We start from the raw sequence: 144,179 nt of genomic DNA on the forward strand, positions 1-144,179 counted from the left end.
AAGAATCCCAGGACAAGTCACACTCTCTCAGCGTCAGCGAAGGGCCCTTTGAACCAATCTGGTGAAGAAAGCCTTGGGTCACAAACTATTTGAAGGCACAACATGAAAGATTTGATTTCAGAAGAAGGAAGTGGGGTTGCTATAAATCGACAGGACACTTGAAGGCACCTATACAGATAGAAAATAATCCATCTCCTTCCTTAATTGGGAACTTTGAATCCAGCTGTTCATTACAACGATATGGCTTGAATGAATCAAAGGGATGAACGCCACACAAGAGTGAGATCGGTCTTTTCTGGTGGTCTCAAAACCGCCGGGAAGAAATCGGGTGGTTACACCTTTCCTTCGCCACACAAACCAATCGCCTTTTCCTCGATGAGAAAGACCGATTTCCCGAAACCGGATTGACGCGGGAGGCAGTGGTTGAGCACCAAAGCATCTTCCTCATTCGGATTTTAAAAATAATCCTAGAAAATAGATGTTTTTGTTGTATCGGTTCGAGGTCTTCCTCTGGACAACCTCTTTTGCTCTAGAACAATAGAGTGTCAGCAGTTCCAGACCTTCCATACTGGCCCAGAGTGGATCTACGTGTAGCATTGATGAAGTTTCACTCCACTTTATCTGTCACGGCTCAGTGCTATGGAATCATGGAAGAGTCACAGAGTGCTGGTGCCTCGCCAAACTACAACGGCCAGGATTCCATAGTACCGAGCCATGGCAGTTAAAACTGTATTAATTCTACAGTGTAGATGTGCAGGAATAGAACTAGGGGCAACCTCTGAAAATGCCTGCCATAGATGTAGGCGAAACGTCAGGAGAGAATGCTTCTGGAAGATGGCCATACAGCCTGGAAAACTCACAGCAACCCATTTTGTTCTTTGCCTCAAGATGAAATATGTCTCTGGTCTTCTATGTCAGATGGAGTTGTTCCCCCCCCCCCCCCCCAAAAATCTTTCCCCTTTCTCGTTTCCCATTGAAGCGAAGCGCCTCTCTTTGGAGGAAAAGAGGCCCGATTTGGCACTCTTTCCTTTTGACCTGGGAAAAATAATCTCACCTGTTGATAACATGGAGTGGTGGTTTGATACTGCGAGGACGACAGTGTTATTGCTTTAGGGGAGTTTTTACTTTAGGGGAGATGCGTAAGCGGCTGAGGGGGAAAAGGAAGGGGCCTGAGGCTGTGAGGAATGGTGGGAGTTAGAGTCCAAAACACCTGGAGGGCCCGAGTTTGCCCATACCTGGTGTAGATGCATCCGTGGACACTATAAACCCATCAGCCGAATTAAAATTTCAGGGCAGTACAATATCTCACATATGCTTAAAACAAGCAAAGGAAAAATGACTACCAAACATTCCGCGTGCATAAACTGTCACTGGTGTTCTTTTTTGGGGGGGAGAGGGAACATTTCTCCATGAATTGTGGATGTTATTGTGGTGATAAGGTCATCCTGAAATTGTAGATGCTGCCCTTTTGATGTACCAAGGAACCCGGTCCCCAAGAGAGTGCTCTGTTAACGAGGGGTCTTTAATACTCGCTGAAAAATTGCAAGTGACACCAGAAGAGTGATTTGCAACCTTTTGCTTCCTCTCCTGTAACATACACCAGTAAGTTTATGGCACTGGGATTTTCTTCCCCCTGCTCGGAGCTGTCATCGGAGCCAGATGCTAGAAACAGCCCAGCCTGCCATCTTCAGGCTCGCAATAGTCACAAGTGGGACTCACCCACTTCCACGGGCCTTTTCACAGGAAAATGTGTGGGTGAATGCCAAACTTGTCGCCATCCACATCTACGCTGTGGAATTGATGCAGTTTGACACCACTTTAACTGCTATGACTCTTTGGAATCCTGGGTTTGTACTTTTTTTGTCAGGAGCTACTTGAGAAACTGCAAGTCTCTCCTGGTGTAAGAGAATTGGCCGTCTGCAAGGATGTTGCCCAGGGCAGGCATGTAGCCGGGGGGGGGGGGGCTCGGGGGGCTTCAGCCCCCCCCCCCCCCGAAATTCTCATGGTGGTTCGCGAAAAGGCCTTACTGGTGCATTATTTAAACTGTTATGTTTATTCATATCATGATCTGATCACCATACTCAATATATCCCATATGCATGGGGGTATTGGGGTAATGATACAAAACGTTTGCTAGGTAGACCCTCTTTCACTCAGACTCAGCCCCCCCCCAAAACTCAGCCATCCCCCGAAACCCCCCTTGACATTTTTTAGCCCCCCCCCCCCCCCGAAACGAAATCCTGGCTACGGGCCTGGCCCAGGGGATGACCAGATGTTTTGATGTTTTACCATTCTTGTTGGAGGCTTCTCTCATGTCCCCGCATGGGAAGCTGGAACTGACAGATGGAGCTCATCCGCACTCTCCCTGGATTCAAACTTCTGACGCACAAGGGCAACTGGGGCTCCAGAATTCTTCTGCTAAGGATCTTGTAAAAATGTGCTGTCGAAGGCTTTCATGGCTGGAATCACTGGTTTCTGTAAGTTTTCCGGGCTGTATGTCCATGTTCTAGAAGCATTCTCTCCTGACATTTCGCCTGCACCTGTGGCAGACATCCTCAGATCTTGTGAGGTTTGTTGAAAACTAGGCTGGATTTTCCACGGATATATAAACTCCACTTGCCTAGTTTTCAACAGACCTCTCAACCTCTAATGATGTCTGCCATAGATGCAGGCGAAACGTCAGGAGAGAATGCTTCTGGAACATAGTCATACAGCCCTGGAAAATTCACAGCAATCCTGATCGTGTAAAACTACAACTCCCAGGATTCCATAGCATCCAGGCATGGCAGTTAAAGTGGTGTCCAAATGCATTCATACAACAGTGGAAATGCACCCAGGGTCTGTTTGCCACAACGGTTTACTCTGAGGAAAGTTTCATAACTATGATTTTTTTAAAAGGGATGGATGTGGCCCAGATGTTTGTTTTTTTTTTTGTTTTTTTTTTGCTAGATCGGGAAATCTGGAGCAGAAAAATACACATGTCAGAAGAAAATTAAATAATTTTTATCGCGTCGGAAGGGACTTGGGAAACTAGAAGTCGCTTCTGGTGTGAAATAATTAGCCCTCTGCAGGGACGTTGACCAGGGAACGCCCGGATGTTTTACCATCTTGTGGGAAGCTTCTCTCATGTCCCTGCATGAGAAGCTGGAACTGACAGACAGGAACTCACCCCGCTCCCCGGATTCGAACAGCCGACCCCGACCTTTAGTTCAGCAGTTCTGCTGGCACAAAGGTTTACCCTCTATGTGGGTGAGAAACAAATAAGCAGGAGCTGGCATAAATACATCTCAATGAGCTCTAGATAGGAGGTAATCTCATTTACTGGACACTTTCCTTCCTTCCTTCCTTCCTTCCTTCCTTCCTCCCTCTTTTTAAAATTTCTTCCTTCAGATAACTCAAGTACAGCCAACCTAAAATGAATGTTGGTTCAGGCACGTTTAAATAATTGAATTCAACCCCTTTCCCCATTGTCCGGCATTTGAGCCTCTCCTTTCCATCGAGGAATTTGCAGTAAACTGTTGTCTACATTTGAACCACCCCACCTAAAGGCTCTCTCTGCCCACTATTTCCCAGTTTCTTGTATTTACTACTCATCACACTAGAGAGTGAATCCACTTTAAATCGGTTTCTGTTCCTGCAAAATTCTGGGTTTTGTTGTTTAGTGAGGCTGTTAAAGGCCTCCCTAAACTACAAACCCAGAATTCTGCTAGAGGCAGAAACCAGATTTAAAGCAGATTCATTCTCTAGTGCGATGAGGCCATAGAAGCGTTCTTGCAACCTTGGGCTCATCACGTTAGAACTGAGGCAGTTTGGCTTCATTTGAACTGCCATGGGGCTCAATGCTATGGGGCCACGGGGAGTTGAAAAGTTAATGGCCATGTTCTAGAAGCATTCTCTCCTGACATTTCGCCTGCATCTGTGGCAAGCATCCTCAGAGGTTGTGAGGTTCTTGGGCTATAACAGCCCGAAAAACCTACAACAACCCAGTGATTCTGGCCATGAAAGCCTTCGACAATACATTGAACTGCGTTAACTCTACAATGTAGATGCATTCCCTAGAGCGGGGCTTACAATGTTTAGAGCCTTTGAGTTCTTATCCTCCAAAAAAGTATTTGACTTTCTCAAATAACGTCTTCTATGGTTTAAAATTCCGAATGGTAGGCAATATCACACATGTAAAACCACGAATTCAATACTTTTGCACTCAGACGTTGCAGAGACTTCCTTGGCAAGATTTGTTCAGAAGGGCCGAGAGAGTGTGACTTGCCCAAGGCCACTCGGTGGGTTTCCAAAGTTGAAGACGTTAACCCAGACCTCCCAGAGTCCTCATTCAGATCCGCGCCAAATCTCAGCCCGCCCTTTTTTTTCTTGTTAGGAGCGACTTGAGAAACTGCAAGTCGCTTCTGGTGTGTGAGAATTGGCCGTCTGCAAGGACATTGCCCAGGGGACGCCCGGATGTTTTACCATCCTTGTGGGAAGCTTCTCTCATGTCCCCGCATGGGGAGCTGGAGCTGACAGAGGGAGCTCATCCGTGCTCTCCACAGATTCGAACCTCTGACCTGTCAGTCTTCAGTCCTGTCAGCACAAGAGTTGAACCCATTGCTCCGGAAGTGGCTTGAATCCCGATTGTTATTTTCCATCCCCTGAAAGTTATAGTTGTTTGGTGAAGAACACTAAGGAAAATCCCTCCAATTCAACGCTGTTCAAAGCATTCTACGAGGCTCTTGTTGCCACGGGTGGACGGAATGGGGAAAAGGCTCCCTGGCATTCGTAAAAAGGGACTTTCCCCACTGCGGGCTCTGGGCGAAATTAATTGAAGCTCAATCCTTTGAGCAACATATGAGTCCCACCAGCTCCTAAAATACTTATTCCGCAGTTTATAGAGATGGGATCCACATTGGCAGAACAGTGAAGCGCTTCACTGAAAGCGGGGTCTTCTTATTTTTTACTTTGAAAGGATGGGATTTGGGAAGAGGCCCCAGTGCCTACCCCTCTGAGGTAGAAGGTAAAAAGAACGGAGTCTTAATGTATGCAGCTCAGGTTGGACGCGGACAATCCAATTTGATGAAGCAATCTTGATCAGTACGACTGTCCGGATTTCCACCTGTGGTTGGACATGCAAAGTAGCCTTGGGTGCCTTCCCAAGAGGCATTTCCCCCGTCTACAAGATTTAACTCACCCTCCACCGAGGAAACCCCATTCCCACACTCCTGTCCTCCCTTTCCTACACTAAACCTTCGGAGTCCATGGCCCCGTCTACAAAGCCAGATCAATACCAGATTATCGGCGTGTACTGGAATATATGGCAGTATGACTAATACCATCCAGTGCAAAGCGGATGATCTGGATTTTCTCTGGCAGTGTACTAGGGTTGAATGAAAAGTAATGCCTCCAACCTTCGTAACTCCTCAACAGATGGCAGTACTGGAATGCGTCAGGTACTGGCTCGTTCAGTAGACTCTCCCCTACAGTTCCATTTTGGCGGGAAGCCTTAGCATTGAACGGTTGTGTTGTTAAAGTGCAAAGTATGGAACCTGCGCCAAGGTCTGTCAATACGACTTAAGTAGTCATTGAATTATTGACAGCACAAGGTGTCACCCCAAAGAAGATTAATCAGAGAATGCAAGCTGTTTATGGTGATTGTGTTGATGTGAGTACTGTGCGTCATTAGGCGAGTAAGTTTAAAGATGTTGAGGTGACACTTTCTGCTGTCAAGACTGCACGTTGCTTAAGTCACATTTACCGACCATAACAATCAACACTAAGGCTTCCTGCCAAAATGGAACTGTATAGGAGAGTCTACTGAACAAGCCAGTACCTGCCGCATACAAGTACTGCCATCTGTTGAGGAGTTACGAAGGCGGAGGCATTACTTTTCATTCATTCAGCCCTCTTAGATGGGTTATTTATCCTCCCCCTCAGCAGCCTCCGAAGCCTGAGATCAGACATCATCAAACTGCGGCCCTCCACCTCTTTGGGCCTCCAACTCCCAAAAACCCTAACGAGTTTGTTCAGTGGTCAGGAATTCTGGGAGCTGAAGGCCCAAACAGCTGGAGGGCCGCAGTTTGAGGATGCCTGCCTGAGACTGTCTCTTCTCAGCAGGCGAGGCAGTGGCAGCCTTAGCCTAGGCTTCGTTTGGGAATCCCACCCCAATTCCGAAGGGGAATTCCGAGCGGGAGAGACGTGTGTGTGTGTGGGGGGGGGGGGGGGGAATCGGTGGATTTGGAGAGTGCTGCGTCCCGTGTTGAACACCCTCGGCTTCCTGAGTCCCCGGGAGAGAAAGTGGCGCGGGGAGAGCGTGGTGTCCCGTGGCCGGGTTGCGGCCCTTGAGCTGGAGGGGAGGCCGTGTCACCGCCCACGCGCGTAGGAGGGGGGAGGGGGGAAGAGAGCGTGCCTGGGCCTGGCTCCTCCCCCGCCTCACTTGGCGGAGTTTTGGGGACTCGGAGGGCAAAGCCGGCGCGGCGAGGAGAAGCCACTCTCCTGCTGCCTCCCGAGCACGGAGCTTCCCTGCCTCCCTCCCTGCCTGCCTTGCTTGCTTCCTTCCTTCCTTCGGGGCCCAAAGGGCGACCCTGGAGGCCAACCTCGCCCTGGCGCTGGCAGGGCTGGACCCGGGGGCTGGGCTGCCCGTCCCGAAGGGGCTCCCGAGCAGCGCCGCCACCTCCTCCTCCTCTTCCTCAACTTGGTGCCTCCCTCCGGAGCCCCTCAGCGCCTGGGGCAAGCCTTCCTCCTCTTCCTCCTCCTGCGGCGGAGAGTGGTTCCCTGCGCGGCGCAAAGCGGGCTCGGCGGAGGCCATGGGTTCCGACGTGCGCGACCTCAACGCGCTTTTGCCTCCTCCCCCGGGCAACGGGGGCTGCCCCATGCCGGCGCAGTGGGGCCCCGTGCTGGACTTCCCCTCGGGCGCCGCTTACGGCTCGCTGGCCGGCCCCCCTCCGCCGCCCCATCCTCCGCCGCCCCCCTCAGCCTTCATCAAGCAGGAGCCCAGCTGGAGCGCCTCGGACCCCCACGAGGAGCAGTGCCTCAGCGCCTTCACCGTCCACTTCTCGGGACAGTTCACGGGCACAGCCGGCGCCTGTCGCTATGGGGCTTACGGGGCGCCCCCGCCCCCTCCGCCGCCGCCGCCGCCCCCGCCCTCCAGCCAGGCGCCCCCCGCCCAGGCGCGCCTCTTCCCCCAGGGCCCCTACCTGCCCAGCTGCCTCGAGGGACAACAGGCCCTCCGCAACCAAGGTAAGTGGGGCTAAAATCCTATCTGATCTTGGAAGCTCAGCAGGGCCGACCTTGGTTGGTAGTTGGATGGGTAGCCACTGAGTTGTGAACAAGATAGGTTCAGTAGCAGGCATGAGCAAGCTGGTGCCTTCCAGGAGTTTTGGACTTCAACTCCCACCATTCCTCACAGCCTCAGGCCCTTTCCTTTTCGCTTATGCGGCTGAGGGGGAAAGGGCCTGAGGCTTTTAGGAATGGTGGGAGTTGAAGTCCAAAATACCAGGAGCGCCCAAGTTTGCCCATGCCTGTTCTATAAGCTTGTTCTTAACTTGGATTTGTATATAAGTCGGAACAGGAACAGTTTTTAAGCGTAACTCCAGCCAAATATATATGTTTTGCTCTCTGTGCCTCTGTTCACCAGAGTTCACTGCACTTTCTGTCCCTATGACAACTGGGTTTTTTGGAGGGGGAAATGGCTTGTTGACTGCTCCGTGCAGTTATGCTGGCCACATGACCTTGGAGGTGTCTACGGACAATGCCTCTCTTCACTTCACTTTCTGTCCCTGTGACAATTGGGTTTTGCAAAAAATGGCTTGTTGTGGAAACAAGGATTGGTGAGAAAGCTTCAGCAGGGAATTTCCCTTCCTCTACCACTTCATCACACCAGAGAAAAAAATCAATTTATAATCCGGTTCCTGCCTCCTGCAGAATTCTGGGGTTTGTAGTTTAGGGAGGCTGTTAAAGGCCCCTCCCTAAACTACAAACTCCAGAATTCTACAGGAGGCAGAAACCGGATTTTAAGTGGATTTCTTCTCTAGATTTCTCATCACACTCGAGAAAAAAAAATCAGTCGCCTTCTCAACTCTGAGTAGTTTGTAAGTCGGGTGTTTGTAACTGTAGGCTGTATTTCAGGGAAATCCTCGGGGTCGCCATAAATGGGCAGGCAACTGGTAGGCACACACGCCCGGCAGGATCCATGAAGCCAATGGGTTGCGTCAGCTTTGGCATAATAAGTGGTCTTATTATCCATTCACTCCAACTGGGAGGAGGGATGGGATTTTGCCCAGATCCTCTCTGATTTTGGAAGCTAAGCAGGGGCGGCCCTGGTTAATACTTAGAGGGGAGATCGCCAATTAAAACCAGGCGAGAATAATAATAAAACTTTATTTATACCCTGCCCCATCTCCCAACAAGGGACTCGGAGCGGAGAAGGCACTAACAAATCCATCTGTGACATGTCTTTTGAAATTCATGGAATCACCATCCTCCCAAATCTGCTAAAGACTATCAGTAGTAGAAAAGGAGAGGTGGAGAGGCGACTTAAAGGTGCATCCTCAAACGCAGATTATTATTATTATTATCATCATCATTATTTATCTCCCCCAAGGGGACTCAAAGCGGCTTAACAGCGGATGAGCTCCCTCTGTCAGCTCCAGCTCCCCATGTGGGGACACGGGAGAAGCCTCCCACAAAGATGGTAAAACATCAAAACATCTGGGCATCCCCTGGGTAGTCCTTGCAGACAGCCATTTCTCTCATACCAGAAGTCATTTGCAGTTTCTCAAGTAGCTCCTGACCCCGGGGGGGGGGGGGGGGATTAAACAGAAGCGGAAGAATGGTTTCAAACTACAGGAAAGGAGAGTCCCCTGAATATGAGGAAGAACCCCGGGAGTGTCGTGGAGGCTCCTTCTTTGGAGGCTTTGAAACAGAGGCTGGATGGCCATCTGTCGGGGTGTTTTGAATGCGATTTTCCTGCTTCTTGCCAAGGGGTTGGACTGGATGGCCCATGAGGTCTCTTCCAATTCTAGGATTCTATGTTTCTAGTTTGAACCCAGAGGTTACATTTCGGTCTTCATTTAATTGGGAGGAGCGAGTGGATTCAGCCCCCAGTGTTTATGGGTACCCCCCATGCCCCACCAATTAAAAATAAATTTAAAAATACTAGTTGTGTAGCTTCGAGGGACAGGCACAAGTGAGAAGGTTTCCACCCCTCAATGAGGATCCTCCAGTACCACATTTCTAGCATCATAGAAACACCAGGGCGGGTTGGGGTGAGCTCCCGCCTGTCAGCTCCAGCTTCCCATACGGGACATGAAAGAAGCCTCCCACAGAATGGTAAAGCATCCGGTTGTGCTCTGAGCAACTTATTTGCAGACGGCCAATTTTCTCACGCTAGAAGCGTCTTGCAGTTTCTCAAAGTCGTGTCAATAAAAGCATTTAGGAATACCGTTCAGGCATGCAGAGAAAAGGGCCCGCAAAATGACTCTGAAAACGCGAAGACAGCAAACCACAACAGAGTTCTAGGTGTCAGTGATGTTAAGTGTCTCTCGAAATCTGAGGAATGAAGGAAAACTTCAGGCGGGGGATTAATTCAGGGGAAAATGTCCTTAGGGAACGGGTTGCTGGAGGTGGGCATTTCCCCTCTCCAGCCTGGGGAACTCTCTCCCTCCACCATCCTCTTCCACCAGATTAATAGACAGCAAGGGCTAGGATCATAAAACCTTCCCTTTGGATGAGATCATCCCCGATCTGAAATGTCCCTTGAAGGCTCCTAAGCACGCACAAGGGTTGTGTCAGGCAAAAACTGCCTCAGAAACTCAAACACAGGGGAACTCCAGACAAGAAACAATCAGGAACAGTTGGCCACCTCTCAACAAAGGATTCCCCCAGGCAGGAACAAGTCACACCTAAAAACTGTCAGGTCATCAAAAGTTAATCAAGGTGGGCAATTGAAACATTCACACCTACCGCCAACAGACAACAGTTCTTTCCCCCACCCTGAACTTTCCGCAGATCTATAAACCCAATTTTCCTAGTTTCAAACAGACCTCACAATCTCCGAGGATGCCTGCCATAGATGCAGGCGAAACATCAGGAGACAATGCTTCTTTTATTTATTTATTTATTTATTTATTTACTATATTTGTATACCGCCCTTCTCGGCCCTTAGGCGACTCAGGGCGGTTTACAATGGCAACGATTCGAGGCCCCAAAACACCATAAAACATTTAAAAAAAACATTAACACATAATATTAAACCATAGCAAGAATAGCAGAACATAGCCATACAGTCCGGAAAAACCTAAAACAATCCCCAAACTGCATATCTCAAAGCAAAACCGAAAACAAACCCTGCACTAAATCTTTTAGACCTTTTTTAAAATCAAGGGCTTTAACAGTTGTGAAAACAACTGAGGTGTATATACTAGCAGTACTTGACCCTTTCGCAAAGGGAACCAGGCTAAAACAACGATGGGTGTAGCATCTACATTGCCCCTGGACATCACTTCCACCACCACGACTCAATGCTATGGCGTCCTGAGTGGGAGCTGTAATTCTGCAAGGTCATTAGCCTGCTCTGCCAGAGTACTGGTCCCTTATCAAACTACAACTCCTATCATTCCATAGCATTGGGCCGGGCGGTTAAAGAGGTGTCCAATTGCATTCATTCTACACTGTAGATGCAAGCTGGATTGTGAATGGTAGCTTTGCATTTAGCGTTTGGAAGAAGCCTGATTTAAAAGGTTGTGGATTTAGTGGTTTGAGGAATCGAGGAGGAGCCACAAGGCTCTTTTTTGGTGTGTATGTATGTGTGTGTGTATATATATTAGAGGGAAAGTGTGTGTGTGTGAGTGGATGGAGATATATATATATATTTTAGAGGGAGAGAAAGTGTGTAATATACATATATACTCTCCCCCCCTCATACACACACACACACACATATATACACACACTCACTCTCTCTACACACACACACACACACACACATATAGGTAAAGGTTTTCCCCTCACATGAAGTCCAGTCGTTTCCGACTTTGGGGTGTGGTGCGCATCTCCATTTCTAAGCCGAAGAGTCGCGTTGTCCGTAGACACCTCCAAGGTCATGTGGCCGGCATGACTGCATGGAGCGCAGATATGATTTATATATATATATATATACACACACACACACACACGCACACGCACACACACACACTAGCCGTCCCCTGCCACGTATTGCTGTGGCCCAGTCTGTGTATATGTGTGTATATATATGTGTGTATATGTGTATATATGTGGTTCTATATATTATTTTGGCTCTTCCTCTATGTTTTTCCCTGTTTTTATGAGTGATGTTCATTCGTTGGCCTGATAGGTGTATTGTGTCCAAATTTGGTGCCAATTTGTCCAGTGGTTTTTGAGTTATGTTAATCCCACAAACGAAAATTACATTTTTATTTATGTAGATTAGATATTTCCAGTTTGTGTCCGCACATATACAAGGGGGGGAAATGTAAAAGTCGGGTCCAGGCATGGGCAAACTTGGGCCCTCCTGGCATTTTGGACTTCAACTCCCACCATTTCTAACAGCCTTCAGGCCCTTTCCCTTTTCCCCTCAGCCGCATAAGCGAAAAGGAAGGGGCCTGAGGCTGTTAGGAATGGTGGGTGTTGAAGTCCCAAACACATAGGGGGCCCAAGTTTGCCCATGCCTGGTGTAGATACAACTCCCGAGTAAATGAGACTTGTTACACTAACGCCATTGATTCAATGGGTCTTCTGGACTCGGGACTAGTTTTGGGTTGAACCCTCGGGGATTGTGGAGTAAATTGGAGGCGGTCGTCCGCACTCCTTTAAGGCAACAGGTTGCAGTCCTCCTTTCCCTTGAAGACATTTTGGCAGATCGGTCACAGAACTCTGGGTGACCTCGTGAAATATTTGGTTAAGGTTGTGAAAAACGAAACCGCGGAAACGGCATTTGTCAACAGGGATTTAGGATCGGTTTCCCTCCAAGTCCAGAAACTACTGTTGTGAAGCTAAGAAGGGATGTCGCAACTTCGTTGACCATCTGGCCCAGAGCAGATATTCAGGGGATATACAAGGAGAAATCTTCTAAACTCGAGGTTTACTAATAACCCTCATTCACACCCCAAAGTCCACACAAAAACACCACCCGCCTCGCATGAATGGCAGGCTCCTGGTCCTTTTAAGATACTATATACCCTTCACAGGGCGAAATTATGGAAATGTAAGAGTTGGTGCGTAATAGGCATGCTTACTCTACTATGTTGGAGAAGGAATGGCTAAAGCCGCTCCTTAAAACTTGCAGTGTAGACTCATATAATCCAGTTCAAATGATCATGGGATCATTTGAAGATCAGATTCTGAAAGTATTCGTTTGTGGATGTGTGTTTACACAACCTACGTTTTTCATGTCAGGAGTGACTTGAAAAACTGCAAGTAGCTTCTGATGTGAGACAATTGGCTGTCTGCAATGAGGTTGCCGTGGGACGCCTGGATGTTTTACCATCCTGTGGGAGGCTTCTCTCATGTCCCCGCATGGGAAGCTGTAGCTGACAGACGGGAGCTCACCCGCTCTCCGGATTTGAACCTCTATCTTTTGTCAACAGTCCTGCCTGCACCAGAGTTTAACCTAGTGGTTCCCAACCTGTAGCTTGTGGTCTGCATGGTTTTCTGTGAGCGGATGGCATATGTTCTGTATAAAACCGATTGGTAACCCTTTCAGTACTAATATTGGAGACTAGTCCCTGGTTTAAAAAAAAAGTTGGGAACCACTGGTTTAACCCATTGCTCCATGGGGGCTCCTGTACAAAACCCACATATTTCATAGAGTTTTCTTAGGCAAAGAATACCTAGATGTGGTTTGCCAGTTTTCCCTCTGAATATAGGCTTCAGCATTACCTGACATTCAGTGGCTCCCTCCCTCCCAAGTCCTAACCAGGGCTGACCCTGCTTAGTTTCCAAGATCAGACATCCTCGGATGCCTTTAGGGTATTTGAGTTTAAACCCCATTGAAATCGATGAGACTTCTCCATCAATATTATTCACGTGTATATTAGGGAGTAACATCCACTGAACTCGGAGATATTTACTTTTGGGGAAATACGCCTAAAACCATACCATTAAAGTCCCACGGATTTATAGTATTTTCCCTCAAGAGAATGGTAAGAATGACCAAAAGGTCTATTTTTATTTTGTTTTCACTGGGAGTCAGAATAGAGATTTCATTACTTGGAAGCAGCTTTCAGCAAAACCGCATCGACTGAAGCCGGTTTTATTTAGGTTTCTAATATATGCGGAGGAGAAAGCAAGGTGTGGGATTTTCCCCCCTGTGTCAGGAGTGACTTGAGAAAGTGCAAATCGCTTCAGGTGTGAAAGGACGGTGTCCAGGGGAGCGCCCTGATGTTCTGATGTTTTACCCTCCTTGTGGGAGGCAGTCTCCGCACAGGGAGCTGGAGCTGACAAAGGGAGCTCATCCGCGCTCTCCCCGGATTCGAACCTCCGACCTGTCGGTCTTCAGTCCTGCCGGCACAAGGGTTAAGCTCACTACACCACCGGGGATGAAACTGTATTTTTAAAACCCCAGGAAGTTGAATGGACAACAAATATCCTCACAACCTTTGAGGATGCCTGCCATAGATGCAGGCGAAATTTCAGGAGAGAATGCTTCTAGAAAATAGCCATATAGGCCGAAAAACCTAGAAAAACCCAGTGATTCCAGCTATGAAAGCCTTCCACCAAAGAAATATCAGAGCCTTTGAAAAACTAGGTTCCAAATCATTCTGTGGACAAACTTTCAGGTGGAGGACTCCCTCCCTCGTTGACTTATTAGGGAATGCGTTTCGCCTCCTTCAGCAGAGACAGGGAATGAAAAGACAACATATTATTTAACCAAGAATTCCGGGGAGGTCATTTGTTGTGAATGTTGCAGTTCCTTGTGTTTGTTTATTTTGTAACCGGACCTGCTGCAGTTCATCCCTGAAGAAAATCCGATTTCTAATTCACCCACTTTCTAATTCATTTTCGAAAATGCAGTGGCTGGACTAAGTCAAAACGACATCGAGAGAATACATTACTGCTACAGAAATCAATGCCATTGCATTATAAGGACCTCATCACACTAGAGAATGAATTCACTTAAATCCGGTTTCTGCCTCTTGCAGAATTCTGGAGTTTTTAGTTTAGGGAGGAGCCTTTAACAGCCTCACTAAACTACAAACCCCAGAATTTTGCTGGAGAAACCAGATTGAAAGTGGATTCATTCTCTAGTGTGATGAAGTATCTCTTATCGGAAGGAGAGGGATCTTTCCTTTATTTTTCAAAGTTCAAAAACAAATGAGTGTTGTCAGAAAGGCACAGAAAGTTCTTCCTATCCTTTATTATTATCTCACCATTTTGAAAAGCTACCTCCCTGCTAAGTTTCAAACTTTTTGACCTGTTTTATATTATCTGTTTCTATATTAACCTATTATTGTAGGTTTTTCGGGCTATATGGCCATGTTCTAGAGATGCTTCTCGAACATGGCCATATAGCCCGGAAAACCTACCGCAACCCAATGATTCCGGCCATGAAAGCCTTCGACAATCCATGAATCTATCAATGTTTACATTTCTAAAGAGGGCAGCATTTATATCCTGCGGGAAAGTGGAAAACCACCACTCCTTCGTGGTTAAGCCTTCTCCGGAATGACTCAACCCATCAAGCAATAATAAAATAAAATATTAAGACAGCGGTTATTCTTGAGCAATCCAAGGAAGAATGAAGCTTGCCCGTTCAGATTTACTTGGGAATCGGTTACACTGAACAGACAGGAGAGGGGACGTCTCTTTATATTTAAAGATATTTTAGTGATAGTGGATAGGAAAGGTCATCCGCCTTCTGCCTACAAAGAGCTTCAAGGATGCAAAATCACCAAGAAGCTGCCTGCCAGGCTTGAGCCTGATCCACTTTCAAGCACTCCCTATCAGCAATCCTCCTCAGTGTTTCTCACCCTTCCCTTAATACAGTTCCTCTTGTTGTGGTGACCCCAAACCATAACATTATTTTTGTTGCTGCTTCATAACTGTAATTTTGCTACTGTTATGAATCCTCATGTAAATATCTGATATGCAGGAGGTATTTTCATTCACTGGACCAAATTTGGCACAATAAACCCAAATTTGAATACTGGTGGGGTTGGAAGGGAGGTTGATTTTGTCATTTGGGGGTTGTAGTTGCTGGGATTTATAGTTCACCTACAATCAAAGAGCATTCTGAATTCCACCAAAGATGGAATTGAACCAAACTTGGCACACAGAACTCCCATGACTAACAGAAAATACTGGAAGGGTCTGGTGGGCATTGACCTTGAGTTTTGGAGTTGTAGTTCACCTACATCCAGAGAGCACTGTGGACTCAAGCAATGATAGATCTGGTCCAAACTTGGCACGAATGTTCAATATGCCCAAATTTGAGCACTGGAGCTTGGGAAAACTCGACCTTGACATTTGAGTTGTAGTTGCTGGGGTTTATAGTTCACATACCATCAAAGAGCATTCTGAATCCCACTAAAGATAGAATTGGACCAAACTTCCCACACAGAGACCCCATAACCAACAGAAAATACTGGAGGGATTTAGGGTGAATTGGTAGTGACTGAGGGAATATGTAGTTCACTTACATCTGGAGAGCACTGTGAACTCAAACGACTATGTCAAAGAGATTCCTAAAACTATGGAAAAAAATTCAGACCCATATCCCGACCTCCCTAGGTTGAGAAACAGTGATCTACCTGGTTTCAAGATCTTCATCTGTTTTATATTCGCTAAATAATCGGATTGGGAAGGCATTCTCTTTTATTATTTTAGGAAACCTTTTCTAAACTGCTCAACTTGTTCAACTGCTCTCTCTCTTTTTTCAAGAAGTGCTTTTATATGACTTAATTCAGAAATTACACAAATTTGGTGACTCAAATATTAGACCTGTTTCTGGGTATATTTGGCCTGCAGGTTCCAAAAATTGCATCCATTTCCTCCTATCAGCTCTAGTTTTTGACATAGGGATCATCTGCTATCTACCAGATGGAGGACCTTCTCACAGCCACACCAGAGGCACTCCAAGTAGCCAGCTTCTGGTCAAAGGACATTTAGTTTAATGCCAAGTTCTTAGCTTTGGTTGTGTTTTTAAATACATTATAACTGTACCCTCAATTCGCTTCGGACACGATCAATAAATAAATGCCAATTGCCATCTGTTTGTCAATAAAAAACCATAACAACCATGCCCGAGAAACTAGAGCTGATTCTGTCTATCCAATGCAATTTTCTGAATCAATGCCCCAAATAGCTCGAGAAACAGGTCTAAAAACTAAGGCACCAATAATTTTCTTTTTGGCTGGGCTGTGTTATTGTGCCTGATACATGGTTATTGGGTCTGGCAGTTCCTAAGACCATTGATTCAGGTTTAGTTAATTTTATGGATAAAGAGTTTCCATTGCAACCGGTCTGTATATGGGAAGAACTAGGGATTTACCAACACTGTCAAAATGAAACCCAAGGCTCTCCTTCTTCAGAAGTCGGTGGTCACCCTCCATTTGATTTTAATAGGTCAAAATCCTAGATTATGTTTATCTTTAGCAAATTATATCTGCCTGAAACCCTTTCTCTAAGAAGAGGCATATTTTGGGGAAACTGACATAACTTCCAAAGAAAGAAAGAACAAATATTTCTGTTCACTTCCAAGAGTCTGCTCCCCCCCCCCCCTTTTACTAGGGATCATTTGAACAGGGATCACTTTGACCAAGGACTACTCTCCAACATTAGTACCCAAAGGGTTAGGAATCACAACCATATAACCCAGAATATCAAGGTAGAAAATCATAAAATATCTGCTTTGAACTGGGTTATCTGAGTCCACACTGCCATATATCCTAATTCAAAGCAGAAAATGTGGGATTTTATTCAGCTGTGTAAAAGGAGCCTCAGGTTGTTGTCAACTTTAGATTCGGTTTGGCTATTTAGGGTGCTGATTGAGAAAATTGCATTGGATAGACCACATCAGCTCTAATTTCTGATACAGAACATATGCCATCCAGTAGTCGCCATCTACTCACCCACAGAAAACCATTTTTAATAAGTCAACAAGACCAGTCCCTCTCCTTGCAATGGTGTAGTAAAGGTGAGGCCATGGACCATATTTTAGTTCTTGCTGACCACTGGTGGTCCACAGACCACAGGTTGGGAACCACTGGTGTAGCTGTTTGAATGTTAGTCAAGGGGTGCATCTACACTGCCATGACTAAATGCTATGGGATCCTGGGATTTGTAGTTTGGTGAGACTGAGAAGCAGAAAGACCTTTTAAACTACACCTTCCATGATTCTACAAGATTGAGTCATGGCAGTTAAAGTGGCATCAAACAAGTTAATTCTACCATGTAGATCAGGCATGGACCAACTTCAGCCCTCCAGGTGTTTTGGACTTCAACTCCTCCTACCATTCCTCACAGTTTCAGGCCCTTTCCTGAAAGATTCCTGAAAAGGAAGGGGACCGAGGCTGTGAGGAATTGTGGGAGTTGAAGTCCAAAACACCTGGAGGGCTGAAATTGTCCCTTGCCATTGGCAAATCCCACTCTCTCCTCAGAAGAAGGCAAATCTTGTCGAGAATATTCTATATTAATCTGGATTCAAATTCACTCCTCTTCCCACATATTTTCCTTTCCTCAAAAGCTGTGCCACATTCCTTGAGTGTTGTTTCTGGTTGTTGAAAAAAGCATGAATAGATTTGGTCAAGAGTTAGATACAAAAAGAAGGAGAAGAGGGAAAGGAACTGAGAGCAGAAAGGTATATTTAGCTGAGAGTATGAAAACAATGGAGGAGAATTAGCCCACTTTATCTCCAATCTATGGTCTCCCCCTGAAAAATATTCGGCAACACTTCAATTAAAATAAACAAACAAACAAGTAAACCCACAGTTTATTATTTTTATGGCACAACTTGAAACTAACCTTTTGGGGAAATTACATTTCCAATTCCTTTCATACTCCTTGTCCGCGAGAGGCACATTGGGCATTTTTACTGAAAAGCTGAATGTATGGACAGTCAGGGAGTTGAAAGAAGATCCGTTTTCGTTGGCGATGGACGATCCCTTAATGTTGTGGTGAACCCCCTCCCCAACCGTAAAATTATTTTCATTGCTACTTCATAACTGTCATTTTCCTACTGATATGAATTGTAATATCTGATGGATTTTCATTCACTGGGCCAAACTTGGCACAAATACCCGATACGCCCAAATTTGAATACTGGCAGGGTTGGGGGGTGTTGGGGTGTTGGTTTTGCCATTTGGGAGTTGTAGTTGATGAGATTTATAGTTCCCCTACAATCAAAGAACTCCATCAACGAGGGAATTGAACCAAACTTGGCACACCGAACTCCCATAAAAAATACTGGAAGGGTTTGGTGGGCACTGGCCTTGAGTTTTGGAGTTGTAGTTCACCTACATCCAGAGAATACTGTGGACGCAAACAATGATGGATCTGGACCAAACTTGCTACGAATATTTAATATGCCCAAATGTGAACACCAGTGGTGTTTGGGGAGACATTTGACATTTGGGAGTTGTAGTTGCTAGGATTTATAGTTCACCTACAATCAAAGAAAGTTCTGAACCTCATCAATGATAGAATTGGGCCAAACTTTCCACACAGAAGCCCGTGGCCAACAGAAAATACTGTTTTCTGATGGTCTTTGGCGACTCCTCCCAGGGGTCCCGACCCCCAGGTTGAGAATCGCTGACCTAGAAGATCTGGGTTTGCTGCCTAAATTCATATTATCAAAGTGCATTTGTGTTCTGTAACTTTTTCTAAAAAGAAAAGAAGGAAGTTTAAGCCCTCCTCTCCCCAATTATTTACACTTCAAAGCTTTGACTCGCTCCTGATATAATGGGGTACCTGGGAATTCTACACTGCAGAATTAATTCGTTTTGGCATCACTTTTACTGTTATAGTTTTATTGGTTCTTTAGCCTTCTCTGCCAAAAGTGCTAGTGCCACAAATCCTATGATTCCAAAGAATTGAGCCAGGGCAGTTAAAGTGATGTCAAACTGCATTAATTCTACAGCGTAGCTTCACCGTGAGCTCTATCCGAGGAGGCCTGTCACTCTTCTTGAGTGACAGCTCCCTCAGATTACCTTGGATTCAGACGGAGATCCAGCTCCTCTTCAGGAGCAAGGAGGGGAGCAATAGGCGGGACTGTAGTGACCGAAGGAAAGGTAAGGAAGCACGCTTGGAGTCTTTTTATTATTTTCAGGGAGGAAAGAGAGATCTAAATATAATACTGACGATAATGGTGAGAGGAATAAATATTCCTGGGGATTGGGGTCGTGTTGTGTTGTGGCGGCTGAGGCTAATCCGGGCCAGGAGCTGGCACAGGGTGTTTGGGCGAATGGATAGAATGTTCTTGCTTCGAATCAGTCAAGGCTGAAGTTGGGCTTTCGGGCGGGTTTTTCCGTCGTGGGAAAGCGGTTACCTTGAGGCTTGTGCCAAGTCTTGGGCGGGGAGGGGAGGGGGAAGGAAGGAAGGAAGGGGGCAGCCTCACCCCACCTTCTCCCTCCCGCTTGGGATCCGCGTCCCTTCCGCCCCTCCTTTCCTTCTCGCAGCTGACGGCCCTCCTCCCAATGGGATCCTTTCAGATGTCCAGGTCCCCCATATTTTTTTGCAGCCAGCTTTAATCAGGCCGGCGTCCGATAAAGGTCTTAATGAAAGAGAGAGGGGCACCGGGAAGATGGCTCGGGACCCTTATCGCCTTCCTGGAGCAGGGTAGTCCCGGGTGGCGAAGGTCATGCAGCCCCAGAGCAAGACAAGAGGGAGCGGGTGGGAAGCGTCAATATTTCGGGGAAAGCCGAGCAGACAAAAAGAGAGAGAGAGAAAGAAAAGAAAAGAAAGAAAGGAAGGAGGAGGAAGGATGCGGGGAATAGAGGGAGGAGAGGAGCCATCGCCTCCTGGGTTTACCCCGAGCAGCTGCAGGAGGGAATTGACGAGGCAGATCTACACTGCGCACTTAATACGGTTTAAAGGCAGATTGGGAGCGTGGTGTTTAGACGAGGCATGCAGCAATAGGGCCAAGCATGTGGGGGGGGGGGTGGGGGTGGGGGGGAATTCTCATGGTAGTTCGCGAAAAGCCCTTAGCTAAAGGTAAAGGTAGTCCCCTGACATTAAGTCCAGTCATGTCTGACTCTGGGGTGTGGTGCTCATCTCCATTTCTAAGCCGAAGAGCCAGCGTTGTCCGTAGACACCTCCAAGGTCATGTGGCCGGCATGACTGTATGGAGCGCCGTTACCTTCCCGCCGGAGCGGTACCTATTGATCTACTCACATTTGCATGTTTTCGAACTGCTAGGTTGTCAGAAGCTAGGGCTGACAGCGGAAGCTCACGCCCGCTCCCCGGAATCGAACCTGCGACCTTTCGATGAACAAGCTCAGCAGCTCAGTGCTTTAACCCACTGCACCACCGGGGGCTCCACAAAAGCCCTTACTGGTGCATTATTTAAACTGTTATGTTTATTCATATCATGATCTGATCACCATATTCAATATATCCTATATGCATGGGGGTATTGGGGTAATGATACAAAAGGTTTGCTAGGGTGGACCCTCTTTCACTCAGACTCACCCGAAACTCACCCCCCCCAAATCCCCCCTGAAAAAAACTCAGCCCCCCCCCCCCATCGAAATCCTGGCTAAGGGCCTGAATAGGGCATCAAAGGCTTTCAACCGGGCTGAGCAAAGTTATGGGGTATGCTATGGAATCAAGTCCTTTAAGTGACTGGCTTGACTCTGAAGGAGTTGGGGGTGGTGACGGCCGACAGGGAGCTCTGGGTTGATCCATGAGGTCGGGAAGAGTCGGAAGCGACTGAACGAATAAACAACAAGCCATTAAAGCACATTCAGCCTGCAGTTGGCTAAACCCCCATGATGGTCTACACTAGGCATTGGCCAATTTGAGCCCTCCAGGTGTTTTGGACTTCAACTCCCACAATTCCTAACAGCCTCGGGCCCCTTCCTTTCCCCCCTCAGCCGTTTATGCTGGTTTACACAATGAAGCTAAACTGCATTATAGGAATCTACACTGACCATAATGCAGTTTTAAAAGGCATTACATGGCAGTGTAGATGGGGTCTTAGGCTGGAACTGCACTGCCATATAATGTAACATTATATGGGTCTACACTGACAGTCTGACGCAATTCAAACTGCATTATATGGCAGTGCAGATCCAGCCTACACTGCCATATACTGCAGTTTGAATTGCGTTATACTTCAAGTCGGGGCAGTGTAGATCCAGCCTAGGCGTAAACCGTGGTGGCAAACCCGATTATGGGTGTTTTGGAGAATCTCTGCTGTGTATATAAGCATCATCCAGGTCTCCCTCTGGTTCCAGGGCTCCACGTGTAGGCATCTGCAGGATTACATCCTTTTTGCCAGGAAACGCTGCTCCCAGCTCTTCATTCCATCCCTTGGACTCCCACAAAGTGGAAAGGGGGGAGATGGTGTAGTTGAGAGCAAAGTGGGAGCATTGTCTTGCCCCAAATATGAATTCTTCCCTCTGTATTACATTGTCGCTAACCCCCCAATTTCTAGCATGGCGGGAATGTAAAGCTTCGGGTGGTACCATTTAGAAATGGACTTTAGGCAGGCAATGTGACCAAGAGCAGGCCAAGGAAGTGGAAGACATAGGGGCAGTTTCCATAGCTTCCTTTTCTGTAACGTTAGAGCTACAGCCCTGAAAGAGGCGCAGCAATGCCTTCCTCCTTCTCTATGCGGGAATTCTGCTTCCCCTCTCTGGCCCCTTCTACATTGCCAATTGTATCTGCTTTGATCTGGATTATATGGCTGTGTAGATTTATATAATCCAGTTCAAAGCAGATAATGTGGATTATCTGTAATATACGATTCCGAGAGTTTTAAACCCCCCCCCCCCAGGCTGGGATATTAAGTAAATGTATTTAAGATCATAAGCCCTGGCTAGAAGTCCCGCTGTCGTGTGTGCCTTCAAGTCATTTCTGACATATAGCGACTTCTCACACGGTTTCCTTGATGGAATGTGTTCGGAGCGGGTTGGCCTTTGCCTGCCTCTGAGGCTGAGAGAGAGTGACTTTTTGTCAGTGTAGGTGTCTCTTAAATCCTGCCATGCTGAGGCCCCAATGGCCTCAAACTCATTTCTTCTGTTTGGAAGCAGCTGGGGGAGTCTTGGTGGAAATGCTTCCGGTTAGAAATCCCCCCCCCCCCCCCCGTATTCCTTCTCTAACTTGTCCCTGCCAGAATGGCAACCATCCTCATCTGCTTCAGATATGACAGGCTGGATCTACGTTGCCCTATATCCCAAGATCTGATCACTATCTGCTTCGAACTGGATTATATGAGTCTACACTGCCAGATATCTGGGGGCCCCTCCACACAGCCATATAACCCAGGATATCAAGGCAAAAAATCCTGCAATATCCGCATTTATACTGGGTTATCTGAGTCCACACTGCCATGTATTCCAGTTCAAAGCAGAAAATGTGGGGTTTTTTTCAGCTGTGTGGAAGGGGCCTGGGATAAACTGGGATCAGATTTTGGAACATAGGGCAGTGTATATCCAGCCTTAAGTAAAATCTGTGGATAGATAAAGTAAAGGTAGAGGTCCTGCTAGCACATGGGTTTAACCCATTTCGCCACCGGGGGCTCACACAAGGTGGAAAAGGGGGAGATGGTCCCTTCACCAGGGCAAGAACACATAAAGCCCTCCTGACAAAGAGCCATCCAGCCATAGATATAAATAAATATATATGATTCACACACACACACACACACACACACACACGTTTATGACAAATACAGTACCATAGATGTGCCATAGATGTGAAAGTGAACCCTAAAGGAGGACAATTATATGTTGCATGTTCCAGGATAGGCAAACCAGACAATCTTTACATCAGCACTGACAAAGAAACAACAAGAAATACTGTTTACTCACGAGGATAGAGAAATTACATATATTAGAAACCAGCACTTTCTCATTACTTTATTTTCCAGATCACCAGACTGGGCAACAGCGAGGCGTGGCAGGGGACCGCTAGTATTCTCTAAAAACATTCGCAATCTGTCTTCTAAATTTTATAGGATGGTTGGCTTTCTGTTTTTCATGTTCTGAAATGGTCTTTTTTTAGACAACCCCTCTGGATTTTAATGTTTTAAACTCCTGTTCTGCGGCCTTCTAATAAAATTCCTTCAACCTGTCCTTCTCAGCCTGGCTGATCTAGTGATCCTCTGTTTCTGGGAGGACCTTCCTTTCTGCCTGGAGAGAAAGAGAGCTCAGGCTGGTGCTCCTGAGGGCAAGGAAGGAGGCATTTGGCGTCGGGTGTTAGTGAAAGAAGAAGCAAGGTGCCCAGGCACAGAGAGGGCTTCCCACTTCACGTCGAGTGGCTGGGAGAAGCAAACCTGTAGCAAGCCTACACCTCCCAGGGAAGGAGGAGTAGGCTTGCTTCCCTCCGTGGTGTCTCCCTTTCCAAAATTTGGGGAAGCCGGGGCAGCATCTCAGGCGGAGTCGGCAGCCCGTCCAGCCTCCCTCCACATTCCTCGGGTCTGGGCCGAAACGCTGATGAGCCGAGAAGCCTCCGAGATAATATTACTTTGTAATTACTTTCTAGCCCAAGTTGTTTAACTGGCTCCAAGTAATTAATGAAAGTGGGTGTCTAAACGCCTGATTTACGAGGGGGTGTCACCTTCGGGTCAACAGAGACGATTCTTTGCCATCAGGATCCGCTCCGTTCCCCTTTCTTTTTTTCTGTTTGTTATTGTTCGAGGGAGCAATTTTCACTTAAAGGAGGAGGTTATTTTTCATTTAACGGCGTGCCATTTTTATTGCAGACGCTTCGGAAAAGTCAGTCTTATAAAACAAGTGAGGAGTGTTCGGGAGCGAGAGATTAAAGGGCAACGTTTACGTGTGAAACTGCAGGCGGGTTGGCGCAACAAGGCGGGGAGGGGGGTGCTCTGAAAACAACCCCGAGTTCCTGGCTTGTACCTACCTGCCGAAATAGAGTCAGCCCCCCACTTTCACTGGGTTAGGGGAGCAAGACCCCCGATCAAGTTAGGAAAACACACACAAAAAACCAATACACGCTAGGAATCTCTCTAGGTCTTGCAGTACAACTCTAGAAATGGCGGATCTAGAAATCCCTGGAGATAACATATTAATCCAATCCGCAAAAAGTAAACCCGTAAATACACTGGGCTTCATCACACTTGAGAATGAGTCCACTTTAAATCCGGTTTCTTCCTCCTGCAGAATTCTGGGGTTTGCAGTTTAGGGAGGAGCCTTTAACAGGCCCAGTAAACTACAGACCCCAGAATTCAGGTAGGATTAATATACCTGTGTTATTGTGATAATTTTACATTTATGTTGTTTTGTCAATTTTATGTTTATGTTGTTTACTCTGTATGTTTTGGTGTTGTTACTTGGAAACCGCTCTTAGAGATAGAGCGGTATATAAATAAAGTATTATTATTATTATTATTATTATTATTCTGCAGGAGGCAGAAACAGGATTTAAAGTGGATTCATTCTCTAATGCGACGAAGCAGTCATGGGGAGCCAGTCCCACTTTAGCTGTGGGGTGAGGTTTAAAACTTGCAGCCTATATAACTCTCCCCCAAAGTCCCAAAACCCTCTTCAGTCTCTATATCCCACTTTGGCTATATCATGAGGAGACCTAGAATGGTATCCAATGTATCATTCTACTGTGTTGTCGAAGGCTTTCATGACCGGTTGCTGTGAGTTTTCCGGGCTGTATGGCCATGTTCCGGAAGCATTCTCTCCTGACTTTTCTCCCACGTCTATGACAAGCATCCTCAGAAGTTGTGAGGTATATTGGAAACTAGATGGCATGTGGAGGCAAAAAAAGCCAATGGGATTTTGGCCTGCATAACTAGGAGCATAGTGTTTAGATCTAGGGAAATTATGCAACCCCACTATTCTGCTTTGGTTAGACCACACCTGGAATACTGTGTTATTAATAATATTATATTATGTTATTAATAATATTATTAAATAATATTATTAAATAATAATAATTTATACCCGGCTTTATCTCCCCTAAGGGGACTCAAAGCCGCATAACACAAACAGACTCGGAACAATGGCTTCAAACTACAGGAAAGGAGATCCCATCTGAACATTAGGAAGAACTTCCTGACTGTGATAGCTTTTCAGCAGTGGAACTCTCTGCTCCGGTCTGTGATGGAGGCTCCTTCTTTGGAGGCTTTTAAACAGAGGCTGGATGGCCATCTGTTGGAGGTGCATTGAATGCGATTTTCCTGCTTCTTTGCAGGGGGTTGGATGGCCCACGAAATCTCTTCCAGCACAATGATTCTAGGATTCTAGATTTGCAATGCTGATCAAGGTAATTAATTGCAACATTCACAGACAAGAGTTCTTTCTCCCACCCTGGACCTTCAACAGATAAATAAACTTCCCTTGCCTAGTTTCCAACACACTCCTCAACCTCTGAGGATGCCTGCCATATATGTAGATGTAACTTCAGAAGAGAATGCTTCTGGAACATGGCCATACAACCCGGAAAACTCACAGCAACTTATAATTGTATTATATGTCCGTATAAGGAGGAGACACATAAGAAAAGGCAACAATGCATCGTAAGGTGGAACACATTGCAGGTGGGCGAACTCAAGCCACGAAGGCCGCAAGACCTGATGACAGGTTGACTTGGAGGTCTCTCATTCATAGGGGCGCCATCACTGGACAACAACGAACAGGGATTTTCTCCTGATGTCTGATATATAGCCTTGCTCCATAATAGGTTCATGGTGCTACATCTCCTCCTTTGCCTGAGCATTTGTTTTTCTTTTCCCGCTTCATATTCCCAAGGAGACAGAGAAGGAGTTTGACTGTCAGGATCTCTACCAAAATAAAGAACACAGAGAAGTAGCCGGAGTTGGTTGTCTTGCAGGGGAAGTCATTCGCCTTGTAGGCCTCCAATTGGAAGGGGTTTCTCTTAACCACAAGGTCGTGTCCTTTTACCGGGAACTAAAGTGTGGTTTTGTGGTGAGAAAGAGGAACGGAGCCTCTGAACACTCTCTTAGAGAGACTTCAACTCCCTTTCTTAACACTTTAAAAACTAATACAAGTTGACATCCCTTTAACGGTCATGGCTCAATGTTAGGGAATCATGGGAATTGTAGTTTTACAAGGTCTTTAGCCTTTAGCCTTCTGGCCAAAGAATACTGGTGTCTTATCAAACTGCAAATCCTAGCACCGAGCCATGTCAGTGAAAGTTTGGTATGGAATGTTTGCCATTGTGTTTATTTTGTTGGAAACTGCCCTGAGTCCCTTGGGGAGATAGGCCGGTCTACAAATAAAGAACAACAACTCCTCCTCCTCCTCCTCCTCCTTACTACTCCTCCTCCTCTCCTTCTGCCTTCTTCCTTCTCCTCTCCTCTCCTTCCTCCTCCTCCTTCTCTTCTTCTTTTTCTTCTTCCTCCTCTCCCTCTCCCTCCTTCTCCTTCTCCTTTTTTCCTCCCCCTTCTCGCCTTCTTCTTCTTCCTCCTCTTCTTCTCCTCCTTCTCCTTCTTCTTCTTCTTCTTCTTCTTCTTCTTCCTTCTCCTCCTCTCCTTCTTTTTCTTCTTCTTCCTCTTCCTCCTCCTCCCCTTCTTTCTTTTTCTTTTTCTTTTTCTTTTTCTTTTTCTTTTTCTTTTTCTTTTTCTTTTTCTTTTTCCTCCTCTTCCTCTTCCTCTTCCTCTTCCTCTTCCTCTTCCTCTTCCTCCTCCTCCTCCTCCTCCTCCTCCTCCTCCTCCTCCTCCTCTTCTTCTCCTCCTTAAGTGGTATCAAACTGCATTCATTCTCCAGAGCAGATGCACCCTGCAACTCCCATGCCTGCTGGGGAATTCTGGGAGTGATACCCAAAGCATTTTGCCATGTTTTCAAAGGTGGGGGGAAAGGGCTACCTTTCGCCAGATGGGCTGGGCTTAGCAAGTGCGCAAAGCCCGGCTCCCACCGCAAGGCTCTATTTCGGTCCTTCCTCTTGCTCTCTCTCTCTTTGGGTCTATTTGGGTTCATTGCTCTGGGCAGTAGAAAGAAAAAGCGGGGGCTTCAGGTATCCGACGCCTTGGAGAGGAGGCCTTTTTGTTGCCGCAGGAAACCCAGAGACGGCGGCAGGGCGAGTTCAAGGGCAGGCACTTCAACTCCCGGTTCCTGACCATCTTTGTTCTCTTGGCAGGTTACGGCACAGTGGCCTTTGATGGGACTCCAAGCTATGGCCACACTCCCTCGCACCACGCGGCCCAGTTCACGAACCACTCCTTCAAGCATGAGGACCCCCTTTCCATCGGCCAGCAGACCTCCCTAGGTAAAGGCAGCAGAGCACAGGAAAAGTCTTTGGGCCCAGGCTGGGGAGGGAGTCGCTTTCCTTCCCAGGAAAAGAAGCCTAGCTTAGCAATGGACAGGCACACACATGTCTCTCAGGGAGCATCTACATCAGGCATGGGCAAACTTTGGCCCTCCTTCTCTCACAACAGAAGCAATTTGCATTTCTCAGGTCGTTCCTGACAAGAAAAAAATCAACTATATTACCTAAAATACTTGTTGGATGAATAAAATCACAGGACAGACACAGTTCCCCTTTAAAAGGCTTGCGTGTATGTGCAGTCCTCCTGGAGTTCATGAGACTTCAGCAGCAAAGTTCTAGATATGTCAATTCAGAAGCGTACAACCTTTTCAGCCAATGGGATGTCTTCCTAGTCAAGTGTATGTGATACTGTATATAGGTGTACACTGACCTTTAACCAGTTTTCGTTATAACATTGAAGGCCCTTCCATACAGCCCTATATCCCAGAATATCAAAGGAGAAAATCCCACAATATCTGCTTTGAACTCCATTATTTGAGTCCACACTTCCATATATTTCAGTTCAAAGCAGATATTGTGGGATTTTCCAGCCTTGATATTCTGGGATATCTGTGGAGTTTCTGTGTGTTGCAGTTTCTCAAGTCACTTCATGGAAAAAAATATATGACACTGCTCATTCTCTGGGGAAGGAAAGTAACCTTGAGGAGGGTTAGTGGGTGATTTTTTTTCTGGTTTGTCTGCAGGTGAGCAGCAGTATTCTGTGCCTCCTCCTGTCTATGGCTGCCACACCCCCACGGACAGCTGCACAGGGAGCCAGGCTCTGCTCCTCAGGAACCCTTACAACAGGTAAGAAGCCTTTCCTCAGTCATGTTGACTCTACTGTCTTCCCCTCAACCTTCTGGCCTGCATTCCATCTCTCCAGCCTTGGCACAATAAGACTAAGGCCTCATCTACGCTGCCATATAAAATCCAGATTATCTGCTTTGAACTGGGTTGTCTGGCAGTGTAGAAGGGGTTCCCCGAAGACAGTGATGTGGGTGTGCTCTCCCCCACTTCTCCCCTTCCCCCCCGCCCCATCTTATTTATACAAAATATGAATTGTATATTTATATTGTAGTTTTCAGCTTCCAAGAACAGAAGGAACACCCAATTACACCCCATAAATTCCTTAATGAATAGAACATATCATAGAAAACTCTTGCTTTCAAGTTTCAATGGCTTTGGTCATCTAGATCGGGGTGGGAGAGAAACAGATTTGGTGAAATTATTTTGTAATTTTTCAAAGTTATAATATTTCTAATGTCAAAGAAACCTGTTGGCAGGTTTATAATCTGGTAAAAGTGTAATTTGGAAAAAAATCTGTTTATAGGAAGAGTAATAGATACTCTGCTTGTGGGCTTCCTACAGGTATTTGGTTGAAAGGGTATTGCTTCCAAAAGCAATACCTGCCTAGAAGACCTCTTTTTAAGTTTGTCTCTGGGCCTTTCCACACAGACCTATATTCCAAAATATCAAGGCAGAAAATCCCACAATATGTGTTTTGAACTGGGTTATCTGAGTCCACACTCAGATAATGTGGGATTTTCTGCTTTGAAATCCTGGGATATAAGGGCTGTGTGGAAGGGTCCGCTTTGGTCTCCAGATGACAGTACAGGAATATGTATATAGTCTTGCCGATTTGAGAGGTTTTGTTTGGTGTGTGTTAGAGAAACATTTTACGCAATAATTCGTACAATCTATTGTACCACTTGGCCACGGTGACTGGGGCTGATGGGTGCTGTAGTCCAAAACATTTTGAGGACAGGGTTGGCAGGCTGCTTAGCCCCTTGCTTCTGATCTCTCGCTTACTCTGCAATGGGATCTTTCTTTGTTGGGAAAAGTCTTTTTCAGAGGAGCAACTGTGCTGGACTAAATCCAGCAAAAACAATCAAGAGGAGACACTTCAGACTTGCAAGTCACAAACAGCCAGAAGACGGGCCTTAAAAATTCTCTACCGAGGGTCCTTCCACACAGCCCTATATTCCAGAATATCAAGGCAGAAAATCCCACATTACCTGAATGTGGACTCAGACAACTCAGTTCAAAGCAGATATTGTGGGATTTTCTGCCTTGATATTCTGGGACATGGCGCTGTGTGGGAGGGCCCAGAGACAAACGTGCTGTATGGAATATGAATTTAATCTCTGGTTGACCACCTCTGCTAGAGTCAGGAATAACTAGGGCTCCTTCTACACTGCCATATCATCCAGATTATCAAATCAGATAATCCACATTGTCTGCTTTGTACTGGATTATGTGAGTCTACACTGCCATATAACCCAGTTCAAAGCAGATAATCTGGATTTTATATGGCAGTGTAGATAGGGTCTAGGTTTGGTGAGCACGGTTTTGCCTACTTTGCCTACAGTGAAGCCTTGGCTGTCTTGTCCTCTTGTCCATCTGAACTGCACAAATTATTATTATTATTATTATTATTATTATTATTTATTCCCCACTTTTTCTCTCCACAAGGAGACTCAAAGCTTGCCGCTCTCATTAAATTGATGGGGAGCTTGAGATTAAAATATTTTAGGCCCCTTCTACACTGCTCTATATCCCAGGATCCTATCCCAGATTATCTGATTTAAACAACGAAGGGCCGCCTAAGTAAGTATATGAGTCTCCACTGCCAGATAATCTGGGTTAAGATGATAATCTGGGATCAGATGCTGGGGTATAGGAACAGTGTGGAAGATGCCTTAGACACGACCATCTCAGAGATCTCTGACCTATCAGGGAGATGGAAAACTAGGGAGACTTTTGAATTAGGAACCCAAAGGAAATGAAGATAGCATGGCATGTTCCGTTCAGTGCTTGTTCAATGCCTCATACCCCGCAGCCTTAATCCTGCTCGGTGGCAAACGTCCATCTCCCTGACAGGGAGCAGAAGGGAGTTGACCGGGTCCTTCGGCACAGAATGACAGGGCGAAAACACGGCCCTTGAACAGGGCCTGGGCGTCTCTGGGAGAGAGACAGGCTCTGAAATGAATCCGTGTAAACGGCTTCTTCCTGGAAATAATAGCGCAACTGTGAGAACAGACCACAATACTGTTTTAAATCTGTATTTCAAACAACCGGCAGTGTTTTGGCTTTGTCCAAATGCAGTGGTAGATGTAAGCCAAATCCTGGTGTGCGTAGAACCAATGGGGACCCCCCTGTCCTTGATTCCTGTGAGATGCGGGAGGGGGGGGGGATTCCCCATCAATCACTTTCGGCAGGCAGGAGAGGTTGGTCCTGCAGATGAACTTTCCCTCTATTTTCCCTACCGACCAGGGAAGCCAGGCTGGGAAGGCGACTTGCTCCAAAGTGCCTCCACCATGTGGTTCCTAAACAAACAAACACACTTCAGAGCTTTGAGGGCCTCCGACCTGTTTGTGTTGCTGTTGTCGCTTTTCCTTCGACCTGTTGGTGGAGGGGGAAGGGGAGGGGGAGGCCATCCCAGTTTATTCCTGAGTTTGTTGAAGAGCCAGAACCAAATCCGCCTCCCCTCCGCATCCCCCCCCCCCCTATGATTCAACTTTTGGTGAACTTGGAACCAAGCCACCTCTCTGGAGCTGCTAAGAAAATGCATGGACACGCAGCAACACACTCTCACACACTGCGTCTCACAGCCTTGCTCAGGCCGCAGAATTGTTTTGTGCTACTCCAATTTATGGCCACCTCTTCATACTGCTTTCTTGGCAACATTTCTCCAGCTCGCCTTCCCCTGAGGATGGATATACACTGCCCTATATCCTAGGATCTGATCCCTGATTATCTGCTTATCCCAGATTATCTGGCAGTGAAGACTCAAATATTTTTGTCGTGTCAGGAGCAACTGCAAGTCACTTCTGGTGTGAGAGAATTGGCCGTCTGCAAGGACCTTCCCCAGGGGACGTTTTTTGATGTGTTATCATCCTTGTGGGAGGCTTCTCTCATGTTCCGGCATGAGGAGGAGTTGACAGAGGGAGCTCATCCGCGCTCTCCCCGGATTCGAACCTGCGACCTGTCGGGTCTGCAGTCCTGCCAGCACAAGGGTTTAACCCACCGCACCACAGGGGGCTCCAAGACTCATATAATCCTTTTTTTTTCATGTCAGGAGTGACTTGAGAAATTGCAAGTCTCTTCTGGTGTGAGAGAATAGGTCTGCAAAGAGGTTGCCCAGGGGGTGCCTGGGTGTTTTGATGTTTTACCATCCTTGTGAGAGGCTTCTCTCATGTCCCAAACGGGGAGTTGGAGCTGACAGAGGGAGCTCATCTGCTCCCGGCCTTCAGTCCTGCAGGCAGGGGGCCCTCCACTTCAAAGCAGATAATCTGGGATCAGATCCTGGGATATAGGGCAGTGTGGATCCATCCTCTCAGGGTCTCCCTCACACTCCACACTCCTGACTATGAAGACAACCACAATCCTTAATCTTAAACCGCTTTTTAAAAAAGCACAGCTATCTCTGAAGGCAATAGAAACGTGTGTGTGTTTTAGGCCCCTTCTATACTGACATATAATCCAGATTATGAAAGCAGATACAGAATTTGGTCTGATTACTTGTAATTTAATTTATTGATGACAGGTTTAATTTACTGATGTTAGGTCTTAATTTGATTTTAGGCTTTAAGGTTACTTTTATATGTGGGGGTTTTCTGGGATTTTATGTTAGTTTCCTGTGTTTTATGTAGGCATTGAATGTTTGCCATTGTTATGTTGGAATCCGTCCTGAGTCCTCTCGAGGGTGGGATACAAATAAAGTTTTATTATTATTACTACTACTACTATTATTAATCCACATTATCTGCTTTGAACTGGATAATATTAATCTACACTGTCATATAATCCAGTTCAAAGCAGATAATCTGGATTTTATATGGTAATGTGTAAAGGGCTATAAAGGGACAGAAAAAAAAAACACACGTTCTTGATAGTGATCGCTCATCTTTCCTTAGAAGAAGCTTGTTGTGAGAACAGGAGTACCCGCCTCTAAAGGACATCCCCTTGTCTAAAGGGAACTGGAACTACTTGGTTTCGATGTGTGTCTGTGTGATTTACCCAACCCATAGGGATTCTCTGCTGGCCTTCCAAGCCTTTCAATCGAAGACCACCAAATTCTGGTGATCTCTGGGGGACATATAGCAATACCATGAGGTTAAATTGGGGCACTGTGGAGATTGGAAGGAGATTCCATCTGAACATGAGGAGGAACTTCCTGACTGTGAGAGCCATTCAGCAGTGGAACTCTCTGCTCTGGAGTGTGGTGGAGGCTCCTTCTTGGGAAGCTTTTAAACAGAGGCTGGATGGCCACCTGTAAGGGGTGCTTTGAATGCAATTTTCCTGCTTCTTGGCAGGGGGTTGGACTGGATGGCCCATGCGGTCTCTTCCAACTCTATGATTTTAAGGTGGTGGGAAGCCAAACCTCCCCTGCTGGTCCAAGACAAACTCGGCTTTGCTTCATTCAGTTTGATGAATTAAGCAAAGTGAGGAGCAACCTTTAGGCTCCCAACTCGTAATTGACACCTCAGTGGTGCCCAAAGCAATCGACCCTTCAAGAGAGGCTTGATAGACGATGCTCAGGTTTACAACACTTTGTGTGTGTGTGTGTGTGTGGTGGTGGTGGTGGGGGCTTCCACACAGCCATATAACTCAGAATATGAAGGCAGAAAAATCCCACAATATCTATTTTGAACTGGGTTGTCTGAGTCTATACTGTCATATATTCCAGTTCAAAGCAGAAAATGTGGGATTTTATTCAGCTGTGAGGAAGCCATATAACCCATATCATGGCACATAATCCACAATATCTACTTTGAACTGGACTATCAGAGTCCACACTGCCATATAATCCAGTTCAATATGGATTTCATGCAGCTGTGTGGAAGAGGCTTTATTCCCATTTGGAAGGGAGGTACATCTTCCCACAGCTTCAGCCTGTCACCTTTGACATCATTTAACCTCTCCCATACCATTTTAATATGTGTCTTCAAACTGCTGTCGATTTATGGCAACCCTATGAAGGTTTCTTAAGGAAGGAATATGCAGGCCCCTTCTATGCCGCCATATAAAATCCAGATTATCTGATTTGAACTAGATTATATGGCAGTGTAGACTCAGATAATCTGGTTCAAAGCAGATAACACGAATTATCTGATTTGATAATCTGGATTATATGGTAGTGTAGAAGGGACTTTAATGCACCTAATCATAATGCAGTTTTGCCATATACAGTGCCATATAATCTAGTTCAAAGACGATAATCTGGATTTTATATGGCACTGTGGAAGGAGCCTCATATAATCCAGTTCAAAGTAGATAATCTGGATTTTATATGGCAGTGTAGAAGAAGCCCCATCCAGTTCAAAGCAGATAATGTGGATTATTTGGTTTGATAATATGGATTATATGGCAGTGTAGAAGGGGCCTCTGAAATAATTTTGTCAGTTCCTTCCTCTGAAATCTAGTTTACCAAACCTGCTATTCATAAGCAGTCTCCCATACAAATATTAAAGGTGAGTCTGCTTAACTTTCAGGATCTGGTGCCTTTATAGGATGGAGGCCATTGTGTGTGTTTATTTATACCCTAAAGTCACCTGTTAAGTGAATTTCATAGGGTTTTCTTAGGCAAAGAATACAATTGAGATAGTTTGCCATTTCCTTCCTCTAAAATATAGTTTAGTATTCATTGGTAGTCTGTCATCCAAGTAATTTATTTATTTATTTAATTTTTATTTATTTATCGTGTCATCAGCAACCATACCATTGTGTTACAATTCTAACAGAACAAAACAGACACGCAGATTAAAAAGAAAAAAACAAAACAAACCCCCCCCCCCAAAAACCCCACAGGTTTTGCAAACTTGGTAGTTGGTTAAATGTCCTTTGACCAGTATCTGGCCACTTGGAGTGCCTCTGGTGTTGCCGCAAGAAGGTCCTCCATTGTGCATGTGGCAGGGCTCAGGTTGCATTGCAGCAGGTGGTCTGTGGTTTGTTCTTCTCCGCACTCGCATGCCGAGGATTCCACCCTGTAGCCCCATTTCTTAAGACTGGCTCTGCATCTCGTGGTGCCAGAGCGCAGTCTGTTCAGCGCCTCCCAAGTCGCCCAGTCTTCTGTGTGCCCAGGGGGGAGTCTCTCATCTGGTATCACCCATGGATTGAGGTGCTGGGTTTGGGCCTGCCACTTTTGGACTCTCGCTTGCTGGGGTGTTCCAGCGAGTGTCTCTGTAGATCTAAGAAAACTATGTCTTGATTTAAGTCGTTGACGTGCTGGCTGATACCCAAACAGGGGATGAGCTGGAGATGTCTCTGCCTTGGTCCTTTCACTATTGGCTGCTGCTTCCCTGCGGATGTCAGGTGGTGCAATACCGGCTAAGCAGTGTAATTTCTCCAGTGGTGTGGGGCGCAGACACCCTGTGATCCAAGTAATAACCAGGACTGACACTATTTGGCTCCCAGGGTCACTCTATAATTGTGAGTTAACGTTAGCTTTCTTGCCAGTGACTGCATTACTTTTGCCACGTCTCTTGTCTATCTATCTCTTTCTGTCTCACACACAACCCTTTTTACACTTACCCTTTTTACAGTACCAGAGTTAACCTCACTGACCTAAGATTGATTTCTTAGTGTAAACAGGAAGGAACAGGTATTTTTCCTAATCTGGCAAATTTCTTCAATTGCTGAATAATATATAATCTGGACATGAAAAGGTTTTGTAGCCCTTTAACACAAAAATAACATCGCTTGTGGTAGCCAGACAGTGAAATGGCTAAGCCTAATTCGTCAGGGACTGTGTCTCAACATTTGTCATTTTGTCTGAAGGGATGAGGAACACAGCAGCCCTCCTGATATTAGTTGAATTTTGATCCCCCAACTTCCTCACTATTGGCTGTTCTCACCCTGATCTAGTAACAGGTCAATAGCTAGGACATCAAACAGATGAGGAGATGTGTTTTATTATTTGTCATGCAAGCAGCAGGTAAAGCAGCTAACCTTTTCAGTTACACAGCATCCTTCAAAGAGAGCCCACCCTCATCTGCAAAATCCCTGGATGATACTGCGTTTTGCAATTTTTCCAGCAAAAAGCCTACATGACTAATCCTAGCTGTGGTAGGTTTAATTCTTGTGCAAAAAACAAACAAAAACAAAAAAAATTCCTGGTGATGATAAATTGTGCATCATTTATTGAGCAGCAGAACTATCAAAAGAAAATACCTGGGCTTCTATTGTTCTTATCAAGCACATGTGACCAGGGGCCCTTCCACACAGCCCAGAATATCAAGGCAGAAAATCTCACAATATCTGTTTTGAACTGGGTAATCTGAGTCCACACTCAGATAATGTGGTATTTTCCGCCTTGATATTCTAGGATGTTGGACTGTGTGGAAGAGCCCCAGGACACCAAAGTGGTAGCTTGCAAAGCTGGTGGACATACTTTGTGATATTTTTGTGACATAAACTTGTTTATTTCTCACCTAAGTAGAAGAGCTCTTGTGGTGCAATGGATAAATCCTTGTGCCAGCAGAACTGCTGACCGAAAGGTCGGGGTCAGCATTTTGAATCCAGGGAGTGGGGCGAGTTCCTGTGTCAGCTCCAGCTTCTCATGCAAGGACATGAGAGAAGCCTCCTACAGGATGGTAAAACATCCAGGTGTCCCCTGGGCAACATCCTTGCAGACAGCCAATTCTCTCACACCAGAAGTGACTTGCAATTTCTTAAGTGCTCTTGACATTAAAAAAAAAACCTATATTGCTATATGTGTCCTCTGTTGTTTCTCTATGTTGTTCTAATGTCTAGTCAACATGCAAGTACCAAAATCTTTCTTTTTTGCTTACATGACATTCTTCCTTAAATCTCCACACTGGCTTCCTATTTGTATCCATCACATGCACCTTGCCGTCAAAGCATGGCCTTGTTTTTGCCCTTACCCACTCATACCTGAAGGCATCTTTTCTTATCCTGTTTCTCCACGAATTTCTCTTTCAGAAGATTCTGTTTCCCCTCTTTTACTGATCTTCATGCTTGGAACTGCCTTCCAAAATTAAGCCTGTATAGAAGAAATTTGAATCGACCTGACTTTGGTTTAATAAGTGAAGCCCAGCTAGTTCAATTAAAAAAATATAGTTAAAGTACAGTACTTGCAAACACGTGATTAAATAAACCCTTCATTCTCCACTAGGAAATAAATATGCAGACAGTCCAATAAGAACAATGGCCAGTCCATCCATTGGAGGAGAAGGCAAAGGAACTTTGGCCTATTCTGCACTGCCATATAACCCAGATTATCAAAGCAGATAATCCACATTATCTGTTTTGAATTGGATTATATGAGTCTACACTGCCATATACTCCCGTTCAAAGCAGATAATCTGGATTTTATATGGCAGTGTAGAAGAGCCCTCGGTGATGCAGTGGGTTACAGGCTACAGTGAGTGAAATTGTTACTTCCATTGAACCAAACTGATATGAAGAAATCTGATAAGGGGCCCTTCCACACAGCCCTATATCCCAGAATATCAAGGCAGAAATTCTCACAATATCTGCTTTGAACTGGGTTATCTGAGTCCACACTACCATATAATCCAGCTCAGAGCAGAAAATGTGGGATATTATTCGGCTGTGTGGAAGGGGCATAAGTCACATAGAAAGATGTCACTTTTATCAATTCCAAGAGCAACAAATACAGAGCATTTTCTCCTTCCTTAAAGAAGAAAATAGCCAAAGATTGTGTATATTAATATGCTAGAAAAATCTTAATTGCAACAGCATGCATGGTCATCATTAATATTGTATTCAAGTATGATGCCCAGGTAGTGAAAGTGAAGTGATGCTAACATAAATTTCATTAGTTGTTGCTCAGTTAAATGAAACTTTTGTGACCTTTTCTGCAGTTAGATGTAGTCAACACTTTTAATGCTGAAAATTTACTATGAGTCACACTTACAAAGAGTTTGAGTGGAGGAGTTGTGGCTCTGATTATAGCTCTTTCTGCACCAAGGTCAAGTACTCATAGGCTGCAATGCAGGCCAAAACAAACGCTCTATGATCTACTACTGGTTTCCTTTTAAGTCCCCTTCCTTAACATCCTTTCATTTCACTCCAGCAGACATTAATGTCTTTCCCCACCCTCTTCATTTTACAAACATCTCTTTAAAAAAGGAAGGGATTTTGTAGGTTTTTTTGTTGCTGCTGTAATTCCAGTTCCTTTGAGATTCTATTAAAAAGAACTGGAACAATTTTCTCTCTAGAGTTATTGGTTCCAATACTGTGTGTGCAAACACATCCATTAGCACATCACACTAATATCCATCAGGATTTCACATACATTTCTCCCTGAATTACATAGCAGCACTTCACAAGAAACACAGATTGTAGTGGTTTGCATTCCTACATTTTTCTCTTTCAATGCTGCAGGCAGCTTGCTCCTGCAACAGCAGTTTTATTTTGGGAAGCAAGACCCATAAGGGATGCTTCAAAATACGAAACAGGCATGAGCCATAAGCCTTCCCCTCTGAAAAAATGATTGATTGAAATCTCACAACTTTTGGAAAACAGATTTTCATAAAGCCAGGAAAGGGCACGTCCGTGCAGTATCTAAGGTCCCTTCCACACAGCTGAATAAAATCCCACATTGTCTGCTTTGAACTGGAATATATGGCAGTGTGGACTCACATAATCTGGTTCAAAGCAGATATTGTGGGATTTTCTGCCTTGATATTCTGGGATATAGGGCTGTGTGGAAGGGCCCCTAAGCATCCAACAGATATATTTTCAGAGCCACACAATCACTGCAAACAATATGGTCATAGTTATAACATGGATCAAACTCCTTTAATCGTTCAACTATTATTACCAGCATTTTTGAAATTTGATCAGACTACACCCCTGACCAAGTACAGTTTCAATGTCAGATTCCATACTGATGGGGCATTGTTTTGATTGTATGATGTACATTAATTAGTTATATTTAATTAGTTAGATTGATATTCTGCATCTCCTTCACTGAACTTATGGCAGTGTAACTGTGGTCTGTCTGAGGGCTCTTCCACACAGCCCTATATCCCAGGATATCAAGGCAGAAAAATCCCACAATATCTGCTTAGAACTGGATTATCAGATAATGTGGGATTTTCTGCCTTGATATTCTGGGATATAGAGCTGTGTGGAAGGGCCCTGAGAAAAGGACTGGCCCAAGGTCAACTGGTGAGTTTCAGGGCTGGATGGGAAATATCACCTGGGCTTCCCAATTCCCAGTGCAACACACTAACAAGTAGGCAACTTTCTTTTTGTTTAAGTAAGGTAGTTAATGTGTAGGCTTTATAATGATAGAATGCTGAAAACATCACTCTCTTTAACTGCAGAGGCACTGCCATGCCTGTATAATATTTCAGCATGAGGGAAGGTGAAGAAAAGGGCAGCCAAAAATGATCAGGGAATTGGAGCAAGTTCTCCGTGTGGAAAGGCCAAAAATTCCATTTATAAATACAGCTAAGTGCAAACACGACAGTGGTTTAGAAAACTATGAAAAGTATAGTTAAAAGAAAATAAGTGATGTTTCCCCTCCTTCATAATAATAGAATTATTCAGTCAGACAGATTGTTAGCAGCCTGTTCATGAATGCACCCTTAAATTTATGAATGTGCAGATTTATTATAGTCATTAACAATTTTACAAAAAATGTTTTAAAGACACATAATACTTGGAACTTTCTAAATAAATAAGCAGCTGTATCTAATAAAAGGAAACCACTGACATGAAATTAAACAAGAACTGTAAGTTTAACAAATACACAGTAAGTGAAGGTTGTATCTAGGTGATGTTTTCCTGTTGATGGAAGGTACTTTGATCCAGTGGCTTTGTAGCCCGTGTAGACATGCTCTAGGTTAGGCAGGAGGAGGATTACAAAATCTATCAGTGGCTAAAAATCTATCTCCAGCTCCCCATTCAGGGACACAAGAGAAGTCTCCCACAATGATGGTAAAACATTAAAACATCCAAGCGTCTCCTGAGCACTGTCATTGACAGCCAATTCTCTCACACCAGAAGCGACTTGCAATTTCTCAAGTTGCTCCTGACATGAAAAAAGTGGCTATTTGTTGTGATGTCATAGAGAATCTCTGTGTTCAGAAGCAATGCATCCAGTGCCTTTATGTCTTACTTGGGGACTTCCCAGAGGCCATCTGATCAATTCCTGTTGGAAGCAGAAATTTGGATTAGCTTTAAGCCTGGGTTCACCTTATGTTCATAAACAGTATAACTGTTTCAAGAGTTACAAATTGCCTTGATACTGACTTACTTTGTTTATTCATGGGTCCCCCCACAACCTATACAAATCTGACAATGTTTTGGTTTATTTTTTTTCTTAAACAAGGGAAAAATTACCCCGGGGCACAGCTTCTGTTGTCATTTTAGAACCACATAAAGAAAAAGCTGCCTCCAGCAAAAATACCTACACTGCACAATTATTAAAAACCTTACAACTAATAAAATTATGGGAGTCCTTTCAGGGTTTGGTCCTGGCAACCTGAGTGGCTTTTTGCTGATGACAAGATGAGTAAGTGAATTACTTGATGAAAAAAGTAAATGAAGAGAAAAAAGAGATCTTGTGGAGGAGGTTCTTATAAATGAACTGTCAAATGAAATAAAGTTAAAGGGAAATCTCCTGCTGTAAATGCATAGGTCTGGCACTTCTAATAAAAATCAGGGCCCTGGAGGAATTAATTACATCAACATTACAGAAAGAATTCATGGAATTGCAAAATGTAGTGGCACAGACCAGCACGAGCTGCTGTTGCAAGTGGGCGAAACGGCAGGAGAGTCTTAGCAATTTCTGTGCTGATATGCAGGACATTGTAGTCACATAATAGCTGTTCAGACACACTGGTGAATAATAGCATTCTGGGGTAATGACAAATGATATTGCACATGCTTTGCAACTGAAGTCATGTAACTTTGTTTCTTGGTTTATATATTTGCATGTGTATTCTGCTGCGTGCATGTAAATGTTAAAAGTATTCTAAGAGACAATGATTTCCAAATAGAAAACACTGAAATGAATTTTAATACACTGTATATACTTGAGTATAAGCCTAGTTTTTCAGCCCTTTTCATAGGCTGAACCCACCCGGTTTATACTCGTCAAGGTTATTTATTATTTTACTCTGTTACCATTATTATTATTATTACATTTATTATTTTACTCTATTCTTATTTTTATTACATTTATTATTTTACCCTATTCTTATTTTTATTACATTTATTATTTTACTCTATTATTATTACATTTATTATTTTAATCTATTATTATTATTACATTTATTATTTTGTCTATTATTATTACGGTCATTATTACATTTCCATTATTTTACTCTATTATTTCTACTTTTATTACATTTATTATTTTACTCTATTATTATTGGATGGATACATAAGTATATTTACATTGAGGAAGGTTAGAAGAATGGTTTAATCAGAGTTGGGCTGTCGTATCTTAAATTACAGCTTTATGTAAATATTCAAAAACATTTAACCTATGGATGCCTCAATTAATGAAATTTTATTGGTATCTATTTTTATTTTGAAATTTACCAGTAGCTGCTGCATTTCCCTCCCTTGGATTATACTCGAGTCAATACGCTTTCCCAGTATTTTGTGGTAAAATTATGTGCCTTGGCTTATATTTGGGTCAGCTTATATTTGAATATATATGGTAATTACATTTGGAAAATAAATTAGATGATTTCTGGATAGTTGGTAATACTGGTAGCAAGTGCACTCAATTATTCACAGGCTTCTCCCAGAAAGATCTTTAATCTGAGCAAAAAATAGAGGAAAAATCGTAGTTTAGCAGGATTATGGGCAATCTGGAAGAAATCCTAGATAGCTATTTGTACTATTTGTCTAAAGGGTCAGCATACTATAATGGTTTGAGCCAGGATTTGAATCCCTGCTCAGTTGTGAACCCCCCCCCCCCTTCAAGTGTTTTTCATAGGTTCACCTTAGTGTTGCCACAAGTTCGAAATGACTTGAAGGCACAAAACAACAACAAACTCTCTGACAGATCCAATTAAATGAGGCTTTTTGGACGATAATTTTCCACCCTTGTGATTTGGCTGGTTGAATGCTGTGAGTATCTATTCTCTCAGTAATCTGGACATCACATATAGACAAGTATCAAAGTGGCTAAGATGCATTTATGACTAGGAGAATTATTCTGCTAACAATTGCTGGGCACAAAAAGTTCTTTTCCCAGCCAATTTTTAGAGGGCAACTTAGCAGCTTGCAACTAATTTCTTCATAAAGAATATTTGCTGGTTTCTTAAAAGCAAATATTTATACCATATTACAATTAAGATCATGTTGTTTTTAAATGTTTTACTACTACTCCTGCATTTGAGTCTGCAGAATTCAGAGCTTGTTCACACATGGCTGAGCCTCCTTGAAAGTTCAGGCTCTCAATCCCCTCCCCGCTTTGTGTCAGGTTACTTTATGTAGCACCATTAATCACTTATGCCTAGAGCTGTTTCAGTTAATTAACTGTGTAATGCTGTCTTCATTAAAGAGTAAAAAATTATCTGCCCCCATAGCAATAAGTTGTTGTTATGCGTCTATAAATAATTGAATTGCATGTAATAATATTTTCATAAGAATCAGTTTAGAGTTCCACGAAATGTAACACTAGCTGCAAATGTACAATAAGTGAGATTTTTCGACCTCAATTTTCCTGCAATTTCTACAGAAACAACCAGCTACTATAAGTGACATTTGGCAAAATGAACCCAAGGCTAATGAAAACGTATATGCATACCTTGCACAATGACTTATGGAAGCAGAATGTGACATGCTTGATAAAACAACAACAACAAATGTTCAAACTCAGTGGATAATCTAAATTAGTGGAATGATAATATTGGATACTCTCATCTGTCTAATGTTTTGAGGATTATTTTGTAATATTTTATGGACATATTGCATTTTCCTCTGACATTTTCTTCTAATATTTTCCTCTAACGTTTTCTTTAACTTTTCTTTCTTCAGTTTAGCCTTGCATATTAGGCATATGCGTTAGTAAAATACTACATTGTTTTGGACTGGTTTGCAATTTTTTCCGATTTTGAAAAAAAATGGATTCTCTGTAAAACAAATTGTTTGCACCGGGTCACATAATTTTAGTTCTAATTTTAAATATTTTCATAACAGTGACAATTTATACCAAATGACCTCACAGCTTGAATGCATGACTTGGAATCAAATGAACTTGGGATCCACACTTAAAGGGTAAGGTGCTATTTTTTTCTTCCGTTTCCTCCTGAATTTTTACACTGTCGCATTCTGAAGTGATCACAAATGAAATGAAGAAAAGGTTGTGAAAAATTAAGCATATTAGCATGTGGATATTTGTCACTGAACATATCAGACATTTTTAAATTTGCATCCTATGTCAGATCCTGAATACTAAATAAAATTTTGTTTATAATTTTAGGTATAAGTGGTTAAAGTGCATAAGAAAGCATTACTTCTGTTATTCTTCCTTCTGTCCAAAAAGTTCATTCTAGGTATGGATTGTATTTGTTTTACAATGTCTCAACAAGCATTCTGTTGCCATAAGTGGTTCTAATAGTTGAGCATTTACAAATAGTGGTTTTATACTATAGAATTCAAGTGCCCATTGAGTTATTGTGTAGCCTTATGTCATTTCACACCTAAAACCCCATTGGGTTAAGTGGAGCTTATCATAAGTCAACTAAGACCACTACTTGAAATGTTCAGATATTAGACATGTGCATGAAATTCATTCCTACTGTTTCTACCATTTCTTTTGTGTCTTCTATTTATTTGGAAACACGAAACGGGAAGCCCCCTCCCCACACAAACATCCACTAGACATGAAAGCCTGTCTACAGCCTGCTTTCATGTGCATCTGAACTTGCCTCGGAAAGAGAGTTTGTTTGTGGCATGGCAGGCAGGCAGGCAAGTCTAGAGCTCAGTTGCAGGCGTGCTTCAGGCCTGCCTGCACACCCCGCCACACTCAGAGAGTGTGGCAGGGTGTGAGTGGCAGGGCATGCAAACAGGCTCAGAGCACGCCTTCAGCTGACCTCCCCTTACTCTGGAGTAAGAGGCGCTTGGCTGCAGGCATTGGCAGGCATTCTTGTTTTCTTGTGTACAGTAAACTCATTGAAATTTATATAAATTAGGTAAGTCATGACTAACTTGTCCCATTATTTCAAGGCTTCTAATCTAAGAATGACTTCAACCTGGATCCCACAGAATATATTAACTATTTTTGTGTAATACTTGGTAATGATAACAACCACAATAATAATAATCATTATTATTTTTACCATTACTAAGAACTGCACAGCTAAAAAGGGTGATAATATAACACATCAGTTGATAATAAAAAAGCCAACAAAGTGGTTACTTATTATTTTACATTTAACCCCCAATACAAAGTCATTCATCTGATATTTTACTCCCCCTTAGCATATCTGATATCTGTTTATCTGTTTCCCAAACCCAGACAGAGAACTCTGCTGGTCCTTCCAGTGTGATGGCCTTCATAGATGGAAGCCTTCATTATATAGCAAACTTTGTCTCCATTTGGACCATGCTTCTCAAAGCATGATGCAAGACCAAACAGTAGAGTAAAATGCAAGATTAGTAGGACTGGTCAGATAACAACACACGAAGATAATTGACAAATTGAAGAAAGACAGTAGTGGTTGGTGGGCCCCGCGCCAGTGGGATAATGACTTCTCTTCAGTTTTTAATCTAAACTTAAATGAGATATGACCTAGTCAAAAGACTGAGCCTATTTTGGAGATTGATTTTTTTTTTTAAAATAATGGTCTAAAACTTCGATCACATTCATCATACCACTAAGATGGAAGTCACCAACAGCTACTGGGGAATGGTTGATTTGTGAAGGAAAGAATCAGAAAGGAAAGCCAAGAAACATATTTATGGAGTTAAGAAGGAAACAACATTTTTTTCAATCCCTCTAACAGTCTGATTCGGAGATGATTTAATAAGAGAGTACTAAACTATCTGTATTTCAATGTTCTGGCTAATATCAGGGGCACAGTGTAAAAGCAAAGAAGCTATGATTTGCTGCCTCCACCCAACCCAAAGCAAGCCCAACAATAGCCAACTAAGCGCCACACCATATACTTAATTCTGTGGCAACACATTTGTACATTTTAGTGTTGTGAAGTATGAAAACAGATTATCATAATTTCTGGAGCGTTACCCTATGGAGCAGTGGTTCTCAACCTGTGGGTTCTCATGTGTTTTGGCCTACAACTTCCAGAAATCCTAGCCAGTTTACCAGCTGTTAGGATCTCTGGGAGTTGAAGAGGAAAACATCTGGGGACCCATAGGTTGAGAGCCACTGCTATGGAGGAAGGAGGCAGAGTTCCAATAAAGACTATTCCTCCCTCTTTCCCTGCAAGCTGCTCTCCTAGCATTTCATGAACTTCCATTCTTTGAAGACTGCATTTCTTCATGTGCACATTCAAAGGGCTTTTTAAAATAAAAAAATATATATAACAGGAACGACACTCTGGAGCATGGAAAGGTGCTGTAGTCTTGATTCATTTTTGATGTATATCAGTTGTAGCCCACAAAACGACGAAGAGAGCAAAATCAAAACTTCCACAGTGATTGTAGTCATTGTGGCTCCTATTAATAATTAAGCTACATCCCATGTTTTTACTTTCCTTCATCCATTCACACATATTTTGTTTTGATTTTATTTTGTTTTTTCTTTTGTTACCTTCCAACCTTTGCATTTCCACCATCCCTCCCATTTTCCCGAGCTTCCTCCCTACATAAAGTTGTCTTCTCCCACCTGTAGGGAGTTGGATCTGGGCTGATTACAGCTTGTTCAAAAATCTTTTCCTGTTACCCTGGATGCAGGAAGTCCTTCTTGAAGAAGCTGCAAGCTATTAAAGATATTAGATGTAGCTGCAGACAGGATATGGGGGCTGTCATGGACACAGTTCTACGTCTTTCCTGGAACTTGGACCAAGTTGAAAGATGAAGGTCATTGCAAATATGGTTGTCAGAAGAGAGCCAACAACCATATTTAGTACTGACTAGCATGATTAGATAGATCAACTCTTAGAACAATGAGAGTAATAAATGGTCATTTATGAGTGATATATCTCTAGCTATCTCATTCATTTCTATCTATGTATATTTATATTTAGCAAATATGTGAGCATCTAGCTTACTCATCTGAGGTAAAATGAATATTCACAGATATAAAACCAATTCACTTTAAATCTGTCTTTTGTTGTTACCTTGCTATTTATGTTATGTTTTTTCTTAGAATTCTAGCATTACAATGTTTAGATGCAAATGTGCTATTTTATTATTTTACTATTATTTATTTATTTATTTTATTTCTATCCTGCTTTTCTCTTGCAGCGGGATTAAAAGTAGTGAACAACATATAAAAAGCCAAGATACCTCATACAATGACAATAAACAATCCCATCATAAACCCATTTCCATCTAATAAAACTGTAAAACCTTCTGTAAAACATAACTGTTTTTTTTAAGTGAAAAGGACAAAAATGAGAGAAAAGGATGAGAAAATGTTTGCCTTTGATTGCCTTGTCCCATCTTGAAACCAGTCATCATGAAAACACTAAGCCTAATTTACAATATATGTTATTGAGGGAGTGGTAAAAAAAAACCCCAGAACGAACCACAGCAGTAGAAGCACACGTGTCTCTTGGGACTTTTTGGATGTTTATTTTCAGAAGTTTTAAAAAATAACTGGAGAATGGGAAGAAAAAGGTGCCTCTGTTGCAGGGCATGGATACCAAATAGTCCAGGATCACAAAAACATTGTTTGGAAACTGTAAAAGTCACATGAACTTCAGCTGAAATACTGAAAACTGCAGAAATGTTTCACTTTTTTTTTCATCCTCTCCCTTGTTCTTGTTCTGTGCCTTCACCTTGTTTCTTACTTATTTCAATCCGGACTTATTTCAATCCAACATTATCTTGGCAAGATTGGTTCAGAGTGGGTTTTTCTTCTCTTGACATTGAAAGAGTGATTTTCCTAAGCCCATCCAGTGGTTTTATATGGGTTAGTGGGGATTTAAACCCAAGTCTCCAGAATCATAGTCTGATTCCAAACTAGTACACCATATGGTTCTCTTGCACCAGAAGTTAAACCCCTTTTATTTAGAGCAGTGGTTCCCAACCCTTTTTTGACCAGGGCCCACTTTGACCAGGGACCACTCTTCAACATTAGTACCAAAAGGGTTACGAATCGATTTTTGGTGAACTTTAGATTCAATTTGGGGTGCTGATTCAGTAAATTGCATTGGATAGACCACATCAGCTCTAGTTTCTGATACAGAACATATGCCATGGTCACCGACAGGGAAGGAGTGGTAGACGGCACAAAAGGAGTGGAAATAAAATAATTAAAATTAAATAAATAAATAAAGAGGAAGGAGACTCATGGACCAGATTTTCATCCTTGTGGCCCACGAATGGTCTGCGGCCCACAGGTTAAGAATCACTGATTTAGAGCCACATTAAATTCACATCAGGCATTGCTTTTTATTGGGTTCTGCTCATCTTGAGGCTTTGGTACAATTTGAAAGTACTTTATGAGATTTCTGTCCTTAAAGACAGTGGGAAATTGTAAACATCTCCTAGATGTTTTGAACCATGTTTTCCCTAACCCTGCCTAGTTTTAAAGGATTAGGATAGTCCAAATGCCAGAAGAGCATATTCTCTGTTGCAAGGTTTGTAGTGCTTCATCAGACTGAGAAAGGGAAAACGTGAACCTTGTTTGAATAAATATTACCAAAAACCCTTATGACAGGGTCACCGTAAGTCAGAATTTTGGCTGGTTTTATGAGGGTGGTGGGAGGCACAAAACTGGAGTGACCTGGTTGAAGGTTATTGTGTAACACTTATAATGTGATTGCCTTTACATCCGATTAAAAATGGCAACTAAAGAGTCACACTAAAACCATTGTGTCTGGGTAAAGCATATGCTAAAAAATCAACAGTAAAGTGCCAACAAACAGAGGTCAGTCTGAAAAGTTCAGGAGTTCCTTAAAACCACAGCACAGCAATTAAAAAGGTTTTGTGTTTAAACAAAAATGGTCTCCCACTTCCACAACAATTGTTTCCATAACATGATTTTTATTTCATTTCAGTCCAAACACTCCTCATTGACTTTTCTAAGGCCATTTCTGACTTTATCTTTCATTGTCTGCCACTTCCTCTTTAGAGTCTGAACTTAGAATACATTGCTCACTGCAATATTAGACATTGTTGGTCTCTCCTGGAAAAAAAATATCCCAAAGAATGAAGGAACACATTCAAGAAATCAAAGCAAGGAAGAGATTATTCTTTGGGGATCAGAGTGAAGTGGGAGTGGAAACCTCCTGGATTATATAGAAATATGAAAAGTGGAAACAATAATATAAATAATATTCTAGGCATCATAATTTCTGACCAGTAGACTTGCAAAGAAAAAGGAAACATAAGATGAAATAATGATGCTCAATTTGTGGTACAGCACCTTTAATTTTTTGGGGGGGTGGGGTTAAGTCAAAGACTAGAATCTGTGGAAAATCTTAGCTAGACATAGTCTCATCCCTGATAATATGAGCCAAAACAGCTATCTGTCTTCTCTGGCAGAGAGAGTTACAATACACAGTGCCTTCAGTTTCAGTTGCTATGGAAATAAGTGACTCTTCCTAAGATTTACATTTCTAAAAAATGTGAAGAGTTCATAAAGGTTTCCCATGAGTTTAGTGTTTCAGATATTTTTCTACTTCTTGAAGTATTTAATGGACAGTTGCATCTTGCTTTACATTGAAAAATGTAGTTTTCTTATTTTAAATTGTCAAAGTAAAATCACTTTGTTAGCACTGAAATATAAAGAGAGCATTGTACAGTATTTTCTTTCTAAAAGAGTACTACAGTTAATTTAAGAGATATATTATTACAGTTCACTAATAATGAATTGCATTATTAAAGATTTCATTTTAAATTTAGAAAAACACTATTTTTTAAAAAATGACCAGAAAATTGGAAGGTTGGTGTAAAGACGTATCAATGCCACCAATAAAAAGTAAAGTCGTGCGTTAATCCCACCAAATGGGATTACCAAAAATGTACAGAAAGTTCCTAGACTGCTAATAAATTAAACTGCCACCAATATGTTTAGAGACGCTGGTCTTAAAGTCTCTATTTATCCCTATTTGCGTTGTGAGGTAACTTTGGTAGAGTGGAATGCACTGAATGTAAAATCAATGGAGGAGGCAGGTTTAAAATACAAAGAGAACAAGTTTATTGTTAAACAAAGCGTAATTGTTGCAATATTGAGATGTTGAGCTTGGCATATGCTTGATGGTTACAATATGGCTTGGTTGAGATACATTCAGGCTTTAGATGTTACAATCTTATAAACTCCTTCTACAGTGAAGTGCTTTATTATTTCAGTGTTCCTTGTTGTGAATATTCTCACTGTTTGTCCTATACCGGATCAAACCACTGATCTCCAGTCTTCCACTACTGGCGATCCTAAAACCCCCTCTGTTAGATTCTTTTTAACTCAAGCAATCTAACTAGGTTTCACCTTCAGCTCCCTTGCTGAAGAAATATTCACAAATACTAAGAACTAACTGAATTTACACTGCTTCACACCACAGAGCCCTAACTGTCTCTGCTCCTCCTCTCAGGGTCTCATCCTCCTGACTGACTTATTCTCTCAGAGTCCCTACTTGACTCTGCTCTCCCTCAGGGTCTCTTCCTCCTGACTGAAAATTAACTGTCACTTTCAAACCTTTTTCTCCTTAAGCTCCACCCACCTCCTCTTCTGCCTTGTCACCATGGCAACCTATCTCTCACAGCTAGGCCACGGCAACCAATGTAAAACATAAATACAGCTTAAACACAGTATAATAAACACTTTATAATAAACATTTCTCTACAGTTGGTACAAAAGATTTGGAATTTGCTAGACTGGTTATAGCACATGATTGGGTGCTATAGTGCATCATGCCATTTCCCATGCCCTAATTATATCCTCAAGGCAATGAGATGCAGTGGTTTAAATGTTGGACTAGGACTTTGGGAGAAGAGAATTCAAATCCTCGCTCAGCGTTGGAAACTCAGTGGGTGATCTTAGGCAAGTCACACTCTCTCAGTCTAAGAGGATGGCAATGGCAAACATCTGATTGAAAACTGAACAAGAACAATTGTTTACTTGTTTCTTCCTATGGGTTAAGGTAGGGAATAATAACAAACAACACAAGACATAACATCAGTTTAAAGAGCATATAAAATCAATAAAAATTAAAATCCACCAGTAAATACTTAAAATCCACAATTTAAAGCTGAACTAGATAGGTCTGCTGGAAAAGACTGGTTTTTACAACTGTTTCAAATACAGACAGTATGTCGAAGTGACACCCATAAGTCATTCCATAATCTGGGAGCATCTGTAGGAAATCAGTCAACCTAGAACTGGCTGACTGATGTATTTTTATTAATTTATTTATTTCAAACATTTGTATCCTGTCCTTCTCAACCCCTGAGGGGGGACACAGGGCGGTTTACAACCGGCAACAATTTGGTGCCAACACATACAAACAAAATAATATAACAAAAACTAAAATATTAGTTAAAACATTAAATTATAAAATATCCATTTTAAACATTATAGCAACAATATAGCCATATTCAAGTCTGATTCAGCGTCCAGAGTCCCAGTCCAAAGCCTGTCCATTATCAATTCTCATGAATCATTGCAATTTGTGGATGTCTTCCAGAAGATCTGAGTGTACCCTTTTGTAAGGTTGCCATAAACTGGAGTCAACACAAAGGCTCATAACAGCAAAGGTATGCTCCACAGCCCCCTGATATGGTTGTGTGTGTGTTTTGCCATTCTCCTTAGCAATCCTTTATTGCACATTGGGACAGAACATTGGAGCCCAGCAAGTATTGATACCTGCCATAGTTACTTTTTCTAAGAATTGACTGATCACTAGGTGAATATTCAGGAATCTTTATAAGCCCCAAAGAAAATACCACTACAATGGACAGTAGCATAGATCCTGAGAAGCATCAGCCAAATTTTGTTCATACAATGGTCTTTCTAATTTCTTCTATCTTCTTCCCATTGTGTCAGTCTCCACCTTAAAGTATCTCTTAAGAGTCAGAGAAGGGATGAAAAGGGAGAAACTCCAGAAGGTAGAACTGGATAAAATATATGGAAGGATTTGAACAAATTACTTGAGAACATATTTGATTCTTTTGGGTACAACCCAGTGAAGAGTTAAGCCCATTTAAGAGTAGTGAAAACAATTGGCTTAAGTAAACATCATCTTGTTCTGGTGGGCTGAGGATTGACCTTGACTGATGGGACAGTTTCAACAAGTACTTATAACTTTTAATAAAAAGGAAACTATCTTTATAGAATCATTATTTCCAGAGATAACACTAATGTATATTTTTCAGTGCTGGTATAGCAACTTTAAAAATGAACTGCTCATATTACATTTTTCATTTTATGTGTGTAAAATTGGTGTTTTTCCTGTATCTCACATTTAGTTGCCTTTTTATGTTAAAACTTCCTTTTCTTGCTTCAAGTGCTCTAAAAGTACTATGATATTTTTTCAGTGTATTCTTTTTTCTGACTTCAAGATTGATGATGATAGATCACTGAATGTTCAATATTTAATGTTGATTTGTGCTAATTGCTTCAGGGACCCCTAGAAAAAGTTTGTACCACCTTAACTTATTTGAGACTATAATTTTATGTGTGTGGGTCGTGGAATTGCCTGTGACCCATGAACCACATTTAACCTATGTCTGATTAAAGGTTGTGACAGTTACTGGAGTGTGCAAGTAGAAAAGTGATGGTACATTTATGTTCTGCCTTAATGAGCTTCCTATAGGCAACTGGTTGACCACTGTTTGAATGGAATGATTGGCTAGATACCCCGTGGCTCTGTTCCAGCAGGTCTCCTCTTATGAAAGACAAGGACCTTATCAGGCACAGTCTTCTCTTCATCTTCTCTCTGTTTTCAGGAGCTGGCAAGACAGAGTCCAATGGAGATCATTCCACGATGCACACCTATTTCCGGTGGCTGCCCATGGGAATCTGTTTTGCCAGCACCTGATAACAGAGAGAAGACCAGACTCCTAATTGAAGAACATGGAGGGGGGGGGGGTAGGGAAACAACAGGAAACAATGTGGGATAGGAGGTCATTCCAGAAGATTGTGGAAGATGGTAGGGACTGAAGGAGGATGGTTCCCTTCATTTTCCCCTGTTGCCCCCCGCTGAGGTCCCCAGCCCATCTGATGAGGTCCTTACTATAATCTTACTTTTCTGAAGGCACAATTTTGTAAAATTAAATGCACTAACCTTCAAAATGTGTGTTTAGGACCAAAATGTTAGAGGACAACTGTTAGGGATCGAATTAGCTGATACAAAATCTATGCACATTCTAACTTCATGCCACAAGCTAGTATTATCTAAGGAGGTACCTTCTGACTGTGGCCCTCCAGCTGTTTGGGCCTCTAACTCCCAGAAGCCCTAACGAACTTGTTCAATTGTTAGGCATTCTGGGAGTTGAAGGCCCAAACAGCTGGAGGGCTGCAGTATGAGGATGCCTGATCTAAGGCAGGTTTAACTTTTATGGATTTGATCATTCACAAACCATAGAGTTGCACCAGAAGAAGCAGAGGTGCTCTCTTTGGTAAATAAAGAAGTGCTTTTTTTTTTTTTGCAGTAGTCCTGTGTTCCTAACCCAGTGAATGTGGAGGGCTGATTGTAAAGGATTACATTGTTCTCCATTGCACAGCTGCCTAGAATGAGTTCTATTGAAAATCAATAGGCCTTCTAATAAAGAAACACACTGAAATAAATGACTGATGGAAGTGAGGATGATGGCTCATGTCTAAGCAGAGCATTTTCAAGAGCAAGATTAAAATGAGCCTTCAGTTTTAATTTAGGTAAAGGTGTCCCCTGCATCCATTCAAAATCTGGAAGGCAAATGTTTATGTACAGAAAAAGTTAAGTGCTATGGAATATACCTTAATAAAACCCCAAGATTCCTAGCCTTAAATTTAAAAGCCCTACATATTTCAGAGGAGAAAACGTGGTTGTTCTGAAAGTAAAAGAGGCCAGAGGTTTTGATAGGGTAACAGTGTCACTGTTTGTTGACTTTACAGAAGGTTAAGCTGTGGTGCATCTTCTAAATTGATGTGTGGGTTAAATAGGTTAGGACACTGATTTGTAATCCTATCCTGTGGCTGCACCACGGCTGTTCTTGTAAATGTCATCACTTTCTCAGCCCTATCTGGTTATATCTGAGTCATGAGGTGCTGACAAAAATCCACTGCACTTAATGTGAAATCTGAAGCATTTTGGTCATTCCAAAGATATTAGCAATAGCCAACTTGGCATTTAGCTGATAAATAACTTTCATACAGGCAGAGCATAAACTTTGGTTCCTCTGTGCTTTTCCCCATCCTTATAATTCACTAATCACATTTTACAGCAAGATAGACAAATCTTGTTTTCTCCACTTGGAACCCATGTTTTAAACAAAATTGGAGTGTCTTCTTCCGCTGTTTCACTTGATGTTTGGATGTATCTGCTTTGGCATTTATTGAAAAAGCCCTGCAAATACACTTTTAGCTTTAAGAACCAAGTGTAAAGTCTTCTCTCTCTTTTTTGCCCAGCCACACAACAGGATATGAAAGTGATAACCATGCAGGTCCCTTGTTATATAGCTGTGGAGCCCAATACAGAATACACACCCATGGAGTTTTTCGAGGAATACAAGTGAGTATATGTATGCATTTTAGGAAGAAATGTATGATTTTAAGTGATGGTTGGGCCAACATTAATCATAATGGTTGCTCTTAAGTTTTGTCAGTAATACATGCCAATATGAATATATTTATTGTGTGGAAGATCAATAGAAATTCATTGCTTCACAAAGTAAAGAAAAGGATACTTTAAGATCAGAACAATAAATAAAGAGCAAGACTCAAAAAGCAGGGGAATCCCAGACAAGAATCAATCAGGGCCAGCTAACACCTCCCAAAAAAAGATTCCTCCAGACAGCAACCAGCCAGGCCTTGAAACTACAGGCCATTAAATCCCAATCAAGGTTGCAAATTGCAACATTTACAAGTACCCCGAGCAGACAAGAGTTCTTTCCCCACAGACCTCACAAGCTCTGAGGATGCCCGCCATAGATGTGGGTGAAACGTCAGGAGAGAATGCTTCTGAAAAATGACCATACAGCCCAGAAAACTCACAGCAACCTAAAGAAAAGGAAGGATAATATTTCCTTTTCATTAGAATAGATTTGAAAGTACATTGCTAACCAGCTTGACAGTTTCTCTAAATCTGAAAGCCTCAAGTGAGGTGTCTCAAATAGTAATGCTTTCTCTTCAGATAATACGGGATGACAATTGAAAGCCTGCAAATTGCCTTTCATGAAATACCAATATTTTTGTATTTCTTGAAGACATTGTTGTTAAAAAAAAACCCCAACAAACTCACAATCCATCAAGTTCCCCAAGGCAAAGTAAAATGAGTAAAAACATTTTAGACCCAACTAAAAATAGTACTAAAACCACAGAGAACAGAAAAGCAGTTAAAAAGAGTTAAAATCAATTAGTAGCCACCCCTAATGTTAAGAGTCAAAGGCCAACCTGAGGGCCCTTCTCCACTACCATATAATCCAGGTTATCAAAGCAGATAATCCACACTATCTGCTTTGAACTGTTTTATTTTAGTCTACACTGCCATATAAACCAGTTCAAAGCAGACAATCTGGATTTTATATGGCAGTGTAGAAGAGGCCTGAAACATCATGGTCTTTGCTATCTACTGTAAAGTCAAATGGGAGCTCATTGACTTTCCTTGGAGGGAGTTCTATAGTTGAGATGCAGCTACAAAAAAAGCGCTGTCACATTACACACCATGTTCACCTCATGGGTTGCTGAGACATACAACAGAGCCTGGGCTGAAGATCTTAGATGTACGGCAAGCTGATAAGAGGGTATTTCATATGTCCCTGTCTCTAGTCTTCTTAGGAAATTATGGGTCAAGACCAGCACCTTAAAGTAAGCTCAGTACGATGTGCTTGATGAAATAAATAAAATGATCCAGATGCAACATAGTGTGCATTCGTGGGAGGGCATTTAAGGTAGCTGGACAGTTCTTGCGTACATTACACTTCTTCCCATTATTAATTTGCCTAGATAATATATTGAATCTTCCCCACTTTCTTGGTGCCATTGCAGGATGTGCGGCGAGTGCCTGGAGTAGCTCCTACAATTGTCAGGTCAACCAGTGAGGCAAATGAGAAACGGCCTTTCATGTGTGTATACCCTGGCTGTAACAAACGATATTTTAAGCTGTCTCATCTGCAAATGCATGGTAGAAAACACACCGGTAAGTCTTTTTATTGATTCCTAATATTTTTTGTATCTAGTTCTGGGTCTCGCTGCCTTTGTCCTCTCTCTGGTGAAATTACTCTTTCATGGACTCCCCAAAGGGAGGCATTCTTTGTACTTCTGACAATTCAACACCAATGAGTATCATTCTCTACCATTGTTACTATGTGCCATAAGTTTTAGACTTATGGTAAATCTAAATCCATGGAGTTTTAATGGCAAGATTTGGTCAGAGGAAGTTTGCCTTTTTCTGAGACTGACAAAATGTGATTTGTCCAAGGTCACCCATTAGGTTTCCACGGCTGAGCGGGGATTCAAACCCTGATCTCCGCAGTCACACTCCAGTGCTCAAATCACCACATCATGCTGGCTCCTATGTAATGACTTACCACACAACAATTGATGAATGGATTTAATCTAGTTGTAAGTAATCAGTAGGATCTCAACCTAAATGCAGTAGTTTTCTAGATGTCACAACACTGCTGATTTTCTACAACCAAAGTGCTTATTCTAAACAGGTGAATCCAAATTTAATTTTTCTCTTGCCCCATGAATGATGCTTGAAATGGAACATACTGAAATAGAGATTCATATTTTTTGGAAGTATGGGAGTGAGACAGCTATTTGCTTATCAAAAGAGAAAAGAAAGGGGGATTGTAAGCTTGCCCTTTGTCATCACTTAGACAATTTAGAGGCAGCTGACTCATTATATTTTCTGCAGAGTCTTGCTTTAGATAGTGTTACTATCTGTAGAACGCTGTTACACAAAACTGCAATTTATATCAGTGTTTATCAATGATTCAACACAGTTTTTGCTGACACGTTGTGCCCCCTGTGTCTGTTTACTGTGTGCCTTCCTAGTATTAACAATGCCATTAATGAAATTGATATAGTCATAAAATGATACTGCTGTCTTGGAGCATCATGCAGTTTCTAAATATAATGAAAAAGACTCTTAACAAACTGGCTATCGTGGCGATAAGATTTCCTGGAGTTTCCATCTAGCATCAGTATAATCCAGAAACAATGACTCATGCATTTGAAGATTTTCTGGAACTTGATGTACGGTTTGGGAAATTGTTTTTACCACCAAAAAGTGATGCAATTTTCCAGACAAAGCTTTCTTCTTAGTAAAACTGTAAATATACAGTGAATAGAACTGATTGTTGTTGTCATCATCATACTGAAGAATATTTCTTATACATGAGTATATAATGTCAGGTTAATTCAGAGAGTATATAATGTCAGGTTAAATCCCACACATGGATTTATTGATTGATTCAAGAATTATTTGGTGGAAGTTTACCATTACCTTTTATGTGTGTGTGAGTGTGAAAGAGAGAGACATGCTGAAGCTCACCCAGTGAGTTTCTGAAGTTAAGCAGGGAATTCAAATTCTGGTCTCCCAGAGCCCTAGTTCAGTACCAAAGGCAGTGCACCACACTGGCTGACTACTAATGGCAATATATTTCTTGATATTTTATTGAAAGCAAGCAGTGACTTCTAACATGGAGTCTTCACGTGCAGTTGGATGGCAATTTCCATAATCTTGTGGAGAGAGGCAAATATAACTTTTAAAAAAATTAATTTTATTTTTAAAAGTTTTAAAAGTTACATTAAAAGTAAAAAGTGAATCAAGAAAATAAATATAGAGTAGAAACACAAAAATGCCAAGAAAAAAGAAGAAAAAGAAGGAAGAAGAAGAAGAAGAAGAAGAAGAAAAGAAAAAGTAGATGATGTCTGATCTATCCTGACATGCAGAGTGACAAATATATCAATGCACAGAGGCAGTTCTCCAAGAGAAAACCAACTTCTCCACTTTGGCTTTACTTTCATGCCAATTACTGACTTTGTTCAAATCTTAAAATAATTCTAGGTTACAAATCTTTTAATGACATGAAGAACTGCAACACCTCAAGTATTACTGACTGGTTCTCCCCATAAAAAAAAACAACATACAGTATTTTAAAAACTATGCTTCTGATATTTCCCTGTGTGCATGCATTGCTTTACATGTATTGCTTTACAATGGTTTCCTAGCCATAATTGGAACTGGAGATTTGATCTCACTTTGGATTTGATTCTGGGCAATGGAGAGATGAGTAGTGAATCTGACCTTTTATGAGTTTTGATACTTACTGAAAGAAAGAGGGAAAAAAGGATTACTGGTATCTAGTAAGGTGCTGGCCTTAAACTCCAATTATCAGACAAGTTTCTATGAAATCATTTTGGCTTGAAGAGAAAATGAGTGGAAGACAGCAGCCTGGGAACATCTGGCTATTTCTTGCTAGTTTAAATTTATAGATAATTCCTCTCTCTCTCTGTCTGTCTCATCTTCCAATCCATTTGTTCTTCCTGTAAGGAGTGCATGGGCATTACTCACACTTTCGTCAATGAGGGTATTTCCACAAGTAGAAATTTATTGTATTTCCAGTAACAATGGTTTGATATCTATAACTCAGAAATTATACTGCAAAAAAGTCTTCCATAGATGTATGCAATTACCAACACATTGGATGGGGCTTGGGAAACATCCTAGGATGCTTCTGTGCCAGTCTAGCGATGGATGGGCACACTGTCCATCCCATGACGTTGATGGACATCTGGTGGAGGCCCTGCCCACAAGTGGAGATAAAATGTTGTATGACGCTTTTCTCCCAACGTGGAAGCTTGCCCATGTTGTGCTGGCTCCATTGGAGGCAGCACAGATTCTCGCTGCTTGCGCGATGCTTCCCACAGGTGATGGGGAAAGTGTCACTGCAAGGGAGCAGCATGTGACGTGATGGATTCACCCCACTGCCTTTCTTCGGCAAAGCGGGATGCCTCACCTGGTTTTTGTGATACGGTCATTAGTCTTCTCCATTAGTGTGTGATATTAAATATATTTTACCTCCTATTTTTAATTTGCGGCATTCAAGGCCACTCCACCAAATCTTGCAGAATTGTGTCTTTTAGTACCAAAAGTGAACTTCTGGCTACTTCTAATTTGATTTTCCGTTCTCCAGTTTGCATTTTCAGGTTGGTGCATGGAGCCACTGCAGAGAGCTAATATGGTGTAGTTGTGTTGGCCTAGGACTCTGAGAGACGAGGGTTCAAATCTCCTGTCAGCCTGGGTGAACTTGGGCAAGTCATGCTTTCCCAGTCTCAGAGAAAGGCAATGGCAAACCTCCTTTGAATAAACCCTGCCCAGAAATCCCTATGATAGATTTGCTTAAGGGTTACTATAAGGTAGAAAATCATTGTAGACAAACAACAAGCAGCCTGTTGTAGGTATCGTAGATACAAAATTGCTTCTGGAATCCAGATCCCCTGAGCTTGCCTAGTCCTTAAAAACAGAATATTCTGGGGAAAATATTGAACTCAAAGAAACTTTGACTTTACTGCTGATAGCCCTTGTACTATGTGATAAACACATATCTTTGCTATGTGTGACAGCAGTTGTTGGAAACATCGTACTTTGGCAAAGTACTTGCAACTGAACATGCTGTCGATACTAAACAAATATTGAAAACTGATAGTAATTGCTCTGATACGATTATCAGAAATTGTAACATTTGTAACATTATTGAAAGCCCCTCACAGGCATATACTTGCTAACAAATGCACTGCTTGGCCCTGATGTATGCATTTTTGGTGCATTTTTAAAATATGTTAGTTGTTAAAACTTAGGAGATGTGAAAAGATCCCGAGTTGCTATAGCAGTCATGATTCAAACAGTAGGTTAATCTAAAATTCAAATAAGGATATTAGAACCTAATGCAATTCCTTTTCTCAGTGGTTGATGTTTCTAATCAGAAGTGCAGAGATGTGGGAAGATACTAACAATCAGAAGAATGCGAATGACACATTATATTTGAACATATTTGTCTATAAACAAGTGACAAGTATGTGTTGCACATTGAAATAAAATAAAATAAAATAAATGGCAACAGCAGTTTGAGCAGATCTCAGCGATGCTTTGGCTTCAAAAAAGATATAGAAGTTCTAGCATGGCTAACAATAACAAAGAGCTGTTGTTTGCAATGTGAAAGAAAGAAACCTATCTCACTGTTCTGTGTAAATAACTGTGCTTTAGCCCTGTTTTGCACTGCATGTTGGACACTATCATTTACTCAGTGCATTCTGTTCCATCAACAGCCCCACTCTCTCACTAAATCTGCCAAGGTTTAAGACTGTTTCCGAGTCACTTTTTAGGCTCAGCAATCCCTGTGGGAGAGTTTGTGGTCAGATTGGAAAAGAATCATTTTTAAAAACATGTGACAATTATAGTTCTTTACATAAAAATAAATTAAATTGAATAAATGTGGAAATAATGCTTTTGAGGGTTTAACAGCCAGTATGCTACTTTGGGTACAGGAAGTTATAAAGATGGAAATCCAACAGTGACATTTAGAATGTCATCTCATTGCCTACAATGTTTATCCAAAAATCTGTTAATATTTGAGGAATCAGTTGCTGCTTGGAGTAAGTTTTACAGGATCTTAAAGTATGTAGGTTGTACCATATTAGCAAGATGTTCAATCTAGTTTACAAAAATCCACAAGGTTAAACCCTTGTGCCGGCAGGACTGCTGACCAAACAATCGTTGGTTCAAATCCAGGGAGTGGGATGAGCTTCCATCTGTCAGCTCCAGCTTCCCATGTGAGGACATGAGAGAAGCCTCCCACAGGCTGGTAAAGCATCCACCCGTCCCCTGGACAATATCCTGGGCAATATCTTTGCAGACAGCCAATTCTCTCATACCAGAAGTGACTTGTAGTTTCTCAAGTCGCTTCTGACACACACAAAAAGGAACTTGGGAGTACGCAGCAGAACATGTCACACTTAGCTTCTTGGCAAAATGAAGGTCTGATACTGAATTTTTTAAAAATAAAATTTTGAGCAGTTGAATCTATGGATGCAGAACCTGGGGGTATGGAGGCCTGGTTGTATTTATTTTAATAATATATATTGGCTTATTACTTTAAAAGCAAATGTTTCTTGCATTCCCTCTTAATTTGACAAGAAAAGACTTGAGATATTTGTTGATATATCAATTTTGCCCTCCAAGTTTGATGACAAGTGTAAATGGAAGAAAATTATAGTACCAGAGTTAGAGGTAATTTTCTAGGTTTCTAAGCTTCCAGGCATTTACCACTATCTGAGGGGATGCCATATGCCATATATATATATATATATATATATATATATATATATATATATATATATATCGATGGCCGAAAGCGAGGAGGAGCTGAGGAGTCTTCTAATCAAGGTGAAAGAAGAAAGCGCAAAAGCCGGGTTGCAGCTAAACATCAAAAAAACCAAGATTATGGCAACAAGAATGATTGACAACTGGGAAATAGAGGGAGAAAACGTGGAGGCCGTGACAGACTTTGTATTTCTAGGCGCAAAGATTACTGCAGATGCAGACTGTGGCCAGGAAATCAGAAGACGCTTACTTCTTGGGAGGAGAGCAATGTCCAGTCTTGATAAAATAGTAAAGAGTAGAGACATCAGACTGGCAACAAAGATCCGCCTAGTCAAAGCCATGGTATTCCCTGTAGTCACCTACGGACGTGAGAGCTGGACCTTAGGGAAGGCTGAGCGAAGGAAGATCGATGCTTTTGAGCTGTGGTGTTGGAGGAAAGTTCTGAGAGTGCCTTGGACTGCGAGAAGATCCAACCAGTCCATCCTCCAGGAAATAAAGCCCGACTGCTCACTGGAGGGAAGGATACTAGAGACAAAGTTGAAGTACTTTGGCCACATCATGAGGAGACAGGAAAGCCTAGAGAAGACAATTATGCTGGGGAAAGTGGAAGGGAAAAGGAGGAGGGGCCGACCAAGGGCAAGATGGATGGATGGCATCCTTGAAGTGACTGGACTGACCTTGAAGGAGCTGGGGGTGGTGACGGCCGACAGGGAGCTCTGGTGTGGACTGGTCCATGAGGTCACGAAGAGTCGGAGACGACTGAATGAATGAACAACAACATATATGAATAGAATTGAACTTGGAATGAAATCACTGTCCGTAGAAGGAGGCTGAATTTCAGCCTAAACTCCAAAGAAAACATTGAATTGCTCCAACTAGTTTGGAATCAGAGCTCAGCACTTTGAGTTAAGTTCTTTTAAAATTTGAACCAAAACTTGGAGTGGGTTCACCACCTTACAAACAAGGAAATCTCGAGCTGCCATTGATGATAACTCTGAGACAGAATATGATCATAGAAGGAAACACAAATAGGAATGTCATACCTCATGACAATATGACAGAGAAAACTCTTCTGACAATCTTGTGTGCAGGAATGTGATTCAGATACTGAAAAGAAGAATATGAGCAGGTTAAATTGACTTGCTTTTAGAAATTAGTCCATTTCTGTCCCAGCATGTGGCAGAGCTCCATTTCTTCACACAAATATGTATGCTTATCTCTCTGCCTCTATTCTTAGTTTGAAATTGGAGGTGGTAAAGCCATTTCATATGGAATTTATACCTCGAAAGAATGGATCATAGTAGTGCAATGGGTTAAACCCTTCTGCTGGCTGAACCGCTGACATGGATAATAATAGGGCTGTCTGTCAGCCCTAGCTTCCCATGCGGTGACATGAGAGAAGCCTCTCAAAGGATGATAACGCATCCAGATGTTCCCTGGGTAAAGTCCTTGCAGACTGCTAATTCTCTCACACCAGAAGCGACTTCCAGTACATTCTCAAGTTGCTTTTGACACAATAAAAAACCCTCAAAAGAAGAATGTGAGATGACTTGTAATATGATAGAAACAAATATCTTATTGGATTTCATATTGAAAAATGTTCTTAAGAGTTCTGATATCTGCTATCTTTAAATTCAAAGGTGGGAGAAAGATTGCCCAAACATTCACATGATAATGGATTTTCTCCAAGATACTACATGAATTTTCCAAGTTGCATATTATTAATTAAATCATTACTTTTTGTCTGTAGACCTATACAGTTGCCATTTGATGTCTCAAAATGTTAAAAAATCTGTGCTGTTACTATAATGCCACTACCAACTTCATTAAACAAGCTACATACTGAAAACAAATATTCACAATGAAGTACAGTTCCTGATATGGAGATAATATGCATTCAAGAAAGATATACTATGAGTGTTAGACTTACTTAGCCATAATTACGTAGGTTAGGAAACTCCTTTTGAAATCGGTTGCCCTATTTGTGTAGCCGGGGTGGCAAAATAAACCTTTGTCACACTGTAAATCTGTTGACAGTTAACTGGAAAAAGTCTGGTATAAAATGTCTGTGCTAAAGAACACTTATGGCAATTTTTCTTAAATGTATTTTTTTGCTTGAAACTACATTGCATATATATACTGGTAATTGTGAACTGTTATGTACGTGAGAACCATTGTAGTTTGAATGTTTATTTCATGACGAGCATCTTTATTCAGCCACCTCACACTTTTCCAATATACTTGTTTTTGTCTAAGGTGAAAAACCATACCAGTGTGACTTTAAAGACTGTGAACGAAGATTCTCTCGTTCAGATCAACTGAAACGACACCAAAGGCGACATACAGGTTGGTTGGATGTCTTAGCTTTGGATTTTTTTTAGTAATTTGTGATTTCTCTGATCTGGAGTGTGTGAGATAGAATTTTATTATTATTATTTAAAATTAGGATTATGGCTCTCACAAAATTAAACTGAAAAAAAGCAGTATTGAGTTTCTACTTTCATTGTTATTAAGGCTCAGAAAATGGATAGCATCACAGGTCAACCACCCCATGGTTGGGGAGAAAAAAAAGATTTGTGCCTTTTAGATTCTAGTTAGATTCTGGACAGTGTAACTGTTTGTAACAATAGCGGAAGCCTGGAAGAATGTTGTCCGTTGACTTATGTGCTCCTGACAAGTCATCCTGTCACTTGAAGCACTTGGTTGAGGGCTTGCCCTCTGTCCTCCATAAATAATCAGCTTGGGAAGAAAAAGATTCACTGCTGATTGTACTCTTTAATGGCTTAAGAAATGAGCTAGCCAACAAAGCTGAGAAAGCACTAGGAGTGTGCAAAAAAGAATGGCTCAACTGTTCAGCCATCAGACCTCACCAAAAAGAAACATGCTTTTAGGGGCCACAACACACACTGCATATATATGTAGGTTATGTATGTAATTTAGAATATAGAATTAAAATAAACAGGATGTCCTGGAACTGTGATATCTTTAATCTGGAATTGTTCAATGACTTAGGTAAAAATTTCTTCTCTTAATTTATTATTTACTAGCTGTCCCCTGCCACGCGTTGCTGTGGCCCAGTCTGTGTATATGTGTGTTTGCGCATGTGTGTGTGTATACTCATAAAAGCACTGAAAAACACAGCAGAAGAGACTTTAAAAGTCAAAAAACAAAAATTACATTACAACACATGCACAAAACCATATATATGTGTGTGTGTGTGTGTTTTGTGCATGTGTTGTAATGTAATTTTTATGAGTGATGGTCACTCGTTGGCCTGATAGGTGTATTGTGTCAATTCTTCCAGTGGTTTTTGAATTATGTTAATCCCACAAACGAACATTACATTTGTATTTATATAGATTGGTAGCATTTATATCACACCCCCAGTGGCACAGTGGGTTAAACCGCTGAGCTGTTGAACTTGCTGACCAAAAGGTCAGTGGTTCAAATCAGGGGAGCGGGGTTAGCTCCCCCTATTATCTCCAGCTTCTGCCAACCGAGCAGTTCGAAAACATGCAAATGTGAGATCAATAGGTACCACTCTGGTGTAAAGGTAATGGCACTCCATGCAGTCATGCCAGCCATATGACCTAGGAGGTATCTATGGACAATGCTGGCTCTTTGGTTTAGAAATGGAGATGAGCACCCCCCCCCCCGAGTCAGACTCAGTTAAAATTAATGCCTTTACTTTACTTTTTTATATCACAACTTTAAGCTCAAAGTGGCACACATATCATCGAGGCACTTTTAAGTAAAAGTTGTGCACCTAATTCTAGCTTTTAGACATCCAGTGGAGACAAATAACACATAATGTTCAATCGATGAATCAAGAATATAGTTTCAGATTGGAAGTTATACTTCCGAAGGCTTGCAGCTTATGTGTGTAAAATATATTTGCATCTCTATATTTACTCCTGTGAAAAAGATTTCTCTTCAATCTGAATGTCAGGACTGTGTGTAGCTGAGAGGTTCCCACAGATCAGCAATAGGAATAGTTTACAAAATGAGTTGTCCTCTTCCCACTTCACAATGAGCATTTTTGGTAGGTCAGAGTGACCAGCACAAAAGGTTACCAAGTAAATGTGGTTTTGTGGAGACTAGAATGTAGCTGCTCCAGTTCCCAGCTCAAGTGGTGTTGTAGGTATGGTAATACTGCACTTTTGCTTTCTGTAATTTAAGAATCTGATACTCACATAGTAAGATTGGGGGGATCTGCTGTCCATATATTTTCTGTCTCTTCTTAATAACAGTGACCACCATATACACTCCTATTTTCATGGGAGAGGCAAAAGAATACGTATAGATATAGGATTGTATATGGTGACATTACACCTACTAAATGTTATTGAACCCCACCTTTTCTCAGTGTCCTGATACAGCGAAGTCCCTGCATATGTTTTCATAAAATATTCCAGTCTATTTTAATGCTTTACAGAAATGGAATTGTATGGAGCAGCAAAAAATTGTGGCTAGAAAAATATACCTAATTGTGTGTTAATGGCGTTAAAGGATGCTTTATTAGTTGAGAAGAAATAATGCAACATTTCTATTAAAAATATGTTGTGTGGACTCCAACAAAATATAATCCCCATTTTTGGGGAATCTTTGGAATTAAAATACCTAAACCAATGCCTTAAAACTGAATAGTGTTGTTTGTTTGTATCACAAAGGCTCCCACATGGCTTGATGGATCTGGTCCAAACTTAAAATAATCTGGAGGCTTGAACTAACCCCCCCCCCCCCGCCAGCCCCAAAAAACTCTACTCCTTTGGGGCCCATAGCTGAGGGAAAGAAAAGGAACAAAGCAGACTGGCTATTGCTAGGTGATAGGTGTATATGGGGAAGGGAGGAAGGAAAGAAAGAGAAGAAGAAAGGAAAGAAAGGAAGGAGGAGGGAAGGGAAAAGGAAGGAGGGAAGGGGAGAAGAAAAAGGGAAGGAAGGAAGGAAGGAAGGTAGGAAGGAAGGAAGGAAGGAAGGAAGGAAGGAAGGAAGGAAGGAAGGTGAAGGATGGGGGAAAGATAAGAGGGAAAGGAAGACAAAGGAGGGAAGAGAATGAAAGGGAAGAAAGAAGGGACAAAAGGAAGGGAGAGAAAACAAAAAAAGAAGGTAAGACAAAGGAATTGAAAGGAAAGGAAAGGGAGGGAAGGAAGGAAGGAAGGAGAATAAGAAGAAGAGGGATTGCAAGGGAAGATGGAAAGAAAGGAATTGGAGAGGGAGAAGGTGTATGAGGTAAAAGGAGGAAGAAAAGAGAAAAGCCACAAAGACATTTCATGACTGAGCAATACTGTGCTGAAATAAATTTCAAATTTATATAGAATAGTGCTCAAGACTTTACACTATATATAAAGGCAACCAACATCCTAAGGTATTCCTTATTTGTAGCATTTCATGTTAATAAAAATAAAAATAGTTTTAAAGTAATCGTCTCTTTTTGCCAAGAGCAAATGTACTATGAAAGTACTAATGGAAATTAAAAAGGACCAGAGGGTTGCAATTTATTTATTTATTTATTTATTTATAGTCCGCTTTATCTCTCCATTACAGAGACTCAAAGTGGCTCACAATAAAAAGGTCCACTGGGTTGTATACAAATGTAATTAGAAAAGTAGTAGATAGTAAATCTAGAAATTCAGAAATGACAATGTCCCCATCTCTTCTTTAAATGTATTAGAATATGGGAATAGACTTGTTTTATCTATTTAGGTGTGAAACCCTTCCAGTGTAAAACCTGTCAGAGAAAGTTCTCCAGATCCGATCACCTGAAGACTCACACCAGGACTCATACAGGTAAAACAAGTGCGTATACTTTTTTCCAATTTATATTTTTTACTTTACTTTACTAAACTGATTTTGAGCACATCTACACTGACATTATAATGTGGCTTCAAGGCAACTTGAAACTATGGCCGCCAGTGTGCACTGCACAGATTTAAAGTTACACAGTGCATTAAAGAAAGTCATGGGAACATCTCACTTAAGCTGTTTAATGCACTGCAGTAGATCCCAACATATCCTACATCCCAGGGTAAAATTGGCTCAGCAGAAGGTGGAGCACATTGTGGACACCCATTCTTGCTAATGTATGGTACTTTATACAATTTGGAACAAGGGGTTAGGGGGCTGCCAAGAAATGCCCTGGCTAGCAGGGGGTTAACTCTGGGAGGAGAAATTAATTACTTCTACTCCTGCCACTTTCCCTTTTCCCAAGATCCGATGCCTCTGGAGCACTAGTGTTTGCATCTCCAAGAAATTGAAAAACTCTGCAGAGTGGTCTGAGGCTAGGATCTATGGTTAATATAATCACCCACCTGACCCCAAACCAGTTCCAGATCTGTCAATCAAATCACTTGTGCAGCAAAACCTGTTGCAAGAGATACTATAATGTCAGTGTAGATGGGTCCTCTGCTGTGATTTAAATCCTTAGAGCATTTCTGGTACACTGCTGAATGACACCTGAAGATATTGTTTAGAGATAAACTGGCTAATTTGTGGACTGGAAAATACTGTTGACCTTTACCTTCTATCATTTCTCACTGGCTTTGTTAACCTCAAGTGGGATTTTCAATCCAATTCTGAAGGAATAGGTTGGTATTTTACATTAAATGAATAGAGATTATTATCGCCATCTAGTGGAATATTAAAGCAATGTACAATTGCTCATGCAGGTTTTTTTTAGATTAAAATCCCTATTGGAGATTAAAATACCTCTAGTTCTGCAGTATTCAGTCCAATGTACCAGGCGAGTAATAGGGGAGCTGGATTGTACTCCTTGTTTTAGAAGAAAAATCTTGTTTTAAAAAGGAGGAGAAGTTTACTACATGTGAGACTTCCTGTTCTTTCAGGTGAATTTTGAGTATCTAAAGATAGAAGCCACTGAGATAGGTCTCATATTTTCAACTTTCCCATTGTCTCACAGAAAACTGACCTCCTGTCTGTGTTGAATACAGGAAAAGATACAGGGTTTGTCCCCAGAGCTGCTACCTTTGCAGATGGGGGCAAAAATGTCCATTCAGAGAACAATTTTCAGTGGGATGGTAATGCTGCTTCATCTGAAGGGCTGGGATCTTTTGAAGGTGCATTTGAAAGTAAAATGATGGAGGAGTTCCAGGCAAACAATTTAAACAGATCTTTAATATAATATGTAATGTGTTCTTGAGAACTTTATTCTGAACTTTATACTTATTTTAAAGGATTGATCTTAAACTGATCTGCTTTCTGGGTGTCTTTTTTATTTTTTAGCATTGTGATGTTATCGTGACATAGTGCTCATTGCTGATAGTGGTTGGGGAAAAATGTCTATCATTGGTTGCCTTCCAGTATGCAATACAATGGCTGACATAGCCATCAGTGGCAGTTTCTTCTCCTTGAATTATTCTAGTAGCACACAATAGCAGCAAAACTTATTATTGGTTTTATTGATTTTGAGACAATTTTCATTAAGGAATTTTCTGAGAATTCTACCTTCCCTTTAAACATAGGATATAAATATGCAAATTAAAACTTTATGTGGCAAATTAAAAGGTGAATGCCCTTTCAAAAGGTTCAGTAAAAAAAATAACCAAAGCCATCCCCCCATGGCAGCAAACCAGTGTGGCTCAAAATCCCCACTCATCCATAAACCTGCCCTGAATGATTTTGGGCAAGCCTCAGAGGAAGGTAAATACAAACATCCTCTGAACAAATCTTACCAAGAAAACACCATAGTTAGAAATGACTTGAAGGCACACAAGAACAATAACCTCCCAGAGAGTGATTGATTGAAGGTAATTATATCTGCCTTTGAATGCTAGCTGGATGGGAAGACTTCTGCAATGGGACTGAGTTCTTTAGACAAAGATGGTTCCAGACAGGACTTTAATGCGAGTCTAATTGGGTTTGAAAATCCCGATTGAGCCCTCGTTAGAGTCCACACACCTGCCCAATATCCGCACTTTCCTGGGGTGTGTGCACATGTGTGTGACCAGATGCCCTGCTGGACCTTCCAGCAGGGAACCAGGACACAAAAGACCCCTCCCCCGGCTTAAAAATAAAATAACTTGATCGCAAAAGAATTTGTTTTTATGCCTCATGTAAAAACGTGGGAGGGTGCGCATTTCAGAAGCTGTCTGGATGTGCCCTAAAAGTATAATACAGGCAAATTTACAAAAATATTTATAATGACAATGAAGAGTGCAGTGATACTTATATTTGAGCATTAGCTGGACTCATATAACCACAACAAAGCACCAGCTATTATGGGTTGGGTACATGCTTTGATAAGTATTCTGTGATGGTAAAGTTTCAACCTATGCTAGCTTAATAATTGTGTGTTTTGTTAACAGGTGAAAAGCCTTTCAGTTGCCGGTGGCCCAGTTGTCAAAAAAAGTTTGCTCGGTCTGATGAATTGGTCCGTCACCATAACATGCACAACAGGAACATGACTAAACTTCAGCTTACTCTTTAGATGTTTCATATTTACTGTACAAAATTGACTCATGGACTATTATAAACATTTCAACCATCATCTCTCAATTCTTTAAGGAAAATTTTGGATGCCTTCAAAATGCATTTGAGAGAACTTAACTAAACGCTAGGATTCGGATCAGATCAGGCTTCTGCTTGGAATCTCGAATCTTCCTGTTCAAAGATCTCAAATGGTTTCATTTTCTAACATTATTATATAATTCCAAGTTGATGATTATGTTGAACGTTAAATATTACTATAAACTCTTGTTATGTATATTTGTTCTTCTGGTCAGAAGGTTTTGTACTTTTACTTGAAATTTGCAAGTGCAAGCTAGTGACGATGCTGTCATGTTCATATGTAATGACTGATATGTGTGAAAGTCCCTTCATGCATAGTGCTGAAAACACTGAGGTTTCCAAAGACCACTGTAATCCTGTACAAATACCGTATTAATTTTGGTAACCTTTATAGCAGTCAAGGGGAACAGTTTTCTATTCTGTGAAGCTTTGGTGTCAATAATTCCAAATATTTTGCTTGCAATTCTCAAAACTGTGGGTGTTCGGGTTTCTTATAAGCTTATGCAGTTTGTATGTGTGTGTCTGTATCTGTGTGTGTGAGAGAAAGAGAGGTTTTCATCAGAGTTCTCCAGTCCACCTGCTTACACTGTTTCCACAATTCTCTGTGTTGAAGACAGGAAAACCACAGGGACTAGTGCATCTGATGCAAATCTCTTTCATAAGTTAATTGCAAATTTTTGTGGCTATTTCTGTGAGATTGAGCATGCTCCTATACCCCCTACATCTGTCCACACTCTGACTATGCCCTATCAAGAGTCTGCAGTCAAATGAAGTCTATGAGCATACCACAATTAGGACTTTCCCTGCACAATCAGAGATTTTACTTTTTCAAGATTCCTCATCACGTGAAGCTTTGCCTATGTGCAAACAGTTGTATATTGATATACTCTATAAAGACTTTGAATGAGCATTGGTCAAGAACCTGCTACAGTGACAGTCTCTCTACTTTGTACCTGTGTGCATTAAATCTGTTGATCTGAAAGGGCCTCAGCCTGCATGATGACAAGACTGATTATAGAATAGTTAGTGGTGTCCCCCCCCCCCCCAAATCAAGGACTCCATGAGGTTTACTAGATCTCTAACTGACAAGAGTGGAGGCCTGGATGGCTACACTACTGAGAGAAGAGAAGCCTACTTCCTTCCCCTCTTCTTCCTTTCTCTGCTTCCTCTGTTGTATACTTTTTACAAAATTAATGATCAAGAGATGCTTTGAATTTTTTTAAACAACCAAAATGCCAGACACCAAATCTATGACTGGGTACCTTGATTTTCCATCACAGCATCCTGATGTCCCATCACAGGACAGGCACATAATAAGCTATCCAGCACCCTATTTTTCTTTTTTTGTCCCCGAGACAGTAGACTGGAGGATTGCTGGTATATTTGCAGTCTTAAAGGGACATGACAATCCATTGCATACTTTCCTGGTAGTAGGTTCCAGTGTCCACAATTGAACTAACTTCTGAACTGACACAAATAGGATTGTGCTGTATAGCAATACCTTGCCTAGAGATGTCCCCTTCTGTTAGTGTCTATGGGAGAGAAACTCAAAACTAGAAAATGGTTATCTTTTTTTTTTTGAAGATAACAGTATCTTTCAACACTGCAATTGAAAATCTGGCATTGAACCTGACTTGTTTGTACCAACAACTTTCATGTACAGAAATTGTACATTGTTTTGTTTGGTATCCTGAAACTGCTTTAAATTTATTCCATTTTAAGACACAAGTTCTTGCACAAAACCAAGTCAATATTATTGTAGATGTTGAGAATTTGTTTAACAGGCAGCCATGCTGGTTATATGGCTGGCAAGTTGTATAAAATAAAATTAAAGTTGAATTTAAGAAGAGGCTGGTCCAGAATTTCCATTAACATATGACTCTTAAACTAAACAAATGGCTCTTAAGTGACTTGAACGTGTCTACATATACAATTATATGTACAAAAAGAGATGCCCAATGTGAGGAAATATATTATTTCAGGGTTTATTATTTACTATTAATTGTTTGGAGTGGTGTACATATATCTATAAATATATATCTAATAATGTATTGCTCTTAAACAATTCAAATTAGAAAGTGAATAAATATTAGATGCATCATCAGATGTTGCTGCAAGCTATTGATGCCACAAAGACTGTAACCTGCATTTTTCACTGAGCTATCAATTAAAGGCCATTTAAAGAGAAACAAATAAGAGTCCAGCAGATGTCTTGTTTCATGGCTGGTCTTAGGTTTCAAATTTCTTCTCCAAAAGTGTTGACCTCTTTATGTATATAAAGGTACCACCAGAATGGGTGACCACTAGTTAACCTGTCCAGGTCTTGACCACAATTTATCCTTCTCACTGGGGAAATGTCCTGACAAGGGTATCACATTTCATATTATGTTGCAGAGAGTGTTTCACTCTGCCTCCTGGACACTTATAGCCTTCCTCTTCTAAGAAAATGATCTACAGGCCACTGGCTTCAATGAATTACCTCTTTTACTTTGTTGCACCAGAACAAAGATTAGAATTTCACTGTTTCCAAAATCACAAAATCATGCCTCAGTCTTGACACAATTCTGAATGTATGTAACAGCCTCCTCCATATCCTTTTATCCAATACTTTGCTACAATGAGGTTACATAGGTGGGGTGTATTTTACCCTCACAACACCCCGGTGAAATACAATAGGTTCAGAAAGAACAAATATAGGACCATCCAGTCAGCTTCATGGCTGACTAGGCTACTGAACCCTGATTTTCATGGACATACACCAGTGCTCTAGCACACTACTGGCTCTCTGTTTTCATGATGATGCTAACAATATTTATTTTTACCCACCTCTCCCTATGGATCAGGGGTGGGTAACAGCAACAAATTAAACATACAGGTGGTCCCTGAGTTATAAACATCCAACTTACAAAATACTCATAGTTACAAATTGGGGCGGGGGGGGGGGGTGAATTCCCCAGAAAACCCCAGAAAGGAAATTCCTTTGGGTAACAGTTGTTAGTAACTGTTATATACTAACAACTGCCAAGTAAGTCGTACATAGAAGTTATTACCATTATTTGTTCAGATCTTAAGCTTGGATATGTATTAGATTGGGAAGTCACAAAATTTGATTTACAGCAGTGGTATGCATTTCACAAGGTTAGTTGACATATTGCTACCAAGCAATTGCCTCTCAGTTGGGCCATCTAACCATTTTGTGTTACTGTTCACTGTATGGTAGGTTTTAAAGATATGCAATTAAAATATTCCTAGTGGACAACTAAAATTACAGATTGGGGTACTGTGGAATGGTATATCCACTGTTCTGCCGATCATGGGCTGCCTTTAGACAATCTGTAGTGTCAGGATCCCAAATAGTCTCTCTACTTGCCTGTTTTTGATGTGTTCTGCAACAAGGAGACTGCTGCAGGTGTAATTTTCATGTGCCTCAATCTGCTGTGCTTTGTAAACTCTTCAACTGAAGTGCTGTAAACTGAAACAATAGGTTTTACAGGTTGGTGGTCATGCCATCAGAGATAATTATCATAATACAGGTCACACACTATCACTGCAGTTACTGTTTTTATGATGCAGCCACTTGTTTTTACAAACCAAAAGTCAACTTCTAGGTACTTTGAGACATTTTGTAAGCTATCAGTCTGTCTCTATAGCTCCCAGAGTGTCCCGGGGAGAAAACTGGCTCATGGATCTATCATGGTGGCCTATCCCTGGCATAAAACAACACACATAGGATTTTACTGCTATGGTTGTTGCTGTGTGCCTTGAAGTTATTTCTGATTTATAGCAACCTCAAGGTTATAGATCTATCTTTTTGCCAAGATTTGTTCCTTACCTTCCTCTGAGACTGACAGAACAAGACTTAGGACCTCATCACATTTCTCCATCATAGAATACTTGGTCTCCATTTCAAGGATGAAGAGACACGGAGCCCATCACATGACATTCAGTGCTGTGGAGGAATGGCCATTCCTCACCACTTTACTTTCACTAGGTGTAAAATTGTGCTCTTGCTAGCTTTTTAACATAACAGTGGTCTAATTTATTTATTTATTTATTTACTGTCCTTGTATACCGCCGTTTCTCAGCCTAATTGGCGACTCAACGCGGTTTACAACAAATGGAGGGAAAGAAAGCTTAACAGGAGAAGATCATGGCAAAGTGGTTTAAAATTTCATTGGTATAATGAAAGGAAGCAATGCATTGCAAGAGGGGATCATTGCAAATGGGTTTAACATTACACTGGTATAATGAAGGGAAGCAATGCCTTGCAAGAGGCAATCATGGAAAAGGGTTTTAAAATCCCCTGCACCCCCCACCCGGCCCGGCAAATTAGAGGAGGTCCATAGTAATCATGGTTTTTGTATATTGAGGTTTACCCTGATTTTTTTTTTTAAAAAAAGTAATTCAGAGAGTGTGGAGAAAAGGGTTCCCCATGTAAAGGTAATGAGTGTGGGCAACAATGGGGGAAAAACTGAAGAGAGAAACATGTGTGATGGGAACTCACAACTTGAAATGGGATGAATGGGTATCTAACAGTAAGATTCACTTTGCTAGAGAGACTGTCCCCAACACTTCTCAAGATCCATGTGATGAGGTCCTTGTTCAAGGTTACCCAGTGGATTTCCATGCCCGAACAAAGATTGAAAACCTGATCTCCAGAGTCTTAATCCAACACTCAAACAACTACAATTCTTTGCTGTAGTGACTAGTATTTAATCTGGGTTATATGCTTAGGGTTTTGTTTTTTTTTTACAATTTACATATATACACTTTTATGAATGTGGAGCTATTCTTTTTTTCTTCTCACCATTCCACAATGCAGTAGAGTTCATGCATAGTCATGTGTGCATTTCAGTGAGTTAACTTATACTTTCCTTAATTGAGTACAGCTCATCTTCTGGGATAATACAGCAGTTAATGCTTTAGAGTCTTACATAGGAATCAAATCACTCTATTTTAAGGGAACTGTGATTTATTTGTATGTCAACTTTATCTTTTGCTGTCATAAGATAGTATCTGGAGAAACTCATAACAAGAACAGCAAGCAAGCAACAATAACAACAAGAACTATATGAAAAGCAGTGTGTTTGTGTATGAATATACTTACATATGCAAATGACTACATGACATACTCTGATGAACTAGGTTCACAAAGGATCCACACAACTTTAGTACAAAATATCCTGCCTTGGTTTGATCCCACTAATGTCATACTCATCTGTTTTAATCAAAATTCTAATTGGTTCTGAAAGCCACACAGTCCGCCCAAAGTCATCTTGGTGCAAAAGGGCATTTTTATATCGGATTATTTTAAGTTACACAAAATTGTTGGGTTCTTTTTCTTTCCTGCATGCAGTGCTGGAATTACCTCTGTGCTTAGTTTTGCTTAAGCACAGGGCCCCGTTGGTCAGAGGAACCCATATTCCTGCCATTTTTAAAAGGATGGATGTTGTTTATGTGGTCTAATTTTAAATTTGAAGGTGTTCTGTTTCGGAGTGATTCCAAACATAATGATAGAGTTGATAGTCTATGGGAATCTGCTACAAAGCAGGCAGTGTAGATCTACCAAGTCTACCTCCTTTAGGGCCCAAGTAAGGGGCCTCATTACTTAAATAGCACAGGGCCCCATTTGTCCTAAATCCAGCACTGCCTGCATCAGGCATGTAGCTGGAGGGGGGGGGGGCTTGGGGGGCTTCAGCCCCCCCCCCCCGAAATTCTGATGGTGGTTCGTGAGAAGGCCTTACTGGTGCATTATTTAAACTGTTATGTTTATTCATATCATGATCTGATCACCATGCTCAATATATCCCATATGCATGGGGGTATTGGGGTAACGATACTAAAGGTTTGCTAGGGTAGACCCTCTTTCACTCATACTCAGCCCCCCCGAACCAAACTCAGCCCCCCCCCCCCCGAAACAAAATCCTGGCTACAGGCCTGGCCTGCATGTATACATATCTATCTGCTTAAACCAATCAAAAAATCTCAATAGCCTTTCTTGTTTTTCTAGCACTCAGTCCTACACTCCATTGGATGTCTCTTTCTCTTTCTATGAGTGAACGAGCAAATGTGGGAATTTTAAATGTCATGGTCTAACTAAATGAGGCATGCAATTACCTCAATGGACAATCAGACACAGAGATGGAGAGAAGGTTGTGTGTGGCTATGAGATGGACAGAATCAGCAGGATGAAGGAAGGGGACAAAGGTATTTGCCCCATTCACTTGTCTCCCTCATTGAGCCACTTGTCTTCTGCAGCTCCTCCCAATCTCCCCTCCTTCTTCCTTGTTGCAAAGTCCCTCAGAGTTGGAGCATCCTCCAACTCTGCCTGAAATAGGGCACAGTTTAATCCAGGATAACCCATCATACTCACCTGAAATACAGGAAGGTCATGAGGACAGCCAGGAGTGAATTCAGAGTGAGTTTAGCTTTTTATGGCCATATAAACTTCTCCGAAGTCTCATTGATGTCTGTGAAGCTAACATCTGTGCGATCCTGCAGATCCTCAAATTATTTTAAACACTGTGGCTAAAGACTCGGGATGGGCAGGCCAGCCAATTCAATTTTCTTTGTGCATTTTGCATTTTTACACGCGCATTTTGCAAAGCAGCAAATCCCTGTCGAAAATGGAAACCCATTGAGTGACCTGGGGTTAGTCACATTCTCTCAACTTCAGAGGAAGACAAAGGTAAACCCACTCTTAATAAACCTTTTCCTGTAGAAGTTTGAGTGCTGGACTAGAACTTGGGAGACCAATGGGTCTTGGGGCTCCAGTCCTCTCACAATGAGATGCATTATCAGGAGATTTTGGCACTTAACAGCCATCAGTACAACTCTTTGCAGTTGTTTTTCTATGCCTACAAGTAATTCGCGATTTATTGCTATTCTAAGGCCTCTTCTACACTACCCTATATCCCAGGATCTGATCCTAGATTAACTGATTTAAACTGGATTATATGAGTCTCCACGACCAGATAATTTGGGATAAAGAGATAATCTGAGGTCAGATAATCTGAGGTCAGATCCTGTGATATAGGGACAGTGTGGGAGGGGCCTAAGACAAATTATGGGATCATTTTGGCAAGATTTGTTCATAAAGGATTTGGCTCTGCCTTCCTCTGAGGCTGAAAGAGAGAATGATTTGCCCAACATCACCTTATGGTCTGTCTGAGATTTGATCCCTGATTTTCAGAGTCCAGCACTTAAACCATTTTGGCTCAGGAAAGATATAGTTAGTTACCAGTATATACTTCATGCAGCACCCAGATATGCTACTGGGTGAGTGGCATTAAATAGTGAAAAAACTACACGTTTGCCTACGTACTCCAGATTGCTCTTATATGACTTGTTTTAAACTGAAAGAGGAACAAGAAAAAATAGGGAGGAAATGAAATACTTGTAACTGCTCATGAACAATCCTTGTGTGGGATTATGGTGCTTTATTTATATGGATAAAGCAGAATTGTTAGAAAGAGGAAAAGCACAGTGGTAGACTTTTCAGGCCAGATGGCTCTTTAAAATATGGGAGAGTGCCTGTTGTTTGGGTGGATTTTATAAAGTAGCTGAGAGAGCTTTCTGGCTTTTACTTTACATGTCAATGAAGACATGTGAGGAGCAAAGTAAACTGTCTAAATGTTCTGCGATAGAGGTGAGTCTGACAGATTGGAACCTGTCTACTGTCACCCACACTGTTCTGCACTGTATCTTGCAGTTTTGCTGGGGTGAATGAGGAACAAAGATCCTCATGACAGAGAGATGTGTTCAGCAGAGTTAGAATTAAATCACAAAGATTACTTTTGCTGTCGAAATATTTAAGCAAGGGATATTATGGATAAAGATTAGTCATAGGTATAGTTTAAAAGCATAGTAGACATAGTTTAAAGCCAGAGTTTGGACATTACTTTTTTTTTGGACCGTTAACTCCAGAATCTCACAACCAGTTATTCTGAGAACTGTTGCCTAAAAATGTAATTTGCCTAAATTTGGTAGTCTAATCCCACTGAGCCATATAATTCCTCCACGTTGCCCTTGTGAGGATATAGATGGTTGGATTCCCCCTAGTTTTCTCTGTAACCTGCCTTCATCAAACAGTCTGTCAATAAAGTATTTTATTCAATTAACGTAATGTCTAGTAAAATTCACAGTATGAGTGTTGAATTGGCACCCGCAAAATATTTTGCCACCTGAGGTAGTTTAAGACTCTTTCTTCCAGAATTTAAAGTACACAGTTACAAAGGCCTGTCAAGTTGATTTGGCACTGGAGATGGGAGCTACTCACAATTGCTTCTCCTCATCTTGGCATGAAATACTGCTGCTGCTGTTGCTAATAATAACAATTGTAGTTTTTGTTGTATACTGAGTAAATTGGAAAGTGTTTACACTGTAAAATTAATGAAGTCCGACACCATTTTGGACCTCATCACTTAGATGTTTTTCTTTGCCTGTGTGTGTTGCCAAACCCCATAAAATGATGCAGGGCTACTTCCAGAGGGGTTCTTTTGGGTTCCATGCTGGCAGCAGAGAGAGATGGAGCCCAGAGAAGTTGGGTGACTAGCCGACTCCTCATAGAAGAAGTTAAGGGCAGTGGGTTGTTGTAGGTTTTTCGGGCTGTATGGCCATGTTCTAGAAGCATTCTCTCCTGATGTTTCACCTGCATCTATGGCAGGCATCCTCAGAGGTTGTGAGGTCACGGGAGGAAGCCAGCGACAGAATGGAAATGTTGTGGGGTGGGAGACCATGGCCAACCATGGTAAGGGGACGAAGTGGTACACTGCCCCATGGTTTCCCCTGCTGTCTCCCAGTCTTGACCTCCATATGATGAGGTCCTTTAACTGCCATGGCTCAACGCTATGGAATCATGGGAGGTGTGGTTTTGCAAGCTTTTTTGCCTTCTCTTCAGGATGCTATAGCTTCACGAAACCACAGCTCAAAAAATCTCACAACAATATGTCCAAACTTTCAAAATTCCCAGGGCTTGTTTTCAGGTAAGAATTCTTCCTCTTTTCCTATAAAATTAAGGATTTATTTGGCATCACAAAAGAAACTTGCCTGAGATACGATTGCACAAGCATGTTCATCTTTTCAGTATTTAGTTCCCGTAACCAATTTCCTTAGATCATCTTTGTTGGAACTCACTTATCTCGACACAGGGTGTTTTCCCATGTTGTAAAGTCAGGGCTGGGATTGCTTCGAATAAATGGTATGGGCGAGCCATCGAAAAGACCAAAGAGCTGGGTCAATCAAAAATAGGAAAGCTCAGTGAGAACCTAAGTTCCTCTTTACAAAGACTAATTAGATGAGATTTGTTTTAGGAAATGATTCCCTGGAAGAATACAGCTACTCAGTAACTAACCATGCTGATGTCCTGTCCTGTTTTGACTGGGATGCTGGAGGTCATCTCAAGTCTGTGGCCAACTTTCTTTCTGGGAAGATAGTCTGGACAGAACAAGCTGTGATCTGTGAAACAGCAGGGTCAACAGGGAGAACAAACAACACAACAACAACTGTCTAATATTTATACGCGCTATAAATTCTTGATGTCTGCCTCAGGCAAGATCCAACAAGCTTGTGTCAATTTTGCAGCATGTGCCAAATGGCTAGAAACTATGTACATAGAAGCATAGTTATTGGAGACAAGAATTCATCTGGACAAGATGTGATCTGGTGCTGAAAAAGAAGGATGGGTTGGGGGGTGGATTGGGGAGGGGTGCAGTTTGGGATTTCTTGGCCAGAGATGAGGAAGTCTAGTCCCTGCTGAACTTTTACAACTGATAAAGAGGACGTCTGCTGGCAGTATTCATTTTTTACTGGGCCATCTGCATCCAGTCAAGGATAACTTGACTTTTGGCAAAAGCCATTCATCAGAATTAGCCCTGCACAACTTTCTCCTGAAGAGTAAAACAACACAAAAGACACTGGAATGGTTAATATACTTCTCTTAGTGCAGAAGGTCAGTGCTGGCATAAACAAACTAGTGTCATAGTAACACACAGAAGCATTGAAGTCCCCCCAAGTGTTTATCTAGCTGATGCCCCGTTTCTTTTTTATCAGTTGGTGTTATCATTTATTTAGCTCTGCTTTAGTTGATCCATAAATCTTTATAACAGTGTTTTTTATTTTTGTAATTTTGGTCATCTTTCTTATCTGCTTTTATCACCTGTTTATGTACACCACGTTTGCTGCTACTCTACTGCTTGTACCTGATTAAAATTGTGTTAACTCTTGGTCCCCTTTTCACTGACACAACCTTCATTTGGCAACTCTGGTCCAACTGAATGATTCTTGGGGTGTCTTTTTGATTTTGCACATGAAAGCTGTTTGAAAAAAATAATTAAAATGGACCCAACACTGATAAAAAACGTTATATGAGCAATGATGACCATACAGCTTTCTGATCAGCTGTACTATGACCAGGAATTGAAAGGCTCATGTGGATAAAATTAGGCATATGTTTTGGGCAAAAATCAGAGAATTTACTTTTACTGATTCGGAAATCTGTAGGAAAACTAATGTTTCCAAATTCAGGTTTTGGCTCTCATATAAACACCAGCAAAGGCTATGACAAAACATTACATACAATGAAGAATGGTCCTTCGATCTGCTCAGTCAGGCCTGCCTACCCACCTAGTCCATTCTATGCTTCTTCCCAACCAGTCCCTTGGCCCTATAACCAGTATTTTAGCCATGACAATCTTACTTCTGTAAGACAAGGAATGCTATTGCATATGACAAAAATACTAATTTGATGTCAATATAAATGAATATTGCAACCTTGAGTAGCAGAATTATGTTTCAAAAGGATAAATGCTAACTGTTAAACTGTTAAATCTAACTGTTAAACTGCTGAGCTGCTGAACTTGCTGACTGAAAGGGTGGTTCGAATCTGAAGAGCGGGGTGAGCTCCTGCTGTTAGGCCCAGCTTCTGCCAACCTAACAGTTCAAAAACATGCAAACGTGAATAGATCAATAGGTACCACTCCGGCGGGAAGGTAATGGTGCTCCATGCAGTTATGCCAGCCACATGACCCTGGAGGCATCTATGGACAATGTCAGCTCTTCGACTTAGAAAAGGAGATGAGCACCAGAATCGGAATCAACTAGACTTAATGTTAGGGGAAACATTTAACTTTTTAAAAAATCAAACTGTAAAAGTCAAATGAGTTTTACACCTCTTATTTCATAGCAAATATGTGAACTTATGAGGAAATTTTAGAAAATAACTCACAGCTCAAGGCCAAGATCACATTGAGAATTGAATGAAAAATATGAATAGGCAAAGAAAACTAAGCAATGGCTGTCTTTAACAGGTAGTCATTGAGACAGAAAGATAAACTGTTAAGTAAAGGTAAGATGATCATCACATAATTGGTAGTGATGATGGAAAGCGTGTAGGGCTGAAGCTGAGATTATTCCATTGATAGGTTGCATAAAACAACCAAACCAGACAAAACATCACCATTGAGTTGATTCCATTGATACATTGCCAAAAAACAAACAAGCCAAAGAAAACATCCATGATAAGAGAATGTCTGCTTTTTATTCTGCATCATATTCTGCTGATGTTGAGCACACTTCAAGGCATGGTGACTTAGAAGGATGTCCCACTACAGCCAATGGGGCTTACCGCTTTGTTAATGTATTTCAAAAAACACTAATAGAAGTTGAATTTAATACTTTTTTAAACATCCGTCCTAAGAAAAAGCATCCTTCAAATGTAGTGCATTTGTGAGAACCATTGGTAGCTAACCAACATTTTCCATTTAGGAGCTAATAAACTTTTAAAAACCGTACACCTCTATATCAATGATTTTAATCAACAGGCATTTCACTGACAGAGAGCCAAGTACCTTTTCAAGACTTAATTGTCCAGAGCAACTGCGAATTCTCACTTGATCAAGATTCTATTGACTTAGCAGCTGTCTGGAGAAGGAGAAATTTATGATTCAATAGCCCTTCCCCCACTTCCTTGGAACTGAACGGCAATTTGTGGGAATTAGCCTCTCGATAAGATAACAAGGGTGGGCAACGTGCAAGTAATTCCACAAGTACAATTTGCTGTATTGTTGAATTCTTTGAGAAGTGTTACAAAGACACAAATGACCATTAAGGGATTAGACTTTTACTGGCTGAGTGGCTGCATAGAACTGCGGCTTACTAAATCACTGGAATACGAGGTCATTATCACAGTGTCCTGGAGACAGCCAACATCTGTGTCCAAACCATCGCCAGTAAATTGAAATGAAGAGAGTTTGATGCCAGAAAAGAACAAAATTAAACACTGAGGCAGTGATCTCCGAGTTCACAAACTTCCAGGTCATACTACAGTCTCTCCCGATTCCCCTTCCCCCAGCCCATTTTGCTATGAAACACATTTTCCTTGCCGTTATGTTTTGGTCTTTGTAAGCTATTTCCATGTCCTTTTTTTGCTTGAAAACTACTAAATTTGTATTGACTTGGAAAACAAAGTAGGATCTGTAAACTGATTTAAACACCCCTCACGCACAATATTCACAGTGTTAGAAGGTTGTTCTTTTTAGTGTGAGGAACTTGTACAGAACTGCACATTAGTCACAGCTTTAGAGAAATATTCTGTTTTCTTTTCATTTTTTGTAAAATTTGTTTCATACAGTTGCTACTGTAAATATTTTTTGTTTGGAAAGAACCACACTTCATTGAAGGCATTCTAGAGGGGATGGCATGAGCTCACAAGAGGAAGGCACGAATCTTGATTGTTTATTTCTGCAAAAAGCATATCTCTCTTAATGTAGCCCTTCAAGAACATCACAGATCTTCATTTTGATGTATTTGTTAAAATCCCTAATTAATGCAACTGTTTTTGAAGACCAGAACAGATTACTGCAAACAATTTGGGCTTTGACAACATCCTGTGAAATCACAGTGAGCAATCTTTGAAGAATGTTAAAGTTTACTTTTGCCTCTAATATAATGGCATAAATGTTGTTGAGTGTGTACTTTCACTCCAAGAGCCTTTATTCATAGTAACTCATTTACAGTAACATAGACCAACCACCTCATCAGAAAAGGCTAAAATTGGCAGCATGCGCTGATTTTAGCCCAGGTCACCCAAGGAACTAGCTGACTTCCATCTCATGATGTTGTGCCAGCTCCATGGGTGAAGGAGGGTGGAGACGGTGCATGCTGCAGGCAGGGCAACATGGGAGAGTCCCTGTGTTGCCAAACAATCTGTGTGGGAAGCTGCTTGTATCACAAGCGCTCACACATCCCCCGCATCTCACTTAGACCCAGGCGATGCGGGGTGTGGGGAGCTGGATTCCCCACACCCCTCTATGAACTTGAGCACCACTGGCCGCCTGATGAGGTTGCTAGTTGTAAAAGGGCTTTAATGTGGGAAAGGTAAACTGGTGTGAGAAACATGAAAGATAAGAAGGAAATCTCTACTTGTCTTCCTCTCCTTCTTTTCCCAGTGTTAAAAAGTTGTGTTCAGATTAGCAGAATTCCCAGAGTATACTTATTATGGGAAAGGGGCAGATGGAGGAAAGGGCAAAACATACTTGCCTCTCCATCATGGCGGAGGAAATGTCTTGTGATGCTTGGGGGTGGGGCCAAGCCAGCATTATCTGGTGGCTCTTGGCAGGCGCCATCCAGAAGAATAAAATGGGGCCAAAAACCCCCAATGTAGTGCGGTGGCAAAAAAAGTGTAGAATAGTTAAATCAATAGGATTTACATAAATATCAAATTCTTGAGTCAGTGATTGAATTAATGGGTCTCTTTTAGTTAACAGTAGACCACTGATAAGATTTGAGGTCAGGTTCTCCTTGCTCCATTTCTCCAGCAGCCTCTATTGAAGTTTAAGAGTGTAGCATCCTGTCAGTTCCAGCAATGGGAAGGAATAATGGGAAATGTCGTCCAACAATACAACACTCTATTGGATCCCAGTTCTTTCTCTGAAGGGAAAGAGCTTTTTTCTTTACAACATAGTCAATCTCAGTGCAACCTCTATCAGAGCGTTAGCCTGAAGAATTGAGATGGGCTGTGGGAATGGACCCGTGGGTAGTCACAAGCAGGGCCGTAGCCAGAAAAAAATTTCAGGAGGGGTTGAAATTTGGGGGGGGGGTGTTGAAAATTTCGGGTGGGGGGTTGAAACCTGCCTCCTAGCTCACACTGAAGTAAAGAGCACAGCAGGGGGCAGAGCAGCCTTCAATAGCCTGCAGCTCCACCCCTGTCAACCACCTCCACCAAGTCTGGCCTCCTTAATGAGAGCATTCAACACACACACACACAACTTGGTTGCTTCACTACATCGGCTATTGCTGCAAGTAATGACAGTGTGAATAAATTGTCAATATTTGCTTGAGATAGTGCTTGCAATTCTGGAGGGACTCTTAATTTTTTGCATCTCATAGACTTAGCATGGGGATTTGGTTAACCAGTTAAAATTCATGAGTAAACCAGGTTTTTTTAAACCCCTAACTGCCCCCCCCCCCTTGCTACAGGCCTGGTCACAAGACTACCCGTGGGTCAGTCCTCACGGGGTCTATACCCCATTAGACTCAGGCCTTTCAGGAAGGCCTGCTTCTAATGGGGCATCAAATTAACTTGACGCAAAGCAGTGTTTTCTTGCTTTGTCCAGAATTAATCCTCTTTTACTAGAGGTGTTGTTTGGATGCCTCCAGTAAAAGTCCAACAAGGCCCGCATTTTGGGCCGTCTGGAATGGCCCCTAGTCACTGCCATACTGGCTAGAGTATTCTGTAATGTTTCCACACAATGATTAATTCAGACAACCAAGTATTTTGTTTCTTCCTCTTCTGCTATAGAGTTCTTTATTGCAAACATTAGCTTCACCTTGCAAAGATGACGTATTTGGAGAGAATTCTTGGCTGAAGGATTCCTGCCTTTTGCACCAGACTGATTTGATTATGGGAATAGGTTAGGCAGTAAATTTAGTAGAAGGATTAATATGACACAACAAGAGGGTATGTGTGCGTGTAGAGAGTGTGATTCTGTATTTTAAAATAGTGTGAGCTTTCCCCTCCCTTCTTGTTTACACCACTTCTACTTCTGGAATGAAAAATGCACCAGCAAGTACCATGCAATGATTTCACCCCTTGACAGAAACCAAAGGGATTGAAGGGAGACACGATACATCTGCTTTACGACTTTTAATTGCCTTGGTGACCCAGTTCATACCAAGCCCTGCTCTCAAGGCAGAGGCCCTTGGTATGCCCCGCAAGAATAAATCTCGATCAGAGATGCACTGCTTAAGAAAACACCACCACCTAAAATAGCAACATGATTTCTTCTCTGCATAAATCTTGAGATACTTATGGGTGACCTGAGAAAGTGAGATGCTGAGAAATTCAGCTGTCTGGTCAATGGCTTGTTAAAGGTTTTTTTTGGAGGGGGGGGGGGAACAGGACCTATTACTAAGATGCCTGAGGTAATAAATTACTAGAACTTCCATCCTCAAATAACTCTGATGGCAGGAATCCCATCCACTTTGGTAGATTCCTATAGCATAAGTACATTGCAAGATAGAGTTGCATGTGGCTGTTTATTGCAATCTCCTGGATTTGTGCACAGAATGTATATGTCCTGATAAACTTGGAATTTTAATGTTGTCTCTAGTGGTTTGTTAAACAGAAGAAGCTGGCTTTCAACCAATAAAATCTGTGAGTATGTCTCCCGGATTTAAACCAGTACAGTGTGATATCCAAAGTTCACATATTACATTGAGTTTTTGGTGGTGATGTCTTGCCAGGAGATTGAATTTCACTGGTTTGTAAGTGTAGAAAACATTTGGTATTTGATGGAATCTGATGAGTTAATTAAATAGCAGATGATATCAAAGATATGTTGTGGTCCAAATTACTACTCTTATTATAACTACTACTACTACTTAGTAGTAAAATACAAAATTAGAATTTATGTCTTTTTTTATTCATGGGAGTTAGTCGTGCAAGAATCCTGGAAGTAGGGAAAAATGAGTAAACAATCCACTTCTTTTTTAACTTCAGATAATCTCTAGGTCCTGCAGGATGAGTCAGCTTTCACTAGAATTATGCCGCCGTGCCAAGAAATTCCAAGAGGGAACGTATGAATCAAATATGCAAAAGTTAGGTCTACAACAACCCATGGATACAGGATCTGATCCTGGGATAGCAGAAGCAATCAGCTCTGATCTTAGATTGGTCTTGCCAAATAGGTTTTTCCAATAAAGAGGTAACACTTTGTTAATTTTGTTCTTGAAGGAAGCCAAAAGTACGTCCAGCAATGTTCTCTGTGCTGTGAGAATATTTTCAAACATTGTGCAGACTTTGAAGATTATTCACAGTTCAGCTCAAAATTTCCACAAGGCTTTTTTTTTTGCACAGGCAACAGTATTTTCTGTGAATAATATTGTTTTCCATGTACAAATTGTATATCCTGCACCAGGCCCATAGCCAGGATTTTGATTTGGGGGGGGGGGGGTGAGTTTGATTCGGGGGGGGGGGGGGAAGGGGCTGAGGATCTACCCTAGCAAACCTTTTGTATCATTGTCCCAATACCCCCATGCATATGGGATATATTGAGCATGGTGATCAGATCATGATATGAATATACATAACAGTTTAAATAATGTACCAGTAAGGCATTCTCGCAGACCACTCTGAGATTTTTTTGGGGTGGGGGTGCCGTCGCGCTTGGGGGCTATTAGTCTTAATGAAGGAGGGATGGATGTGACACTTTCCCCGCAAGGGATTGCTTCTTGCCCTCCTTTAGGAAACTGGAACTCCCAAAAACCCAAAACGATGTAAATTGCTCAAAATAAGTTTTATTTATCACAAAGTCAATTCTTCAAAGTAATGAACTGGAAAACTTTAGAGGGGTGAAGAAAAACATACTCTACAGTCTCAATTAGTCCTGGGTCCAAGGGATTTGAAGCTGAGAAGCCTCACCAAGTTTCCTCTTTCCTCAATGGCTGTGAATGCCGGAGCAAACCACAACCCTAGTTCAGATGGCCTATGTCTTGAAGATTCAGAATCTTCCTCTGGTGCCAAAAGAACTGGCTTGAAGGCGCCTGGGTCTCCTCAATGTTATCCAGGACGATCTGGACATAAAGCATGAGTCCCAGGGGTAAAAAACCTCAGAACTGGTGCTAAGAGGTAACTTAAATCAGGGTCTTTAAGAAACAAGTCTTTCACTCACGTCCATCTGGCAGGACCTATGAAGGCTGAATGAAAAGAAAAGGAAGTTCTCCCCTCTTGCAGGAAGAGGTGGAGCCAAGCAGTACTGACTGACAGCTACAAGCAACCAATCCATACAACTGTACACAAGCAAGGTAAAAAGGGGCAGGATTAAGCATAATACAACAGTTTAAATCTTACAACTAACAGTTCTATACATAGGTGGCGCCACTCGCGCCGTCACAGGGGGGCTGAAGCCCCTCAAACCCCCCCCCCCCCCCTCTGGCTTGTCCTTCACATAGAATCTTGGAAATGGAGGATTATTCTTAGTTAAGAATTAATGATGACTTTTAGGTGGGTAGTTTTTAGACAATGTGTTGTCGAAGGCTTTCATGACTGGCTTATGATTGGGTTGCATTGGGTTGCATCTGAGGATGCCGGCCATAGATGTGGGTGAAATGTCAGGAGAGAATGCTTCTGAAACATGGCCATACAGCCCAGGAAACTCACAGCCATCCAGTTTTTAGACACATTGAATTAATTGCCTCATAACTAGTCATCACTTAGGCTGGATCTACACTGCCATATAATGCAATTTCAGACTCCAGTTTAACTGCATTGAACTGTATTATATAAGTTAAACTGCATTCTGAAACTGCATTTTATGGCAATGTAGAGCCAGCTCCAGATAACTTCCAATTGATTCAACAGATCTACTGTAGTCAGGTGTTAACAAAATGGATCCAAGCCATTATTTTTGTAATTTCATCAAATTTTAAAACTATTTAAGATACATCCAACCAATTTCAATGTATTTTCATTTTTTAAATCCTTACACACCCCCCCCCCCCCAAAAAAAACCCTTTAAAATGTAGAGGTCTTTAGAATGTGGTCAACTTGAAAGTGGTCCACAGCCTTCCAGGAGTTGCCCAAACCCATCCGCTCCTAAGGACATTTCATACAACTAACATTTCCAAGCTTTGAGATAAATTATCTGTTTTTAGCATTTCCTTGCTTCTGCTTGGCTCTGCTTGTATATTTGTGAATGAAGAGACAGTACAAAGATACCACGAGATGCTTCTGAATGTATTCTCATCCAAAGGAAACCAGACCCTTTAACACTGTCCTTCGAACTCTTCATGAGTTTATGAAAGACTACAGAGTTGGCAGCTATCAAGGGATTCTTATGAAAACAAATGAAGATAGGGATTAGCAATCTAATCCTACTGTGTTTTGCTGCTCTGCTGAATAAAAGAGCTAACAGCCCTTTAGGCATTTGAGTCCAGTTTGGGTGGAAAATAAATAGAATTATAATCAGCACCAGCCATGTGGCCCCATCTACACTGCCATATTTGAAACTGCCAGTTCCAAATTGCACTATATTGTTAGTGTAGATTCATATAATGAAGTTCAATGCAATTGAACTGCATTATATGAGTATAAAATGACAGATTTATCCTAAGGTTAACTTGAATTAGCCTTTGGATGTCTCAGACTAATGTGATTACTATTACACATTATATAGCAGTATAGATGGGACCTGTGTCTATTCTCTTTCCATGTGTGCACATATTTTTTCCCCCAGAAAGAATCAACCAAACATCACATTCTGGGTTGTAAAGAATTTATATATTAAATTAAAACGAATTGATGCAGTTTGACACCACTTTAACTGTTCAATGCTATGGAATCATGGGAATTGTAATTTGATGAAGCACTAACAGAGATGGCCAAAGATCTTGTAAAACTACAACTCCCAAGATTCTGTATCATTGTGCCATGGCAGTTGAAGTACTGTCAAACTGTATTATGGAAGATTAACGACCTTGTTAAATGGCTGCTGGTTCGTCGGGGGCGTGGGGATCACATGGAGAGAAGCGTGGAGCATGAGGCTTTTCCCCATTGAGTCTAATGGCAACACAGGAAGCCCCCCCTCCCCATGTTGCTGTGGCGGCGGCATGTGCTACCTCACAACCTCTGAGGATGCCTGCCACAGATCAGGAGAGAATGCTTCTAGAACATGGCCATACAGCCCGAAAAACCTACAACAACCCTATGCTACCTTCACCCTCCTTCACTCATGAAGCCACATCAGCGCCATTTGATGGGAGCCAGCAGGCTTTGTGATTGACTTGTGCTAAACCAGTGCATGCTGCCGATTTTCACTCCATGTGAAGAAGTCGTAAAGAATATAAAAGATCCCCTTCCAGAAGTTATGGTCACTTTGAAGCCGATTTGTTCTCAGTGAGACGTTTATCCAAGCAATTGTAAGTTGAGCAATGAAGGAATCTATATCATCTTGTCAGTTCTCAGTGATGCTCCAAAAAGTCCTGTCGATGTTAACTTTACAATACCTCTTTACTAGTCACGGGCAGCAAATCAGCACCTGTTGCAGTTCTCTAACGTTATGTCATGAGCTTAGAGTTCAAAGGAGAAAGCCCTTCTACAGCATACAATGCATAGATGCTTGAGATGGGAAAGAATAGGATTCTACTATATCTGACCCTACTACAGCTATGTATGCATGCCTACAACAGGCAAAGCAAGCAGAATCACTGGGTACAGAAGCCTTCACTGAATATGCATTAAACAGAAAACAGAGAGAAAGGAGAAATACAGATAGGTTTGCCACATCAACTCCACCCCCGTTAAAAGCAGTACAGTATGACATTTGTATCCATGGGGATATGTTCCCATAATCTGCGAAGATATGTAAAATTGTGGATAACTCTGAAACTTATTGAAATAAAGGACCTCAGGTCAAGGAATACCAGAAAATCATGCTAAAGGGGCAAGAAAATGCTTAAGGTAAAGGTAAAGGTGGTCCCCTGACATTAAGTCCAGTCATGTCTGACTCTGGGGTGTGGTGTTCATCTCCATTTCTTAGAAATGACTTATTTTGTCAGATGTGGTTAAATGAAACCATGGACACCAGGCATGAGTGTTGGGGGGAGGGGGGGGAGGTCATACCAATCTATAAGTCTGGAACCAAAATACAAATCATAAAAAATGTGGAAGCTACTGAAAGAAAAAGATTTCTGGAGGCAGGTTCTAAGACATGTTCAAATAGTTTCTAGAAAGCTCAGGTGGTTATTGAGGCTTATATCATGTGATTGTTTTTATGGGATTGGTTTTTTTAATCTTGTATATACCTTTAAAATGTTTGCATACTTTTTTATTTTATTGTGGATTTAAAAAATTGTTTTGGAAGCCATCGGTTCCTGCTCCAGGAAAAAAGTGTCATACAAATTATTTAACATGTGTATGCCAAAGCTGCTCTTCATTATTGTGATTTAGAAACTGGCTCCTATTATCTGAAGGTTATTTCTGCCTCTGCTACCCAGTTACTGTAGTAATGCAAAAATATACATATGCTTCATTAACTGAGGCATACCTGTCCAGGATTGATGATCTTTTAAGTTTTATACCATCCTCTTATATGGAGTTTCCTTTAAACACCACAAAGACATTTTCTCTGTGATCCCACAAACAATGAATAGAACTATGTGCCATGTACTATAGAGTTACCCAGACTGCATCCACAAATACTTTCCTAATCTATCAAATGAACACTGTTTTTCGGAAGCTGATACAACAGAGAGAAATATACCATGCCTTTGATGTCAGAATATTAGCTAATACTCAAAATAGTATTCTACTTTTATTTATTATTATTATTTTACTAGCAGAAATAGCCACCACTCCTGAAAGAACAGAATGTTGTTTGTAACTAGTCACTGAAAAGTGTATGTAGTGTACAGCAAACTGAGTTTGGTGAAGCATACTGTACAATACATACTTGAGTGCCACCAACTGGCATTTTTCCTGGCAGGTTGACGGATTGATTCATTTATGCTCTCCTTCTCTTTCTCTCTCACATACAAACAAACAATTTCACAACAGGACCTGAGGCAATGTGCAAACTTAAAGCAGATACCAGTAAAAACAAGCACAGATAAACACATATGAAAAGTTACAGTTCAAATGTAATTCAAGTACAATACTTTGCAGAACTGATACCCATAATTTCATTTATCTATGTCTGAGAAAATATGTACTCTAGCACAACTCTATGGTAGTCTCGGCCCATTTCAACGGGGTTCTATATTATTAGTGATTTTGCATACCTATGAGAAGTCTCTTGCAGATATGAAAGTGGTACTGTATTCATGTTGTGAACCTGCGTGGCATTTATAGCTGTATAAACATAACTGTGATTGTGATGCAGAATCTTGGAAGGAGAGGGTGAATTTAGCTCTGAATGATCCCTGAAGCCCACCTTAAATTCCAGGGAACTATCCCAGAGACAGAGATCAGTGGTGCAGTCATGTGGGGTGTTTCAGGGTGATGCAACCAACTCCCCAGAGGCTACTTCAGGGCACTTTGTTTTTCTTTCCAGAAGTAGGGATGGAGATAAATTTCCTTTCTTGTTGATATGTAGGTAGTCACATTGCTTGTGTGTATTGTCATATTTCACCTTCTGTAGAACAGTTTAATTCATATTTTTGAATGCCAACAGAGCAGTTTCATCTACTTGCACCTGTCAAAATATGTCTTGTCTAGGGACCTTGTCATACATCCTTATACCCTGCCTCTGACACTGGTTGCCTACTGGTCCTATCACAAGACACAAGGTCTATTTTATTGGACACTCATAAGCACTCATATTCACGGAATCTGAGGAGAACACTTTTTCTAAAATGGGAAACAATTGACTTCACTCGCCTCTAATTTCTCTGTGCTCACCTTTTGTAGGCTACACCCTACTGCATCTTGTCTGCAGCTCGTCTGCTGTGCCAGTGACATGTCTTTCAGGATGTGTTTTGGGGGTGGTCTCTTCATCCCATTTAATTCTCCTTTGCCAAAATGGTTGGCAGTATACTTCCGGTGGTAGTCAGAGAAATACCACGAGCAAAGCCATAAATGTTTTCTGCTTCTCTTCATAGTTTCCTTTAAAAAATTGAAACTGTGCAGTACCATAGGAACCAAACAATGTTTTAATGTTTCTCCATTAGGACAAAAGAATGGAGCTGGGCAAAATCCACCTCCCCCCAAAAAAAGAAAAAAGAAAGAAAAGAAAAAGAAAGAGAGAAGACTGTGACATAGGGGAAGATTGGACAGATTAGGAGGGGGTTATTCAGCTATGTGATAAGTCAAATGCACATTTTTAGATTGAGACAGGAGAGAAACTAGTGAGATGTGATGAGATGGGATGATACAGTCATTATACAGCATTCTTAAACAATGGGTTGCCTACTTAAAATGTGTTTTCTGAGGTATGACTTTTCTTAGGTCCTTCAGACAGTTCTATTGCAACTTCTTACTATTATATATGGTTTCCTGTTTCCATGATAAAAGGTAAAGGTAGTCCCCTGACATTAAGTCCAGTCATGTCTGACTCTGGGGTGTGGTGCTCATCTCCATTTCTAAGCCGAAGAGCCAGTGTTGTCTGTAGACACCTCCAAGGTCATGTGGCCAGCATGACTGCATGGAGCGCCGTTACCTTCCCGCCGGAGCGGTACCTATTGATCTACTCACATTTGCATGTTTTCGAACTGCTAGGTTGGCAGAAGCTAGGGCTGACAGCGGAAGCTCACGCTGCTCCCCGGAATCGAACCTGCGACCTTTCGATCAACAAGCTCAGCAGCTCAGTGCTTTAACCCACTGCGCCACCGGGGGCTCCTTGAAAATATCCTCCATGGAAATGGAGGCTCTATTGTATTTGTCTTACACAAACACATTTACACACAAATACAATACTATACTCTGTGCTTATTTTGTTATTCTCAAAGGTCTCGTGAGGCATATTTGCACAAGTGCCATAGCCATACACCTGAACCCTCTTATGGGGGCCCACTGCTAAAGCTATCTGGCTGCTTCCCTGTTAGAAGACAGTTGCTGCAGTTGTGCAAGGCACCTGGCATGACTGTTTCATTTGTGCATTTCTGGATGGAGGGTCAAGATAGGGGTTTAAGCCCTTTTCTCTTGCCGTGTTCTGAGAGTGAGCTCATATCTTATCTCTAGCTTGAAAATGAACATCCTTCTGTTCTTATCATAATGTTTCTGTTTTGTAAAACATTTTTGATCCTCAGCCATATCCCTCTTGGCAATTACAGTGGAGTTATTCCTGTTCGCTCATTTGCCACAATGGATTACCTTTGGACTTTTCTCTCTTTCCGTGACTGCATTGCAGAGGCTCTCTGAAATAGCTTGCCTGTGCGTTTAATCCTTTCATGGGGAGCCTGGCATATTGTCTGACAGCACAAAACTGATAGCTAAGTGAAAGTCTGGCAAGCCAGCTTTAATAATAAAGAAAAATCAGATGAAGAAGGCAGGTTAGTACTTAGGAGATGCAACACTGTTTGACTAGCATAAAAGGAAATCAGGTCCAACATAGAAACTATGCTGACTAATTGATCAAGCTGTGTTTGAGGATACTTAGCTCTGTTCCTTAACAATTTGCAGATTTTTACTGCCTTTGCCTATTTCTTTCATAATAATTCCATAATAATGGAAGAATATGCAATAGAGTCTCCACACTTGTGGGCTTAATTTCTTCTTTGCAGATTTGGTAAATACACTTTCTCTGCAAATCTCTAGGTCCTCCACAGAGAGCCTATGGTCAGCTTTCAGTTGACCATAGAACCTCCCTAGAGGATCTAGAGATTCTCAGAGAGGCATTGTTTTAGGTTTTAAAAAGTGTTTACATTTGTAGTTTTTCCACTTTTGCAGGAGTGCTGCACTCCTAATTCCCTCCAACGTGGAGTGCCTACTGTATATGTTTCATCATCCATTCTTATAAGCTGTTGAGGTGAGGTTGTTTCTTATTGGAGCTAGAAGCAGCGCAAACTATTTTGATGTTCTGACAAGGACAGGAAGTCCAGTCGTGTCCAACTCTGGGGGTTGATGCTTATCTCCATTTCTAAGCTGAAGAGCCAGCCTTGTCCATAGACACCTCCAAGGTCATGTGGCCAACATGACTTCATGGAGTGCTGTTACCTTCCTATCGGAGCAGTAGCTATTGATCTACTAACATTTGCATGTTTTCAAACTGCTACGTTTGCAGAAGCTGGGGCTAACAGTGGGAGCTCACACTGCTCCCCGGATTTGAACCTGCAATCTTTCGGTCAGCAAGTTCAGCAGTTCAGTGCTTTAACCAACCACCAGAGGCTCCTAGATATTCTTAGAGAGGACATTTTAAACAAATACACGAATAATCAAATCTGTAAAAGTGAAGGATCTAAATGTACATATATTACAAGTTCTGGGTCTAGTATTACAAAAGAGTGGTGTGACTATCATTCTTTAGAAGGTAGATGCTGCTTTTCATTTTCTGGACATGAGCTCTGGTCATGTTAATATGAGCTGTGTCCATCTGGCAGCAGAAAGACACTGACCTTAGCCATTCAGAATGATCTCTACATTTGAGATGGTTTCCAAGGGTTGAGGTCAGAGTTCTTTGTGAAACATGTTTTGTTTATGTTGGACACCAAATACAGAAATGGGGAAATGGAGCCAATTGAAGCAGAATGTAAGGTTTATCTGAGTTGGATGAAATGACTTTGCCGGCTTATTAGTGGAAAGTGTACTTCTTGGCAAGCTGGTGCTTCTCAAAGCTTTGCTCAAAAACTGATAGTTAAGTACTGAAGGTCTTAAATCTTCCATCTTTTTTAAAAGAGGCATGTTGAAATATCTAAAAAAAAAGAAAGAGAAGGAAAAATAAAATATTTATTATGGAAGGTGGCAAAAACAGTAACCCAGAAGAGAGAAGACAAAACTGAACTAACACATTTGTGTAGCATGTTTCTTTGGCCTAAAACTATTTTTTTTCATGCCAGGAGCGACTTGAGAAACTGTAAGTTACTTCTGGTGTCAGAGAATGAGCCATCTGCAAGGATGTTGCCAGGGGATACCCAGATGTTTGATGCTTTATCATCCTGTGGGAGGCTTCTCTCATGTCCCTACATAAGGAGCTGGTGCTGTACCAGGACCCAAAACATATTGCAATATACCCACCAACACTTCAAGGATGAAAACCAGGATATGAAATATGTAGTTAAGAAACATCAGAGTGTGTCAATTTTGCAAAACCTTTGTAAAATTGGTTAGAATTGGTCAGGCAGCTATAGTTTCTTTCAATGCTGAGAAGACCCTTGATAACATTTTCTTGCACCATACGTACTTGTTAAAAAATTACGTTAGTGCCAAGGGCACAGATTATGACCACTGATTTTTTTTCATCCTTTTCATCTCCTAAAAGATCATTTGGAGATTATCTTTTGTTATTTATTTCTTAGCCACAGCAGATATGAATTGAGGCTGACCTTTTTTGTTATCAATATATAAATATGACATACAAGGTTTACAACAGAGATACTATTGGGAATTGGAGTGCCCCATTCTAGTGAATAAATGGCCAACTGTTTCAGCATCTATAACAAGTATGGCTATAAATCTCCAACTACGTAGGAGAAATTGGTCCTTGAGTATATTAGTTGCTACAACATCTTCTTTAAAAAGAGTTATTTAAATTGGCAAATTGTTGGAGATTTAATATTACTAACTCTTCCCTAATGAATATGCATTGCAGCTGTCCCACACTTGCTTTATTTTAGGTGGAAGCAATTACATGAATGAACTTGGTATTGAAAAGCTCATTGATATTTAAGGGCACGCATATCCTTTTGACTAATCTCCTGTATCTTGGAAATCAACAAATGGCTGGCAGAAGTTGTTTTTCTGTGCCCTTTTGACTGTGAAAATACTGACTCCTCAATATTGAAAAAGTAATTTCCCTTCACTTGTGAATCAATGGATAGCTGGACTAATAACATTTGCAACGTTTGAAAGATTAATGTACAGATGAAAATTTACAAATGGATTACTATTTGGACATTTGCTCAGCCTTTACAGGAAAATATGATTAATGTGGTTGTGTTTCTTTATTTTCTTTATTTTCCTGCTTTTGTTACACTGGAATATCATAGTATATAAATAGGGCAGAATTTGGAGCAACCTGCAACTTTGGTTGATGTAGGTCAAAGCTTAAAAACAATGCAACTGATTTGCACCAGCCCACCCGAACTCAGTAATTGTTTACTATGTCAGGCTATTGGTTGTTTGTTCAATGGTTGTTTTATACTGTTTTATGATGATGTTTTATGAATTTTACTGTATTATATATTAACTATGTCGACTGGGCTTGTCCCCATGTAAGCCACCCCTTCAGGGAGATGGTGGCAGGATACAAAAAATAAAGTTATTATTAATGAGCATACAAAGAGAAGGGAGCAATGGGTGATGAAATAATTACAAAATATAAACACAGGGGATATTCTCTGAGTGTAGTCTCTAGAACGGCAAAATACTAGGTACTGGGTTGAATTTTTCTCTCTAAATATCTTCATGGGGGAGGAGGGGTGGTAACAATGTACATTTACTACTCATAGTGCCAAACTCAAGGGCATCATAGAGAATAAAAGTGCTATCCAACTGACTTTCAGAGGGAGGTAAAGTTCCCAGCTGCAACCCACCTTCAAGGAGCTTCCAGATGATACTATCCATTTTAGTGCTGTAGAGCCTTTTTTCAAAACTAGATGTGTCCTTCTGTCTTTTCCAGATTTTTTAAAAAAACTATCAGAGTTGTGGCCCACTGAGGTCAGGTAGTGATAGAAAAGGTGAAAAAGAGCTCTATAGCCACTGAACTCTATGGAGTTTCTCAACCCTGATTTTGGGCTAATCCTGCCTACAATACACTGCTGAGGAATCACTTGCCAGAAAAGAAATGAGTGTAATTTTCTTCCCAATTTTTCTGCCCATAGATAGGATGGAAGGTTTCAAAGGACCATTTATGTGTAGTTTGTTTACTTATTTTCCATGAAGAATTTCGAGAGCTTCACAGAAGACATTGGGAATATATTGCAGTCATACTGGTTTTCCAAATACCTCTTTACTTTGCATGTGCATTTGAACCAATGCATAGAAGTTTGCATAACATTTCTCCAAGGAACACTCCTGTTACGGATGAAAGATGAGTGCAATTTCAGCAGATGAACAATAATGAATTCTTTTTTTAAGAGGAAGGCATTTGGTGCCATTACAACAGAAGAGAGAAGAAGAAAGGTTGTAAAAACCTGAAGCTCTTTTATATTATTATCTTGGTAAAATATCCTGGCAGTCAAACCCTATTAATTTTAATGAAGCAGCTTTGATGGCTGGGAAAAAAACAGCCAATATGATACTTCCCTAATAATAAACCACACTGACAGGTAAAAACAAACATACTGAAAACAACGTATACTATTTCAGAGAACTTGGCCAGTAATTTATATAAACTGATGTGATCTTTGCTGCTCTTTAAAACTTGTTGCTCCTTATGTTGTGGTTACTTCTAAGAGGTAGAAGAATGCAGTCCCATTTCTCGGAGCAGGTTATAACCCAAAGGATTAAAAGCAGCAAAATCACTAGAGCTGGCCTGCTCCCAGAAAAAAAGGGGGGAAAAGATTTTGACTGAAGCAAGGTATTCTGGGAGTTGTAATCCAGAAAGTAAATTTTCTAAGCTTATTAGGGAACCCTGGGATCAAGTAGAGATAAAGATATACATGATATTGCTTAAAAGCTTGGTGACATCTCCGCCCCAACTTCCATACAGAGTCCAGCATGCTGAGGTTTTGCTTGGGGTACTTTTGCCTGAGAAATCATTAAAACCTAATCCCAAATTAAGGCTGTACTACACATGGTATGCATATAGGTATAGCTCTTCTCTGAAATGTAATTTTCTAAAACAAAAAAACAAACAAAACTGAAACGCACTCTTGGGAAACATATTTCAATGAGAGAAGGGCCATTATCTCCTGTTTAAAATTATCGTTTTTACTCTGCAGAAAATATATTCCTAACTAGAGTTGCCAGTGCAAAAAAATAGAGAGGGCTCCTGTAATTTTAATGGTTGTAAAGAAGGGGCAATTTCGGCAAGTTTTGTGTATTACTAGTTTGCAACACCTGCTGAATTTCACTTCTCAACACAATCCTTAAAGGGGTAGGAGCCCTCTTCAGTTTTAGTCTGGTAACATTAACTCCCACTCTAAAACATCTGGAAGAAATGATTTTGAGTAGGAAAATTATTGGGAGAAGGGACCTCCTCCTTGCCTTCTGTGGCCTTGGAGACTGGCAGTGCCTGATGGGGGGCCTTGGTTCTCATTCACTGCCACAACAATTTGAATTAGTTTATAATAGACAACCATTTTTGCCAGTATGTCACTTTTGTCTTGATTTTTGTTTTGTTGTGAAATGAATTTTCAAGGTTTTTGGGTAGTGCTGATGATTTTTTTCTTATTACTTGATTATTCTGTTTTTAGTTTTGTACTGGGAAAAATGATATCTTTAAAAGGCAGTAAATTAAGGTTATAATTTATAATAGTGAAAAGACAGAGGTTTTTGGGTTGTTTTCCTTTTTTTTTGGAGCCTCAAGTATTAAAAATTCTGGATACTACAGCTACTAAGGGCCCTTCCACACAGCCATATAAGGTATGCTGTCAAGGAAGATAATCCACAACATCGGCTTTGAGCTGGGTTTCTGAGTCCACACTGCCATATAATTTGGTTCAGTGAGGATTTTATACAGCTGTGCCGAAAGGGCCTTAGGGAGCCAGTGTGATGTTGTGATTTGAGTACTTGACTACAACTCTGCAGAACAGGATCTGAACCTATTCTCATACATAAAAATTAACTGGGTGACCTTGAGCGATTCACACACTCTCAGGACGGATCTACACTGACATATAATCCACTTTCTGAATCCAGATTATCTTCTTTGAACTGGATTATATGAGTCTAAACTGACATATAATTTAGTTCAAAACAGATAACCTGGATACAGAAACTGGATAATATAGTAATGTAGATGGGGTCTCAGCCCCAGAAAACTCTGCAATAGATTAACCTTAGGGTCACGATTCTGGAGACTAGGGTTTGATTCTTCTCTTGGACATCAAAACCCACTGGGCCCTGGGTGAGTCACACACTCTCAGCACCAGAAAACCCGTGAAAGCTTTGCCTTAGGGTTACCATAAGTCAGAAATGTCCTGACAGCAGCAACGCCAATTGGCTACTATTGCAAACAGTTCCTATTTTACAGAGAACCTGGATTAACTAACCAGTGTAGAGGAGGTCTAAATCTATGACAGTTTATGCTACCAACATTATTCTCATAGTTCGTTTCTAAGGTGTTACACGATCCCTTTGCATGTGTGCATTGACATAAATGAAGATCTGTGTTAGGAGATTTAAAATTGTGCACAGTTTATCAGGAGTTACACTGAGTCATGCAACTTTTTGGACTATTTAAATTTGACCTACTTTGAATGGAAAATCTCAGTAAAGGCAATTTAACTCAAGGTGTAGAGAAGCGGTGCCCTCTTGTGTTCATTTGGGGAAACAACCTAAAATGATTTCTATTCCATAATGTTATTTTAAAGTGGAAAAACAAATTGTCTTGCCAGTATATGGCTATCCTATCATTATGTTTCTTGGCAACATTTATATTGAGGAGATTTATCTAAGGTAAGAGAGTATAAACTGCCCAAGATAACCCAGTGGCTTATTTTCCCCCTTCCAAAGTTGGAGGAATATTTAGCCAATTGTTTCTCTTGACAAAAATAATCTCTCCAGTTTCAGAATGATTTGCTCTACAATAGGAACCTTTAAAGTAAAAGTTCTGTAACTGCTTTATTTTGCTACTATTATGAATTGTAATTAAATATCTGGTGTGCAGGATATATTTTCATTTACTGGACCAAATACCCTAAAAGTTCAAATTTGAATACTGGTGGGGTTGGAGGGGCATTGATTTTGTCACTTGGGAGTGGTAGTTGCTGGGATTTATTGTTCACCTAAAATCAAAGAGCATTCTGAACACCACCAATGATGGAATTGAACCAAACTTGGCAAACAGAAATCCTATGACGAATGGAAAATACTGGAAGAGTCTGGTGGGCATTTGCCTTGAGTTCTGGAATTATAGTTCACCTACATCCAGGTAGCACTGTGGACTTGATGGATCTGGGCCAAACTTGGCATGGATACTCAATATGCCCAAATGTGAACACTGGTGGAGTTTGGATAAAAAAGACGTTGACATTTGGGAGTTGCAGTTCCTAGGATTTATAGTTCACCTACCATCAAAGAGCACTCTGAACTCCACCAATGATGGAATTGAACCAAACTTGGCACACAGAACTCCCATGACCAACAGAAAATACTGGAAGGGTTCGGTGGGCATTGATCTTGAGTTCGGGAGTTGTAGTTCACCTACATCAAAAAAGCACTGTGGACACAGTACCCCATGACCAACAGAAAATACTGAGTTTTCTGATGGCCTTTGGCGACCCCCCTGACACCCCCTCATGACCCCCCAGGGTCCTGACCCCCAGGTTGAGAAACATTGCCCTATAAGAATGTCCCCACTTTTCTATTTTCCAGCATTGAGTTACAACATTGAGCAATGGATTCAAACTACAGGAAAAGAGATTTTCTTTAAACACCAGGAGAACCTCTTGACATGAAGAGCTGTTCAGTTGTGTTATCCTGAAGTCTTCTTTTCTGGAGGTATATCATCATCATCATCATCATCATCATCATCATCATCTTTAATTACTTATTAATCGCCCTCCATCCGAGAATGCTCTAGGCGATTTACAGCTAAATTGTAAAAGATAAAATACATACATACAGAGGTTCTTGTGGGTTTTTTCGGGCTATAGAGCCATGTTCTAGAGGCATTTCTCCTGACGTTTCACCTGCATCTATGGCAAGCATCCTCAGAGGTAGTGAGGTAGTCCTCACTACCTCTGAGGATGCTTGCCATAGATGCAGGCGAAACGTCAGGAGAAATGCCTCTAGAACATGGCTCTATAGCCCGAAAAAAAACCACAAGAACCTAGTGATTCCAGCCATGAAAGCCTTCGACAATACATCATACATACAGAATTTAAAAATTAACAAAGATCGAATGCTCTAGCAAAACGCCAGGTCTTAAGTGCTAGAGTAAAAGGCCCTAAGTCACGCATGGCTCTCATATAGGGCGGCAAGGAATTCCATAAGGCAGGGGCAGAAATAGAAAAAGCCCTATATATAAAAATAGGTTGGATGATCATCTGTCTGGATTGTTTTGATTGTATATTTCTGCCTGGCAGAGATTAGACTGGGTTTCTCCCTTCCAACTCCCTATGATTCTATGATTCACAAGGTTCTAGAGCCTTACCTGATTACAGGGCCAAACCTAGAGTGCTTCCTATTTACATTCTCTGCTGTTGGAATTCTAGTGTCCGTCCCCAGGACAGCAGCCTCCAAAGACACACCTCCTTCCCTACCCTTTTTGACCTCCATATCTTATTTCCCATAGCCTACAACTGGAGTGGCAATATACCATAAGGTTTGGCTAGATGTAAGGAGAGAATAATAATTAATACAAGCATAACACTTTTCACATTGAGTGCTTTCATGTGGCATAGTTAGGATTCCACCTCAAAAGCTACATCCTATGGAATCCTAGCATATGTAGTTTGGGGAGGCACTGTTGCTCTCTGGCTGAGAATTTTAAACACCCCACATGAACTGCAACTCTCAAGATTCAATAGAATGTTGCTAGGGCAATTATGGCGGAATTATAATGCTGTAACTATCACATATGATGCAGTCCTTTGTTTAAGGACTCGTGAAAATAATCTTAATGTACCTTTAGTATTGCATATATATACATAAATGTTGTCTCACTGTTTCAAAAATGTTCCTAATACACAAAGAATATTGACGTTACTGGTGGCTTCCATGGCAACTGTGGTGTAAATACAAAATAAATTTTATTTATTTATTTATTTATTTGCTTTATTTCTATACTGCATTTTTCAGCCCTTAACAGGCGACTCAATGCAGTTTACATGGTACAATTATCAAACAGTGTCAGTGCAATTAAAACATAACAATGCAACAAACAGGATCAACAGCATCAATCCACAACAGTTAACAATCAACAAGACAGATCAACAAAACAGACATAACATAACGCCTCAGTTGAAATCAGATCCGTTCTCATAATCCTTGTGCCATTCCTATGTTCCATTTACCGTCTTCCTATGATTGGTTGCACTGCTTAACCAAACGCTTGTTCATAAAGCCAGGTCTTAACCATTCTCCGAAACGTCAGCAGCAAAGGTGCCTGTCTGATGTCTGCCGGTAGGGCATTCCATAGCCGAGGGGCCACCACTGAGAAGGCCCTGTCTCTCGTCCCCGCCAAGCGTGCCTGTGACGCAGGTGGGATCGAGAGCAGGGCCTCCCCAGACGATCTTAATGTTCTGGTCGGTTCATAGGTGGAGATGCGTTCGGAGAGGTAAGCAGGGCCAGAACCGTTTAGGGCTTTATAGGCTAAAGCCAGCACCTTGAATTGTGCCCGGTAGCGGATTGGCAGCCAGTGGAGCTGGTTCAGCAGAGGAGTGGTATGCTCCCTGAGTGCCGCTCCCGTTAGCAACCTGACTAGGTATAAATGAGAAAAAGAAGCACTTCTTATATGATTGACCTGATCTCCAAGGTCTATCATCTAGTCTTCAGAAGTCCCCGAAAACAATTTCTACTTTCATTGCCTCTGGGGAAAAAAAATTAAGTTTTCAGATCTGTACTCACTGAGCAGTTCTCTGGAGTTATTTTGATGAAAACAAGTTACAGCTGAACATGGCAAAGATGTACTTTTTATTTGGAACTGAATGTTTAGATTACAATAAAAATAGCAAAATTAGCACTATTTCTGTAATATAATTTCTGTGATACATATTACAATTCTATACAAATTGAATCACTTGCAGAAAACTTCAGTGTGATTAGATTCTAGCAAAGTGGATATAGGATTGGAACTCTAATAAACTAATAACATCCCCCAATTTAATACATAGTAAGGATTTTTAAAGTCTGAGTTCCCCCAAAACACCAGAGTCTGTTTAATCTTGGAAACTAAATAGGGAGAGCCCAGTATTTGGATGGGAAACTGCCCATGAAAATCAGGTGCTGTATGCTGTATTTCAGAGGAAAGAATTGGCAAACCATCCAAGAAAACCCTATGAAATTCATGGGGTGAGCAAAAATTACCATGCAACTCGAAGCCACATACACCAGTAACATTATTTAGTCTATTTAATTTGTAAAAAATTAAATTTGAATGGTTTTTTAAAAAAAGAACTAGTTGAGGTGGCTAGTAACTCTTAAGAATATGAGCCAAACAAACCTCAATATGGCATCAAAAAACATTAAGGAAACTAAACTAACAGTAAAAGCAAACACAAAATTGGAAGCGAAATAAAAAGCCAGACATACATAAACAGAAAAAGCGAAGAGTATAAGGATAACCACAAGACCAATAAATAAATAAATAAATAAATAAATAAATAAATAAATAAAAGCATTTCTTACATCATCAGATTTTAAACTAGGTATCTGAAAGCATCTAGGGAGTAGCTTGTTAACAGAGCTGGCACTATTAGTAGATAGGATGAAGAACCTGCCTTAGCAGCAGATTTTGAGTGTCGTGAAAAGGCAACGAACTTTGTTATGTACTACAGGCAGTATCCATGACTAGGTATCTGCTGCTAAAACAGTGAAATCCAACAGGAATGGGAGGAATGTCTCTTTCCACTTCAATCCTCTGTGTATCCCTAAATATCCACCAGATACATGTACTAGAGAAAGCCTCCAGAGATGGTATTTGTCAGCATCGAGAGCTGACAAATTGGATAGGAGCCCCCTGCAGTGGGTTAAACCTCTGTGCCGGCAGGACTGAAGACTGACAGGTCGCAGGTTCGAATTCAGGGAGAGTGCGGATGAGCTCCCTCTATCAGCTCCATCTCATGCGGGGACATGAGAGAAGCCTCCCACAAAGATGGTAACACATCAAAAACATCCGGGCATCCCCTGGGCAACGTCCTTGCAGACGGCCAATTCTCTCACATCAGAAGCGACTTGCAGTTTCTCAAGTCGCAGCTGATACGACCAAAAAAAGCATTGAGAGCTGGGGACAGAGGAGGCAGCATGGTGTCTTGGCCTGGGCCAGCTTGGAGAATCTTAGCAAAACCAGCATCCCACATTTATAACACTATGTAACATGATGTTTGTTCCTGGGTTAAAAATATCCTTTCCTAATTGTTTGTATCATAAGAACATGGAAAGGGTTTATTAAACTGCAAAAACTTTGTTTTTACTTTATGTCCTGCATCACATTTTGCTATAATTTTTCAATCAATATATCACAGGGCCCTTCCACACAGCCATATAACCCAGAATATCAAGGTAGATAATTCACAATATCTGCTTTGAACTTGGTTATCAGAGTCCACACTGCCATATAATCCAGTTCAATGTAGATTTTATACAATTGCATGGAAGCTGTGGGAGTGGGGGGGGGGGGGGAAGAGGTGAGAAAAGTCCAGCTTACCTGCCTGCTTGTGGAGAGGGGAGAAGAGGGGAGGGCTACCCACGAGGGTCTAGGGCAGTGGTTCTCAACCTTTTTAATGCCGCGACCCCTTAATACAGTTCCTCACGTTGTGGTGACCCCCAACCATAAAATTATTTTTGTTGCTACTTCATAATTGTAATTTTTGCTACTGTTATGACTCATAAGGTAAATATCTGATATGCAGGATGTATTTTCATTGTTACAAATTGAACATAATTAAAGCATAGTGATTAATCACAAAAACAATATGTTTGGGGGAGTATGGACAATGGATGATGGGATTTGCAATACTTTCAACCGATACAGCTCTGTCTTCCACAGATCACTGCCACCCCCCACCCCACCCCCCCACACCCCCAAATGAATGACAGATCTGGACCAGATTTGGCAAAAAGAACCTCAATGACCAACAGAAAATACTGGCAGGGGGTTGGGAGGAATTCAAAGTGATTTAATAATAGTAATAATAGAATCCTAGACCTGCAAGAGACCTCCAAAAGCCATCCAGTCCAACCCCCTTCTGTCTTCCTGCAGGAAAACCACAATCAAAGCCCCCGCAACAGATGGCCATTCAACCTATGCTTAATAATAATAATAATAATAATAATAATAATAATAATAATAATAATAGGATCCTACAGTTAAGAGACCTCGCAAGGGCCATCCAGTCCAACCCCCTCCTGCCTTGATGCAAGAAAAGCACAATCAAATCACACCTGACTGTTGGCCATTCAGACTGCTTAATAATGATGATGGTGATGATGATGATGATGATAGTAATAGTAATAATAGGATCCTAAAGTTGGAAGGGACCCCCAAAGGCCATCCAGTCCAACCCTCTTCTGCCATAAAGGGATACAATTAAAGCCCTCCCAACAAATTACTCAGCCTTTGCTTAACAACAACAAAAAGAACAACAGAATCGTAAGGTGGGAGAGACATCCAAAGGCTATCCAATCCAACCTCTTGTATAAGGGAAATACACAATCAAAGCACTCTTGACAGATTACCAATCTGCTTCTGCTTAATGATGATGATAATAGGATCCTAGAGTTGGAAGGGACCCCCAAAAGCCATCCAGTCCAACCCCCTCCTGTCATAAAGGAACACAATTAAAGCCCTCTCAACAAATGGCCACTCAGCCTCTGCTTAACAACAACAATAGAATCATAAGGTGGGAGAGACATCCAAAGGCTATCCAATCCAACCTCATTCTTGCATAAGGGAATGCACAATCAAAGCACTCTTGACAGATGGCCAGTCTGCTTCTGCTTAATGATGATGATGATGATAATAATAATAATAGTAATAATAGAATCCTAAAGTGGGAAGAGACTTCCATGGGCCATTCAGTCTAACCCCCTTCTGCCATAAGGGAAAGACACAATCAAAGTACACCTGACAGATGGCCAGTTTGCCTCTGCTTGATGATGATAATAGAAGGAAGGGTGGAAGGAAAGAGAGGAAGAGGAAAGGAAGGGAGGGAGGAAAAGATGGAAAGGAAGGAGGGACAGGAAGGATGGAAAAAGGAAGGGAGGGAGGGAAGGAAGAAAGGAGGTAAAGTAGGAAAGGAAGGAGAGAAAGGAGAGAAGGGAGGAGGGAGGGAAGGAAAGGGAGGAAGAAGGAAATGAAGGGAGGGAAGGAGGGAAAGAAGGAAAAGGAAGAAGGAAGGACAGGAAGGAAGGAAAAAGGAAGGAAGGGAAAGAAGGGAGGGAGGGAAAGAAGGAAAGGAAGAGGGACAGAAAGGAAGGGAAGGAAGGAAAGGAAGGAAGGAAGGAGGGAAGGAAGGAAGGAAGGAAAGGAAAAGAAGGGGAAGGAAGGAAAGGGAGGAAGAAGGAAAGGAATGAAGAGAGGGTAGCAAGGTCCTTCACTCGGAAGCACCATCCTCTCACGTGAAGCTGCCTCCCGGTCTGGCTGTTAATAGGAGAGGGGGGGGGGAGGAGAGAGAGTGAGAGTGTGTGTGTGAGAGAGCGTGCTTTGCCGGGGGCAGCCAAGCAAATCAGGGAGAAGAGGGAGTTAACAAAGGAGTTGGAGGTGAAGGAAGGGAGCAGGACTTCAAAACTAAAATTTATTTCTGCCTCTTTTTCTCCCTTCCTGCAGTGAAGGGAGGGAGGCAAGAGTTTGAGAAAAGGGGTGCAATCTCTCTCCCGGAGGAAGAGGAGGAGGAGGCGAGGAAAGCCGGGGAATGGGGAAGCTGAAAGAATGAAGGCAGCAGGTGGCGGAGGGACTTTAGGAGCCCTTCAACCGGCGCCAGTCCCTTCTTCTCTCCGCTGCAGCTGCAGGGTGCTTTCCCATCCCGCGCCAGGCAAAGGATAGGCCACTCACTAGGCCTCGCCTTCCCTTGCCTGGCCACTGGTAGGAAAGAAGCCTTGCAGCCCTCGGGCAACCAAGGCTGCGGTGCCCACCCGCCAAACAGGCGGGAAGGCGTCCTGTGGCAACGGTAGACAGAACAAGGGGCTGGGCGAGCGAGGCCTGCTCGGAAAGCACCTCCTGCCTGCTTCATTTAAAATGACTTATTTTATCCCACATCCTGTAGACCATCACTCTGTCCTTAACCTCAAAGGGAAGTGGAGGGCCCACCAAAAATCCTGGCCTGGGGCCTGTTTCCCTATGTGGGGGCCATGCTTAACACCATTTGAACTCTGGTCTTTTGGTTTTCCTTGTCTTCATGCTGTGGTTGCGCTTGGGTTACACCTTTGTGCTGACTTCAAGGTTGGCAGTTCAAATCTGTGGGATGGGGTGAGCTCCCGCTGTTAGCCCTAGCTCCTTTCAACCTAGCAGTTTGAAAACATGCAAATGTGTGTAAATAAATAGGTATAACTGGCAGGAAAAGGCAAAAAAGATGCTTCCATACAGCAGAGGAAGGATTACGAAGTTCCACATCCTTGCTTGTGAAGACCTAGACCTCTGTTTCATATTCAGGCAAATGGAAATGTGTAATTATATTTCTTAAGCACTGAAAGGGAAACAAATTTCTCCAAAATAGGTTAGGGAATGTTGGCAAACAGCTAGTTAAATGACTACTGTCCTCTTTCTCAGCCTTTCTGGTCACCAATCGCTACTCTTCAGGAATGTACTCAAAAGGCAGCTTGAAAGGAAATTTCTCTTTGGGTCTCAGATTGATGATGGAAAGCAACAGACCTTAGCATTTCCCTAGTCCATCACAACAATGGTGCCTGAAACACTTTAGTTCACTGGCAGATGCATAAAACAGGCCAGAAAGCTCAAATGAAATTACTGGCAGGACATTTGAATGACGGACAGCTCAGAAAGTTTCCAGCAATGACAGAATATGAAGACAATATATATCTAGCAGTGCGGGTTACATTACTAGATGCTGCAGATGTTTTAAATATTCTTTTTAAACACTGTTTTATATAATGTTGGAGCATATTTACCACAATGTTACTAATTTTCATGCATTTCTAACGTTTCCACATAGTAATACATATATCAGTGGTTTCAGTGTCTATTCAATCGTTTCCTAAATTTAAATGGATCCATTAAAATCACAACTTATTTTAGTATGTCTAAATAGCTTAATTATAATTAATTCACATAAAGCACGGCATTTCAAGCAATCCTATATAGTGAGTTGTTGTAGGTTTTTTGGGCTGTATGGCCATGTTCTAGAAGCATTCTCTCCTGATGGTTTGCCTGCATCTATGGCATGCATCCTCAGAGGTTGTGAGGTACACAACCTCACAACCTCTGAGGATGCCTGCCATAGATGCAGGTGAAATGTCAGGAGGGAATGCTTCTAGAACATGGCCATACAGCCCGAAAAACCTACAACAACCCAATGATTCTGGCCATGAAAGCCTTCAACAGTACGATCCTATATAGGCCTGGGACTCTGGGACTGGGACTCTGAGAGACCGGGGTTCAAATCCCCATTCAGCTCTGGAAATCCAATGGATAACTCTGAAGTTCACTCTCTCAGCATCAGATGAAGGCAACTGCAACCGTCTTCAGACAAATCTTGCCAAGAGAGTCACCATAGGTTTGACACAATCACAGGAACAATGCCAGGTGGTTTATTCTAGAGTTACTCTATTTACAATCAAGACGTTTTCAGAGTAAGCAGATTACAGTTTTCCAAAGTGAGAGCAAGAGCGTGTGAAAAGAACATGGCAGTATCTTTTTTTCAAATTAGCATCAATTATACTGAAACAAACTTGTCATTGACAGAGAGTTTAGTGGTGAGCAAAAGGGCAATGGCCATGCTGTGCCTTCGTTATTAATAGCGTGGAATGTGAAGGTGAAAAAATAATCTAAAGAGAATGCTGTCAAGCACAAGGGAAGAGGTAAAAAATTCATTGTTTAGATTAGTGTTTTCTAATACAGTGATGGGAAATCCTGCCTGAAGGACCATCTCTTTGATAATTCAGAAATGACTGCAGTCTGGCCCCAGTATCTGCCAAATGATAGGTTTCCGAACAGAAAACTGAGGATAATAGTCAACCCTACTGAAAAAAGCAATTTCTGCTGGAAATTACCATAGAGTTGCCCAGAAGGATCTAGAAAATTGATAGAGAGATATTCTCAAGAAACTATTTCAAGATCATACAAGCAGGGCCGTAGCCAGAAAAAAATTCGGGGAGGGTTGACAATTTTGGGGGGGGGGGGTTGAACATTTCAGGGGGGGTGAAAATTTCGGGGAGGGTTGAACATTTCGGGGGGGGGGGGGATTAAAATTTGCCTCCTAGCTCAGGCTGAAGCAGAGTACAGCAGGGGGCAGAGCAGCCTTCAATAGCCTGCAGCTCTGTCCCTGTCAACCACCTCCACCAAGTCTGGTCTCCTTAATGAGAGCATTCAACACCGCCCCCCCCCCCCCCAACTTGGTTGTTTCACTACATCTGCTATTGCTGCAAGTAATGACAGTGTGAATAAATTGTCAATATTTGCTTGAGATAGTGCTTGCAGTTCTGGAGGGACTCTTGATTTTTTGCATCTCATAGACTTAGCATGGGGATTTGGTTAACCAGTTAAAACTCATGAGTAAACCAGGTTTTTTAAAAAAATCTGAAACATTTCGGGGGGGGGGGGTTTGAACCCCTAAAACCACCCCCTCGCTACAGGCCTGCATACAAGAAGCATTCATGTTTTGTGGGGGAAAGATGGGGAAAGTAAGGAAACTGTGGATGAATATACTGGCCTGCCCTGTGCCAAACTACAGCCAGCCTTCCACATTTGCGAATTTGAGTTTCACAGATTTGATTGACCATGGATTTGATTAACATGTTTTCTATAGAAATCTCTAGATCTTCCAGCTGCCACCAATAGAGCTATCTTGGAGGATCTAGAAATTCATAAAGAGTAGACCTTTCAGAAAATCTCTAGGGCCCCATCTACACTGATGTATAATGCAGTTAGGAATTGTATTATATGCTAGTGTAGGAGTCCCCGGTGGCACAGTGGGTTAAACCCCTGTGCCGGCAGGACTGAAGACCGACAGGTCGCAGGTTCAAATCTGGGGAGAGGCGGATGAGCTCCCTCTACCAGCTCCAGCTCCTCATGCGGGGACATGAGAGAAGCCTCCCACAAGAATGATAAAACATCAAATCATCCGGGCATCCCCTGGGAAACGTTCTTGCAGAAAGTCAGTTCTCTCACACCATAAGTGACTTGCAGATTCTCAAGTCTTTTCTGATACGACCAAATATGCTAGTGTAGACCAGGCATGGGCAAACTTTCTCCCTCCAGGTGTTTTGGACTTCAACTGTTAGGAATTGTAGGAGTTGAAGTCCAAAACACCCAGAAAGCCAAAGTTTGCCCATGCCTGGTGTAGACACATATAATGCAGTTTGACTGCATTGAACTGCATTACATGAGTTTATACTGACCATGTAATGTAGTTTCAAATTACATTATATAGCAGTGTACATGAGTCCTAGGTCCTCCAATGTGATTCTATGGTCAGTTTCTGGTGGAGGTTGACCACACAGTCATGCTGGAGGACCTAGAGATTCCTAGAGAGGTGTTCTCTGGGTTAAAATATTAGTGGGTTTTCCCCCCAGTTTTTTTCACTTTTGCAGTGGTTCTGTGCCCCTAACCCCAGCTAATGTGGAGAGCTGATTGGAGTAGATTTTTTTCTAATATTAGCAACATAGTGAAGAATAAACGGCAACAGATAGTTTTGGTTCCTCTACACTTGGGTGCAAGGAGGTTGCTGGCAGGACTGAAGACCGACAGGTAGCAAATTCAAATCCGGGGAGAGCGTGGATGAGCTCCCACTGTGAGCTCCAGCTCCTTGTGTGGGGACATGAGAGAAGCCTCCCACAAGGATGGCAAAGCATCAAAACATCCTGGCGTCCCCTGGGCAATGTCCTTGCAGATGGCCAATTCTCTCACACCAGAAGCGACTTGCAGTTTCTCAAGTGGCTCCTGACACGAAAAAAAAAATCTGATAAATGTGTTCAATATTCTGCCTTTGTAAGACATGTGTCCCAGGGTGGCTTCCTAAAAGTTTAGGCTTTCAAAAATGGTGAGAGCCCCCACTGAGAAGGCTCTCTCCCAGTCCTCACCAAAGAGACCTGTGATGGGGGTTAGACTAAGAAAAAGCCCCCCCCCCCCAAGGACCTTGGGCAGGTTCATACAGAGATAAATGATCTTTCAAATAGTCTTGACATAAGCTGCATAAGTCATTGTAGGTCATAGCCAGCACTTTGAATTCCTCCCAGAAACTGATAAGTAATTGGTTTTTCAACAAGGCTGTTATATGTTCCCCGTGACTGCATTCCAGCTGCATTTTGGAAGCTTCCAAAGGGTTTCCAGAGGTAGCCCAATGCTGAGAGTGTGACAGTAGTCCAAACGAGATGTAATCAAGGCCAGTATCAGCATAACCAGATCTGACATTTCTAGAAATGGGCAAAGCTGTCTCCTTCTTAATTGTGGAAATGTACTGGCCATTGCTGAAACCTGGGCCGAGTTTGCACTCTCACTCATGAAACCGCCAGAAGCAATACATTTATCAGGTTTAAACTACATAATGCTGCACTAGCAGCCACCAATACACATGGTCCCACTTTTGACATGTAAAAATTGAAATAGTTAATTGGGATTTTTGCATTTAAATTTAAGAACTAAATCCAGTGAGTATTTCTTGCCGTCTTTGCTATGTGGCTGTCCAACCTTAGCATTCATATACTATGAATAGCTAAGCAATATAAAAGCTGCTTGTCACTGAATAAGGAGCAAAGCTTCCATAATGTTCACAGCAGGTGGCTTCAGTAAGTAAAATTGCTTCAGATGAATGTGAAAAATGGCAGAAACATATGTCCACCATACAGAACAACAATGATTATTTTGATCACTCAGGCTGACATTTTGGCTCTTTGCAAATTATTCTGAGTGCATCAGTGGAAATACATCGAACCCCCTTTCCTTCCATTGTGGAGATCAAGCTAGTAAATGCTGATGTGTAAGGCTCAGCTTGGACACACATTCTTCCACTAACGTTCCAAAGAGGCTGATTAAATTGGAAAAATTGTTGCTGAAGCTGTGTTTTTGATAAGCGGTGCAAAGGTTTCTATTTTGTAATACACGGGAAAATTGCAATTATTTGACAGGAGGTCACTTTTACTTTCAAGAAAAGCTGAGGTCAAAAAGAAATTTACTTTGGAAGTTATATTTTCTATGAAACAACTCACCTGACCTCTGTGGCTGCTATCATGGGGTCAGCCAAAAAAAAGGTAAGAAAGATCATCTAGCAGAGGCAAACTGGGTTTGGCCCAACTGAATAGTCAGGACATTGCTGCTGCCTCTGTGACAGTTTGCAAACAAAGAGGTGAAAACACTTCAGCAGAATCCAGGACTGCTCTGAAGCAGTAACACTTCAAACCAACTCTGGATTTAGGTGCCCAAGTAGATTGGCCCAGGAACAACATTGATCAATCCTCTTTAGTCTCACTTTTCCAAGTCTTTTCAAAAGGTCCCAATAGATCTTTTTTCCTCCCACTTTTCCCCTTTGTCCTCAGTTTACTTCCTGCAAACTGAGTTCAAAGTAGTTTGCACTCAACTCCACTGTGGGAAACTTGAGCAACAGCATACTTCTACAGCCTTTCTGATGTGGTCTTGGCCACATGTCCCAATTGTATGTATGTATAGACTTCAGGACCCACTGCTTCCATGCAGTGGCGCCCAACTGTCCAAAGAGTGACCTGGGAACAGTTTACTCCCAAAGGAAATAATTATAATTACACTTTCTCTGTTGTCAATACAATTTGGTTGTAATCTTAAGCAAGGAGTCTGATCCTGAATTGAGATAAAGGATTATTAAGCAAAGAATTAACATTCACACAATTACTTACTGATAATGCTCTTCAACAGCATTCAAGATGAGTATTTGAGTGAGAAAGTCTTGACAGAAGGAAAACACTTGAGTCCTTAGGGCAGCTTATATCTCTTCACAACCATTACAATGTTATCTGGGTGAAGATATAGCACTTGGAGCTGATAGTAAAGGTATAGGTTTCCCCTTGACATTAAGTCTAGTCGTGTCCGACTCCGGGGGTAGTGCTCATTTCCATTTCTAAGCCAAAGAGCCGGTGTTGTCCGTAGACCCCTCCAAGGTCACATGGCCAGCATGACTGCATGAAGTGTTGTTACCTTCTTGCCAGAGCGGTACCTATTGATCTACTCACATTTCATGTTTTTGGACTGCTAGGTTGGCAGAAGCAGAGGTAAACACAGCAGGAGCTCACCCCATTACCCGGCTTTGAACCATTGACCTTTTGGTCAGGAAGTTCAGCAGCTCAGCGTTTTAACCTGCTGCACCACTGGGGGCTCTTTATCCTTGGTGCTGATAGTGGATAATAATAATCATCATCCTGGAGACATGGACTCAAATTCAGATTTGAAGTTCACTGAATGACCTTTGGTGGCTCATTGTTTCTTTGCTGAGCTAGTGAAAGTTGGTGTCTTCCAGGTCATTGAATTCATCCTGGGTTTTAGTCTGTGGTTTAAAGGAGCTATTGAAAGTGATGAACCACACTTTGGATAGCATGGTCAAAGTCTGGAGCAAAACCCAGAGTGGATTCATCACTCCTTTCCCTGACATGTAAGCTCTGAGCCACCTCTTAACTGATCCTATTTTGAAGGGTTGTGGGGCAAGAAGGAAATGACCCCTATACTCTGCCCTGAATCTTTTGTAGAAAAATGTAAACAAATAAATACTAACCATTCTGTGGGGGAAATTATAACATTTTTAGAGCTACAAAATACTCTAGCTACTTTTACACACCCCTCACCCAAACTCAAGATTTGATGGAGGTCGAGGCAAAATATTAATACTGCATAAGCAGCTTGTGTTTTATTTATGACATAGATGGTTTCATTAAACATGGCACTACCTGCTGGGGTAGTAGTGCTATGCTTTTAACATTTTTTTTGTCGAGTTGTTAAAACTACACAGATGATGAATATTTCAAAAGTGAGAAAGAGCAAAACCATTTAGCAGACTGCATTTGTTTAAGAATCTGGTACATCGTGGAAGAGCAATGCCTGTTAATTCTATATATATAACCAAAGTTGCCTGTTAGGAAAAGAAATTAAAGGTTTGTGCATGGCATTTCCATAGAGCCAGCAGAATGATTTTTATTCAAGCACTGCATTAGTGGCTGCTGCATATACTTTCCCATTTATATCCCATAATGAAAAAAAAACCTTTTAAAAATAAGCTCATGTTTTGTGGAATTGAGAAGTAACTATCTTAAAAGAATGCATTTGGGTCTGTAATTTTTTGTTGTCAACTCCCATTGCTCAAATCAGTAATCATATTTGCTCTGTGTATCGCTGTGACATTTGGTTGGAAGGGAAACTAAAATTTGTCATATGTTGGCTATCATCAGAGCTAACAACTGAATTGCTTTTGTCTTTTATTTAAATTCTCTGGCATATTGACATGGAGCAATGTGAGCAAAACATGCCGAGTGCAGTTTTACGATTTTCCACTTGGTGGAGCTTTATGACTGAATTTTTAATTCTTTATCAAATGTTACATATTTGCAGTTCTCACAATAACTGTATTTTCAATTCACTTCTGACACAATAAATAAATAAATAGTTCTCACAGAAATGGAAACTGTGTTTGTGAAAACCCAGGCAAGACCTGTTTGGATTTATTAAGATTTCTTCTCGATATAGCCAGGAATAAATTTAGTTGAGCTGCTTGATGATTTGAAGTAATGACAACTGACTTTTGAGATGTTTCCCAATGCATACTTGACTGTTCTTCTTAAGTTACCAAAACTTAAAGGCCAAAATTCAACTCCCCCCCCCCAAAAAAAACACACCCCACCAGAGGTTCAAAAATAAAATAGAGGGAAGAAATGAAACCTTTAAATGCAATGCATTTAAAAATATTTTGAGCCTTCTATGGCTTTGTGGTGAACACATTATAAGAACATAAGAAGAAACTTGAGTCCCTTTGGGAAGACAGGGCGAGATACAAATAAAGGTATCATCATCATCATCATCTGTTGCATCCAGTATCACTAGAGCCAGAAGCATTTCTGTTGGAATTTACAAATGCAATACTTTCAAATGCCAAATAATTTTGAGCCCTTTTTAATATATGGTTGGTGACTGATTATTATTGGAAACAAGAAGAAAATCCCACCTAAGATCGATGGCAGAGATGGACAAATGGATTGTGCTTATATAATCACTGGACCCTCTCAAATTTGAAGAAGAGTGGCAGCCTTTTATTGACGTTTTCAAAGAAGAGAAGAAAACAAAACATTTTTACATTAGTAAGAGTAAGTCATTATTATAGAGATGTAAAACAACAAGAGAAAAAAATGGAGTTAGTGACAAGGATAACAGGATCCCCAATAATATCCAAGGAATCCTGAAAAGTTAATCAACCAGAAATAAGAAGACACAAGATTAAAAAGATAAATTTGTTGATGATGAAGATGACAGCAGTGACAAGGTGGGAAGTGTTTGATGGGGCTTCCAATTTTCCATTTATTAACTTTTCTATCTTCTTTGCTTCAATGCACTATATACCCCATTTTCTGTTCTTCTGTTTTAGTTTAGATAAGAAATCCCCCCTCTTTTAAAATAGAAACATTTTTATTAGATGACTGTGAAAGAAGGCGATAATACAGTCCTTATTTTACATCCATTCTTGTATTCATTCTCACACCCCATACTTTATCATTTTTTTTCATGACAGGAGCAATATGAGAAACTGCAAGTCACTTCTGGTGTGAGAGAATTGTTCGTTTGCAAGGACTTTGCCCAGGGGATGCAGGGATGCTTGATGTTTTGCCATCCTTGTGAGAGGCCTCTCTCATGTCCCGGCATGGGGAGCTGGAGCTCACAGAGGGAGCTCAACCTGCTCTCCCTGGATTAGAGCTGCTGACCTGTCAGTCAGCAGTCCTGCCAACACAAGAGTTTAACCCATTGCACCATGGGGGACTCCTTTATCAATAAACAACCATATTGCAAAAAAGAAACTTGCTGCATCTAACCAATGGCCCATCTGCTGCAGTATTCTTTTCCCTTGGTGGCAAACAGGTACGTCTGGGAAGAAGTGATGCCAAATTTTCTAGAAATCAATACCAGGTGTGTGAGGCAAGCCTATATAAGGCTACCTTTAATCATGTGAGAGAAGGAGCTTTCATGAGATCTCATGGCATCTATAATTTAATTTTTTTTCAAGAACCCAGATTTTACACTGTCAGATCTGGCACCATGAGATATAAACTTTATTTGGCTGTTTGATGTCTGACTGGACATACAGGAGGGAAAATGGTGTCATGCCAGGTGGCATCACAACAAACAGACCCTTAGTATGTGTTATCTGAAACCTGATTGTTGCACACACATTGAATGCTGGGGGTGCTCAGCCTGGTGAGATAATTGGTTCTTGGTCCCAAATACAGGATTTTGAGTGTTCTGTATCATCTCAATGATGGAGTAAGACTTTAGGACTTCAAATATGGGATATATAGAAGGTAGGGCATCCGAGAACCCTACTGCGAAGACACAAATATGATATGAGTGCCGCAGCACCCAACTACTTCTCAATAGCCAGCATATAGTGACAAAGTCACATAACATCATGAATGATAGCCACTGATAGCTTTGTACTCCATACTCTATAACATTTCACAGATGAAAATGAGGATATTTTTTTAAATCAGAGAATTACACAAAAACTGTTAGTTTAAGCACAGAAACCCAGGTATGTAGATACAGGCAGTCCTCAAGTTACAAACATCCGATTTTCCCGCATAAGGGAAACTTACTATTGCGTTATCATTGGGAAAAGGTGTCTCAACTGAAACTTTATCATCAATTTTGTTTCCAAAACAAGTCAAATTTTAAAAAAATCCAGTTATCAAGCAAAACAGACCCCATAGTGGTATTAACCCTTCCCTATGCTATTCAAAGCACACACACACACATATACTGAAATTGCACTTAAAATGTACCTGTTCCAACTTACAAACAAATTCAACTTAAAAACAATCCTGCAGAAACTATTTTGTTTGTAACTTGGGGACTGCCTGCACTTAGTTTAGGAAAATCGGGGGGGGGGGGGGCGGCTCACACAAATGAGCCTGCTGAGTGGTACAAGACTCCAGTACTGCCTCTTTTTTCTCTCCTCTCATTTAATTAGGAGCAAACTACATTTGTAATTTGAACTCAAGTTTGCAGCAACAGAAACTGAGGGCATAGGGGAAAGTGGAAGGAGGAGAGAGAAATGTGGGCATTTTAGAAGCAGGTGAAAAATGGGGCAGCAGAAGATTAATCATGTTTATCCTTCTTTTAGTTGGGTGCCAAATTTTGAAGTACAGTTTAGGTATATATTATTCTTATTAAAATTCATTCCCACACGTGAGAACAAATAATTGATTCAATTGTCTCAGCTTTTAAAAATGTTCCCACAGCAGAGAGAAAGTCTCTTTCCTTTCAGTCAGTGCTTTCCAAACTGTGTGTTGTGACACATTACTATGTCAACTATAGTGTGTAGGTGTGTCACGCAAATGTCACAAAACACATTTGAGTCTATCTACCTCATCAGATGGGCCGATTTGCTCACTGTATGCATCTTCCTCCAATTTCCGGCATGGAACCCTTCACACAACGTACAGGCACTTCCGGTCAGGCTCTGTGATGAAAAGGGAGAGAAAGCAGTGCACACCATCACTGCAGAAAAAGGAGCCTTCCCGTGTTGCCTTCCTTGAAATGGGGGGAAGCCGGGCAGCTACAGTTCCCAATGTAGGGCGAATCTATGGGCCTTTATAATAAGGACCTATGATATTTTTATTTATCGTGTCAGAAGCAAGCTGAGGGTACAGTTCTAATGTTTTTAAATATACAAAGATTTTTTAAAACTTGGCATTATACTAAATGTCCTTTGATCAGTAGCTGGCCACTTGAAGTACCTCTGCTGTTGCTTTAAGAAGGTCTTCCATTGTGCAGGTGGCAGGGCTCAGGCTGCATTATAATAGGTGGTCTGTGGTTTGTTCTTCTCCACATTTCAATCTTGTGGACTCCACTGTGTGGCCCCATTTCTTAAGGTTGGCTCTGCATCTCATGGTGCCAGAGCACAGTCTATGGAAAATAAACAATCATATATACTTAATAATATACATGGAAGGTTTTCATGAGATACATTGTATCCCCATAAATTTCATGGTTACAATGTATGTATGTGTTTTTACTATTTGTTACAAGGGGCTGGTTTAACCTTCAGCTTGTTAGTGAAACTGAATTACTGTCTTGCAAAATGACGCATGTTTAGAAAAATGTATCATCAACACGAAATGTTTGGAAAGCTCCTTACTATTTTTTTTCCATTTTCATGCTCCTACAACACAGCCATGATGACACCACCTTCTGGGATCTCTGGCAGGTTGTGAAGGATGTATACCAGCTATCAATCCTTGGCTGGCTGCATGGGCAGCTTTGAGAAAGAAATGGTGAGTCTATGGGAAGGTAGTTCTAGAATATTTAAAGGTCTCATTCAGGAGGGGGTAAACATTTCCAGTCCCTTTTGTTTTGATTTAACTTGTGTATTCCCAGGTTTGCATCTGAATTATTTCCTCCCCTGTTACCTTGCATTCTTTCCCCTAACCCAATCATGTGCCCCATATAGATTCACGTAACATTCCTGAAATTGATTTTCATTGATTTCCAATAAAATTTATTATTCTGAAGTTATAGTCAAAGTACTAAAGTACCCTAGCTATACTAGCAAATAATTAATCATTAGTATCATTTTATTTTAGTGAAAGCCTTCTTTTTTCTCTAGTTTGATCATTGTTGAACCTGTGTGCTGGGAACAACAACTGTGTTTACTAGCAGTGGCCTTCTTAGCTAGTTCTAGGATAATTCAAACAGACAGCCAAACAGAGATACATTTCATTTCAGAAAATACTGGGTTAATTTAAACTGACCTGGGAATCAGGATTGAAAAATCCTTGGCAATGCCAGGAGTTCCCAGAAAATAATTCAGGATGAAGAAAACATCATGAGGACCATAACAATAAAGTGGGTTTGTGCAAGAAGGAACCTGGGATTTTTAAAGCCTTTTTTCTTTTGAGGTATTCAAAGTTTCAGGGGTTAAACATGAAAAGAAGTTTATCTTCAGGATCTGCATTTTGGAAATGATTTGCCTCATAAAAGTTTCCTGACAGAGAATCCTATTTTCCTTTTGTTCCCCCAAATCTTTAACACATTTGTTCATCATGGCGTTCTCTATAGCTGAGCCCCAAAGATTTTTGAGATATAGAGGGAATTGGGGGAGTCCTGTCAGTAAATTAAAGAACTAGATTGTACTCTGGAGATGTGTAACATACATTTCTGCATGTGTTTATTGTTCTCATGACACTTGTGATGAATGACAATGTTGTAGAACCATATGCACAAATACACAAATGAAGGAAGACTATGGCCAAGAGAGGACAGATGCATCTTGGTCAAGACTATGAAGTCACAGTGCAATGGGACCGCATGCACAGACGTACTTCTTATGACTGAACTGAGTGCTGACACTGGACAAAAATGTCTGACTCCTTCTCTAGGCCCAAGCACAACAAGCAAAACACTAAAAGAGTTTTGGACATTATCACCATTAGATCTTTAATCAAGGTAGTAGGCTATAATTCAAGATCACCACACATTTCTTTGCAAAATAATAGCGACAGCTCATAATACAGTATCACAGTTGCAACCGACACCTGCAGGGGTGGAGCACCTATTAAAATGGTTCACCCTTGAAGGCTAATGGATTCATTGAGATTCCAAGAGACTGTAAAGGGGTCTATGGCTGGTATCACCAATGGTCCTGTTGAACCTCTGGTCAATAAGTGAAATCAAAATCTAACTGGAGCTATTGACATAATCATGCCCAATGTCCTCTACAACCCATTACTAACCAGGTTCCCTGGTAAACAGAGAGACTCAGAGAAATGAAATGGGAAGGATGGCAATTATTTCACAAGACATGGACATCTTTGCTCCTATAAGGCAGCAGTATATGCAGCACGTATTGCACCTGCTAATTCATCTCCAGCTGAGCTATTCAGAGTAGTAAGATGTTAGGGTTAGGTCACTTGGTTCCTTGCTGCTGGTATATGTAAATGTTTTCTTTTATAGTTTTTCCTAACATTGTTAGTAATATGATCCCCAATATCCATTGTTGCATCCCTTATTGCCTGTTTGGTGGATATTGGTGCTGCCCCCCCCCCCCCCCCATTCTCACTTGAACAGGATGCACAAATCTAGAAAGATACTTTATTTGCTGTAATAGTTTCTTTGACTCCATTAATCAGTTTCCATATGATCCTTTGGACTTGCTAGGACTTTTTTGGGCCTAATCTAATGCATATAATATTCCTGATCCATAAAGTTTCTAGCTCCCATGATGAGGAAGATGTTGTTAAGATAGTGCTAAGGTAATATAGTTGAAAATTTCATATCTCTGTATGTGTTTTTGCTCAGAAAACTCCAATAACAAGTCCCAGAAGCACTTTATTAGAATTAAAATTGCTGCACACTGCACACTGCACTTTTAATTCTGTACCCATTACTCTGGCCAGGCCCAGTTTTATTGTGTCTTGGTGTATTGTTTATTGCTGTTGTTTAATATTGCTTTGACTGTTTTTAATTTGCTTTAGGTTTTGTATTGTTATGTTGTGTTTTGAGGCCTTGGCCGTTGTAAGCCGCATCGAGTCCTTCGGGAGATGCTAGCGGGGTACAAATAAAGTTAATAATAATAATAATAATACCTATCACTTTTTCCCAGTCTCAGATCATGTAGTCTCACACTACGTAAAGTATCTCTTTTATTCCTCTACCCACTCCATTTCCATTACTAGTTCCTAGAAGACTAATATAATAATACTAGATTTTAACACACTGAGTAATTCCTACACAGAGCTTGTTTGTGCAATCTATTTTCTGTATTCCAGTTTTAAATGTGAGTATGATTATTATTTGTACTACATACAATGTCAACTGAGAGAGGGGAAAATTCTCTTTGCCACTTTCACATCCCTCATGGTATGTTGTCTAGATGTTTTCCCAGTCTGACCTATCCATAGCACTGCCTTTCAAGTGCAATTATAGCACTTTGAGTCCACCTTAACTGATTATATAGAAAATAGCCTTGGTGGTTGAAGTGGAATGGCTAACACAACATTCCTGAAGTGCAGAAAGGTCTCTTTGCAATCTTCGTGGCATGCATATTGTTTTTCAAAACTGAGTTTTCACATTTAGTGAAACATCTGGACACAAATGTTTAAAACAGTGTGGTGTATTGGTTTGAACATTGGACTTTGGCTCTGAACACTATAGGCCCTTTAGCAGTACAGTGATACTTTGAGTTAAGAGTTTAATTGATTCCATGACTTAATGACTCAAATTGCTCTTATCTCAAAGTGAATTTTCCCATTGAAATGCATTAAAGTGCTATTAATGCATTCTGCCCCACCCCCATTTTTGTTACATGTTTTAAAATAAGAAAATTTACATTAGAAATAACAAATAATGTATAAATGCACATTCACATAGAACAATACAAAAGAAAGATCGACTTTAAAATGGTAGAAGCACAAAGTTGTGACACAATGGTAAAGGCACAAAGTACAAAGTGAAGAGGCAGAAGCATAATTGTCTTCATACTGTACTCATTCCAGGCTCCCTCCCTCTCTTGCCCTCTCGCCCTCTCTCTCCTCATGAAGCCAAACATACCAGAAATAAAAACCAATCACACAAAATCAACCAACTCAAAGTTCCCCAAATCGGACAAGAGCAAAACAGACAGCAATCTCCCAAGATTATGAGGCATGAGGCAGATCCCTTGAAGCCCTAAAGCCCTGTATTCTAGAACTAGTACACCCTCTGGTACTAGCTTTTAACTCAAAATGCTGCTCATATGTCAAAGTGAAACCAGGGCTGAACGATGGTTCATAAGTCAGGATACTCTTAAGTTGAGGTACCATTCTATTTATTTATCTATCTCACCCAGGGGTTTTATAATTTTACCCTTTGCTTGCCTTGTTTAATTTTTTTTCACTTTTTACTATGTATTCTTATGTTATTGTTATTACCTTATTGTTTTGTTTGGTTGTTCACATTTTATTTGATGTTATTGTTTGTTGTATGTATTTTATTTTGCCTTATTGTAATTCTTGGGCCTGGCCTCATGTTCGCCGCCTCGAGTCCATTTGGGAAGATGGTGGCGGGGTATAAATAAAGTTGTTATTATTATTATTATTATTATTATTATTATTATTATTATTTACATAATTATTGTGTCATCATTCCACTTTAACTGCCATGCTTTCAACCTATGGAATCCTGGGGTTTGTAGTTTGGTGACATACTCTGAATTCAAAATGCCCTTCCCTAAGCTACAAATCCCAGAAGCACATGACATGGAACCATGGCAAATAAAGTGGAATCATAGTGCTTTAATTGTGTGGTGTTAAAAGGCTCCAGGGTTCAAATCCTCAGTCGGGCATGGAAAGCCACTGGGTGACAATGGTATACAAGCTGTGGACAAAGTTGTAGACAAGCTGCATAAAAAAGCAACAGAGCAAGGCAAACCCTCCCTAACAGCTTAGTCTAGAATTGCCCACAGATGTCAAATTCAGAGGCAAGTGTGTTAACTGAATGCTTTTAGGCAAAGAAAAAAAAACCAAAAGAAAGCATGTGAACATTATCACTGTACATATTTTGTTTTCACTGCAATGTTGGAGCTTTCTTGGCACAGAATTCTGATTGTTTTGGCACAGAGGACAAACAGTTTGGGATATATTGTAATGCACTTGCTAACATGAATTCATTAGCTGACAGGGTCAAATAATGAGGAATGCTATTGCTTGCAAGGATTTTTGAGGCAAAGCTAGCTTCATGCTCAGCTAAGGGAGCTGTAGGCTTAGAGACATATCGATGTCTTTAGAAGCTAGGAAGAAAAATGGCTGCTTTGAGATAATTCCACTTCCAAATCATACATTTCTCTGTTTCTCTGACCCTTTCTTCTGTCTTTATCACCAGGGCAATTTGCATAAAAATAGGATCTATGCCACTTATGAGTTTGTGTGCTCCTGCTGCTTATTCATCCCTTGAAATCTTAATCCTTTGTGGCATTTATATAGTACCTTTCACCCCAAAGCACTTTACAGTAATTACTAATTGATATAAAAGGATCACTTCATCCACCCCTGACATGAAGTCACCTCTGTGGTGAAACCAGCTGTTTAATCGTGTACAGGGGCGAAAATACACACACACACACAACACTGCGGTTTAATATAGAAAGTAAAGAGTTATTTTTGAGTTAAAAGAATAAGGAAAGGAAAGGAAAGGAAAGGAAAGGAAAGGAAAGGAAAGGAAGGAAGGAAGGAAGGAAGGAAGGAAAGCAAAAACAAGACAAGACAAAGGGCAGGACCCAACATTAAACAAAGTGAAGATGTCTCTTCAGGAAGCATATATGTGTAAGAGGAGCTAGCAAAGTGCTGGAAAAGAAGACTGCGTGCAATGCATCTTGCCCCGTGTCCCCCAAATGAGCTTGCTGCTCTCAGGCATTGCGGAAAACGTCGTCCTATCTCTAGTGTTGAAGAAGTATTTAGGTTCCAGTCTAATCCAATTTGGAACATGAAACGAGAACAGGCCCCATGTTGTACCTTGCCTGAGGCAAAAATACTTTGAGCCACTCTGAAAAAGAAAAGATCACTACATCCCCTGGTGGCACAATGGGTTAAACCCTTGGGCTGGCAGGACTGAAGACTGACAGATCGTAGATTTGAATCCGGGGAGAGTGTGGATGAGCTCCCTCTATCAGCTCCAGCTCCCATGTCCATGCAGGGACATGGGAGAAGTCTCCCACAAGAATGGTAAAAAAATCAAACATCAGGGTGTCCCCTGGGCAATGTTCTTGCAGATGGCCAATTCTCTCACAACAGGAGCAACTTGAAGTTTCTCAAGTCGCTCCTGACATGAAAAAAAAATCAGTCCACAAACCAGCACTAGGCCGAGGCAACCTGGAGTGATTTTCTTCAGCAAAGAAACATGAAACAGAATAATAGAATATCAGCTACACGAATCTTCTACCATACAGTTAAACACAATTACAGCACTCCTAAAAGATTCCCTTCCTCTCTCCAAGTTGGGTGGGCACCTTAGTTGACATTGGTGAAGGTACCCAGTGATGGTTCTCTGGAGCCCCGTGGCTGCTGCTGCAGTGACAAACAATAACACAGATGAGTGCCATCTCCTTTCCCTCGCACTGCAGACTATGAGGAGAGTGGGGTGGTGGCACTGGCCTGTGTGAGGCTCTGGTGCCTTCTGTGCCTATTGGTAACACAGGGTAAAATCAGGTTAGGTAGTTTTATCCTGTGTTATGGGCCAGAAATCTCTGGACATCATTTGTATGCCCAGCTGTGGCATCTGGCCCACTTTGGAGTATATGGCCTATGTAGATAGACCCATTGTGTAGGAAATCCCATTGATTTCTTAGAATTAGTGGTGGTCAATGCCTTACAAGAGATGCAATGGGGTTAAAACATGCTGGGAACCCATATTATGTGACCTGGAAGTGTTGGCTCTGAATCCCTGAGCAATGATTTCCCTGTGATATAAAGAACGCACTCTTCCTTTTTATTATATCTATAGCTGGAAGAAATCCTAAATTCTGGGTGAACCTTGACTCAAGTGGAGCTCTGGGAGCAAAGTGTCACTTGCATTTTAAACACTCCACTAGAATGGTGATTGGGTAGAATTAACATGTGTATGAAAGGAGGTCTGTTTCTAAATTAACCATCTTATTTTGAATTATGCTCTTTAAAATACATTTATGCTCCATTCAGGCAAACTTCTGTTTCTCAGATAATGGGATCCTCACTTCTTGTGTCCCTGTGGGGCCCTTAGCATGGTACACAACGTAGCATGGCCCCAGGGATTAAACACGAGCTTGCTTAACCACTGCCAGTTAACCTGGTGCTGCTCTTTATTTTCTGCTGCCCATGAACAAATTAAAAGATAACAACACCTCAGGGAACATTTTGTAAAATCATCATACTCTCAAGGCAAACATCGTCCAACTATAACAGAGATAGAAGTACAGCTGTTAGTGATAAAAGAGCCCATAGTATCCATTTGTTTTCTCGTTCTCTATGTATTTTCCAATACATGCAAAAAATTAAAATTTGTGGCCTATAGCTAGATGTCTTGAGTTTTAGTTTTTTTGTGGGAGAGGATGGGATGTAAACAGAGGAAGGGCAGGAGGAGGAATCCCAACCAGAGTACAGCCATCAAGTCATTGGGGATGATAGATTCAGACAGATCCCACAGAATTTAGGACTAAGGCATATCAGGATTCGAAATTGTCAAGCACTGTTATGCATCTATACCAAGGGCTCATCCACACCATACTATTATAGTGCTATAATTCTACTTCAACTGCAATGGTAATAATCAATAGAATCTTGGTGTTCCTAATTTGGTAGACATCTCAGGCTAAGAATGCTAAATGTCCATCCCTAAACTGCAGCTGATGTGAGGAGAAATCCATAGTACATTGAGTCATGGTTCTGTCTAAGGAGGAGAGGGGAAATTATAGGTGGCTAGTGTTATAGGTAGCATGTCACAATGTTCTGGCAGTTTCACGTCCTATCAACCTGTTTCAGGGCACAATTCCAAAATAAATAAATTTCAGCTGTGGTATTCTGGGAGTGAACATTATTGCCATGGATCACGTCCTGGGAGGAAGGTGGGGTATACATCATATTTAAACAAATTAGCAAACAATATTTTATGCTGTGCTGTTAGTCTTTATATAAATAGTATAGCCAAAAAACTCAACCAGCCCCTTTGGATTTTATTTTCTACACATGTCTAGGGAACAGAGACATTTGTCATCCTCTTCACACCTTCTGCTAATTAAATAAATTAAATATGTTGCCAGAAAAAGAACGGAGAGATCAGGTAGGTTAACATTTGCCTCCCAAGCCATCTGTTGACATCTCTATTAGGCATTAGCATGGAACTACTTGCTACCACTATGTTTTAGTTTTTGCCAAACTCCACCAAAAACTGTTCCGAAAGGAGAATAACGTCAAGAGACAAAGGTTCTGTGTTAGTCAATGGCTGCTCACATTTTCATAAAAGGCAAGTGGGTGCCTCTTGTATACTTTCAGTGAGAAAATAAAAAGAGAATCCAATAAGATGGAACAAGAGTACCAGAAGGAAGTTCAGGGCAGCAAAAGCTTTTAAAGCATTGTGCATGTTACAAAGATTGCACATTACCAGGCTGGGTTTCTCACAAAAAGTTTTCCATTTGTCTGGACGGGGTTTTTCACAATTCACAATAGGTTTTTCATTTGAAGAACCACTATTGGGTTAACTGATTATTATTTTTGAAGGGCCATCCTATAATTTTTCCTGGTGCTTTTCTATCTGGCAAAATGAGACTGAGAAAAACGTTGTGTGTGTGTTTTTGCAGGATAAGTACCCTTTCCCCCTTACCTTGTTTCTTTGATTTATGTGTTGCCCAAAACTATAGAAATGTCTAATTGAACCAGGCAACCTTTACAGCTTTCCAAGAGCAACAATTGTCAAGTGATCAGAAAAAGACATTCTTCGGAAAGTCAAGTGTTACTGTATAGAGATAGTTCTGTAAAATCAGGAAACCTCATATTGTTATCGGGCAAGTGTAATTAAATATGATTTATTTGGCAAATGAAACTTTTATTCAGTAGATGGGTAAGGATAATGAAATAATAAAGCCTTGAGGATCACTTGTTTATTCTCAGTCCCTCTCCCTCCCTCCCTCCCTCTCTCCCCCCTCTCATACACACACACACACACACACACACACAATCCTGAAAAAGAAAGCGTTAAAATTTATAATTTGCTATTTAGTAAGGGTGCCACGCATCCCATAATACTGTATAAGGGATATCACTTTTTAGAGGTCCAAAATATTTGTGCCGTAGAGGGCTGGCAGGTGTCCATTGTTTAGAATGATCAGCTATTACAGTAACAGAATAAATATGTAATATAACGACATAATTTGTTTGTTGTTGCTCTTTTTGCTTGTTTGATTTTGTTTAATAATAATTTTGCTTTTCTAGTTTTAAAATTATTGTTAAAACCTCTCTTAGTTTCTTCTGAAAGGAAAAAACCTGTGCATTCCCAGGTTTGCATGCAAACTCTTTCTGCTTCCTACAGAATTCTGGGGTTTGTAGTTTAGTGAGGCTGTTAAAGCCTCCTCCCTGAATTACAAACCCCAGAATTCTGCAGAAAGCAAAAACTGGATTTAAAGTGGATTCATTCTCTGGTGTGATGAGGTCCTCTTGTGTTTCCCTCACCACCTTTCCTGCACTCTCTATAATATAAGATGTCTAGACTAATTCAATATTTCAGAAAAATTATTTTCAGGAATTTCCACAGTCTTCTTTATTATGATTCAGGAGTTATAGTCAAAGTCCAAATGTGCTGCAGCAATATTATAGTTGTTAAACATTAGGATACTTTTGTTTTTGTGAGAACATTCTTATTTCCTTCACTCAAATTTTGTAGCATACGTTACTTGGCACCAATAGCTGTGTTTACTGATAGTGGCTATCTTAGCTTGGGCAGTACAAGCAAACAGCTAAGTAGAGGTAATTTTATTTCAAAAAATTCTGGGTTAATCTTGTTTACAAATGAAAAGTCTTTGGTAATGCTAGGAGTTTCTAGGAAATACTTTAGAATGAAGAAAACATCACATTAATCTCCAAAATAAAATTGGTTTTTACAGGAACAAAGCTTGGGATATTCAGTAATGTTTTTTCTTGACTAGAAGGGTTCTTTTAATTGGCCTTGGAACCAAGCAGCAGGCAACCTTTTTTTGACCAGGGACCACTTGAACAGGGACCACTTTGACCTGGGACCACCTGAGCAGGGACCACTCTCCAACATTAATACCAAAGGGTTACAAATCAGTTTTTAGTCAGCTTTAGATTTGGTTTGGATATTTGGGGTACTGATTTAGAAATGCATTGAATAAACCACATCACTTCTAGTTTCTGATGCAGAACATATGCCATCCAGTAGTCGCCATGTGCTCACTCATGGAAAACCATATTTAATAATCTAGAGCAGATGTGGTAGTAGTAATCTTTTGTGGGTAGTCAGCCTCTCCCCTCCTGACATCCCATTGCCTTGGCACTGTTAGAGGGTTTCGCAAGATCAGTTGCTCTTGTTGCTGCATGGTTTTGAGGCAACAGTGTAGTAATGGTGAAGCCACAGACCATATTTTTGTTCATGGAGACCACTGGTGGTCCACAGACCACGTTGGGAATGACTGATATAAGTCTTCCATCTCCCCCTCATGCTCTGAACTATCTATTGTATCAGCTCTCCAAAGCATCAAATATTCTCAATGCTTCATAAGTTGTGTAATATGTGGTGGAAATATTTTATTTATTTATTTATTTATTTGCTTTATTTCTATACCGCGTTTCTCAACCTATAATAGGTGACTCAATGCGGTTTACACAATATTAATTACCACAACAATAACAATTAAAACACAGCATACCCAATAACAAACACACAACCATTCATACAGTGCCTCGATCGCAACCAAGATCCAGTCTCATATCCTTATACCGTTCCTATGTTCAGTTTACCGTCATTCTGTGTACAATTGCGCTGATTAGCCAAACGCTTGCTCAAAAAGCCAGGTTTTGAGCTTCTTCCTAAATGCCAGCAACGAAGGGGCCTGTCTGATGTCGCTTGGTAGGGCATTCCATAACCGAGGGGCCACCACCGAGAAGGCCCTGTCTCTCGTTCCCGCCAACCGTGCCTGTGACGCAGGCGGAACCGAGAGCAGGGCCTCCCCGGACGATCTTAATGTCCGTGTCGGTTCATAGGAGGAGATGCGTTCGGAGAGGTAGGTGGGGCCGGAACCGTTTAGGGCTTTGTAGGCTAATGCCAGCACCTTGAATTGTGCCCGGTAGGGAATTGGCAGCCAGTGGAGCTGGCTCAACAGCGGAGTGGTATGCTCCCTGAGAGCTGCTCCTGTTAGCAACCTGGCTGCCGAGCGCTGGACCATCTGGAGCTTCCGGGCAGTCTTCAAGGGCAGCCCCACGTAGAGCGCGTTGCAGTAATCTATGCGGGATGTGACCAGAGCGTGGACTACCGTGGCCAAGTCCGACTTCCCGAGGTACGGGCGCAGCTGGCGCACGAGCCGAAGCTGTGCAAATGCTCCCCTGGCCACCGCTGAGACCTGAGGCTCCAGGCTCAGCGATGAATCCAGGGTCACACCCAAGCTGCGAACCTGCGTCTTCAGGGGGAGTGTAACCCCGTCCAACACAGGCTGTAACCCTATGCCCCGTTCGGCCTTTCGACTGACCAGGAGTGCCTCTGTCTTGTCTGGATTCAACTTCAATTTGTTCACCCTCATCCAGTCCGACACAGCAGCCAAGCACCGGTTCAGGACCTGAACAGCCTCCTTAGAAGTAGGTGGAAAGGAGTGACAGAGTTGGACATCATCTGCGTACAGATAACACCGCACCCCGAAACTCCGGATGATCTCTCCCAACGGCTTCATGTAGATGTTAAACAACATGGGGGACAGTATTGAACCCTGCGGGACCCCACAAGACAAAGGTTGTGAGGACGAGCAGCTGTCCCCCATCAACACCTTCTGGGTACGACCCTCTAGGAAGGACCCGAGCCACTGTAAAACAGTGCCACCAAGGCCCATTCCCGCGAGGCGTCCCAGAAGGATACCGTGGTCGACGGTATCGAAGGCCGCTGAGAGATCCAGCAGGACCAACAGGGACACACTCCCCCTGTCGAGCTCTCTGCGGAGATCATCCACTAAGGCGACCAGGGCTGTCTCGGTACCATGTCCCGGCCTAAAGCCAGACTGTGCCGGATCCAGATAATCAGTGTCTACCAAGAATACCTGGAGTTGTGAGGCCACCACACGTTCCAGGACTTTGCTCAAAAAGGGAAGATTGGAAACAGGCCGATAGTTGACGAATTGAGTGGGGTCTAGTGATGGTTTTTTCAACAGCGGTTTTATTACAGCTTGTTTTAAGCTGGCTGGAATATTGCCTTCCCGAAGGGAGGCATTAACCACCACCTCCACCCACTCGGCCAATCCCCCTCTGGCCTCCTTTAGAAGCCAGGATGGGCAGGGGTCTAGGATGCATGTGGTAGCTCTCATTCCTCCAAGTATCTTGTCCACATCCTCGGGTTTCACCAATTGAAATGAATCCATCAAAATCGGACAAGCAGATGCTCGTGTTACATCCTCAGAGACTGCCGTTAACGTGGTATCCAGGCCAGAGCGGATCAAAGCGACTTTGTCCGCAAAGAACCGAGCAAATGCTTCACAGCGGGCCGTCGAGTTGTCAGGGTTCCCATCCAGAGTGGTGGGGTTCAATAGCCCTCTGACAACTCGAAACAACTCCGCCGGACGGTTCTTTGCGGACGCAATATTGGCCGCAAAGAAAGCTTTCTTTGCCGCCTTTATTGCCACGGCATATGCCCTTAATAGGGCAACAAACCGTGTTCGATTTAACTCGCTCGGGTCCGAACGCCACACGCGCTCTAGTCTCCTCTTCCTTCGCTTCATCGCTGCCAGCTCCTCGTTGAACCAAGGTGCTGGTTTAGCTCGGCTACTTGAGAGGGGACGTTCCGGAGCAATCGTGTTTATGGCCCTAGTCATCTCCCCATTCCAGAGAGACACCAGGGCTTCAACAGAATCACCAACCGAGGTGGCAGGAAAATCCCCAAGAGCCGTCAGGAATCCGTTCGGATCCATAAGCCTCCTGGGGCGGACCATCTTAATGGGTCCCCCACCTCTGCAGAGGTTGGAAGGTGTGGTGAGTCTAAATCTGACCAGATAGTGGTCGGTCCATGGCAACGGAGAGGTGGATAACTCCTCAACACCGCCACCTTGCTCCCATCCCTGACAGAAAACCAAATCTAATGTGTGTCCCGCACAGTGGGTGGGGCCAGATACTTGTTGGGACAGCCCCATGGTTGCCATGGATGACATGAAGTCCTGAGCCGCTCCTCCTAGGGAAGTCTCGGCATGTACATTGAAGTCCCCCAGCACAAGAAGCCGTTGAGACTCCAATGCCAGGCTCGAGACCACCCCCGCTAGCTCAGGTAGGGAGACCGTAGTGCAGCGAGGTGGGCGGTACGCTAACAGAATCCCTATTCTGTCCCGGTCGCCCACCCTCAGGTGGACACACTCGAAATTGGTTGACTGTGGAATGGGGCCTCTGGTCAGAGGGATAGAATTTTTATAGACCACCGCAACTCCGCCTCCCCGCCCTCCAGGTCTCGACTGGTGCTGTACAGAGAATCCTGGCGGACAAAGCTGGGTCAAATTAACTCCTCCAGCTTCATCCAGCCAGGTCTCTGTAATGCACGCCAGATCTGCCCGTTCCTCCAAGATTAGATCTTGGATGAAAGATGTTTTGCCATTGACAGATCTGGCGTTCAGCAGCACCATCTTCAACCCAGAGGGACTGCCAACCTGGGTACACCCACTTACCAAGTCAGGAGACCGATTACAAGTAATTAAGTTTTTTTTCCTTCTTTCCCTAGGCCGAATTTGGGCTGTAAAATTTTTACTATTTCTAGGTCGAATTAGCCGAATTGGTGGTCTCCCTTTCCCGTATCTCCCCCTCCCCGTCACGGGCTCTATGGGGGCCCCCCGGCCAGTGGAATACCCTTCTTCTACCATATTGCACTTAGAATTCGTAGTTTCAACCCATGACTTGTACCAGATTATATACTTTTGCCACTCAGTCTCAGTCCAATTCTTTCCTATTCCTGGTGTGTTAATTCCAGGATCCCCCCACCCGTTCCACCCTCTATTGTCCTCCCAGTCCACCAGTAACACAATAAGCAGACCCCAAGGGAGGAATGCTGACATTGGGGAACAGAGTTGATACAGGGTTGAGGTAGGATATTAGGGTTGAGGTAGGATATTTTCTCACGCATTGTCACGTGAATCATACTACACAGAATTGAATCATTGCCATTTTACACACAGAGAACTAAAGCTCAGAGAGGAGGTTGCTAAGAAAATTTAGTCACTACTGAGGTGATCTGTAACGACTGTTTCACTGATGACAGTCTAAAACATTCATACATGTTAACGTGCATTGTACAGAATGAAAGAGAATGCCTCACACACTCCAGCATGCATAGATTTGGACCAAGCAATTCCATGAGCAAATCTGAGTTTAAGAAGCAGTGCTGCTGATGAAATGGAGAGGTCCTTTCTATGTAGTCCCATTTCCTACAATGGTCTTTGGAAATCTGCTCCACAATGGAGAGGTGATATGGAAATCCTTTGAAAATTGCCTCTCCATTTTCTTCTTCCTGCAAGACCAGCTATTGGATCAAATCCTCTTTTGTTGATGAAAAGAATTCATCCATCCCCAGAAGGACAACTCTTTCTTCATGCCTTAGAGTCTCAATTCATTCTCAATTCTCTAATATATGATGTGCATATGATGTGATCATGTGCATTACTTGACAAATGTAAGATCAAGGTGTGCTTCACATGTGTAAATTGGTGAATCATCTGAGATCTGCTACCAGAGATAGAAGGTACATAATGTTTGTTGAGAAAAGGCAAAACATCCACCTGGGAATTATGCAGTACAAAGTACTTATGAATATGGAATCCCTTTTTCGTGTGATAACTATATAAGTTTCCATTATCAGGTGTATGTTGAGAATGTAGGTGAGACATAAGTGACACTGGTATTACTCTCACATGTGTATGTGAATATGTTTGTCTTTTTAAACAAGTCTATATAGACCTTTGTGAAGGGATATTACATTGTAAAAGCTCTTAGAAATTGTGCATTCAAAGTAATGGCATTCTGGTATACTACCTAGCAAGATACCTGAGCTAACATTTAGATTATCTTAAAACTCCGATGCTCCTATGTTGTTGCATATGTGTATAAACTTCACAGTTTTTGTGCTTGGTATGTGTTAATGACATTTTAATGTTTTTTTTTTTTCATGTAATATACACTCTTGATGTCTCAATCTAATTTTCCAATTTACATTTAGTGGGGGGATGGGGAGAAGGAGAGCACAAAATTTGTTTCAAGAAAAAAAATAAAGCACTTGTAATTGGCTTCAGGAATATCATCCAATCTTCTCTTAAATTGAGATGCCAGAGCAACTATGTTACCATTTAAATCAGATAACAAAATTATTCCAGGTATAAGATGATGGCAAAAAGATCTGTGGTAAATAGCCTGTGAATTCAAATACGAATTGCATCTCTGAGATTTCTCAGTTCCTACAAATTAGACAAATAAATTGGTAGTCTACCTACTGCATCTTCGTAAACAAACATTTTTCAGAGAAGCACTTTCCTCTATCCATTAAGCTGGCCTAGTTTCAAACACTGAAAAGAGCTATGGCACAGTGATGGGTCTTTTGAGCTAGAATCCTGAATAATTATTGGCAGGACACTAATGAAAAAACAACTAATTCTGACAATTTACCATAGTAACTGAAGCATTCATATTATTAATGTCAGCATGATCTCAAACTGAAAGCTCAGCCACTATGACACGCACAGCACTCAGGCGTTGTTACTACCCATAGAGGAAATCTTAAGAGGAATTCAGACTTTCATTTGAATGCTAGCATTGTTCTAGTTAAACCAATGCTGAACAGAGTAAACAAGGGAAGGATGCTTTATATCACAATCAAACTTCACCCCCTCCAGACTCTCTAGACTCCCCCTTTTGCAGCAAAAAAAGTGCCTTATCACGCATGAAACCTCTGGGGTTCATCTTTTGAATAGGTTGCAGCCTAGATTAGCATAATAAACAATTTTTCAAAATCAGAAGTGGATAGGCAATCCTACTTCTGGGGTTTTTGTATTTTGAGGGCGAGTTTTTGGAGAGAAGTATTTTTGATAATCCATATAACTCCCAGAAGTCCTGAGTAGAAATCTGATCCCTGGACCAGCTGCAATTGCCTGCATGATGAACTCAGATTATTGGACCAAAGGCTTAAAAATTCATCCTCTGTTCTTGATTTAAATATCTGTAAATGGAAAGATACAAAGGTTAATTTTCTCAAAAGAGATGTGCTAGGGCTCAGCCTATACAAAAACTATAGTCTTTCCCATATGGGACATTTTCTTCTTAGGATCAACATTGTGTCGCATTCACATAAGCAATGATCCTGGGAACTTACCAGGATGGCCATCTCTGCTACTACTTTGCCAACACAAAGACAGACTTTGTGTGATATGGATCGTCATCAAAAGGTAACAGTCCCGCATCTATGCCAGTTTGCAACATCCATGCAATAAAATCCTTAATCTCAGCTCCTTTGTTAACATTGGGGATTGAAAAAGCTTAATTTTTTTCTTTCTTAGGCCAGTTTTCTATAAGCAAAGCAAGAATTTGAGTTTTTAACACAAATGTGCTATGCCAATATTCAGTCGCATGTTCTCCAAAATGTCACAGATTAATACCAAGAGATGTATCCTAGCAAAATCAGAGTGTGGTCAAGGGGGTAAAAGTTATAAATGAGGCAGACATTGCAACAGACTGCCAGTTTAGGACAGTTGGAGGGTATGCTGTATTGCTTGGAAAATTTTGAAATGCTGCTCTCAGAGGTCCCCAATCAGGTAGGGGGTTGTTCATGGCTGACTTCCAACTTTGTCACTTTATAACAGACATGGGAAAGCTTGGGCCCTCCAGGTGTTTCCGACTTCAACTCCCACAATTCCAAACAGCCAATAGGCTGTTAAGAACTGTGGAAGTTGAAGTCCAAAACACCTGGAGGGCCCAAGTTTGCCCATGTCTGCTCTATAGCAAACAAAATGTAATCTGAAAACAGCTTGGACTGGTTTTAGGTGTTCTAAGATCAGTAAGACTGAACAACCATACATATGGCAATGATTTGGGAAGGGCTGGTCAGGGCTAAATCAACAAAGGGAGGCACCAGGCCCATACTATTCTACCATGAGTGGATAGTGCTGCAAACCAGTATGAACATACATAAGCGAGAAGCAAGCTGACAATCAGTGGGCAACAAAGTCAGAGAGATCTAAGCTGCCCCAGGACAGAAGAGAAGTGAATCAACACCCCTTTATCCCTATCAATTTTTACAGGTGATTTCAACTCTGATTCACCTCTTGAATGTGTAAACAACTCAAAGGCTGACATGAGCTCATGGATTGTCTTTTATCCCAAGATAATTGATAGTACAAAAAAAAACCCCAGTGATTCTTCATGAGTTCAGCATTTTCCCTGGTGATGGTTGTGACACCTTCAACTCCTTCTGGAACCACAAGGATTTAACAGGGAAACCAATTAAGCACTAAATTAGGAGAGTATTCAATTAGCCATACTCTTCTAGGCAGAATTTAGATGTGTCTCTGTGTGCTAAGAACACAGAATTAGCATGCCTTGCACTTGTAAACATAGAGGAATGGTATTGTTGATCCCACTAGTCAAACTAGCATAGTCAAATTTCCTTGCAGCACGTACCCTTTCATATCACACAATTATAGCATTAACTGACCCCAGCAGCATCCTGGGATTTGCCACAGCCAGAGAATTTTAGTTTCTCACCAAACTACAAAAACAGGATTCCACAAGATATTGCCATGGCAAGCAAATTAAAATCATAGCACTATGATTATGTACTGAGAATGGACCTCAGCCCTGACTCTGTCCATTTAGCCTAGTACTGTTTACTCTGAGTAGCAGACTGTCTAAACAACTTCTTTCTGATCAACAATAGCTTTATATCTAAACTGGACTATACCTAAACTGGGCTCTACAGGCCAATGGATACTCCACCTCAGACACCAGAAGCGCTGCAGGATCGAGAATAAGCCACGAGAGTCAAGACAAAGACCCACCCAGAGGAAAAGTGTTCTTGCCATACATCAAGGGAACCACTGACCGCATAGGGAAGCTGATGAGGAAACACAATATACAAACTATCTACAGACCCACCAAGAAAATCCAACAAATGCTACGTTCAGCAAAGGACAAGAGGGATCCTCTCACCTCTGCAGGAGTCTACCGTATACCATGCAGCTGTGGACAAGTCTACATAGGGACCACCAAACGCAGCGCCCAAACACGAATCAAGGAACATGAAAGGCACTGCAGACTACTTCAACCAGAGAAGTCAGCCATAGCAGAGCACCTGATGAACCAACCTGGACACAGCATATTATTTGAAAACACAGAAATGCTGGACCACTCCAACAACCACCATGTCAGACTACACAGAGAAGCCATTGAAATCCACAAGCATGTGGACAATTTCAACAGAAAGGAGGAAACCATGAAAATGAACAAAATCTGGCTACCAGTATTAAAAAAACTCTAAAATTACAACAGCAAAACAACAGAGAGGAAACACTCAGTTCATGTGGGTTTTTTCGGGCTATATGGCCATGTTCTAGAGGCATTTCTCCTGATGTTTCGCCTGCATCTATGGCAAGCATCCTCAGAGGTGAGGTCTGCTGGAGCTGGGGGAAAAAGGGTTTATATATCTGTGGAATGACCAGGGTGAGACAAAGGGCTTTTGTAAGTTGGGCTCAGCGCTACTCTGAGGATGCTTGCCATAGGTGCAGGAGAAACGTCAGGAGAAATGCCTCTAGAACATGGCCATATAGCCTGAAAAAGCCCACAAGAACTGAGTGATTCCAGCCATGAAAGCCTTCGACAATACAGAGGAAACAATCTGGGACATCTAATCACCTCTCAACAAAAGATTGCTCCGGGCACTAACAAGCCACACCAAACAACAGCCAGGCCATCAAATGCTAATCAAGGTGGTCAGTTGAAACATTCACAGCTAGCTCCAGCAGACAAAAGTCCTTTGTCCCACCCTGGTCATTCAACAGATGTATAAACCCCTTTTCCTAGTTCCAACAGACCTCACTACCTCAGAGGATGCTTACCATAGATGCAGGCAAAAGTCAGGAGAGAATGCCTCTAGAACATGGCCATATAGCCTGAAAAAACCTACAACAACCTAGCTTTATATCCCTCATCACTAAATTCGTACCTTCACCTTGTTATTTATTCACTTGTTCTTTCGTTCGTTCGTTCTTTCTTTCTTTCTTTCTTTCTTTCTTTCTTTATAAATAAGAACTGGAAGTGTCTTCAATCAAAGGTTGGCATCCAAAATAATCAACAGGGAATTAAAATGGGTTGTTGTAAGTTTTTCAGGCTGTATGGCCTGAAAAAGAAGCATTCTCTCCTGACGTTTCGCCTGCATCAGATGCAGGTGAAACGTCAGGAGAGAATGCTTCTTTTTTTCTATTTTTAAATTTTTATTGATTTATCACAATTATTACATACTATTGCATTTTATACATCAACCTCTTTAACATGTTGTTTTGTTGTTTTGCTTTGACATTTCCTCCCCTTTTCTCTCCCCCCCCCCTTTTTCAGAATGCTTCTGAAACATGGCCATACAGCCTGAAAAACTTAAAGCAACCCTGTGATTCTGGCCATGAAAGCCTTTGACAACACATTATAGCAGAAATTATTAACATTTTCTAGCATTACATCATAAAGCTGAATTTCTGGCCTCAGTGCCAAAATACAACATTGTCTAAGCTCTGTGAATGCAGTATTTTTTTAAATGAAGCATAAAGTGTTCAAGGATTGGAAAATTCATAGGGATACCAAGAAGTTTGTTTATAAAGCTATTGTCCTTCCGACTCTGTTGTACACCTGTTAAACATGGATAATCTAGAAATGTTACTCTTGACTTCTGGGAAGATTACATCAGCGTTGCTTTTGTAAAATGCTGCAAATCTCTTGGGAAGACAAATGGACAAATGGCAAAATTCTGGAAGAAGCAAAAACCACCAGCATCGAAACAGTGATTTTCTGCCATCAACTTTGCTCGACTGGCCATATTGTCCGAATGGCCAGTCACTGTCTCTCAAAGCAGTTACTCTCAGCAAAAGAACAGAAAACCAAATGTCAGTAGACAACAAAAGAGGTTTAAAGCTAACCTAAAGAAATGTAGTGTAAACACCAAGAATTGAGAAGCTTTGACACTCAAGTGTTCTAACTGGAGATCAGCTGTTACCAATGGTGCCATAGATTTTGAAGAGGCAGTAATAAAGGGTAAATGGAGGAAACTTGCGAGGAAGGCATGTTAAGCAAATCTTTTTCATGACCGCCTTCCATCTGGAAATCTATGTCCTTGTGGCAAAAGACTATGTGGACCCAGAATAGGTCTCCATGGTCACTGATGAACCCACTGCCAAGACTCCTTGGAAGACAATCATATTTGGCCGCAAGTGATCTCCTATGATTACTAACAAACTGGAAGTTAAAGCAACCCCTTATAAGCGATATGGACACATACATAAATTGCAGTGATCTATGGAGACACAGCATATCTCATGAAAGCCTACCATTTATATATTTTAAAGTATATGATTGATTGCTTATTTCACATAGACGCAGAGGTTTCTTGTTACATTTGTGTGACACACCTACAGATTGCAGCTTACACTCGGATGTGTTGTGAAAGCTCTGCTTTAAAGGCTCAAAACAAGTTCATCACTTTGTATTTAGCACTTTTACAGTTTGGATTAAAATCCAGAGTGTATTCTGACCCACATTGTCAGAGAAGCCACCAGACCCCTCTGCTTGGAGTATGTGGGAGAAAACATTTGCAGAGAGCGTGCGACAACTTCAGGCCTGCCGGGTAGACCCCCTCCCTTCCAAAAGCTGTACGCCACAGAGATGTAACAGGGCACACAAGTGGAGTGTAAAGTCAATGGGATTACATTCTCCTAATTATTTTCTGCTCGAGGTTTACATCGCCGGCACAGAATGAGATCAGCCGGGACTTGCCTCTCAAACAAATCACTCAGACTTAATCATTGCTCACATAAACAACAACAGCACAGGGGGAGGGAGGGAGGCTGCAAAAAGACAGAGGAGGGCTTCTTCCATCGCAGTGGCAAGGAACAAAAACCTGGAGGGGAAAAAAAGCTGTTGGACCGCCACCAAATCTCCCTCGCTAGAGACAGGAGCCCATCTGCTGAGCTCGGCAACTTCACTTTAACTACCATTCAGCTTGCGTCTCTGTAGAGATCAGTCTGGAGTGCTGGCAGATGGACCCGTTTCCCTGAGTCGCTGTGTTATTTGTTTAATAAATTTAATTAATATCCATACTGCACTGGATTGCTCCCAGAAAAAAAGAGGTTGCAGTCCTCTCTTCCTTTGATAACTACATGATGAGTGATTTCCCAGAAAAGACCAGATAACAGGGCCCCTGGGCTACTGAAAAATGAAAACTGCCATGCGCCCACATTACTTTGCATGTTTTTCTGTTCTGTTTAGTTCTCTGTGCTCATTTTGTTCTTGAAGGCTTATTTAAACTTCATGAACATGTATAATGTTGTGTATGTGTGTAGGGAGAGGGAAGGGCAATCAATATGCTTCTTGTTTCATATCAGTTACAGAGTTAGCAAGGTTAAAAAATCTGGCAAAACTGGCACTTCTGACCACTGGATCCTTTTGCCAACAGAAAAAAAATAAATTGATAATGAAACCGTCCTTCCAGGCAAATAACGTGGCTTTGTACATGCATTGCTGACAAAAATACCAAAAGGCAGTCTTTATACTGGGCATGTTCTAATTTTTAATCAGCAATTATGTGCATTGAATACAGATAACCTATTGCCTGAGTGCCATGAGATATCAAAGGTGACAGAGTCAATGTTTAAATCTCAGTTTTGAAGAATTAAATTGGTTACACTGTGAACCTAAAAAGGGTTACCAATCATTTCAGAGGGCTACAGGAATTCAAATATTCTTGGAATCAAGTCCCCCAAAAGTTGAAATAGCTGAGAACACCTGGATTTATTTGGCATACTGAGAGAAAATCTGTTATTTAAAATCACTGATACTGTTTTAGACATTTATTTAAGAGTTTTGCGGAAAACAGCAGGGCTTACTTTTGAGGAAACATGCACAGAAATGTACAATTTAATTGTTAACCATAATTGCAAGATTATTTGTGATGCTTTTTGGGTGATGTGTGTTACACAGATTTATTCCCCCCCCCCCTAAAAGTGGCATTTACTATACACATATTGCAAACTTTTTACATTTGAAGAGTGCTATTTTAGTTCCTGGGAGATGAATGTGCTCCGATTATAAGTGACTGATTCACATAACACATTGAACTGGGCTTAGATTAAAGTAATTTAATTATATTATCCTTTTAAAATTTCCCAATAAACCAGCAATACTGTTTATCTAAATATATGACCAGTGAACACAGGCTTTTTTCTGAATATGCAGCATTGATTTGTTTATTTATTTGGTCCTGGAAAATTTTCCTTTGGGGATTTTTTTTTGGAAAAAATTAATTTTCAGAGCCCCAGAGTATAATTGAGGGTTCAAACTGTGTATACTAAAGGAACCTATTCAGTGTTTTAATTCAAAGTTCTTACAAAGCAAGCAACCATGCAATTGAAAGGCAAGGAGTTTGCATTGTGGTGGCCAGACAAGAGGGGGCATTAACTTCTACACAGGACTATGTTGTTGCTGTGTGCCTTCAAGTAGTTTCTGAGTTGTGGCAATCTTAAAGCAAACTCATTAGGGTGTTTTCTTGACAATATTTGGTCCGGTGGGGTTGGTTCTTGCCTTCATCAGAAACTCCAGTCTTCATAAATTATCACTGTTAATTTCCAGTTAAATCAAACAATTTAACTCCAATCAACTCCAACCTTTCCTTGACAGGAGTGGTATTAAACTCTTCCTTTCCTTGTCCATAACAATTTTGTTGATATATATATATATATATTCTAATAACTTTTGTCACCACACGCAGCCCATTTATGGCAGACAGCCTTAGAGGTATGAGGTCTGTTGGAAACTAGGCAAGTGGGGTTTATATATCTGTGGATGGCTTCACCTTGGGATGGCTTCCCCTTGAAAGGAAAGTTCAGAAACATTAATTTTATAAAAAGACTAGTTCTTTGCAATGAAAATGGCTAGACCTAGTTTGTTGTTATGCCTCAGCACAATTACTGAACTTCATGAGGGATCTGGTAACCCCGATGGACTTCAGTGGTTCTAAATCTACGAATACCAGCTTAAGTTCTCAGTTCTTGGCCCTGGCTTTGATGGAATGATTGAGGAATAAGTATTTTCAAGATACCACAGTCCTGCTACATGGGGATGACTAGAAAATTAAAATTAAAATCCATTCAAGTCCCACTGAAATTGGTGTAATGCACTGTTTTCTGATGAACACAATAATAATAATAATAATAATAATAATAATAATAATAATGTTTTATTGTGGTTTTGTTATTTTCCTTTCATCATTATGTCATTATTGAGCATTTTATTTGATGTTATTTTTTTGTTTTATATGTATTTTCATTTATTGTAATTTGTTTGGGCTTGGCCCCAAGTCCTTCTCGGGAGATGGTTGCGGGGTATAAATAAAGTTATTATTATTATTATTATTATTATTAATAATAATAATAATAATATACCTTCTTATCTCTTTGAAGGGACTCAGGGCAAACATTTAATGCCATACAAAGAATTATAAACAAATAACCACACCACCCCAAATTCTCGCAGATCCATATTTAAACCAAAAATAAGACTCAAAAATAACATGTAACATTAATAACACCAGGGTGGTAGATTTGTTTTAATTTGAAATGTAAAGGCACTATCCAAGGTGCTGAATTCTTTATCACCAAAATAAAGAATAGGACTAAAATACAAATGTATTATATAGCTTTCAACACACATTGTCACACTGGATGGCCCATGTGGTCTCTTCCAACTCAATGATATTATGAGTATATGCATCAAAGAGTGTCTTCTATTTTTAACATGGAATCATTAGCTTTCTGTTTGAGGTCAAACAAGGATGCAGAATGAGTGTTACTGTCCATGACAGCTAAGTAGCAGAGCATTGCCCAGATCTTTTTATGCCTCTTCTTTGAATAAGAAAATTTTATATCACAATGCTTTTGAGTTCTCCTGCTGATTAAAACCAAGCTTGCTCCATAACATGGAAAGTTGGCTGTTAGGGTGGGAAAAGTCTGAAGCCTTTTGGGTAAATGGAATTAGTTATTTGGTTGCCAGGTGTAGGCCTTGTTCTGAAAGCAAGGTCAGTGTAGTAGTTTGAATGTTGGACTATGACTCTGGAAATCAGGGTTAAAATACCTGCCTGGCCATGGAAATCCACTGTGCGACATTAGGTAAGTCAAACACTCTCAGTCTCAGAGGAAGGCAAAAGCAACTCCCCTCTGAACAAATCTTGCCAAGAAAGCCTGTGAAAGTTTTACCTTGGGGTCTCCAAAAGTTGAAAACAACTTAAAGATACACAAGAACAACAGTATTTTGCTCTAATGATTCTTCAAATCTCTTAAGTTTTGTACTTACCCAGATCAATTTTCAAGTGTTTACATGATCACCCAGAAATACATTGTCTTACACTTAGTGGAACTTACATCTAAGTAGACATGTATACATTTACACTGTGAGTGTATTGAAATAATAAGCTATGGTTGTCTTAGTGGATGATCTCCATCTAAAGACTAATTAGGGGGTCTGTGTCCCCGTTGGTGCTTAGATCTCTCAGCAGTTTTCGAAATCACCAACCATGGTATCCTTCTGGAACGCCTGGGGGGTTTGGGAATCGGAGGCTCTGTGATGCAGTGGTTCCGGTTGTACTTCTCAGGTAGGTTCCAGATGGTGGCACTTGGGGATAAATACGCCTCAAAAAAGGATCTATTATGTGGCATCCCAGAAGGTGCAATTCTATCCCCAATGCTTTTTAATATTCACATAAACCACTGGGAGAGATCATCCATACACATGGGGTGGGGTTTTATCAGTATGCTGATAACACCCAAAAATATTTCTCTGTGCCTTCAAAAACAGCCTCAGCTAAGGATAGCATGTCTCTCCTGAATGAATGTCTGGAGGAGGTAACAGGCTGGATGAAAAAAAAATCTGGGAATTGAGGTGTGGCCACCAATTCTGGATGCGGTTACACTTCCCCTGAAAGACTGTGTTAGCCACTTGGGAGTGCTCCTGGATCTTTCTCTCCAAATGTCAGTTGGTGTGAGGGTCAGGAGTGCTCATTACCAGCTTTGGCTGAAGCGGCTGCTGTGCCCCTTCCTATATTTGGAGGACCCAAAGATGGTGATGCATGCACTGGTAACCTCCAGGCTGGACCTCTACAGTGTTTTACATTGGTCTAGCTCTATACCAAGTTCAGAAACTCCAGTTAGTTCAAATGGCAGCAACCAGAATGGTTGCAGGAACATCCAGGAGTGAGCATATCACCCCTATACTAAAGTCATTCCACTGATGTTGGTTTTGACCTTTAAAGCCTTACATAGTTTGGGTTCAGGTTACCTATAGGATCGCCTTCTCCCATACAAACCCTACACACTTAGGTCATGTGGGGGAGGGGGGAGTGTCCTACTCCAGCCAGAGCCAGATTTAGGACAAATGAGGCTAGTTAAGTTATGAGGCTCCTTCTTTGGAAAGGCCCAAAAGGGCTACACTGCCTGCTTTGTGGCACAGTCCCAACTATATCATTATGTCTGGAATTGCTCCAAAACAGAACAGCTTCAAATTTAGAGTTGCACCCTATAAGCAAAATCAATCATTAAAAAATGACAGGAAGATGGGCTCTCCTGGCCAACAGGGCCCTGTGCTTGAGCATACCTAAGCACAATGGTAAATCCAGCACTGACTCCAGCCTGCCAGAACCCAATTTATTTATTATTTATTTATTTCATACATGTGTACCCCATTCTTCTCACCCCTGGGGGGACTCAGGGCAGCTTTACAACAAGCACTCGTTCAACCACAGTCATAGACACATTTAAAACAGATCATTAACACACATTACATTAAAAAAACATTTGAGTTTCTTTCTAAAAGACAAGATGGGGCAACTGGCAACTGTCACCCAGAGGACCATTTCATCGGCTGCCCCAAAATTGTGAAATGACTTGCTGGAAGAGCTTCAACAGCTAGATCAGCTGTAGGAACTTAAGACACAATGAAGACTCGCCTCTTCAGGTAGACCTACCCAGTTAATTTCAAGTTGTGAATTTTAATCTGGATTTTATCAGTAGATTTTAACTCTGTGCATCTTGTTGTATGCCTTTTAATAGTGTTTCATCTCTTGTTTTAATTATGTTGTATTCCTTGCGCCATATGGAGAAGCGGATAATAAATTCATCATCATCACCACCACCACTTCTGTCACTTTATATATGCTTGAATCTGAAAATTTTTTGCCCTCTTACATTTGTTTCATCATGGAGTAAGATTTCATTTCCCCAAAGGTGTTGACTCGTGTATTGAAGTGAACAATTTCTATCTGCTAAAATTTGCATTTTTTACCAGTGATCTGGAACTGTCTATTATACTATGATTTCTTTAGATGAACATCATGTATAGACTTTGTGTGTTTGTTCATATGCCTGGGAGGGCGTGAGGTCATATTGGCTGAGATCCAATGAGCAGAGCTGGCAGAGTCCGTATCTCTACCAGCATGCATATACTGTTGATGTGGAAAGGAGACTGTTCCCTCTTTCTCACTTCCTTTCCAGAACAAGGGGCAATAGCATCCAGGGATGATGCTGTAATGGTAGCTAATTACCTTTTAAAAGTAACTTTCTGAGTATTATGAGATGTTTGAATTGGCCTTTTTATATTTGAAATGCCAGATTATTTCAGTTTTAATTTGTGATTGCTAATGACTGTTATTGAAAAGTTGCTATATTTTAAGTGAATGTTTTGATGTTATGATCTCACTGGTGATAGTTAACCATGAAATATCAGCATATGAATAAGCTTATGATAATGGAATAATAAAATGAAACAATCTTCATGAAAGCTCAGAGAGGAACCAGAATCAATGGGTGGAAAGTACAAAGAAACAGATTATAAGAATCTTTCAAACATTAAATGCTGTTTATCAGTGAAACAAGCTGCTTCAGAAGGTGTTGAGCTCATATTTGCTGGAGATATTAAAGAAAAACTTGGATGGCTATGTCTTAGGGCCCTTCCACACAGCCCTATAGCCCAGAATACCAAGTCAGAAAACTCCACAATATCTGCTTTGAACTGGGTTATCTGAATCCACATTCAGATAATGTGGGATTTTCTGCCTTGATATTCTGGGATATAGGGCTGTGTGTAAGGGCCCTTAGGGATGCTGAGATTGCAGTGAAGATGCTGCATGGCATTTAATTAGATGGCCAGGATCCTTCCAACAGTCATGCATTTAGAATAGGCCTTGGGTTGAGTGAGTTGGGTGTGTACTTTGGGTACTAAGTCTAAAAGGTTGTTGAACTGACCAGGACACATGCATTCCTTACCTTTTGGGTTGTCATAGTCACATAATGGAACTCTTTATTTTAATGGATTTCCCAGGGGAGGGAAAAGAACAAAGTGTCAATATTTGTTTCCCATCA

The 144,179-nt window shown here is 41.4% G+C and overlaps 1 protein-coding gene across 3 annotated transcripts; it reads left to right on the forward strand.

The window, feature by feature from the left end:
- Window positions 1–6,392: 6,392 nt before the first annotated feature.
- WT1 (WT1 transcription factor) lies at window positions 6,393–70,717 on the forward strand. 3 transcript variants are annotated; one of them, XM_067462688.1, is made up of 9 exons: window positions 6,396–7,224; window positions 27,232–27,360; window positions 28,104–28,206; window positions 42,556–42,633; window positions 53,093–53,195; window positions 54,671–54,821; window positions 62,271–62,360; window positions 65,718–65,810; window positions 68,336–70,717. In XM_067462688.1, the coding sequence occupies exons 1-9, from the start codon at window positions 6,792–6,794 to the stop codon at window positions 68,455–68,457; spliced, it is 1,302 nt and encodes a 433-aa protein (XP_067318789.1). In that variant the 5' UTR covers window positions 6,396–6,791; the 3' UTR covers window positions 68,458–70,717. The 3 variants fall into 3 exon arrangements, with proteins under 3 accessions (XP_067318790.1, XP_067318789.1, XP_060609656.2); XM_060753673.2 differs by having other exon boundaries at window positions 65,718–65,801; XM_067462689.1 differs by lacking the exon at window positions 42,556–42,633 and having other exon boundaries at window positions 6,393–7,224.
- The last annotated feature ends 73,462 nt before the right edge of the window (window positions 70,718–144,179 follow it).

The sequence above is a fragment of the Anolis sagrei genome, chromosome 1 (genome assembly GCF_037176765.1).
Source record: "Anolis sagrei isolate rAnoSag1 chromosome 1, rAnoSag1.mat, whole genome shotgun sequence".
Classification (NCBI taxonomy): Eukaryota; Metazoa; Chordata; class Lepidosauria; order Squamata; family Dactyloidae; genus Anolis; species Anolis sagrei.

Bases quoted from the DNA above. Each gene is read 5' to 3' on its own strand.
- WT1 (XM_067462688.1), top strand. From the start codon at position 6,792: ATGGGTTCCGACGTGCGCGACCTCAACGCGCTTTTGCCTCCTCCCCCG. The intron at 27,361-28,103 runs GTAAAGGCAGCA...GTTTGTCTGCAG, and splicing joins CGGCCAGCAGACCTCCCTAG to GTGAGCAGCAGTATTCTGTG. The intron at 28,207-42,555 runs GTAAGAAGCCTT...TTTTCATAACAG, and splicing joins CTCAGGAACCCTTACAACAG to TGACAATTTATACCAAATGA.